Source organism: Crocodylus siamensis, chromosome 1, assembly GCF_052110815.1.
Source record: "Crocodylus siamensis isolate JL-2025a chromosome 1, ASM5211081v1, whole genome shotgun sequence".
Classification (NCBI taxonomy): domain Eukaryota; kingdom Metazoa; phylum Chordata; order Crocodylia; family Crocodylidae; genus Crocodylus; species Crocodylus siamensis.
Genome location: NC_143395.1, coordinates 3,918,126 through 4,059,004, shown reverse-complemented (window position 1 = coordinate 4,059,004; position 140,879 = coordinate 3,918,126). Strand labels below are relative to the sequence as shown.

The 140,879-nt window shown below is 50.4% G+C and overlaps 4 protein-coding genes and 1 pseudogene across 6 annotated transcripts; 4 read left to right on the top strand and 1 right to left on the bottom strand.

Moving 5' to 3' along the window:
• LOC149872498 (uncharacterized) overlaps window positions 1–1,277 on the top strand; it is a 2,668-nt pseudogene extending 1,391 nt beyond the window's left edge.
• A 39,951-nt stretch (window positions 1,278–41,228) lies between these two features.
• On the top strand, window positions 41,229–44,467 carry LOC149872497 (beta-defensin 13). The gene is made up of 2 exons (XM_090031341.1): window positions 41,229–41,366; window positions 44,179–44,467. Exons 1-2 carry the CDS (start codon window positions 41,306–41,308, stop codon window positions 44,301–44,303), a joined length of 186 nt encoding a protein of 61 aa, XP_089887467.1. The 5' UTR covers window positions 41,229–41,305; the 3' UTR covers window positions 44,304–44,467.
• Window positions 44,468–79,327: 34,860 nt separating this feature from the next.
• Window positions 79,328–102,627, top strand: CTSB (cathepsin B). The gene is made up of 10 exons (XM_090029440.1): window positions 79,328–79,449; window positions 88,279–88,430; window positions 91,240–91,325; window positions 92,406–92,520; window positions 93,958–94,076; window positions 95,882–95,967; window positions 96,867–97,013; window positions 98,305–98,421; window positions 99,538–99,666; window positions 101,037–102,627. The coding sequence occupies exons 2-10, from the start codon at window positions 88,296–88,298 to the stop codon at window positions 101,132–101,134; spliced, it is 1,032 nt and encodes a 343-aa protein (XP_089885566.1). The 5' UTR covers window positions 79,328–79,449; window positions 88,279–88,295; the 3' UTR covers window positions 101,135–102,627.
• A 1,643-nt stretch (window positions 102,628–104,270) lies between these two features.
• On the bottom strand, window positions 104,271–122,830 carry LOC149872495 (squalene synthase-like). 3 transcript variants are annotated; one of them, XM_090029232.1, is made up of 8 exons: window positions 122,674–122,830; window positions 122,130–122,227; window positions 117,965–118,148; window positions 114,933–115,061; window positions 114,379–114,570; window positions 108,739–108,915; window positions 108,020–108,172; window positions 104,271–106,061 (listed from the first exon to the last, which is right to left on the bottom strand). In XM_090029232.1, exons 1-8 carry the CDS (start codon window positions 122,764–122,766, stop codon window positions 105,840–105,842), a joined length of 1,248 nt encoding a protein of 415 aa, XP_089885358.1. In that variant the 5' UTR covers window positions 122,767–122,830; the 3' UTR covers window positions 104,271–105,839. The 3 variants fall into 3 exon arrangements, with proteins under 3 accessions (XP_089885358.1, XP_089885276.1, XP_089885437.1); XM_090029150.1 differs by lacking the exon at window positions 122,674–122,830 and having other exon boundaries at window positions 122,130–122,454; XM_090029311.1 differs by lacking the exons at window positions 114,379–114,570; window positions 114,933–115,061; window positions 122,674–122,830 and having other exon boundaries at window positions 122,130–122,457.
• A 4,799-nt stretch (window positions 122,831–127,629) lies between these two features.
• LOC149872494 (squalene synthase-like) lies at window positions 127,630–140,661 on the top strand. The gene is made up of 7 exons (XM_090031340.1): window positions 127,630–128,379; window positions 129,802–129,899; window positions 131,360–131,488; window positions 131,717–131,908; window positions 136,253–136,429; window positions 136,730–136,882; window positions 138,519–140,661. Exons 3-7 carry the CDS (start codon window positions 131,426–131,428, stop codon window positions 138,603–138,605), a joined length of 672 nt encoding a protein of 223 aa, XP_089887466.1. The 5' UTR covers window positions 127,630–128,379; window positions 129,802–129,899; window positions 131,360–131,425; the 3' UTR covers window positions 138,606–140,661.
• Window positions 140,662–140,879: the final 218 nt, after the last annotated feature.

Here is a 140,879-nt window from a genome sequence, read left to right as displayed (position 1 = left end):
AGAGAGGTCTCCTGAATGCCTGGAGCTAAGATCAGCGACATCGCCGAAAATATTACTGATCTCATCAAGCACTCTGACAACTACCCCATGGTCCTTGTCCAGGCAGGCACAAATGATGCAGCTGGGAGTAGTCCAGACTGCATCATGAAGGACTTCCAGGAGCTGGGGGTTGGCCTTAGGAAGTCTGGGGCACAGGTGGTATTCTCCTCCATCTTTCCAGTTGGCAGCAGCCAGAGGTGCCAGGATGCCTCCATCAGGGTAGTCAACCAGCAGCTCCAGAGATGGTGACTTCAGAAGCGATTTCATAGACATTAGGGCTGGAAGGGTCATGGGAAGATCATTGAGTCCAGCCCCAACTACAACCACAATCAGCACTTCCAGGGAGGAGGCTTCCTGGGAAGGGATGTTCTTCATCTCTCTCCTAGAGGTAAGCATCTGTTCTTCCTCAGGTTGCCTGACCTCCTCTGAAGAGCTTTAAACTCAGTTCGATGGGGGATGGCAAATCAGTTGTCAACAAGAACCTAGGGTTGGTGAGCCACAAGCAAAGCACCGGACCAAACCAGGTAAGCACCAAGGGGCACACTAATCATCATGGCAAAGGGGCACCAAGAGCACCCATTGAGGGGCTAAAATGTCTTTACACAAATTCCAGGAATATGGGGAATGAGCAGGAGAAGTTCACACTCTTACTTTCTAGTACACAGTATGCCCTAGTCAGCTTATCAGAAACATGGTGGGATTATCCTTACAACTGGGCAGTAGGCATTGAGGGATACAGGTTGTATAGGTGAGACAGAGTGGGGGAAAAAAGGTGGGGGTATAGCTCTCTATGTTAGGGAGCAGTACACATCTTCCATCATCAAGGCGGGGGTAGAGAAGGGGAATACCGAGGCATTGTGGGTCAGGATCCAGGGTGGGCCTCAGGAAAAGGATGTGGTGGTGGGGGTCTACTACAGACCTCCTCATTAGGATAATGAGCTAGACGAGGTATTCTCCAGGCAGCTCTCAGAGGCCATTTAGGTGAGGGAGGTGGTGGTCATGGGGGATAAAAGTTACCTGGACATCTGCTAGGAGGAGAAGATGGCCAAAACAAACCACTCATGGAGGTTGTTAAACCGTGTGGAGGACCTCCTCCTAACCCAGGTGGTGTCCAGTCCCACCAGGGTAACGCCTTGCTTGACCTGGTCTTAGCAATAGGGGATGATCTCGTGGGGAACCTGCGAGTACACAGTAACCTGGGAGATAGTGACCATCACTTGTTAGAGTTCACTATCTAGCAAAGGGTGGGAAAAGTATCCAGTGAGGCTAAAGTGTTAGACTTCACAAGGGCCAACTTTAGTAAACTTAGAAGGCTAGTTAGTGAGGTGTCTGAACTCAAAAGCATCAAGCAAATGGGGTCCAGAAGGGTTGGGGGTTTCACAAGGGTGTGATCCTTGGGGCACAAAAGGACTCTATCCCCTTATGCAGGAAAGCAGGTAAAGGGATTAAAAAGCCCCCTTGGCTGAACAAGGAACTCCAGAAAAAACTCCAGCAAAGAAAGAGATTTATAGGCAGTGGAAGTGGGAGGCAGCCACCAAGGAGGAATATACCTCCCTGGCGTGCTATTGCAGGGAATCAGGCAGGCCAAGGCAAGACTGGAGCTTGGGCTGGCTACAGTAATTAAGGGCAATAAAAAGTCCTTCTACAGATACATATCAAGCAAAAGGAAGGCACAGAGTAACACAGGGCTCCTGCAGGGCAATCAGGACAGTTGGTGGCTGGCACAGGGAAAAAGGTGCAGCTCTTCAGTGAGTTCTTTGCTTCAGTATTTGTGAGTACTGGCCAAGGTAATTGCCCCACCTTGAGGATAGACAGATGTCAAAAAGGCACCAGACCGCCAGTTAATGCTGACTTAGTTAAGGAGCACTTGGAAGGGCTGGATGGGTACAAGTCAGCCGGCCCGGACGACCTCCATCCACGGGTGCTGAAGGAATTGGCCAGTGTCATTGCTGAGCTGCTGGCACAGGTGTTTGAGTACTCATGGTGCTCCAGCCAGGTCCATGAGGATTGGAAAAGGGCCAGTGTGGTGCCCATTTTTGAGAAGGGATGACCTGGGTAACTTTAGGCCAGTCAGTTTTACCTCTATCCTTGGGAAAATACTGGAAAAAATCATCAAGGAGCACATTTGTGAAGGCCCAGCAGGGGAAATGATGCTGAAAGGAAACCAGCATGGGTTCATCAAAGGTAGATCCTGCCTGACAAACCTTATAGCCTTTTATGACCAGGTCACACACTGCCTTGACACATGAGCTGAGGCTGATGTCATCTACCTGGATTTTAGGAAGGTCTTCGACACAGTTTCTTACACTATTCTCATAGGGAAGCTAACCGGCTGTGGAGTGGATGCCTACACAGTCGGGGGGTGGCCAACTGATTTCGGGATTGCACCAGAGAGTGGTGGTGGACGGGTCATTCTTAGCCTGGAAGGAGGTGGGCAGTGGTGTCCCGCAGGGGTCAGTTCTTGGGCCGGTGTTATTTAATATCTTCATCAGCGATTTGGACAAGGGTGTGGACAGCCCCCTCTCCAAGTCTGCAGATGATACCAAGTTATGGGGCAAAGTTAACACAATGGAGGGCAGGGAGGAGATACAGGCTGATCTGGACAGGTTGGATCAATGGGCAGAACAAAATAGGATGCAATTCAACAAAGACAAATGCAAGGTACCGCACCCAGGGAGGAGGAATCCCCAGCACACCTATAGGTTGGGGGATGACCTCCTCAGCAGCTCAGCGGCTGAGAGGGATCTTGGAGTCATAGTTGACTCCAAGATGAACATGAGCTGGCAGTGCAATGAGGCCATCAACAAGGCCAATCGCACCTTATCGTGCATTAGCAGATGCATGACCAACAGATCGAGGGAGGTGATGCCTCCCCTCTGTGCAACACTGGTCAGGCCATAGTTGGAGTACTGTGTCCACTTTTGGGTGCCACACTTCAGGAGGGATACGGAGGATCTGGAGAGGGTCCAGAGGAGGACCATCCACATGATTAGTGGCCTCCATGAAAGACCCTGTGAGGGGAGGTTGAGAGATCTGGATCTCTTTAGCCTTCACAAGAGACATCGAAGGGGAGACCTTGTAGCTGCCTATAAGTTTATCAAGGGAGAACAACAGGGAATTGGAGATGTGCTATTTACCAGAGCACTCCTAGGAGTAACTAGGAATAATGGGTGCAAACTAGTGGAGAGTAGATTCAGGTTAGACATTAGGAAGACTTTTTTTTACAGTAAGGGTGGCCAGAATCTGGAACGGGCTGCCAGGAGAGGTGGTGCTGTCACCTAACCCGGAGGTCTTCAAGAGGAGGCTTGATAGACACCTGGCCGGGGTTGTCTGACTTTGGTCCTCTTTCCTGCCAGGTGCAGGGGGTCAGACATGATGATCCTTTGTGGTCCCTTCCAACTCTACAATCTATGAATCTATGAAAAGAAAAACAACCCACTTCCTTTGGCTTATACTCCTACTAGCACTAGTACACTTTTGGCATTTTTCCTGCAACAATAGCACTGTTTTGACTTGGCTGGATTGGATATAAACTGGCTGATTTGTTGGGCTTAGAGGGTAATAATTAATGTCTGGATGTCTAGTTGGCAGCCGGTATCAAGTGGAATGCCACAAGGGTCAGTCCTGGGGTCAGTTTTTGTCATCACCGACCTGGAAGATGGCACAGAGTGCACCCTCAGCAAGTCTGCAGATGACACCAAGTTGGAGACGCTAGTCTGGGGGGTGGGACTGGGATTCAGACAGACCTCAACAAACTGGAGGATTGGACCAAAAAAATCTCATGAACTTCAATAAGGACGCGTGCAAAATCCTGCACTTAGGACAGAATAATCCCCAGTCACCGGTACAGGCTGGGGCCTGACTGACCGGGCATCAGCTCTGCAGAAATGGACCCGGGGTGACAGGGGACAATAAGCTGAATATGAGCCAGCAGTGTGCCCTTGTTGCCAGGAAGGGTAATGGCATCCTGGGCTGCATTGGTAGAAGTGTTGTCAGCAGATCAAGAGAAGGGATTCTTCCCATCTATTCAGCACTGGTGAGGCCACATCTGGAGTACTATCCAGTTTGCCCCCTACCCAGAAAGGGTGTGAACAAATTGGAGAAAGTCCAGCAGAAAGCAATGAAAATGGTTTGGGGGCTGGGGCATATGATTTGTGAGGAGAGGCTGGGGGAACTCGGCTTATTTAGTCTGCAGAAGAGAAGACTGAGAGGGGATTTAATAACAGCCTCCAACTCCCTGAAGGGAGGATCCAAAGTGGATGGAGCTGGACTGCTCTCAGTGATGGCAGATGACAGAACTAGGAAAAATGGTCTCAGGTTCCAGCAAGGGAAGTTTAAGTGAGATATTAGGAAAAACTTTCTATCTATAAGGGTAGTAAAGCATGAGAACAGGCTACCCAGAGAGATGGTGGCATCTCCATCCTTGGTAGTTAAGACCCGGGTGGACAAAGCTTTGTCTGGGATGATGTAGTTGGGGCTGGTCCTGCTTTGAGCACGGAGTTGGACTACATGTGACCTCCAGAGGTCCCTTCAACCCTCATTTTCTACGATTTTATATTCAGGTCACAGTTCACTTGAAATGTCAGGTCCTTTTCTGCAGTACTGCAGTTTCTCTGCTTGCTCCCCAGCTTTTTTTGTTTTTTTTTACTTGATTCTTCCATCCAAAATGCAGGATTTTGCACAATTTTCCAGCTGTATTAACAACTGCTTTTGGTGCACACATGGAGCAGGCAATTCTGTTCCATGTGTCTATGGATGTGATATATGCTAGCCCATTGCATGTGTGCATAGAGCTGTGTACCTGCCCCAGCCAGCATGCAGCCTACTGCACATGTTCTTCTTGATATTTTCCATGCCTTGCAAGGCACTGGACACTCACAAGCAGGGTGAACAATTGAGCGAAACCCCTCCATGACCTCAGCCGCTCACCAATGTCCCTCTCTAGGTTTCTCAGCTCCAAGCAGCCTTGCTTGCAGCACTCAGTACTGTTGTATACCTGATGGGTAGGACCATGCTTTACATCTCACTGGGGCCAGGCCACTGAAGTCACTGAAAGTGCAACAGCCTGAGCAAAGGAGCTGTCTGTTACTCCTGTCCTTAGACTTAGTCTCAATGGGGTGCTAACCTGTAACGCATCTTCTTGCCTGGGAGGGTCCCATGCAGATGGACATGAAGAAGAGAAAGTTTGCCTTGGACCATGGGAGATTGCTCTGGGTTACAGGGTCATCGTAGCAGACTAGTTGGCAGAGGATTGCACCGGGCTGCACACCTCAGGCTACAGCCCAGCTGCAGGCAGAGTAGCTGATTATAGCCCTGTCCACAGATGGAGCCACCTGCCTCGGATAATTTGCTGTGGCCCTGGAAGCTAAAAGGCTGCCGGGGAAGGCAGCTAGAGGCAGAGAGCCTGAAGTGGAGAGACTCCCAGAGAGGGAAAGAAGTCTGGGATGGGGAGGATGCTTGGCTGGCAGCTGCAACACCAGGCCAGGGACTCTCCCAAGGCAGAGAGCTGCAAGGCTGGAGGCAGCAGCCCCTAGACGGAGAGAGGGGACTCACAAACAAGAAGAGAGATTGCCCTGTGGTAGGAGGTGGCAGCACCTTCTTGGGATCTGGGGGAACACCAGGACTGCGAGCCACCCCGTTATGAACTGTGTTTAAAGACTTGAACTAAGCCAAAATCTCTGAACCTGCTACAGTCATCAACCGGTTTCCAATGGAAAATGAGGAGTGGGTTACGGTTGCAGCGACAAACATGTCCTGTGCAAGATAAAGCTGTATAAAGCCCTGACCAAGGCCGGTAGAGCAGAATGGCAAGGTGTTAAGGAGTGAACAGCCTGTGCTGTGGGATGGATCAATGACTGTATCGATCGGTCCAGCTCGGTAGATTGTCCGGGTCGCTGCCAGTGCGGCTCACTGCTTGCCAACAAGGCCCATCTTCTGCCCTGTGGCCTTATCATTCAAGGGGAACTTTGCCCTGGGTGTCAAAGGCTTAAGCAACTCCCACTGACATGGAATTTGTCTTCCTGGAAGTGTCAGGAACAACAGGGACTATGCGGGTCTGATTCTGTGATCTTCCACATGCAACGGTTTTCATCTCAGATGTTCCAGCTCAGCCGCTGAGATGGTGGCTTGGATGTGCGTGTGTAGGTGTGCGTATGAGAGCGAGAACCAGGAGTGGGTGGGTTGTAATGGCCCAATAACACTTGCGTAAGGCACTTGTACAATGGGTTGATCATAGCATTTGCACAATGTAGGTGTGCGTATGAGAGTGAGAACCAGGAGTGGGTGGGTTGTAATGGCCCAATAACACTTGCATAAGGCACTTGTACAACGGGTTGATCATAGCATTTGCACAATGTACAAGAGAAGGGAACCGGTTTACTTTAGGTTTAGGGAGTGACAGGGATCGATAGCAATGGGACCTCTTTTTACCGTAATGAGAAAAATACCTGTAAAGACATCACTGTTTCTTTCTGGATGTTTATATGCTGGAACTGTCTGGAAAACATCAAGGAAAAATATTTCCATATAGTTTGTGATTGCAACTCATGACCTCATGATGAGATCTGCAGTATTTGGCATTCTTCTGAAAACCCCTGCTCCTGGAGCCAGGTGATTACATGAGAATCAGCTAGCTCTCATTTTGAATATAGGAAGCTCTCACCTGTGTTTTTGCTAAGAGAAGCTCTCTGAAAGTAAGACCCCTCTAAGAGCTTAACACCCCAGAGAGCAAAACTAAGCAAAACATCTCAGAGTTTTAAGTATTTTTTTTTTAATGCTTGGAATTTGCAATGCTGGAGAGCTATTCAATTATATTATTATTAACTGTCCACATTGCTGTCAATCCAGGTCACCCCCTAAACCCAAAGTAAACCAGTTCCCTTCTCTCGTACTCTGTGCAACTATTACAGTCAACCCACTCCTGGTTCTTTCTCTCATAGCATAGAGGACTCTTCGGACAGTATTATAAACTTGGAGATAGGGCTTGCTATATTAGCCTGATAGCTCTGTGCTGTGTAACACTGTGGTCCATAAAGTGCTGCCGCCTGGTAGTGGAGAAGACATTTCATTGCTCATTGTATTCCGTGTTACCTGAAACACATTTCCCAAGTCCGGGTGGGGGGGCTCAAGTGGGCATCTGTAAATTATGAAAACAGCCATCACGAGAGGGAGGTAGCCAATCCACTAGTCTTCCCTGACTCTTTCGCTCCCCAACTTCCCCTGAGCCCAGTATTTACATAAAAGAAAATGCATCTCTTTCCACAGTAGCAAGTCACTGACTCCAGCTCGCTGTTCTCAAATACAAAGTGGAAGACCTGAAGCTGGGGGCTGCCAATGCATCCATGCGGAGGTTGCCCTACACAAATCTCACCCTCCTTCACTCCCTTCTTTCCTGCCCCATCCTGTGAACATTTTTTAAAACATGGTTGTTGGTATCCTGAACAGTGGTATCATCAGGAATGAACTTCAGTTTCCATTAGCAGGGCTGAGATCAGTTATTTACATCCTAGTGGCTTGGGTGATGGAGTCGGTGATTGGCCTAAACTCCCTACCCTCTTCTCACACAACGAACTGTTGAGCTGCTTCCTCTGGCATCTCTAACATGATAAATGGTGGGTGTCAGGGAGGGCATTAAATAAGGGATAGGTCACCCTAGAGTAGCGGTTCTCAACCTGCTTGTCACCTGTGTATCCATCTAAAAAGTGATTTAACAGGATGTCACGTGGGCTGCAACGCTGTCCTGATTGGGGAGCATGCAGCCCACAGGTTGAAAGCCACTGCTCCAGAGTTATCCAGTGCTCTCCCTGTGTAGCATCCACTCCTGCCACTGGCAGACACTGGATACTGTGCTAGATGGATCATTGGACCTACTGATTATGTCTTTCACTTGCTCAGTGTTTGAAACATCGTCGTCGAGAAGAGTCAAATAACCTTTTCTCCTAACACACACTCCTCCTGCTTATCCCTTTCCAAGGAAGCATCTTAAGCCATTTGATATAAAGGGGGGGAAGTATTTTATTGATATAAAGGGGGGGAAGCATTTTTTCTGGATGGTCCAAGGATCCCCCCAGCACAGCTCAATGCAAGCTCTAGCTTTTGCAGCATCTCTTCCTGAAAGGACATGGCACAGCAAGAAACCGCCCAGAACGACAGCGCTCCCAGTTCCATACGCAGTGACCTCCGAAAGACCGACAGGAGGGGCTGGCTTCCTCTCGAGCAGACCCTGCAGGCGGGACAAAAATGAGGTCAGACCATTTGTTCATACACACGCACTCCAGCAAAATGTGAGCTATTCCTTTAGGTGACTGCTGATTGGTGTTTACTGGAAGCTGAGCACAGACACGCTTGGCTTCACCAGGACAATTATCTCAGTGAATTTGCTTTGCCCGCTGTATGTCTTCTCTCCAGCATTTCTGTATCTGAGGAAGGCTGGACACAAAATGCATTTGCACTTTTCTCAATGACAGAAAAAAGGAGTGGTCAAACAGACCTGGGACAACCCCCAAACTATTGACCACCTAACTGAGACCCGAGGAAACAAATAGCCATGAATGTGTCCACACTATAAGTCACTTCTCTGACTGCTACGCGGTGCAGGCATATCCACGCTTGCTTTAAACTAAGCCTCGTGGGCACTGGTAGCTGAGCTGCTGCTCAAGTGGGTTTTTCAACCGGTGTGAACCTCCATGGTGCCATAGCTAAACTGCTGCCCCGAGACCCATGGCAGCTAGCTTAGAGATGGATGTGCAACACGGCACTGACGGTAGTGCAAGTGTATCCCGTATCAGCACATGGACACAGACTGGGGTGGATCCATTGGGGGTGCACTGGTACAGTTGCCTCCCCCTTTGATGCCTTATCCACCCAAAGTTTAAAACCAACTGCCTGGCAGGGGGAGCAGGAAGAGCATCAGTTGAATGCATGGCTCATTAAAATCTACCTGATCTCTTCTAAATTCTTTATTTCACAGGTGTTAACGACCCTTTCTCCTTTTTAATGGTCTTGCTGTTCCATGAATCAAGATGGCCTTTCCTCTGCAGTTTGTTAGCTGCTCCTGGTGATGTAGCTCCTTTTCTACAACCCTGCAGACTGTTTTGAACTCATTAAAGGAAGTTACATTTGACCTTGCTTAAACATTAATTTCAATACTACAGCCCTAGGCCCTTAGCATTTTAGTACAGCTTGTAGTTTCTTTTTAGCTGGAGAAAGACATGTGCTGTTATATGGGATGATGCATCACACCACCTGCAACCCCTTTTCAAAATCCTAGATCTGCCCATGGATACAGGTTTGCTCGTGTGACAGGAGTATCGTTACTGGAGTCTTTCTAGGGGTGACCCCGCCCTCCTGTTATGCACCAGCCGTCTGCTTACTCTCCTACCACGCCTTGATCTTAATTGATTGAGTGATGTAATTAGCGGGAGGCTGCCCACTTTATATGCCCCAGTGCCAGGGGGCGCTATCCGCAGCTCATTTTCCTCCCCTACACCGCAGCCCAAGCCTCGCAGAGGGTACTGCCAGGATCTTGCTGTGATTTGGCCCTCTCCTTTACCTCCCGGGGGCTCCTCCCTGCGCCCCCTTCTCTCGGGGGCTCCTCCCTGCCCCCCCTTCACTTAGAGGCTGGGACCAATGCACCCCAAATGCTGTGCCCTCTCTGGCACCAGGACCCCCATGCTACCATGGAGTCCCTATGAGGCCTCCTCCATCCTATGAGCCTCACCCAGTCCTCCGGTTAAAACAGTAAATGCAAAAACACAAAGCCCCTGGGCTATAATGTAGAACTAAACCGTCCGGGCAAAAACAACATTCAATCCCTACCGGAAAATACTCCAACCCATGGCAGCAACCAGGGGATGCTCATGCAGTCAATCTTCTCCCCTCTCTCTGCACTGGCCGAGCTCCCCGCTCCTTGGCTGCCAGAGGGGCACTGCCCTCCTGGCCTCCTGCATGGGCTTAAGAAGGGCTAAGCCCTGCCCCTTCCTGTCAGCGGGCTTCGCCGGTTGCCCTGGCAACCAGCACCTGTGCTGCCCTGGTGACTGGCAGCTGCGCCTCCCCCTTCTCACCGCTAGGGGCCTCTCTTGAGCTGTTTCTGTTTTCGACAGCTGGTTAGACACCTGATGGCATGCCTAGCAGTGAGGAAATGTGTTTGATTTGCTTGTGCAATTAGTCTGACTAGATTTTAGGGTCCTTTTCATGCTCCTGGAATTAGTGGGTATCATATTTAGTACCCTAGAGTACTAAAGGAATTGGCTGAGGTCATTGCGGGACCCCTGGCGTGGCTTCACGAGCACTTGTGGTGCTCTGGTGTGGGGCCAGAGGACTGGACGAGGCCAATGTGGTTCCCATCTTCAAAAAGGGGAAGAAGGAGGACCTGGGGAACTATAGGCCAGTTAGTCTTACCTCGATCCTAGGCAAGCAGTTTGAGAAAATTATTCTGGCACACATCCACGAGGGGCCAGCAGGGGATTTCATGCTTAGGGGCAATCAACATGGGTTCATCAGTGGCAGGTCCTGTCAGACCAACCTGGTGGCCTTCTATGATCAGATCACCAAATCCTTAGATGCAAGAGTAGCAGTGGACATCGTCTTCCTGGACTTTTGGAGGGCCTTTGACACTGTCTCTTACCCCATTCTCATTAAGAAACTGGGGGCTGTGGTGTCGCCCCCACACAGTCAGATGTGTCGCCAACTGGCCGGAGGGCCGCACCCAGAGAGCGGTGGTGGAAGGGTCATGTTCGACCTGGAGGGACGTGGGCAGGGGGGTCCCCCAGGGCTCGGTCCTCGGGCCCGCACTGTTCAACATCTTCATCAGTGACTTGGACGAGGGGGTAACAAGCACCCTGTTCAAATTTGCTGATGACACTAAGATGTGGGGGGATGTGGGCACGCTAGAAGGGAGGGACAGGCTACAACTAAATCTGGACAGGTTACGGGGTGGGCGAATGAGAACAGGATGGGATTCAACACCGACAAGTGCAGGGTGCTGCACCTGGGGAGGAAGATCCAGCACCATACCTACAGGCTGGGGAACTCCCTTCTCGGCAGGGCAGAGGCAGAAAAGGATCTTGGAGTCGTCACTGATGAAAATGGGCCGGCAGTGTGGGGACGCAGTCAGGAAGGCCAACCGCACGTTGTCCTGCATCCACAGATGCATCTCGAGCAGGTCCAAGGAGGTGATCCTCCCCCTCTATGCGGCACTGGTCAGGCCACAGCTGGAGTCCTGCGTCCAGCTCTGGGCGCCGCACTTCAGGAGGGACGTGGACAACATGGAGAGGGTCCTGAGGAGGCCACTCGCATGGTCAGGGGCAGCAGGGCAGGGCCTACGAGGAGAGGCTACGGGACCTGAACCTGTTCAGCCTCTACAAGAGAAGGCTGAGGGGGGATCTCGTGGCCTGTTATAAACTAGTCGGGGGGACCAGCAGGCACTGGGGGAGTCCCTGTTCCCCCGAGCATGGCCAGGAGTGACCAGGAATAACGGTCACAAGCTGGCAGAGGGTAGGTTTAGGTTAGACATCAGGAGGCGCGACTTCACGGTCAGGGCGGCTAGGATCTGGGACCAACTTCCAAGAGAAGTGGTGCTGGCTCCTACCCTGGGGGGCTTTAAGAGGAGGTTAGATGAACATCTTGCTGGGGTCGTTTGACCCCAGTACTCTTTCCTGCCATGGCAGGGGGTCGGACTTGATGATCTACTCAGGTCCCTTCCGACCCTAGAAACTATGAAACTATGAAACTATATTAAGATGCACAAAAGGCAACATGAGCAAGGTAGAATTTGTTCCCCTCCCTATAGAGGTAAAGCCTGACAGTAACTAGTTCCCACCTCCCAAGTTGGCAGCGAAGGTGTTTGCATTTGAACTGCCTCACCTTTAATAATCTCAAAGTGTTATGCCTCATCTGGAGCAGCCTGAAAGAGGAAGAAAGCAACAGCAAAAAGCAAGAAAAGGCTTCTCAGCACTGCAAGCCAGCTGGGATTTCAACGCTGTTGCAGAATTGAAACACCAAGGCAAAGTGAGACAAATTTTGTTTGCTGGTATTCATAGAGCTCTGGGACCATGATGTGTTGGCAAGCAGGACACTTTGTCCACCCCTTTTTCTGAATGACCAGTGAGAATATCACACGTGACTCCAGAGAGGTGATCGTTTCCGTGGAAAATGTAGATTTTTCATCCCCAAAATTAAAAGTTTTCAGTCCAGACTCCCAAACTTTGGGCTGAAAAGTGTTTAGGCTTTCAGCTGAAAACCAAAATGATCTGCAGAAGACAGGAACATAGTAGTTTCATAGTTTCTAGGGTTGGAAGGGACCAGAACAGATCATCAAGTCTGACATGCTGCTCTGGGCAGGAACGAGTGCTGGGATCATAATACCCCAGCCAGATATCTATCCAATCTCCTCTTGAAGACCCCCAAGGTAGATGAGAGCACCATTTCCCTCCAGAGCCCGTTCCAGAGCCTGGCAGCCCGAACCATAAACTGGAACAACTTGTGTATGGTTTTGATTCACTGGAACCCCAGTTTTCCATGTTTAAAACAGTTTAAATGGATAAATTGTGACCAATCATAGTGTATCATAGAATCATAGAAAATGAGGGTTGGAAGGGACATCCAGAGGTCACATCTAGTCCAACCCCCTGCTCCAAGCAGGACCATCCCCAAATAGATCATCCCAACCAAAGCTTTGTCTACCCGGCTCTTGAAAACCTCCAAGGATGGAGTTTCCACCACCTCTCTGGGGAGTCTGTGGTAGTGCTTCACCACCCTCCTAGTGAGAATATCCTTCCTAATATCTAATCTAAACTTCCCTTGCTGCAACTGGAGCCCATTGCTCCTTGTTCTGTCATCTGGCCCCGCTCCATCCTCTTTCAACCTCCTGCAGGGAGTTGAAGGCTGCTATCAAGTCTCCTCTCAGTCTCCTCTTCTCCAGATTCAATAAGCCGAGTTCCCTCTGTCTTTTCTTATAAGTCAAGTCCTTTTTTGCCTCTCTCTAATTTGCCCACATCCTTTCTGTAGGGGGGAGCCCAAAACTGGACACAGGACTCCAGATGTGGGCTCCCCAGTGCTGAATAGAGGGAAGAATCACTTCCCTCGACCTGCTGGCAATGCTCCTACCAGTGCAGCCCAGGATGCCATTAGCCTTCTTGGCAACAAGGGCACACTGCTGGCTCCTAGTCAGCTTATTGTCCACCGTAACCCCAGGTCCTTTTCTGCAGAGCTGCTGCCCAGCTAGTCATACCCAGCCTGTCCTGGTGCAGAGGATTTTTCTGTCCTAGTTGCAGCTTAATTATGTGTATGACTAAATTAGCTACCCACAAACTTTTTTTCTTTAGGGCTGTGCTCAGTGTCATGATTCAAGAGCCGGTGTCCCAAGAGACTGAAACTATCAAGAATGTGAGAGAGAAAACACTAAATGAAATATTGCACTTCACTGAAGCTGTCAGAGTGCCTCGGGGGGGTGACTCCCTGGTTTGCGCAACACGAACCTTTGCACAGCACCGTCAGTTCTGTACGCAGCCCTACCTTGCAACTCCTAATGACAGGACTGAAACCTGTCGTTTTGCAAGTGCACCTGAATGCAGCCAGAACCTGCATTTTCATATAAGCTGTCAGAAATGATCTGCATCTCAGTTTGGGAGATGCTTTCCTATGAGCCTTAGAGAGTCAGGGCAGCGGGAAGCCACAGCTGATTCACATGCCATAAACACGTGCTCCTGAACGAAGAAGAATCAAAGCAACATCCATGTAGAAGAAACCTGACACTCATTCACTGCACACACACAAGCGCGCACTGAGATGCATGCATAGGGTTCATCTTCCTCTTAGAAAATAGGTGGTTTAACCCCTTAATTGAAACAGGCAGAACGAATAAGGCACGTCTCCTTCTTGTAGAGGTCTGCTGCTCTTTGGATTTCTTCTCTTGCAGCATTTCTGACTATAAAAAGTGTTGTTCCTCAGCCTGACGAAGGGCTTTTGAACCCAAAAGCTTCCTTAATTTTTTTTTCCAACTATTTAAGTTGGTGTAATAAAATATATCAGATTCACCCAAGAACCTTGTCTACCTGTGGCCTTAGACCAACACGGCTACAACCTACACCTTTGTATAAGAAGGCATTTTTGACTTGATGAATGCCTGTCACGAGGCCCCCTCCAATCAGCACCCACAAAACTACAGGAAAAGAGTCTGCCCTTTAGGCTGGACCATGCCAAGGAATGAAGAGATTCAAAAATGGTTTCTGCAGATCCAACTAATAATTTAAAATAAAGCGTCAGCCATGATTTTGAGACAAAAGGCATAATAGGCATTTCCTGTCAGTGTAGCTATTATATTTAAGCAAGGGCATAATTATCTACCCATGATCTCACCTTTCTAACTCTATTTCTTCTATGCTATTTTAATATAAAAGGACCGAGGATGCTTACAGTAGGCAAGGATTTCTTAGGGTCGTATCTTTTATTGGACTAACTACATGGTTGGGATGGAGTTAGACAAGCTTTCAAATGCAAGGCATTTTTCATCAGGTCTGAACCCAGGCAAAGGAGCAAAACTATTTAAATGGTTATCTCCAGTTGTCTTCAAAGTAGACATGGGTGGCATACATATTCGTTTTGTGTCTTTGGCCCCAATTCCTCTTTCACTGAAATCTGTTCTACCTCAGTATGGCTCCATGGACTGAACGCTGATTTATGGCTCGTTTGTGCACCAGCCGAGCCTCAGGATTTGGGTCACTAATCAGGGTCCCATTGTGCTAGTCTCTGTATAAGCGCTTACTAAAATGCCGGAAACAGCCCAAAGAGTTACAGGGACAGGGGCGGGGGGGGGAAACAACCCAGGCTTGACATACCTTGCAACTCCAACTGGGGTTTGCTTTTGTCTAAGTGTCAGTCATGATGGTTGTGGTTACAATAAGCAGACTGCAAGTGTGTGTACAAACTCAGGACAGAGAAGTTATTTATTAAGAAAGAGTCACGATATAGCAGCAGGCTCAGGACCGGAGGCCAGAAAAGTCCTATGTCCTAATCCATCGTGTACTAGTGACTGACTATGTGCAATTCTGTCTAATTTTACAGACCCAAATGGCCATTTTCCAGCATTTTTGTCACGTGTGCACAGCATGCGATTCTGTTACTCGTGCATTGTGGGTGGCTACTGAGCATGTGCAGCAGGGCACAAGCTGGCTACGTATGGGTGTACCTCAGCAAAAGTCTTAAAAAACCGGCAAGAAGGAGGATCTTTCCATGCTTTAGCCCAATACCCCCATGCACTGTCTCTCAACCTTTTCAGACTCAAGGTGCTCTTGGATAGACCTGAGACACCCATCAGAAAATGCCAGATCCTAGTTTTCAATCCTTTTTTGATCAGAAAAATAATAAAGTAGTTATACTGTTCCTAGAATCATAGACAATGAGGGCTGGCAGGGACCTCAGGAGGTCACATTGAGTCCAGCCCCCTGCTCCAAGCAGGACCAGCCCCAACTACATCATCCCAGCCAAGGCTTTGTCTACCTGGGTCTTAAAAACCTCCCAGGATAGAGCTGCCACCTCCTCTCTGGGTAACCTGTTCCAGTGCTGTACTACCCTCCTCATGCGAAAGTGCTTCCTAATATCTAACTTCAACTTCCCTGACTGCAGTTTGAGATGGTTGCTCCTTTTTCTGCCATCTGCCCCCATTGAAAACAGTCTAGCTCAGGGGTGGGCAATTATTTGGGCACAAGGGCGACATAGGCTGTTTTGGGCAGCTGTTGCGAGCTAGGGCAGCACCCATCCTCCCCTGCAGCAAGTCACCGAAACTCCCCATGTGGGATGGGGACCTGGGCAGCAGTGTTCAGGGGTGGGATGGGTGGGTGAGGCCAGGATCACAGGACAGGGTCGTAGGACAGTGACAGCATGGTGCTGGGACCAGGTCAGAGCCGCAATCCACTGCCCGCACACCGCTGCGATGAGCATAGGTTTCATGGGCAGGGCCTGGCTCTGGCAGATCTGCCCCCACCCCAGATCTGCCCCCACCTGTTCACGTGCACCGCATGCCCACGGAGCTGCGTCTAGGGCCAGGTCTTAGGGTGCAGAGCCAGGGCAGAGCTGGAAGCCATTGGGGGGCACCCACAAGGGGAAGAGGAGGATGATGAGCCCCACATAGGAGGCTCAGGAGGCTAAGGCTTGGGAGGCCGAGGAGGGGAGGCAGTGGCAGGGGACAGCTATGTGTCACTGCCGAATCCACCAAGTAGGGAGAACTTAGCCTCCCTTCCTCTACCCCTCCCCTTACCCCCCCCCTTCCCCTTCCCCTTCCCCTTGGCCACCTTCTTCCTGGCCTGGGGCATGCGGGCCCCAAGCAGAGGAGTGAAGGGGGTGGACCAGCGGCAACTCCATGCCCCGCCTTGCACTTGCAGTGGCCAGGACCAGGCTGGGGCTGGGAGAGGCAGCTGGTTCTGGGGCACTCCTGTCCCATGCCAGTCCACATCTTGCCTTGGGATGCCCACATGGCAGTGGCAGCACCCAGGCCTGCCAGCTTCAGCATGAGACATAGTGGCGTGGATCAGAGTGGTGGGGGCAGTGGCAGCAGCAGGACACCACACCCCACCTGGCTATGCACAGTCTCCATGGGGACCAGACCCTGGCCCTGGACATAGCATCGTCATCAGGGCTTCCACCACTGCTGCTGTTCCTGTGCCACTCTGCTATGTCCCACGCTGAGCCGGCAGGGTTGGGGGCTGCTGCCACTGCACAGGCAGCCCAGGGTGAGCTGGGGGTGCCCCAGTGCCAAGTGCTGTGGCTGAGGGTCTCACCATGGACCAGGCAAAATCACTCTGTAGACTGGATCCATCCCATGGGCCATATTTTGCCCACCCCTGGTCTAGCTCCATCCTCTTTCAAACCCTGCTTCAGGCAGTTGAGGGCAATTATTCATTCCCCTCTCAGTCTTCTCTTTTCCAGACTAAATAAGCCCAGTTCCCTCTGCCCCTTCTCAGAAGTCATGTCCCCCAGTCCCTGAACCGTCTTAGTTACCCTCCGTAGATGTCATAGACATTAGGGCTGGAAGGGATCTCTCAAGATCATTGGGTCCAGCCCCCTGCCCAAGGGAGAGGAAGTCAGCTGGGGTCAAATGATCCCAGACAGATAAGCAAGCTTCAAATTCCACTGGACTCTCTCCAGTTTGTCCACATCCTTTCTGTAGTGGGGGCCCCAAAACTGGACACAGGACTTCAGATGTGGCCTCCCCAGTGCTGAATAGAGGGGAAGAATCATTTACCTCAATCTACTGGCAGCGCTCCTACTAATGCAGCCCAGGATGCTGTTAGCCTTCTTGGCAGCAAGGGCACACTTCATGCCCTTCAGCTCATGTTCAGCTTCTTGCCCACTGTCACCCCCAGGTCCTTTTCTGCAGAGCTGCTGCCCAGCCAGTCCGCCCCAGCCTGTTCCCGTGCCTGGGATTATTCTGTCCTGGTGCTGCAGAGAACTCAGAAAGATCACAAGTATGGCTTTCTATTTGAAATCTCTGGGTTCATCTTGTGAATCATGTTTGCACACCTGACACTGCTAACATTGTGTGACACTCCATGACACCCTGGAAAGGATCTCAAGGCATCCCAGGTTGCTACAACACCTTGGTTGAGATTCACTGAAGTAGTGTTTAGGTAATTTGACAAGGAAGTGAGACAGCCAGTTTCTATCCAAGAGAAGTGGTGCTGGCTCTTACCCTGGGGGTCTTTAAGAGGAGGCTCGATGTACACCTCGCCGGAGTCGTTTGACCCCAGTACTCTTTCCTGCCATGGCAGGGGGGTGGACTTGATGATCTGCTCAGGTCCCTTCCAACCCTACTAACTATGACACTATGAAACTATGAGCCTTAAATGCAATGCTGCGGCTACTAAAGTGACCAAAATGCTGGCTTGCATCCAAAGATGCTTCTCAAGCAAACCCTGGGACATCATTCTCCCCTTGTACTTGGCCTTGGTGAGGCCGCAGCTGGAGTACTGCATCCAGTTTTGGGCTCCACAATTCAAAAAGGATGTGGAGAAGCTTGAAAGAGTCCAGAGGAGAGCCACACGCATGATCAGAGGTCAGGAAAACAGACCTTACGATGACAGGCTGAGAGCCATGGGGCTCTTTAGCCTGGAAAAGCGTAGGCTCAGGGGTGATCTGATGGCCACCTATAAGTTCATCAGGGGTGACCACCAGGATCTGGGGGAACGTTTGTCCACCAGAGCGCCCCAAGGGATGACGAGGTCGAACGGTCATAAACTCCTGCAAGACCGTTTCAGGCTGGACATAAGGAAGAATTTCTTTACTGTCCGAGCCCCCAAGGTCTGGAACAGTCTGCCACCGGAGGTGGTTCAAGCACCTACACTGAACACCTTCAAGAGAAAATTGACCTATGACCCCAGCTGACTTCCTGCCCTTCAGGCAGGGGGCTGGACTCGATGATCTTCCAAGATCCCTTCCAGCCCTGATGTCTATGAAACCTATGAAATCTATCCTTTCCCTTCCCTTTACCCTCTGGTCTGTGATATGATGAGTAGAGCACTGTGCTACAAAGTTTAAGAGAAACAGGTTCAAATCTCAGCTGGCTGAAGAGAACCAAGAGCCCGTGTCTTCCACTTCTTGGGCCAAAATAAGGAGGGCCGTTTCTCTGGTCTCTAACACTCATTGGCCATTGTTTTATGCCAGGTAGAACTGTCCAGCTCTCACATGTCCAGCATACATGTATACGTAGTCAGGTACCCACCCAGCCCATGCAAAACCTACTGATTAGTCTCAGTAGCACTGTGGATACTAGCACACAACCAACACATACGTTGGGTACATAAAGTCCAGTAGAATTCTGCCCCTGATGTCTCTACAGTCTCTTGTCCACACCATGGTGATAATTACCAGCTTGCAGATGGATTTGATATTTTTGTAAGTTCATTGAAAGAAGACATTTTCATTCCCTTTACACAGACAGTGTGTTTCACTCTCATTTTCTCTCCAAATCCAGCTAAACAGGGTAAAATACACAAGCTGCACAGAAAACGTGGCACTTCTCTGCAGTATACCTCCATGCACGTAAAGCCGTTTACAACTTGGTTGTAAGAGTTGCCAGACTTTATTAGTCATGCTTTATAGTTGGGAAAGAGATTAGATCAGCTTTCAGTCATCAAATATCCTTCCTAAGGTCTCGGAAAGAAGCAGATACAACCTTAGCTAAATACTAGGCAGAAAAATTACAACAATTATTTTGTTTTAACTCCATTGGGGTTAGAAAGAACTTCCTCCTTCAGTGCTGAGGCCACCTCTAAGCCCAGAGCCATTCTCTCTGTGGGTGGGTGAGGTTCCCGGAGACTGGAAATAGGCCAACCCTTTCCTGAGTCCTAGGTGCCCTTTGGAGGAAAAGCTCTGTGTATGCCAAAAAACAAGTCAAGAAGGTGGTGGTTGAACTTATAGTTGAACTTCATGTGGAATTGTTACCCTTTATGCCCATGTAAATGGTGTTTCTGCTAATTCTGTACAGTTTATGACACTATTACCTCCACAGTCTAAATGCATAAGTGCAGTAGGCTATGCACTGGCCTTGTACACCACCCATTCTGGATGTGTACCTGCATCTAAGTCCCAAAAGCACAACTGGCCAGAAACCTATGACTAACTGGTAGGAGATGTACGAGGCAGAAGATCCTCCCGTATTTTCACCCTCATAGCTGAAGGATGATTTGAATCTGAATCTCTTCACTTTCCCAACATACCAGTTTAACCACCAGACCAAATTTCAGGCATTACCTAATCATCTTGCTGGCTTCCTTTAGAAGCTGCACCCCCTGTGCAGTCAAGAGGAAGAAAGGCAGGGCCAAGAGGACCAGTGTAAGGCTAAGACTATGTGGCTTAGTGAATTGGATGCCCTTCCGAAAGGGAGCAGGCCCTTGGTTCTTTCCATGGCCTGTGTTCATAATGGGACAGAAACTCTGAACCGTACTCTTCTCTGCCCCAGATGAAGAAGGGCAGCGGTTCAACTTTTAAAGGAAAGTTAGAGAAGGGCCTACATAATAGCTAACCTATAGTCTGGTGGCCAGAATCCTATGGCAGGACATCAGGGCAAGCAAGGTTCAAAGACCTGCGAGTGAAGAGGGCCTAGAGCCCAGATCTCCAGCTTCTTGTGGGAGTATCTTAACCACTCTGTTACTGAGGTTCAACTATGAGGATCCCTCCTTCCCCCAGCTAAACTGGAATTGCTCTTGTCTATGTGTGCACGTGCCTATGTATGTGTGTAGCCTACTGTACATGCTAAGTCTATACGTGCCAGCTGACACATCTCCTGCATAGTGTCAGGGCACAAAACACCCAAGTACTGTGGTTAGAAAGCCACCGTTGAGGCACACAAAGACAAATAGAAGTCCACCCCTAAATATTCATTGGAAAAAAAAGCGAACGTGACTCATTGGATCCAAGTGCTTCATCAGAAGAACCTGGACTTACCTCAAGTTGCTCAGGAATTTCGTTAGCAAGTCAGATTTCCTGTAAAACTAATACTCCATGGGAGCCCTGTTCAAAAATCAGGGGTGGGGAGGAAAAGTTCATGTCTAATGAACCAACCATGGAAGAGGTGTTTAGATACCATGTTACATGGTTGATTACATACTGAGTACCTAAGAGAATGAATCCTGACTGGCTGCAGATGGTGGTCAGTAAGTAGGATTTATCTTCTGATGTAGTATTGCTGACCTCTGAAGAAGTTAACAATAATAAAAATCCCGGCTTATTACATGACTATTTGCAGCCAATCCTAGGAGATTATTTTGTCCCTGCATATGACAGCAGCTCTTGAGTACGTTGGATGTATCTTGTGGGCCCAGGGACTGGTATTAATGGGTATTAAGTAAAAGGAGTTTGATTGTTTTATTATTCCCACTGACCTTCTTGTCTTGTTCGCTACTGAACAGGTCGTCTTCATCTTCTAATGAGCTACTGCACTCATGTCTATTCCCTCCAGTTACTCTGAGATCGCAGAGCTATAAAGGTATGTTATGTTGTGTCCAGAGTTATGAAGTATGAATCTGCCTGCTCATGGCTCCCTTTTTGGCTCTTCCTGGCCACTCCAGGTATGGTATAATAAAGGTAACAAAATGATCCATTGCATGAACAGAACCTGGGAGCTGAGAGCACGATTCTTTACTGCTGGTACTTGAGACCTGATGGTCTTAGTATGGAGGCAGCAACAGACATAGAGCAGTAGCGCGTGGAAGAGCTTCTCAAGGGAGACAATGATCTAAACTTGCTTGGCATTGGTTAGCTATAGATCAATGGTTCTGCACCTGCTTAGATGCAAAGCACCCCTTGTTAGACTCACAGCATCCCCTGGAAAATGTCAGCTCTTAGCTTTCACTCGTTTTTTTGGACTACAGAAGAATAATAGTGTGGTTTGGCTGCAAAAAAAAATTAGAAATCCCACAACTCATCAGAATGTTTTCCTACTGGAATGGACTCATATGTGAAGTTTCAAAGTTTCATAGTTAGTAGGGTCACAAGGGGCCTGAGCAGATCAAGTCCGACCCCCTGCCATGGCAGGAAAGAGTACTGGGGTCAAACGACCCCAGCAAAGTGTACATCTAAAGTCTTTGGATTTACCTTGTAAATCATGTGTAGGTGTTTGCACACCTAACGGCGCTGCCATAAAACTGAATGGTATCCTGCAACACTCTGGGTTAGATGATCGTTAGAGTCCAAAAGACTTCCCCGTTCAAATGAGATCCAGAAATCCTTTATTTTTATCTTCATTTCTCATCTTCTGAGTGCCCTTTAGTGTTGGATGGTTCAAAACGGGAAGTACTGCTGCACAAATGCCACTCTTCCAGCTGGATGGAAGAATGATAGATATACCATCCTCGATTGCTAGATGTAGCTTTTTTTTTTTCAGTAATGGCTGCTCCTCCTCAGAGATGGTTTAAAGGTTATGAATTTCTACCAGGATTAAATCACTCCCCTGTACTTATGACATATGACATCGTTGTGTCCCCGTGCTAGAAAACCCTCTCCGAAGCAACAATTTACTAAGGTGCTGATTACCTAGTTTACGTTTGATATAATAAAGATGTGATCACAGGTATTTGAAGAGGACAAAGAGAGAGAAATGATGGTCTAACCAGTTCCTCCCTTCTCTTCTGTGTGCAGGCAATGGCTTGAGTCTGAGGGCTGCATGCTGCAGATTTGAAGATGGGGTCTGCTGATGCGGCAGTTGCTATTTTAATGAAATTGAGATTTCAACCTACTACCACCAGACAGGAAATGCTGCAGAGAGAGAGAGAAGGGCTGACTGCTGGTGAGCTGGCCTGGCATGTTGCAGAGCAATCTCCACTCTTCTTCCTTCATTAAAAACAAATACATGTTAAATGATGCTGCTATAAGAATCTCTTGAGTAATGACCACCCTCCATTCTTCTCTCCTTTATTTCTCTACAGACACCCTGCTGCAACACTGGACACTCCAGCCATTTGTTTTAAGAAGGATCCTAAATCAACTGTTCATTCTGCCTATCACAGATATTCACAAAGGCCCCATTAATGAAATATCTGAGCACCATTTTTTAAACACAGTTATTCTCATCAGGGCATGTCAAGATAAAAAAACTGCTATTATCGTCCTTTCATAAAGGGGAAACTGAATCACATAGGCTGCAAATTATATTTTTCTTGGAATAAACCATTTTATTCTGGGACAAAGTGCAGTCAGACAGGTGTCCATGTCCATTGCCCTTGGATAAATCCAAAAAAGGTTTCCTGGAGAAGAGGTAGTAACAGTTTATCCCAGGACGGTGCAGAGTATGTCTGTACAGTCATCCTGGGGTTGCATCATTGAATCAATGGCAGAAAGCAGCATTGAATTCAACCACTGGACAAACTTTGATTAGAAGGGCAACGTGTGTATGTACCAGCCCTGGGACAGTGTTGGTCTGGGACAAACACAGGTACGGCTTGTCCAGGAACAACTGTCACATCTCTTCCTAGCCATAAGGAAGTGAGGGGTTAGATCTGCAAAAGGACTTTGGTTGGATCTAACAAGGATTAGATCTTTTCCTAGCCATAGGGAAGTCAAGGGTTAGAGCTGCAAAAGGACTTTTGTTTTGCAGTGTCTGATCCAGAGGAAGCCACAGCACAAGCTCCTTAGTTCTCCTCATAACTCACTATGTGGGTTGTGCGTCAGAAATTGGAGTCATCCAGCAAGAATCCTTGGCTCATCCTGGCATAAGGTGACCAGCTGAGGGAGTCAAAGACTCAGCTTCTAACCGAGCCATTTGCCCAGCCAGTCAGCAACAGAAGCAAAATCCCTAATCTCTTGGTGCCATTGTTTATTCCAGGATTTAAAAAGGATGGCAGTAGAATTTGCAAAGATCAAGCTGTCCTCTAGCCATCAGGATGCAATGCTGTCCTGATGAAAAGGCTCTTCTTTTGCTCATGCCATGCTCAACCCCCAGGAAAAACAGGGAGAGGGCACATTGTGCCATCCATAGTCATTATTTATACGGCAGTGCAGCCAAGGTACCTCAGTCAATAGATTTACGACTCTGATACACAAATATAAAGATGGTCTGTGCTGCAGAGAGCTGACAATCTAACCATCACACAAGTGTCAACACCCAGACACAAGAAACCACGACACTGTATTGTCTCAAGGGTGGGATGGTCTCAGTACATCAGCAGCATAACCACTCCCAGATGGTTTTTTAAGACCTCAAGGCAAACATGAGTTTTAAAGAAGGATTCATAGATGCTCGGGTTGGAAGGGACCTCAGTAGGTCATTGAGTCTGACCCCTGCCCTGGACAGGAAAGAGCGCTGGGGTCAGACGACCCCAACCAGGTGCTTGCTTAGTCTCCTTTTGAAGACCCCCTAGGTAGGGGAGAGCACCACCTCCCTTGGAAGCCCGTTCCAAATTCTGGCAACCCCTGCTATGAAGAAGTTATTTCTAATGTCCAACCTAAATCTGCTCATGGTAAAGGCGGATGGCAAGGTAGCTGTTTTTTGGTGGGGGGTTCCATGCAGGAGCTATAGGAAGCTGACCTCTCAAAAGATTAGGTCACCCAAGGCACTTTGAGCCTATAGAGACAGGTAGACCCATAAGGCCATGGAGCTTGGACACAATACCCAGTCTTGTGAGCAGGTACCACACCACCAACATTTGCCATCCTCTTCATTAGCAGCTATGCATGCGTTCCAGCCCCCCCAAACCATTTCAAGAACATCAGAGATCCCAGTTGGTAAATTAGGCTGGAGCCCAACCATAGAAGGGGTATGGTCCCCAACACTGACACTGCACTTGTGGGTCAGTCCTGATTCCTCTCATGCCAGTGGAGTTTATTCAAGGACCTTGATAAGGAATTCCTCCTATGAAGGAAAAAGCTCCAGTCTGTAAAGCCCATCTTAAACTAGACATGTTAACCAGTTTCATAATACCAGAGGTGCAATGCAGATGGTCCAATAAAACATATCACCATCAAAACACCCTTGCTTAGTTCTTACGTGTTTCCTGGACCATCACAGCTAAAACATCACTCCAACATGACCAGTTTAATAACGCTCCTTTGGAGAATGATTTATTTACATAGATGCCAGCAAAAGCCCTAATATAGATGCAGTGATACCGGCAAAAAGTCCTTTAGCTGCTATAGCTTGCTTTGCTCATGGAACTGGTATAGGCTACGCTAGCAAACTGAAATTAGTGTTGGTATAAATTGCCTCCACTAGGCATACCGCTATTCCAGTGTAGCGCTCTACCAGCAGAAGTTTCCTAGCATGGATGAGACCTAACAGCGAAAGCCAGCTGGGCTATCTGGACTGTCAGGCTTTGTTGAGATGAAAGATTGCTTTTATATCCCTGCGGTCATTGCAGTGTATTAAATAATCACAGGCTGTGTTGCAGTTTATCTGACATGGAGTTAAGTCTACTCCATTCATGAGCTTACATCTTCTCTGGGGGCAGATTAAGGCGCTCAGAGGCCTCTTTTATTAAGACCACTCATGTTGAACTGGTTCCTTTACCCTCCCAAAAAAGTGCAGAGCAGCAGCCTGGAGTTCAGATTCGGCCCAAAGAGATAGGGAGGGTAATAAAGGACTCTTCCCCCACTGCATTTCCCAGCAACAGGGTGCTGGGGCCCAACTTCTAGCTTTGCCGTTTGCCCACAGATCTTTGGCTGGGCTGGGCTTATCAAGTCCACCCAGAGCAACGTGTTTTGGAGTTAACACCCCACTGAGACCTGTTCATATGTCCAAGGGCTGTTGATTCATGTTTCATAGGGCTGTAGTGTATGAGGGGCCAGACAGTCTTTTGGGCCCTTTACAGATGCCCCGTAACACAGGGGACTGTGTGCAACAGCCTGCAAGGCCTCTGCCAGTCCTATGCTCTGATGTACATTGGTTGCAAGCCAGATCCAGTTTTAAGCCAGGTGGCAGACAACTTCTTTCTTTAAATGACAGGTGAGACTCTGACTTAATCATATGACTCCAGGTGCTGTCACCTTATGCACAAGCTCATAAATCCTAGTGGGCTTTAACCTGTGCTTGCTCTTCTTCCTCGTCACTTATTCAGTGCAAGTTGTCAATACAGGCACCCGATGTCCTGCAAAGAGGATGCCAAGGGCTGTTCACTGAATCTGAAGATAAAATGCCATTGTATTTTACAGTTGACAAAGTGATGACATGGCCAAGCAGCAGGGTCCCTCTGGGACAACAGGACCTACCTGCTACCTTCCATTTCTTAGGGGCCTGCCATTCAGAAGGTGTAGTATGTTCACTGTCCAAAACCCAGGTTCCTTTTGAGTTGTCTCCAAGTATGTGTCCAAAAATGAAGGAAGCCAACCTCAGTTATCATGTTTTAAAACCTTGTGGGTGGAGCTGCAGGCTTCCTGGGTTTTTTTTACTATGTGCTTTTATTCCATTATAACCAGTGATCCCCAGGTAAAGAAAACTGTTGCCATCCAAGATAACTCGTTTGCCGTTCCACAAGGACTAGTCCGTGCTGTGAAGTGCTTCATGTTGAGCCACTGCACCTTGTGTTTAATATTCACTGGACAACCTGGCTGGAGAGCAGGAGGGAAGCTTTGCTCAGGTGGGAGCTAAAGGTTCAGGCCATTCCCAAGGAGCAGCCATCTCCTTAAGCCTTGCACCTCTAGTTTGCTTGCTTCCTGCATCCACATATCCTGCATTATCCACATATCCCCGCTCCTTTGCTGCCCACGGGGCCAGCTTCAAAGGGGATGCAGGAAAAGAGCTTGCATAATGCCTGACCTATAGCCAGGTGGTCAGAGCACTGTGTTCGGAAGTCAAAGAGATGTGGTTTCAAACCTCCTTTGGGTGACCTGAGTCTCATTTCTGAAGCACTCTAACTGGCTGGCTATTGGGCTAAAACATAGACACAATCCCCTTCTGGTGTCCCATTAGTCATGGGCTTCTTCTTGGCTACAGTTCGAGAGCCCATGCAAGTACACAGCGGATGCCCGTACCTGCTCGGCGAGCGTGCAGCCCCCTGCACGACTCAATAGCTGTTTGGGCGCTTGCGCACCCCCACTGCCCCGGGACAGAATTAAATACTGCATATGTACCAAAACTGGCAGCCATGCAGCTTCTGGCACAGAGGAATAGCCCAGCATTCGGTTGTACCCAGCCCACTGCAACATGCAATCTGATTGGTCATTAGCGCTCCAGAATTTGGTGATGCAGAGCAATGGGTGGGTGGGCTTGTCACGTGACTCGCTTCAGCCAATCCGGAAAGGAACGCATTCTTCTCTGTCACAATGAGATTCTAGGTGCGAGGTTGGCACGGTCTGCCACTCCTCGGCGCGGTCCTGGGCAGGAAGCAGCAGGTAAATGGAGCTCACAAGACCAATGTCCTCTGCCCTGATCCCCATGCATTTTGGAAGGAAAATATAAATCCCGGGGCAATTTGCCCTCCTGTGTTGAGTTGCCCTGGATCAGTCTGTTTTGTATCTCTTCCCTACAGTGATTCAGAGGTAACAGCTGATCTTCAACTAGGAGACAGTCTGTCGCTAACTACTGATTTAAAGCTGCCTTTAAGGGGATTTTGCTGTAAGCGCCAGGTAATTCAGGCTCAATTCACTTAAATCCTTTTGATCAGGTTCCTCTCTCAATACTATTTTACAGCATCCATATATATGCTAGGCACATCTGACCCCGGGAGATTACAATAGACCCTTCCTTTATGATGGGGCCAGTAAGGGAAGGCAAAAAATACCAAACTGCTTTTAAGATGGAGCTTGGTGACAAAGAGTAGGGCAGGCTGAAGGCAGGCGGATGGGGATACATTGCAGTAAGACCTAGGAAGTGCTCAGGCTTGGCCTGTGGGAGCCATGGTGGCTCTGTAGCATGGAGATGGGGAGGTGTTCAGGTTCATAAAAAAAGGGGACACCATAAAGATATTAGATGATGGCCACCATTGAATGTTATCTGGAACATCACTTTAGTAGCCAAATGGGTGTATTTGAGGAGCTTATGGCTTACCAGACCCATAGGATCTCCTAATAGACTTCTTTTTGTGTGTCTGTCTGTCCCCACACACCCCCTCCAGGCCATGTTTTCTACTGCACCTGCCATGATGGCATCTGAGTAACGGTTTGGTCTTTGTGTCTCCTCTCTCCAGTCATACTCTGTGATCCCAGTTGAACTGGAAATGATGAAGTTCTTCCACCTTCTTCTGGCTCTTCTCTTTGGGATCTTCCTGGCCACTACTGGTAAGACGTGATCCTAACAGCCAGGACAAACTCAGCTGTCTTGTTTCCCAAATATTTTAAGGGGCATATATATGTGTCTGTAGTGGGCAGGGAAAGGAGGTCAACTTTCTCAGGAGGCCAGTCACCCTCATCTTCACTTTGTATTTGAGATGACAACAGACACTCACAGAGAAAATGCTGGGGGACAGTCCTTGTCCCAGTGGAGTCAGTGACAAAGCTTCTGTTGAAGCCGAATGAGGCCAGGAGTTCATTTAGTGCTCTGTCTGGTTCTGAATCAAGGTTGCTCATGTTTTGTGGTTTCAATCCATCTTCATGTTTCCCCCCCAAAGCCTTTGGAGAACAAGGGAGGGAAGGAGGGGAGGGGAGGGAAGGGAAGAGAAAGGGAAGGGAAGGGAAAGGGATGCGAAGGGAAGGAAAGAAATGAGTTTATCCAAGCACAAGTCTGGGCTTGTCCTTGAATATATTCCAGACTTGGGCCCCAGACCAGCCAAACATTTAGGCACATAATGAACCTTCAGCTGTGGCTACTCCTGCTGACGTTAACCTCCACGGTTACCATATACCTCTAGTATAAGTCTCCCTGTATAGTCTGATGCTAATTTAGGATCTGAAATAATCTGCCTTTTAAAATTAGAAAGCCAGATTTTTGTATGAAGTAATTTCACTTATGGCCAGCTCCAAAGCCACATGAGGGCAGTGGGAAGAGTTCAAATGGGCGATGCATTGAGCTGGTAACCTCTCCTTTTCTCTCCATTTGTTCTAAAACATATGCTTTTGTCATTCCCCATCACCCGCTGACTCTTGTCCCTTGCCCGGGTCTGGCAGTGGTGTCACAGTGATCCTGCATTTGCTCACTCGCTTCTCTCCTTTGTGCAGCCAACGGCCAGCGTGCGACCCGGTATGTCAACCACTGCCTCCAGAAAGGTGGCACGTGCCGATATGACGACTGTGAGGCGGGTGAGGAGCAGATTGGGACTTGCTACCGTCAGACCATGGTCTGCTGCCGCGATGAGGAATAAGAGGGGATACAGGCAAGCAGGCTGTCCTGGAGGCAACCCGTTGCCAGATGCATAGTGGCCACAGAAATCCATGCCATTTTTTAATTAAAAGCAAATTGTTGGTAAATTATATTTCCTTCATAATAAAAGGGTTGCATTGTTACCCTGGTGTGCAAGTTTCTCTTTAATTCTTCTCCCTTGAGAGCACAGACCTCATTCTGGTCTCATAAAAGGGCCTTTTTGTGGGTGGAAAGATAAGATCCCTCTTCACAGGAAGAGTGGAGTCAAGAGAAAATGAAAATCAGGCCCTGAGTTTCATGTAACCTCTTCTCTTGTGTACTTACTTAGGCCCATTCTCTACCGTCCACTTCCACGGGAGGTAGCAAAGTGGTTTAATCCCTATTGTACACAGGAAAAACTGGAGCACAGGGAAGCTAAATGATTTTCCAAAAGTCCTGCAGGGAGTCTTTCCCAGCCCAGGGCCCTGAGCCCAGGTCTCTCATGTCTTCAGACAAAAACCATGACCACTGGAGCAGCATTTGTCACTCACCACACTGGCTCAGCCTTGTAACTAATACAAGTATGGCCAGGCACAAATGAGTTAATTGATCCATTCTCATCTGATCCAATTACAGCAAAAGCGGCTGACTTGTGCTCCCAAAAAAGTCTTTGCCACGTGACAACCCAGTTTGTGCTTCTGCAGCCACCTTGTGGCCTGTGTTTGCACCAATGCACTCTGGGAAAATCTAGACCATTACCACATCTTGTCCCCGCCGCTACGGGATGTGCACACAGAACGGTGCTAGTGGCTTGCGGCGTGATAGACACTGAGGTGCTTTGCTTTATGCTGGTCTATGAGGAAGGTGGCTGTGTCCCAGCTAAGCAAGGAAGTGGCAACATGTCTGAGTGGTTACAGGAAAGTAGACATAGCATCATAGAAAATGGGGGCTGAAGGGACCTCAGGAGGTCACACCTAGTCCAACCCCCTGCTCAAACCAGGGCCAGCCCTGACTAAATCATCCCAGCCAAACAGTCCCCAACTACAGCACCCTAACCAAGGCTTTGTCTACCCGGGGCTTAAAAACCTCCAACGATGGAGACTCCACAACTTCTCTGGGTAACCTGTTCTAGTGTTTTACCACCCTCCTCATGAGAAAGTTTTTCCTAATATCCAACCTGAACTTCCCTTGCTGCAGCTTGAGCCCATTGCTCCTTGTCCTGTCATCTGCCCCCACTGAGACCAGCCCAGCTCCACCCTCTTTGCGACCCCCCCGCAGGGGGCTGAAGGCTGCTATCAAATCCCGCCTCGGTCTTCTCTTCTCTCAACTAAATAAGCCCAGTTCCCTCAGCCTCTCCTTACAAGTCATGCCCTCCAGCCCCTTCACCATTTCCTGTGCTGGACTCTCTCCTAATTGTCCACATCCTTTCTGTAGTGAGGGGCCTAAAACGTAACTCCAGATGTGGCCTCACCATTGCTGAATAGAGGGGAAGAATCACTTCCCCTCTAACTGCTGGTAACCAGATCCTACCAGTGCAGCCCAGGATGCCATCGGCCTTCTTGACAGCAAGGGCGCACTGCTGGCGCATATCCAGTTTATTGCCCACTGTCACCCCCAGGTCCTTTGGTGCCTAGCTGCTGCCCAGCCAGTCAGGCCCCAGCCCACACCGGTGCATGGGATTGTTCCATCCTAAGTGCAGGACTTGGCACATGTCCTTATTGAACTTTGTGAGTTTTCTTCCAATTCGTTGAGGTCTTTCTAAATCCTAGCCACACCTCCCAGCACATCTACTACTCTCCAGCAACCGTGGCAGAAAATTGCTTCCACGTGCCTGGCCGCTGAGGCATTGTGAAGTTTCACAGCTGAGATCATCAACTGCCATGAGAAGGAAATGAGAAAGCCAATGATCAGCAAACATGGAGTCAGTTTATATTGTCTGGGTAACACCACTAGGTCAGAACGACCTGATGTGAGGCATTTAGCTGTGATCAGTACACAGGAAACAGGAGTGTGATGAATTCATGCCTACTCCCTCTCTGTATCCAGGATTCAAGCAAACATCCACATAGATACAGAGGCTCTTTGCCTCTTTGGAAACCCCACACTCAGGCTTTGCTCTTCTCCATGGCAGGAAAGAGGATGCTTTGGTTTGCTGCCTTCCTTATACTCCTGGCTGTTCCAGGTAAGGCAAAGAAAACCTAGGCTTTGAGACTGATAATGCACTGGATATGATACCAGTTTGGAGCACCCATGTGTAAGGCTAAGGAGGTGCCAGGAAGACATGTCACTAAGAGCAGGAGTATCCAGGAGCTGGGTTAGCTGATGAGCTATTGGAACACGTTTCTCCTGGGCATAGGGGAGGGGGAGGAGGAACGCTCTTAGAAGGTTTTAGAAAGGGCAGAGAAGAGGAGGTGGCAAAGTTGGTTGGGAAGGTTATGGCATTTAGAGGTGGCAGCAAAGAAATGTGCATGGGACCCGCCCTGGGGGACACCAGTAAGCAGAGTGGTGCTGCAAAAGAGACAGTGTTGTCTAGTGGGTAGAGCACCAACCTGGGACCCAGGATAGCTGGGTTGTATCCCCAGCTCTACCACTGACCTGTGGGGTGACCTTGGGCCAGTCATCTCACTGCCCTGTGCCTCCATGTCCCCATCTGTGGATTGGGGTGAGGATAGTGACCTCCTCTGTAAAAAAACTTCTGATCCACTGATGGAAAGAGCTATCTATGGGCTAAGTGTTATCACATGCTGCTATGGGCTGGGGAGCTTTGAGCTGGTTCTTCAGTGACTGAGAGCCTCTGAAGATGCTGGTTAGGAGGTTCAGCTTACTCTCCTCTGCTTGTGAGTTGCTTTCTTTGTAGCTGTGTCTCTGTACACACTCACAGAGGCTGACACAAGATCATGGCAAAGTAGGGCTGAAAGGGACCTCACAAGGTCACCTAGTCCAGCCCCTTGCTCAAGGCAAGATCCCTGATGTCTCCAGGCAGGCATCACCATAGGTTCTGCCTGTGTTTGCCTATCGGTGCACCTTTTCCTCTTGCAGGCAATGCCCAGGGATCCAAACACGTCTGTAGAACTGCAGGGGGTCAGTGCCGGATGGGAATCTGCCTTTCGGGTGAAGTCAGGATTGGGGACTGTTTTATCCCCGTAATCCTATGCTGCAAAAAGTACCCAGTGCGCAAGGCAACCGGAGAATTGCAAGGAGGTGCCTGATCCTTCAGCAATGGTCTCTTCTGTTCCCCGCTCACGCGAGGCGGCAACTTTGTGTGTTTTGAATTGCGTGCGGTAGATCTGTGTGTTTTCTAAAGGAGATGTTGTGCCTTTCTGTGCTTGTTCTCTTGGCTCTTCACTGCCAGGTGTCAGCTGAGAGCCCATCAACCCCATATCCAAGCTGCCCATCCTGGCCTGAGGAACAAAATCAGAGTTGCAATGGTCTTCCCTTGGCTTGGAACCTCCCCGGGGGCCAAGGCATGGAGCCACCATGACACATGTGTGTATGTGTGTGTGTGCACATGTTTGTTCTGATTTCCCCCCATACACTGTCACTAGATTACAGGTGTGTGACCTCAGGGGTAGGGAAAGCCTTGTAGCCATTAGCCTCAGGTTATTCTGTGCAGTGTCCATGCTTCTTATCTTCCTGTGTGGAAAGCAATAAATGTGGAGCTTAACAGAGGAGTCATGGTCTTTTTCTATTTCCTCCTTCCTCCCCTGAGCAACTTGCTCACAGTCCCACAGCAGATCAGGGGCAGGTGTGCAAGCAACACGTGTGTGTGGTGGGACTCCTCTATGGGTGCTGGCTACTAGATCACCCAAGAAACAGCACCCTCTCCCTGGAAAATCAAAGCTCTATCACACTAATCACAGTTGCAACAGCCAAGTCTCCATCCCACTCTCACAGTGGTGGTCTCACAGATTTGACCGTCTACCATTCAGAAGGTAGCTTCTCCCAGTCCTTTCTGGGGTGTGCCAGGCTGCAGGCAGAGCTTCTGCTGCATCAGTGCACAGAAAAGAAAGAGCAGGACTCAGCACGCCCTGCTCGAGTAACCCAAGAAGATTGCAATGGCAGGGAACGCTCCCCCATTTTTGAAGGATCAAGTGCCGTGGTTCAGGTTGAACCTACTGCTCATTTACAAACAGAAGGGAGTTTATAGATTTTTTTAAATGTAGAATTAAAAAGAAAGAAGGAAAGAAAGAAAAAAGATTAAAGTGTAAATGTAACATCTTGCAGTTGTCTAAACAAAAGGTTTCCTAGTCTGGTCTGGTTTATTTTGACAGGTTTTTAGTCACTGATATTTGCCACCACAAATTCAGGCAGAAAAAACTTCAACATGGCAAAAAAGCTCATGGGATGAGAAAACTGTTCCTTACTCCACACCCGTTGGAAAGGCTTTTATTAGCACTACTTGGCATTTGTACACACCACGAGATTTCCTGTTTACGCCACTGCAACTGTTCCTAGATCAGGACTCCCTATTATGATGACCTGCTAGATCATAAGTGACAAATTTCACATACCATGGTGCCCAAATCTCATGAGCTACCAAACCACTGCCTAGCCATCTCTGCCCCTTTTTTCCCCCCTTAAGTATGACTTTCATTATTAATTTTCTATGACACCATGTGCTGTTCTACCACAAGAATCATCTGGTTTTTTTATGTCAAACAAAGGGATTTTGGAGAAAAAATGTGTGACTTTTATTCACACTTCGTTCTCTTCAGCAGGAAAGCCAAGTTTCAGTCTGGTAGTCCCTTTCTCTTGAACAAAAGACTACATTTGTTACCATCCACTGAACCAAAGTAAGAGCAAAGAGCAATTATGCCAGTGCTGTAGAGTTCTGACCTTATATATCTCTGTATAAAAAAACTGGTTTTTCCCATTTGTCCTTTAAAAAACTTCACTTCCAGCCTATTTTTTGCTTCTTTCGCCACCAGTTTCACTGAGACCTCAGCTGATCTCCAGGCATGAATACCTTTTATCTCCTCTTTGCTGTTCTCTTCCTGGTTTCCCTTCTCCATTGAGATAATACCCTTCTGTCGGAGGCAGCCAACAGATTTGTAAAAGCAGGAATACTACAGTTGAACGAGAAAGCAAACCTAGTTGCTCAGGATCTACTCACAGCCAGGAAAATGTCATCCTTAGACAGGGAACTCCTGGCCCCACTGTATCAACAGCAAACCCTCCATGGACTCCAGATGGGATGGATTTCCCTCTCATGCAGAGTGTTTCAAAAATGCATACTCACTTCAGCCGTCAGGGATACAGAGACGTATTGATCAAGAAAGGTTGATTCTTATTTCTTTAGAAAGCAAGAATTACGCTACTGTAGGTATTCCAGATGTCCACCATTGATAAATAGGGACTCATTGCAGCAGCAAGCAAGAGAACAGTACACATATGTGTATATATATTTTTGAGACACCTTGTGTACAGGAATATGAATTTGTTTCAGCCACGTCATAGTCTCAGATCAGTTCATTGTTCCCTTAATTTTCCTTAGAGATTGTCTGTCAGCACCACACTCACATACTTTATGTCCTGTTAAAAGGTTTGTAGGTCACAGCCCTGCAGTTGGATCCATGCAAGTAAATGCCTATACTTTCATGCAGCTCCTATGAGGTCGACAGCACTACACATCAATGCCAGGCTCTATCCTCATGGAGCTGGTTGCAGGATGGGACAATTTTGGGCCAAAAATACTGCAAAAAAGTTGGATCAGTTCTGGCCTGGAGCTCAAATTTCCAGGCACAAAATGGGCCTCCCTCTCATGGGTGCCGCCTACAAGGGGCGCCTCGGAAAGAGGGTTGTCACCTTGAAATGCATAAAACTCTCCACATATCCCCTCCCTACCCCCCAGCAAAATTAAAAGTCTGTGACTATGCTCCCTCTAATTACTGGCCTTTCCCAGTGTGAACATTTCTCTTCTCCTGTGTATATGCAACAGTCATAATCCAAGTCTCTTACCTGTATTCTTAGCCACCGCACTTTTTTGTGCCTTGCTGGTGGATTCAGCTTTAGCACGACTCATTTAGGACTAGACTATGAAAAAGATTTATGTAATTTGGGATGAAAAGAGGCACCCTGATGGGATTTTCAAAAGTGCCTAGGTGCTTTCATGCCCGTTGATTTCAACAGGAAGGAGGCACCTTTGCAGAACCACTAGGTACCTACCTGTAGCTTGACATGGCCCAATACCATTAAAAACCTTTCTGAAGGCACTTTTGAACTGCATCTGAACTGTTCCCCTTCTGTGAGACATCACTCACAGCAATTCTCCTCTCCTTCTGGCTTCTCTAATGTGTTTAGTGTCAGGTTTACCCTCTCTACTCATGGGATCATAAATCAGGGAATTCTCTGATTGGATGTATGGAGCATTGTCTCCCACCTGGACCCCTTTGGTCCAAATCATTTAATTTGGGGTGTTGCCAGACTAACGCAGTCACTTAAATTGAAGTGATGTTGTTGCCGTGATGGTCCAGGAAATACCTGAAAGACAAAAATGCTGTTGGTGAGACCTTTAATTGATCCAAGTTGGTCCAATAAAAGATGTCACCCACAGAATCCCTGCTTCTCGCAGTCTAAGTCAACCTTATTGCTTCTCCCTTCCCTCCGTGTTTGATTTCAAAAGGTACCGTGGTCCTGACGGGCATGGTAGGCAATAGTAACCTCCGGTGTGCTTCCACTGTCACCAGAGGAGATTCGTTAGTGGCAATCATCTTTTTTGGGGGCTGGATTCTGGTTTCACTTATAACAGTGGAGTGAGAGGTATGGCTGAATTGTAGTTGGGATCAGAATCCGGACCCCCGTTTCTAGAAATGGATATACCAGGACACCTGCTTGAGGGGGGCCAAGCAGGAAGACTGAAAAGGAAGCCAGGATAACAAAAGATCTTGACATCTGGTAGAGTAGTTTTAGGCGACGAGACGGCCTAATGGGAGAGTGTGGTGGGAAGGATTTGGGCATGCTATCAGTTTGAGAGGGCTGAGCAGCAGCTGTCCATGTGCTAAGACTTCAATTCCAGACAGAAACATCTGGCTCCTCATTGTCAGGTCAGCCGGCCTGTACCCTCAGTCCAGGGAGCTACTTCCAGGACTTTTGATACCGCCTCCCACAACAGTCTCACAAGCAAGCTAAGGAATATAGGTTGGATGAATGGACTGTAAGGTGGATAGAAAACTGGTTGGATCATCGTGCTCAAAAGGGCAGTAATCAATGGCTCAGTGTTTAGTTGGTAAGGCGGTATTGAGTGGAGTGCCCCGGGGATCGGTTCTGGGACCAGTTTTCTTCAATGCCTTCATCAACAATCTGGGCAAAGGGATGAAGGACACCTTCAGAAAGTTTGCAGATGACACCCAGCTGGAGGGAGTAGTAGATATGCTGGGGGGTAGGGCTAGGATTCAGAGAGACCTCGACAAATTGGAAGACTGGACCAAAAGAAATCTCTTGAAGTTCAGTAAGGACAAGTGCAAAGTCCTGCGCTTAGGACAGAACATCGCTCTGATGACCTGAGGAATGACTGAAGGGCCAGGCCAGGGCTGTCACCCCTCCTCACATCTGCAGGGTAATCCCAGGCTTCACTGTGCTGTTGATAAGCACATATTTGTTGGGTAACTACAGACATTAGTTTGTCATAAGACCTCTCTGAAGCTTGTTTGCTGTTCCCAGGGGACAGTCCAATGTCTGTTTGACCCGGATAGTGACAGCCAAGAAGAAAACCTTAGTTTGCTGTATGAAAAAGTGTGAGGTATAATGGAACGACAGTCGGGAGAGGTAAGGCTCTGAGCTGGGTGCCTCAATTACCCACCGTGTGCATTGTACCCATTGACTGTTGTACAATCCTACCTCACAGGGGTGCTGTGAGGCTACAGGGGGTCCGAATACAATAATCAAGGAGATCCCTTCCAGCCTTACATTCCTATGGCTCCCACTCACACAGCTCCCAGGCCACACATAATGACTGCCATTGCAAAGCCTAGAAGTGAACACCCAGTGGAAAGGCATCAATGATATCAAAAGGAAAAAAAAAATAGACAGAAAAAGATGCTGATAAGACAAGAGGGAAGCACTGAAGTCAGTCTGTGGGGGTGATTCTGGTGCTTGGGCAGCTCTTTCACAGTGCTGAGTGCTATGGGCTCCTGCAATATATGTAACGAATAATAGCAAATCCCCCTGGGAGCCCAGCAATGAATCAAGTCCCTATTATAGTAGGTGATGTGCAAGCCCACAACCAAGAGATCCTGGTATATAAGCTGCCAGGGGCAACAGATGAAGAATTGGAGTGGTCTCATCTGTATGATGACAGCTAACACAGGCGGGTGTGCAATAGGGGTAAGTAAACTTCATGTGAACCGTAAGAGTCACTGCACTTCCATTTCTGAAGCGACGTGCCCCTGCGGACTCCAGCTGTTTTGCTGTGCACAGGTTCATGGTTGCTGTGCAGTGCAGAGCAGCTGAAGCATGCAGTGCATCTGGCTCCAGATGTGCAGTTATGTCACCCATGCCGAGACTGATTTTATGCCTGGGGCAGATAAATTTTAATTTTCTAAATTTTTAAGGGGCCCCATGGGCCAGATAGACTGGCCTGGTGGGTCACATCCACCCTGATCCAAACCATTCCCATGCAGCTGGATTGAGCCTACAGAAGGGATCTGGCCCATGGCCAACCTGGCACAGCTTATCTAACCCATGGGCACCAATGCTTTAAATCATATGAAGAAACAGGGATTTTTCACCAGCGGAAGGACAAGCTATTCCTATGCACATTAAAAGGACCCTCAAGTTAAAAAGCATGCACGTTGTCTCTGCCGCGCAACACCAGGAGAAAGGAGTGTTTGGTGACATGGAGAGGCGGCAGGTTCTGCTGAATGGAAATAATCTTCCACTCACTGTGCAATCAGACTGTGGCACTCACTGCCCCGAGGCCAAGAACCTGGGGCTAGTCCTGCAGGGGGTTGGACTAAATGACCCCCTCCCAACCCCCATTTTCTATGATCCTTGGTAAAACTCAGTGGGACTGAGAACAAGCACAGCCAGAGGCTTAACAGTTAATATTATCAGAGCTCATGGCTCTGTGTTAGGAATCAGGAAGGTAACTCCACGGACGCTTATTATGCCCCTTCTCACTACCATGGGGGTCACATGCGTCCTCTGAAACAACTGGACCTGACCACTGCCAGAGATGGGATGCTGCACTCCCGTATTCCTCCACTTCTTAAAATGAAATATTCCTTCTTAACATGCCCTGAACCTTAAATTTGAGTTTTTAAAATGGCAAAAAGTTCTCAGTGCAGCAGCTAGACTCTGGGTCCTTGCAAAAGTATCTTTATTTGATGGGGCGGGTTTTGATCGAGTCATAAGATGCGGGTGTTTTAAATCCAAGGGCATCTAATAACCACAGAAATATGGTTTATGGGCTTTGAGTGTGTTCTAGTTTGGCAAGTCCTAAGCTCCACTGGTCCTTGAGACTCGGGACCCACCAACACAGAGACAGACTCATATGAGAAACTTGTTATGAACTAATATGACCATAATCCTTCTGTCAATAAGCCACAGGCTTAAAACAAGAAGAATGGGCATAGTTATTTTTCTAACACTTAATGAATTCTGTAGGGCAGTGTCTTGCCTCACTCAGGGCCCCATCCAAATCCACCAAATTACATGACAGACTCTCCATTGACTTCAATAGAGGCTAAATGAAAATCCAGGGGATTAAACTGCATCACTCAGGGTGTTCAGGACACCAAGGTCAATGACTAGTGTCTTCAGATAGCTGGGCAGGAGACAAAAACTATAGCTGCAGTGCAGTCACTGCTATGATACCACTTGCATAGACACACCCAAGCTTGTTTTAAGGTGGCTATCTTAGATATTGTTAGCAGGATGGGTATGGTAACTTGGAGATCAGCCTGGGAGAGATGCCCAAGTACCTCTCCCACTTCTTGGGTGGGGTTGGCAGCTTGCTCTGGGCTCTGCCATAGATACAAGGTTAGCAGAGCCCCAGCTAGGCAACTGCAGTGGTGACATACCCATAAAGGGCAGGTCAGCTTGCTCTCCCCCTGAGCAGCCACTGGACTTTTAAGTGCCCTACATCCACTTGTGATCATGGACACATCAGAAAAACCCATGTTTTCAAAATGAGAGGCCTAAAGTCATTCACCTTCATCCATGTTTGGGGGGGATGGGGGTTGTACTCTGCACCTGGCAGTGTCATGAAAGCATAGTCATGGTCACCTATAGCAATGAAGATGTCACAGCACAGGTTTTGGCACGGGCCAGCAACCCATGTAAACACCCAAGGTGCCTGCCTGGGCTTATCCAGCCCTCACTGAAGCCATTGCCACTGCAGCTTTACTCCTATTGTCTACATGTGACCACAGGGTAGACGTTTTAGCACAAGGACTGATTTCCAGACATGCAGAACCCTTCCCACATAAAGCAAACCACCTTTAAAACCCATGCCCCTTAGGTCAACCGAAGCCTGCTGAAGTCAATTTAAAAGTGCACCTTGACCTTGGGCTTTGGATCACAGTCCTAGTGAGAAGTCTCAATATTAATTTCTCTGCCAGCCTCCCACTTCCCCATTCAGAGGACCAATGTCCAGTATGTAAAGCACAGGCTGGGATTTGTGAACAGCAGGCTCTGAAAACCCTGGAGACTCACTGAACAGCTTCCCACCCAAGGGTCAGACGTCAACACGGCCTTCAAGCAAGGCAGAGGTGAGCATGGATGTGCCTGGACTACCACTGTATAGCTTGCAGTGTTAATTGATTACGTATGTGGACAAGGTTGCCAGTCCTCTGAGCAATTATATTGGCTGCTGCCCAAGTAGCTCAGCTTGGCTGGCAATGGGTATCCATTTTGGCTTCATCCAGCAGAAACATAGTGGCCACTCAATAGTCTGGCTTTCCTAAGTGCCTAGCAATAATCTAGCTACATAGATGTGTTGAATCACCATCTTTTCCCAGCTGGGCTTCAATGCAGTATAGAGTTGGTTTTACCCATATTTCTATTTTAAAATAAAGCCTTCCAAACCTGAAAGAAGCCTCTGAAATACTGTTGCTTCTCATTTTCTCCCCCCGAGTTGATCCCCACAAATCCAGGTGCAATCTTGGCCTGCTTGCCCCGATCTCTGATTAAGCCAGGAGGTCCCATCCAGCCCTTTGCCCTGTGTTCCTGTGTCCAGCCAGGAAAAGGCTTATCTGCATTGTTTGATGATGATGCTTCTTCCATTTGGCCTGGCTGTATTTTTCAATACTGGCCCATCTCCAGCTTGCAAATAAAAGACAACAGAGGCAGCTTGAAAAGGGGGAAATAAATCCTTGCCTGTGGTCTTTCTTACTTTCCTGTAAATGTTTTATTTCCATTATTATTATTATTATTATTATTATTATTATTATTATTATTATTTGGTGGGGGAGGGGGTTAGTATATTGACATTCAGCTCTCCAGCTAGAAAATCAGTAGGACACAATATGAGTGCTCTAACTCCCCTCCCCAGTGAGTCTCGGAGTTTCCTTCCCAGTAAAGCAAGTCCCAGCTCATGAGAGGAGACTCTGAGAGTTCATTAAAATAAAAGTAGAAGTTTCTAGCAGACAAGGTTCCTTGGGTAGAAGTGATATCTTTTATTACACCAACTAAATCGTTGGGGGGAAAAATGTTCCTTGCAAGCTTTCGGGCACTAACACCCTTCTTCAGGACAAGGGAGAGTTTGCTGGCATTTGTGTGCTCCCCGGGTAGAATAGAAACCAAAATGCAAAACGTAGGTCTGTGAAAATCCACATGCAAGGCAGTGAGGTTTTTGCATTCTCACATTTGCATTTTGTAGACCTGCATTTTGCATTTTGGAGAGCACACAAATACCAACAAACTCTCTCTATGCCTGAAGAAGGGCGTTTGTGCCCATAAGCTTGCAAGGAACATTTTTTTCCAACTGTTTAGTTGGTCTAATAAAAGATATCACATCTACCCAAAGAACCTGGTCTGCCTATATCCTTAGACCAACACAGCTACAACCAACAACCCTGAAACCCCTAGCACACATGCTTCTAGAGAAATGCTTCAGAAAGTAACCCCATTACATCCAAAGGACAATATGTTTACATATATCCTTTATTTAGATTCTTGTGATTTTTTTTACACCAATGTCCTGATCTTTTCATGGAGAATTATTGCACACAAAACTCTGATACTGCAAGTACCATGTACCCACAGAGAAAAAATTGGGACTGAGAACTGAGTTCCTGTCACCGCCGGCTGAAATATAAATACAGGACAACTGAATTGTGCGCTTTCTCCCTCAAGAACTTTGTGACCTGAAGTGGCTTCAGTACTGACCTGTGGCTTTTATTTTGTCGATAAAAATCTTTGCTTGTTTTCCTGCTACTGGTGCCTCCAGGACGAATCCTCTTCCCGGGGCCATTGTTTGCTGGAGTGTCGAAATGCACCTGATAGTGGTCTCTCCTCACCAGGAAAGTTTTGCAATCCCTCCAGCCTGTATAAATCAATAGTCTTCCCGTCTCTGTCTGTCTGTTTCCATCGTCCTGGGTGCTGCTTTTCTGTGGTGTGATCTGCCCTACAGCCATGAGGCTCCTTTACCTGCTCTTTGCTGCTGTCATGCTCCTTTTCCTCCAGGCCGTTCCTGGTGAGGTGGAAAGATTTAAAGGGAGTGTATGGGACTGGGTGGAGGGGGAGCAGAGATGTTTTCATGCTGCGGCTGAGAAGGATTAGACTGGGGTCTCTGGGGAAGATGGGGAACCTGGGATCCTCCAAGCAAGAAGTTACTGCATGAAATATTCTGCCTGGGATGCCTTTTGAGGACAAAATCTTCAAAACCCAATCAAAGGTATTAGCTTGCAAAAAACTCAGGTTGAATCCTGATGCTCACTTCACACTACTCTGTCTGTAAGATGGGGATAGTGGAACCAGTTTAATACACAAGGGTGTTTAATAGGGGATTAGTTCATCAAAGTCAGTGGGATTATTACAGTGACTTTCAGATCAGTCCTTCATCTCAGCTGGAAAGTGCATAGGAAACATTGCTGGGATGGTCGCAAAGGTGTTGGGTACAATGCATGGAAACATCGCTGGGATGGTTGTGATGGTGTTGGGTACAAAGCATGGGAGCATCGCTGGGATGGTCGCGAAGGTGTTGGGTACAATGCATGGAAACATTGCTGGGATGGTTGTGATGGTGTTGAGTACAATGCATGGAAACATCGCTGGGATGGTTGTGATGGTGTTGGGTACAATGCATGGGAGCATGACTGGGATGGTTGTGATGGTGTTGGGTACAATGCATGGGAGCATCGCTGGGATGGTTGTGATGGTGTTGGGTACAATGCATGGGAGCATCGCTGGGAGGGTTGTGATAGTGTTGGGTACAATGCATGGAAGCATGACTGCGGTGGTTGTGATGGTGTTGGGTACAATGCATGGGAGCATTGCTGGGATGGTTGTGATGGTGTTGGGTACAATGCATGGGAGCATCGCTGGGAGGGTTGTGATGGTGTTGGGTACAATGCATGGGAGCATTGCTGGGAGGGTTGTGATGGTGTTGGGTACAATGCATGGGAGCATCGCTGGGAGGGTTGTGATGGTGTTGGGTACAATGCATGGAAGCATGACTGGGGTGGTTGTGATGGTGTTGGGTACAATGCATGGGAGCATTGCTGGGATGGTTGTGATGGTGTTGGGTACAATGCATGGGAGCATCGCTGGGAGGGTTGTGATGGTGTTGGGTACAATGCATGGAAGCATGACTGGGGTGGTTGTGATGGTGTTGCGTACAATGCATGGAAACATCGCTGGGATGGTCGCGAAGGTGTTGGGTACAATGCATGGGAGCATTGCTGGGAGGGTTGTGATGGTGTTGGGTACAATGCATGGGAGCATTGCTGGGAGGGTTGTGATGGTGTTGGGTACAATGCATGGGAGCATCGCTGGGAGGGTTGTGATGGTGTTGGGCACAACTCATGGCACAGGTGCTAACAGAGTTGCTGTGAGTGCTCCCTGGCTCCTGCTCCAGTCAATTCAGTGACAGTGAGGGAGGTGGAGGCAGTGCAAGGAACAATGTCCTTTAATAAACACTGAACTGAAAGTTGAATGAAAGCCAGAAACGTCCTGTTCTTCCCTGGTGAAGCGGTAGCCAAAACAACATTTGAACAAGCAGTAGCAAACCAGTGTAACTTATGCTCACGAACCAAAGATCAGTCCAAGGTTGTGGGCAGGGTTGGTGCAGGGCGGAGGGGAAGTCTCTGCTTTTGACTCCTTGTTTTTTCCAAAACAGAAATGAAACCAGTGGGTTCTTTTTTGTTTTGTTTTTCTGGTGTTGTATTAAAATGCAGGTTGCTTCTGCCCTGTGCTTTTTTCTGGAAGATTTTAGGGACAATTAAGGTGTGTCGACCCCACTTCCCCAGAGCTCCTGGGAACATTGATTTTAGGCATGTTCTGCCAGTCTGCACGTGGCAAACATAGGAATGAGTTGCTGATGAATGAAGCTGTCCCTCCATGGCCTCTCTCCAGCACACGGGGGAGTCCATGAGTGGTAGCAGGGATTGCCCTCGGTGCAGCTTCAGGGCCTCATTTTGTGGGGAGGTGGTGGGTGAGAGTGGAAGGGAAGGGATCACTTGTGAATCGCACACCCAGAAGTCTTGGAGAAGTGATGTAGACAAACCAGAAGAGTATTAAGATGCCTTTAGCATCAGAGCTCTCAAGGGAGTGAAACTTAAATAGCAAGGAAGGGAGGGGTTTTTACTCAGACTGTTTAAAACCCCTCCATTTTCATCCATTCAACTGAACTGTCAGACAGGCAGATGGGAAGAATAGCCCCTTTATGAATGATGCAGTTTTCTAGCCTTCTGCTGAGTGCAAAGCAAGGAATCCTTACTATTTTGAAAGGTAAAGACAAACCCAACTCTTTCTCGTACACCCTGCCACCCCCAAAAATAACCAAACCAAAAAAAACCCCCCGTCTTTTCTGGACCTTTTAAGTATCTTAGATAAAAATACAATAGCACATTTCTGCTTCGTTTGCAGGCTGCCAATAAGGCACTTGGGTGTTATCATCATAAGTGTCTCTTGCAAATCAAGGGAAGTGAGTCTTCCTCTTTATTCAGCACAGCTGGGCCCTTCACCAGTTTGGGGACCCACGCTTCAAATGGAAAATAGCAAAAATGATTACAGACCTGGGAAACGTGGGTTATGGGGAAAGGCTGAAAGACCTAGGATCATTTTGTTTGCAGAAGAAAAGAGTGAGGAGAGATTTGAGCAGGGGGCTGGACTGGGTGATCTCAGGAGGTCCCTTCCAGCCCTATTTACTTCTCCCCATGAGCCTATGATCTATAGCTTGCCCAGTTGCCCAATTTAAGCTCCTGTTAGGCTCGACTTCAGGAGGGCTCTGCCTGGGTGCATGGTTCTCATTGCAAAGATGGTGTCTATCTCTTTCCCTTCTGCAGCCAACGGCAGCTATTACAGCACCCTGCAATGCAGAAACAACCACGGCCACTGCCGGAGGCTCTGCTTCCATGGTGAACAGTGGATCGGCAACTGCAATGGTAGGCATCAACACTGCTGCAAATGAAAGACGAAGCTGAGATAAAGAACCACCGGATCCCAAAGAGGAAGGAGACCAAACCAGACCTGCCAAGAGAGACCACAGCAAAGAGGGGCAATTCCCAGGCTGGACACAAGCAGCACTTTTACAGCAGGGTCATTCCACTGTAAATAAAAGTTTTGCTTTTATAAGTCCCTCTGGCACAGTAGCTGAACTGCTTTTTCTTAGGGACATCAGAAGGTGGAAATTTCTATCAGAAGTCTAGCGCTGGAGCACTGGGTCATATAGCTGGGTTTAGTAATAGATAAAGACTTTTTGCTTCTAACTTTTCAGTCTGATGATGATAATGAGACGCCCAATCAATTATCTGACATCAGCCCTTCCAGCCATGAATCGAAAAGCAGTCTCTGTCTCAGAGATCTCACAATCTCTGTATAGATGAGACAGTCATAGGAGGAAAAGCAAGAAGTGGAGGGAAGAGAAGGTAAATGCTGAAAGAGCACTGATTTTAAGAGACTCAGCTGAACAAGTACAGGATGCCCTCAGTTATTTGAAGCTGCAGTCATGCAAATGGCAGGTTTCTTCTACTAGCTTGCATATACCGGCATTGCACAATTAACTGGTTTCCTTTAAGCTTCGTTGAATACAGAGCTGTATATCTGCTCAGAAGTTCAATGCAATGGCTTGTAGCCTTTGGTACTGTGTTAGAAACTGTACTCTTTTTTAAGAGAGAGTATCTGTACTGTCGAGCCTAGGATGCCTCGTGTGTTACCATGACTCACAAGATGCTGCAAATAATTCAGTGACCCAAATGGCATTTTGGCAGCTGCTTTCCAAATGGGTTCAGATTACTCAGGATGTAGCTATATCTCACAGAGTGTTCTGCTAAAAGGCTCCTCCCTTTTGGTTTTATTGTATTTCAGGGTTTTGCAATGCCCAGCATCGGATCAATCAATCACCTTAGCGACAGGATGCAGGAGTTGCAGAACGATGAAAAGAAAACATTTTCAATTATTTTTCTTTCCATACTTGAAAAAGCTCTTCTTATTAAATGTTTAGTTTTAAAAATAAATGATTGGTTTTCTTTGAAGGTGCGGGAGCCCAGTCATAGATCCACAGATTGTGAAGGGCTGGAAGGGACCTCACAAAATCATCGGGTCCAATGACTCGTGATGAAATAATGAGTTAGCACCACCGTTACTAATGAGTTAGCACCACCATTACATCTCAGCATTGGATAATCACATTCTTGAAACCAGTGGTGATTTGGAGTGAGAGGACACAAGAGAAAGAGCCACGTAGATTTTAGGGTGAATGCTATATTCTGTAAGCAACTGATTTTTGTGCAAATCAAAGTTCAGTCAACACCATCAATAGAATTTGCCTTCAAATATAAAAGAAAAAATTAAAAGAGGGGAAAAAAACATTATTATAGAATATGTGTAGAGAAGAAAAATGAAGTTCAGCTGCTTAATATGCCGATACAAAGCCTAATCTAATCCCCTATGGGAACCAGCAATAAAACCTCTTCATTGACTTCACTGAGAATTGAAATAGGCTCAGGGGTGTGACCGTTATACTATTTTTCAACACTAGATGGGGATTGTAGACCACTTTCCCAACTTTGCCCAAGCAGCAAGCAAAAATGAAGACATGCTATCTCGACCCTGACATTTTTTGCTATTCCTTTAGGCTTCCCGTTGATGAGCTGCACTGACATTTGGTGCTCGCCACAACTCCGCATTTTCACAGCCTGTGCCAACACAGACCACTTATTAATAAGGCTGGATGGCACACGGTGATGCAATCATCTGATGAAGCAAACTGATGCTTAGGATAGCTTATGCTAGATACTTCTTGATTTAGTCTATAAGGTGCAAACCTACCCTGCCTGATACACGGTGGAGCAGAAATCTGGTGAACTTTTCCAACGCAAGGCTCAGAAAGTGAGTCAGTGAAATGAAAGCATTACATTGGCCTTGAAATGAGGAGTTATTTTAAATAGTTTGGGGACTGTCGTGACTTTTGCTGCCTGGTCTATGAGCTGCACGCTGCATTCAGGTCGTCTCTTCCCTGCAGCCGTAAGATCTAGAAACTTTTTGAAATGAAATGAAAGCTGAGGTTTTCCCTCAACAGCACTCTGGGAGCTGGGGCTTCCAGGAAGATGCAATATGATGGGGCCCGTGATGCAGTGGCAGGAGGCAGCGGCCCTGCTTTCTGGATTCACAAACCTAGTGGGAATTTGTGACTGTTTCTCCTGCAACTGGAGTTTTGGTTCTGCTGCAAGGATGCTTCAACTGAAAGAAAAACTGGGAACTGGGTTTGCAGCTGCGACAGACCAGTAAAGCGCTACTGATCTCAGTACAGCTGGGCTGAGATACTGGTGCAGTGTAGCTGAAAGGCAACCGGTGTGGAGAGCTGCACGCTGCGGGTAAAGTTGGCAGAACCGGTCCCCGGGAAGGGACGGCGTTTTCCTACAGTGACACGCGGGCTGTGGAAGGAAACCGGGACAGAGGAAACAGCCTGAACAACAGCGACAACGTCCTCCCTCGGCGTGCATCAGGCTGTGGGTGCACGTGACAGTGTCCCCATTGCTCAGCATTTTGGCCGGACAGAGCACTAGACCTGTCCCTGAAGGGGGGGGTTTCCTGGCCCTATATGCCGGTGGAAAACAGCATGCCTCCAGTGACTTAACTCTTCACCTGCACGACCCGCATTATTATATGCCGGGGGGGCTGCGGGGCTACAAAAGCCTCCTTGGAAAATCCCAAGCTTCTTCCAGCTGCAGCGTGCAAACCAAGCGCGTGGAAGCTCCTTCTCCGGGCAGCGGCCTCGCCTGCCCGAGGACGTGCTTCTCTTTGGGTTGGCCCGGGGTCAGGCACCCCTGGGGCTCATCCCCATTACCCGTCCCATCAAGCTGATAAGCCGCCCCTTGATAACGGGAGGTGCCAGAAAGAGCCTCCGGTTTCCCACCTTTTTGAAGTCTGCCCGGTGACGTTTTGCAGAGCTTTGTCGCTCTGCCAAAGTAACCAAGCTCCAGCTCGGCCTTTTCTCCCCCACTTCCCCTCAGCACCCCCCCCTTCCTCCCGTTTCACTGAGCATGCACCTCTGTACGGGGCTGATATGGGCTTTGGGGTCCCACAAGTGATGTCATCTGTTTTTGGTCCAGCCGAGGAGAAGGCGCTGCTGGAGATGGCCCCGGGTGAGATGCGTCTGCCTCTACCCAGCCTGGCGCCGGCCGCAGCAGCAAGCCTTCCTTTCACAGCCCCTTCTGCACCTTATCACTGGAGAGATGACATCTTCGGGGGCGCTGTGCAGGCCGGCATGGCTGGGAGACAGGCTACGGGATTTCTGGAGGCCACTGCTGGGAACCCATGAATGTGCATGTGTTCACGGGAGCCAGTTCCTGGCACGAAAAAGCAGGGAGATGACGTCCAGCAGGACAGAGCCAACAGCCAGACAGCATGAAAGGGAAGCTGGCTGCACGCTACAGCCAAGCCATATTCAACAGTCTCCATCAATAGGCTCAGTATTCAACTCATTCTGCTCCTGTTAAAGCTGCTGAGAGCTTAACTGCTGGTATCGATGGCCAGAGCTTCATACTTCTGAAAGGCTCAGTGCAAGGTGAAGCAGTAACCCAGGAAGGGTTAATGGATCCAGGCCTATCGCAGGGCTCGGGGGAGTGCAGAAGCAGGAGGAAGCCAGGTTGCATGATATAGCATGGCATGGCATGGCATGGCATGGCATTGCATGGCATGGCATGGCAAGGAATGGCATGGCATGGCATGGCATGGCATGGCATGGTCTGGTATGGTGTGGCATGTTCTCCTCCCTTGGGAATAGAGGCAAAATGTGTGGGGTGTGACTAGCCAGACGGCTTCTATGGAAACTGCTGTGAGATGGATAGTATGGGTCCATCTCATGGATAGTTCATGAGATGCTGCTGGGAAAAAACCCAACAACATGCCTACTTCTTCTGGAAATGTTTTTTTTCTCATCACAAATAATGCCCAACATCATCCTCCCCCTACGGCTTCCTTCCTTACCCCCATATCTGCAAAAACAGGGTGCTGGTCACAAACATTTTGGACACCGCCAGAGATGACCTGGAGTTTCTGTCTCCTGGTGCACCACAGCAATGTGGTGGCCATGCTGCACTGCTTCCCTCACCAACGTGGGACACCCTGGTGCATGGTGGGGGATGAAATCCAACCAGGTAGCTGGACAGAGGAAACTGGGAGTTTGAGGCATGGGGACAAGGACTTCCAGAGGAGGGATGGCTGTGATGACTTGGCACTGAAATAGTGCTGTTCAGGGCTGAAAAATGTTGGGGCCCAATTCTGCTCCACCTCATAGGCACATCAGTGATTTTAGGCACCCAAGTGTGATTCTCCTCCACCCTGTTTGAGTCCCTGAGAAACTGTTTGTGCCAACGGCTGGGCGGGTGCCCCTCTTCCTTGCAGCCCCTATACAACTCAAGCTAAAGGACGTATTAAAAAATAGATGCACTGATGGATGTTCAAGGACTTGAGCAGGGTGGCATACAATCAAGTTTTTAGACTCGTGGGGAATTTTGTCGTTGGAAACAATGGTGCCTTGGGAGATACAGGCACCTCTCTGATCCAATATTACTGCTGGCAGCAATGCGACGCTCATCTTGTGTCATCTAGCCTTTGTGCCACTCTGAAAACACAGCACCAACGTGGCTTTCTCAGCAGCGCAACCTATGAAAAAATAACCACGGAGCTGGATCTATCCTGTCCTTGACTTGACAGCAAGGACAGATCGGTTGAATATGGTGGGGATAATGAATTATACAGGAACTTCTCCTGTGCATAAATAAATGACTTCACTGCCCAGGCCTGTCCTTCTGGCCTCTTTCCGCTACTCACCATGGACCCCTAACAAAAATGTAGCAACAAGACCTGTTTCTCCAGGGATGAAATGCGCAGCATGGGAGGCATCCAATGCAAACATGGTAGAAAACAGCTGCAGTTGCTCCGTGAGATCTCAGCCCGGCTAGGAATTACTTGCTGCCGGTCCTTCCAATGGGTTTTTTACATGTTAACCTATACAGCCTGAAGCAAGAGTAGGTCCCTGGAGGACCAAATCGCTCACGTGTCATCAGAAGACGGAGGCACTGAGCACATGTCAGGAGCAAAGTCTTCAATCACCCCGTCCTCCTTGTCCAGCTCCTGGGTTGGGGCCATTCAGTGAGATTCAGAAATGGCATAAGACAGGGTGGTGTGCATGGAGAGCAGGGTGCTAATGAGGTTCTCCTGCAATTAGCTAACTAAGCATCTCCTCCTGCAATTAAAAAAATCCCAGTGGCCCCAGCACAGCAAGGAGTAGTGACAAGCTGGTCAGCCAGCCATTCTCCAGCTCTTCCAAGTTCAACACCTGGGGCTGCTTAGCTGGAGCCGTCCTCAAGTACCTGCTCAGCAACCTGGATGCTTTGATCTCGTCAGGCCATTTATGCCCAGGCCCAGATCCCTGTGCCTAGGGCTGACGCGAAAGCTGTCATGAGGTTTATTGTCCAGCTCTGCATCCCCTTATCAGCGACTCCCACACACTGGAAATGAGATAAGCATGACAGCATTTTTTCCATTGGCTGGCTTATCATGTCTGTGAAGAGGAGCGGGCGGTAGGGAGAGAGCAGGATGGAGGCTGGGAAGGGAAGCAGGCGCATAGATTCCTATCCTTTACCCACCAGGAGATCCTCATGTGCGATAAAGAAGGGGCGACAGGGTCTCAGAGAAGTCCTGGGGCTCTTGAGGTAGCTAGGAGAGACTTACAATTGCCTTGGCTAATGCAAACAGAGCTGCTTCTGCCCTAAATTACTAGGCAACGGAGGGATCAGCTGTGTTCCTGGCTATGGGGAGCACCTGCTTGGCTATAGGTACATGGGTGATCAGGCTTCGTACCCCAAGGCACTCAACTGACCTCAGCAGGGGCCAAGAAGGACATTCGTGCCATGTTAGAAAACCTCTGCAGAAGTGTGGGAGGACAAAAAAGAGGAGGCTGCATCAGAAACAGAGAGGCAGCGAAACCAGCTGCAGAGAGACCCTCACACCCCATCACTGCTCCTAAGGCAGTTTGGCCAGCCTCACTGTGTGTCTTCCTTCCCTCCTCCATCACCTTGGTGGGCAAATATCAGTGAGCAGGAGGTAGAGAAGTAGCATTTTCTCTATGAGCAGCTGAGGACCTGAGAGTCATAGACAATGAGGGTTGGAGGGGACCTCAGGAGGTCACATCTGGTCCAACCCCCTGCTCAAAGTGAGACCATCCCCAGCTGCACCATCCCAGCCAAGGCTTTGTCTACCTGGGTCTTAAAAACCTCCAGGGATGGAGATCCCTCCACCTCTCTGGACAAGATTCAGAGATATTAAATGAATTCTGTCTCCCTGTATCTGACTACATCTGGTCATTTCTAGTCATCTCACCACTAAAGCAGCGGTCCTCAACCTTTTCTGTACCAAGACCCATTGGGAAACATCGATGACCCACTGCCCCCACCCCCAGCCCCCCAATGTATGGGGCAGGGGTGGGGGGCAAGTAGCCTCAAGCAACCCGAACTCGGACAGCCTGCAATGCAAAAGCCACGGTTTCCCACCTTTTTCTCCTTTAAAAGGAGCTCCCATTTTTAAAGTTTGTTCGCAGCACTTTCAAATATTCTTGAGAATATATCGGGAGCCGCAGGTGGAGCAACACCGTGCTGGAGGACACCTCCCACCCAGCGAGAGGCCAGTCCAGCACAGACCCACCTGGGGTAAGTGCCCAGTGCAGTGACCTCCAGTGCCAGCAGATGTCACACCTCCCCCCAGTGACCAGTTGAATTTAAGCCACTTTAGATTAAATTTTCCATCTCTCAGACAGAAGCGAGTTACACTTTTGTTCCCGACAGCAGTCACTGAGATGCTGAGGGTCCAGATACCACCTCCGAAAACTCATTGGTGAAAAGACAAGTTGATTTGGTTTAAAAATGATGGCGGGGGAAATAACGAATACGTTTCCATTTTTATTACTCGCCTTCTGGTTTTTGCACCTCTGCTACATATTCAAGCCATGTTAGCAGGCTTTTCTTTGCTACTAACTGGGGTTTTCATAGCACAGAAATGCTTAAGTGATCGAGTGATCCTGGAAGCCGGGACTTTAAGAAAAGCATGAAACACTCCGAGGGTGGCAATAAAGTCACTAGAGCTGGCAGCCGTGTTTTCTGTTTGGAAAGCAATGCGGCGAATACGAGGGGCTGACTGATTGGAGGGGGTTCCCCCATGTCCCTACATCTAATCCAAAAGCTGCCCATGGATTGTCCCAGGTCCCAGAGATATGGATTTAACACTTCAACAGCAGCGCTAGACTCCTGCATGGCTACCGCAGAATATTTTTTCTGTGGCGCAATGTGGTCATTAGAAAAATGTAGGCGCACTGACTGCAAAGAAGATCATTTGATTTACTCTAGTTAGACACCTGGACCCTCACATTTACAAATTCATTTTGCATTGCAGATTCATTTTGCATTGGCACAAATAGCCCTGGTCTCTCCAGCATCCAACCAGGCATGCAAGCAGTGCCCTTGGTAGTGATCCCAAGGCCCACCACAGGGTAGACAAGTCTTTAAAGGCACTGTATTTTCCTGTGGAGCGACAGAGAGCTGCTACACAGAAGCTTCCCATATGCAAAGGTGACCTCTGAAATTGTGATGCCTCTGATTTTACCAGGAAACCCACACTGAGATATTTGGTGGGGGATGGCCTTTGGGAGGGCTAAGCTGCACAAAAGCCAGCTGTTCTGCTCCTGGGGGGAAAAAAACAAAAAAAGAAAAACTCACATCCAGCCACTTTGGGAACCAAATGCAGACACTGAGAAATTCCCCCTGCTTTCAAGAGAGTCAAAATGTTTCATTATGAAACAGAACATAGCCTGAAAGCCCAAGGACCCAGCTTCCCAACTCAGCCAACATCCCCAGAGGCTCACGGCTTCCAGGTCCCCATCTGTTTGCTGAAGCCAGCTGCTGCCACGAGGTCGGGGTGATGGGGCTCTGGTGAGCAAGAGGCCCTCTCTCCCATCCTGGTGTACCGCATGTCTCACAACTCCAGCTCCTGGAGTCATTTGATGGGAGACCAGCTCCTGATCTTTGACTATTTAGGACTGACCTATTAGGCTCAGCAGTAGAGGTGCCCCTTTAGGCAAGGGGCACAGAAGACAGACGTATCAAGAGCAGGAAAGTTTGCATTTTTGATGCTGAAATGGAGAGCATTTCCTCCCAAACTAGTTCTAAAGGAGCCCATTTCAGAGGAGGTCCTGACCAGGGATGCCCAGACGTGGTGGTTATTATTAATGCATTAATAGGACCCCAGTGTGACAAGAGCTGTATAAATGAATACAGCCCCTGCAGACACAGGAAGCAAAGCCATGGAGATAGGCACTGAAAAGCCAGAACAGACCCACGTCTCCTGTCTCAGCCAAAGCACAGTTGACCGAGCTGCGGGGCCTTCCCTAGGAAGACAGGAGAGTCTTGCATGCCGCCACGCTTGCAGCCATATCCTGAGCATGTGGGGCACGGTCGGGCATTAGATGTCAGACCCTTCTCCCTCAAAATGGCATCGCCCTCTGCGGATCAGGCTGGAGGACAAGCGCAAGGAGGGCTGTTGGCCTCTTGGAGCAACCAGAATACACATCCCAGCCCTGTCTGCTGCTCCTTCCAAGGAAAGATAGAGAGGAAACCTCCATTTGGCTTGCTTTAAAGCAAGGGGGTGGGAGGCGGCTGCATTATCTAAGGGCAATTTGTGAGGTACTTGCTGAAATAAATAAGGGCTTAGAAAGCAGAGGTGAAACCCTCCCTGCTGGAATGAGGATAGGTTTATCTCCTCCAGATGGAGATTTAGGAATATGCCCCTCTAGGAAGGGGCTAGGTCCATGCATTTGTTATAGACACTGTAGGGACCGGGGCGTGGCTGGGGATGTAGGCAGGCCCTTGTGATGGGGGCAATTTTTAAAACTGTTATCTCACAAAGGATGCTTTGCATTTGAAAGTGTGTCTAACTCTATCCTAACTACATGCTATGGGCTGCCAACTCTGTTTGAATCTATCCCAGAAGGTTTCCAGGATGTCAGCGTGCCCACGACACACAACACGAACGTGCCCGCGTCCTTGCGTAGATCCATTATGCATTATGGCACGTAGACTTTACATCAGGAAGACAAATGCCCCTTACTATGACCTTTTAAAAACCCACTGGACAACTGTATCAATTGGATTCAACATTTAATTTTTATTTTATCTGCAAGGAGACTCTCAGCAGTCTGCTGGAGATTTATATCCCTTTCCTGGGGACTCCAAGGCAAACTGAAGGGTTGGCAACCCTATGTATACTCAGTCCAATAAAAGATACCACCCTAAGAAATACCTGTGTCTCCCATACTTTCTGGACCTTCACACCTACAACATGACTCTTGCACTAACTAAAATATTATCCACAGTCCCGGGGCATCTGACATGGAGCACCAGGCCTCTTATCCTGCAGAGCGCACGGGAGGGGAAATGGCTGGTAGACTGAAATGCATACATACCGGAGCTAGTGCAGGGAGTCATGGCTGTGATTTGGGGACTGATGGGTGATGTCCTCTCCACTCAGCATGATGCAGAGCTGGAGATCAGCCCTTGGGCCCTGCCTGCAGGGAAGGAGCTGTCTGCTGGGTGTAGATAGGCTTCAGATGCCATTTATTAACAAGGTTACCTGTGGGGTGTAGATTGCCCTGAGGTTAAGCTAGGGTTGCCAACCCCCCTGGATTGGCTGGGAGTCTACTGGAGTCGGCACCAAGCTCCCGGTGAGTATAGAAAGCCATCCAGGAGATGGATATTGTGAACGGGTTGAACAGTAGGATTAATGACATTATATCATGTTGGGGGGAAAAAAAAATTCCCGAAATAGCTTCCGTCTGAGTTGGCAACCCTAGGTTAACCACAGCTTTGAAGTAGTGATTGATCTCAGGACATGTCTTAAAGAAAAGGCTCACTTCACCCTTAGGAAGGTCGGCTGCTCCTAGATCCTCCATAACCAATGCTTATCCAGTCTATTTTTTGAACACCTCCAAATGATGGAGAGTCCACACCTGACCCAGACAGTCTGCTCCAACCGCTTTGCTACCCTCACCCATTATAATATGACAGCCATGGCAAGACGGAGTTGAGATGAGAGTGTACATCAGCAAAGAAAGGTACAAAATGTTGCGGGGGGGTTGTAATGATCCCCTGACCGAGCTTTATAAACCCCGTGCTTCAGAGTTAAGATCACTTAAGAAACACAGGCATGTTAAGAGATGGAAATGCAGAGTTCAGGATCCAAGCAACTTTTGCTCTGCACCTCAGTGATGCCAAGCAGTGCCTATGCAACGGTGATTACAGCCTTTCAGTGCGTGGTCCTAGGGCACGTCTACACGAGGTGCATACTGTGCATTGGCCTAATAACACTGTGCAGTAGCATAGCGGTTATTAATCATGCTAATAGCCTACTGCACAGTGTTATTAGGCTAATGCGCAGTAAGCATCACTAAAAAACCATGCACCAGCACTACTGTGCGGTACCTCTAGTTACTGAGCATTCGGTTAGTACCTCTCATTAGAGGCTCTAAACTAAATGCACAGTAACTAAGGTGCATTAATGAACGTGTAGACGCACCCTTAGACTAACAGATGCATGACCACTCTCCTGCACCCCACTGCCTTAGGGCACAGCGAGATAGCGATTGGTCAAATCCCCTCTGAGATCACATCCAAGTTCTGAGCCCTCGATCTGACCCAATGCTTGTCTAACTGCTCTAAAATACAGCAATCATTAACTTCATTACAACTGTATTTCTTCAAGCACAGCCTACTCATGAAGTCTCGGTTAATTTTAGCTGTGCACAATATCTGAAGAGGCCATTGCTAAGATCATTCCAGACAAAAAAATAACTGGCAGAAATGCTAAATGTTTTTAGAGGATGAGTTGGGAAACTAAACTCATAAACAAACGGGTCCAGTTATTTGAAGATATCCAGAAAAAATAATTCTATGTTCAAAGAAGTGCTGGGAGTTGGATTTTGCATCCATTACAGAGATCTGTGTCCTTCTGAGGTCAAAGGGGAATTCAGACTTTATTCTAGAGCTATTTTGACACACAAGAGGTGGTGTATCATGTCCTTGTGCTGTTTAGACGAGAAGACGGCGGGTTCAGTCTTCACCCCTGAGACTCCAAGGCAGAGCCAAGTTGCCCTGCAAGCCCATGGCGAATCATTCCAAAAGCACCCAAAGGGCCCAAATGAGATGGTGACCTCATTATGTTAGACGTGATGTAAGTACACAGGCCTTTCCTGCCCCTTTCAATAATCCAAAAGAGACAGGGCAGACAAAGAATAGGAGAAAAGAGGTATGATTATCCCTATTGTACAAGGCAGGGGAAACTGAGGAACAGAAAGACGGGTCGCCCATGTCTTCACAATCTCCTTCCTGGCCCCTAGAAGGCCTCTGGCAAAATATCCGTGGCCTGCTTGCTCCCATTTGGGTGGGCCAGAAGCAGCAATCGGACAAGAAGCAGCCCCCAGCAGCTTGGAGCACCCTCTCAGCACCGCTCTGTCCTGAGACGGAGGCTGTCCTGGCCCAGCGTGGGAGCCTGGACTCCCACCAGCAGGCTGTCTCCCTTGCCTAATTGCAAGTCTCTGGCATGCGTGAGTGGGTTATTTTGTTGGTGGTAGTCCCAGGTCCGAGAGGGGCCTCAGGATCACATAGCACCCTAGGTAAGATTATAACCCAGATCTCATAAACCCCAGGCTTTAAACACAGAGCAGCTTTCCCCTCCTGTCACCCTACTGAAATGCGTGCTTTCGCATTGGGCCTTTTGGTTTTGGAAACACACTGGGTGATTTTATGCAGTTTCTCAGAAACCTCCCCAGGCAGGGTGCGCGTCCCAGGTGGCGGGACTGACTCAGAAAAGCTCAGCTGATTTTTATCTACCCGCTTGAGACTGCTGATAAGGAGAATTCAGTGGGCGAATCCATGCCAGCTGTGAGATAACAGTGGTACCTGATCAAACAGACAAGGCTTTTTTGCCTTTTTTTTTTTTTTTGTAACATCCAGCATATGCTCAGACCTAGCTGCCAGATCAGGGGCAATAAAGATGCTCTCCAAGCATGGGGCAGGGAGCAAAAAAATATCTGCATTGTAGTCTAGGCTTTGCCACTCCTCAGCTGTGTGTCACTAAACTACTTTGTGCCTCAGTTTACCCACCTGTAAGCTCCCCCACCCCAGAGGCCAAACTCATGCAAGCCTGGATAAAAGCCGAGGGACGGCCTTACCCAAGTATCAACTGTTCTGGGGTTTTTTTAGTATTAAAACTCCAAGCTGCTGCAGAGGTTGTAGGAGAAGCCAAGGGGAAGAGTAGAAAACTTTCTGCCGGCATTTTTCTCTGATGGAAAATTGAGGTTTTGGGGAAAATGACAGCTTTCCTCTTCTTTTCCTCATCACAATGCTAAAACAGAATGGGTTATTTTTTGGTTTTTTTCATTTATGAAAGCAAAGGAAAACTGCTGAGCTTTCTGTTTTACAAGAAGTCTGCATTTCCACGCGGTAAAAGCACTCGTTCTCCAAGCGGCTCCAGCCGGGAGGTCTCTCCCTCTGCTTCTTTCCCCACTAGCCCCCCACAACAGCCCTGAGGAAGATAAATTGGTGGGGAGCCACCAGGCCAGTCATTAGCGGAGTCGAAAATGAGCCAAGGCTGGTACAGGCTGGGCTCTCCCGTGATAGCACCGCAGACGGGGTGCCGAGCTCTCCCCCTCGTCTCGAGTGTGCCCGAGCAAAGCCTGAAGAGGCCGTGGGAGTTTGGCTACCGTTATCCCAGCCTTATCATCCCTAATGTGCAGCTTGTCACTGATCCCACTTAGCTCGATGACCAAGAGGCGACCCCAAGGTCAGGCCCGTCTCCAGAGACTCGGCGCTATCTCCGTGACCTGCCGAAACCTTGGCAAGGGCTCCGGTTTTCTGACGACAGAGAGCCCCCCCCTTCCTTTTGCCCCCTCCAGCCCCCAACTCCTCTCCGGTGTCTGGCACGGACCCGGGGAAGGCTCCACGCTTACGGACTGAAATAGCAACACAGATAACCGCCCCAGACAGGCCCATGCTGATGAATTCCCATTCAGAAAGCAGCCGTCCCTTCCCCGTCCCGTGCCCCGCAGCCTCTGATTCATCCCATCACACTGTCCACCCAGCTCCTGGAGAAGGATGTGCATGATGCTAAGGCCCAGGGCAAAACCCACCTTGGCTCCACACAGGCAGGGTTGAGCCCATGCAGCTACTCTTACTCATCATGGCCCTGACCCTGCCGCATCACATCAGGAGGGACCCTCATCCTCTAGGACAGAGAAGGAAGCTAAGGGACAGTGATTTTCTCCATGCTAGGTCACTCAGTGGCAGAGGCAGGAAGCAAAATACTGACTCCCATTCCCCTGTCCCAGCCACGAAGCTCCTCCAAGTTGCTCAGGTTAGAGCAAGCAACTCCCTGCAGCAGCTGCCTCCCTTTACCCCATGCCTCAGTTGTTCCTGCCTTCTGCTTCTGAACCCATTGCAGAGGGCTTAGACACCACCTGATGCCTTAGAAGAGGGTATCGAACCTGCTTGCTTCGCAGCATAAGGGCACTTCTGAGCACAGAGGGAAGAGGCAGGCTTTTTCACTGGGGAAAAATTATCAGACCTCATATCTTGCACTTTCCCTAGAAGGCTGTAGTCTTCGGCAGTGATGGGCCAGTCACAGTCTGGACTCATCTGGCCTGGCTGTTCCCATGCTAGGCCCGGCGTGTTGCTATCATTGCACCCATCAATTTTATAATCGAGGGACAAGAAACTTTGAAATGCAAAATGCAGTGAAAGCTCCATGTCCCGTCCATGCCACTCTTGACCCACAGTGTGCAGGGACAGCTGGGGGGGGACCCCATAAGGGTGCTGCAAAACCAGGGGGGAAACAATCTGCCATGACTCAGTATAACCAAGAAGAAACAGGAGTGCAAGGTACCCAGTGGGATGGACTGCTCTTTTGTCCGGCCTGAGACTTGCTGTTACCACCAGGGCTCTGCAAGACATCCACAAGATTGTAATTGGACCCAGAGAACAACCCCTTGCTCAGTGCAAACCATCTCTCCACCATCTATAGCCTACAGTAGCTCTTATTGCAGGCAATTAGCTCAGGATTGTAAAAAGAGTCCATGTTAGTAGCTTTGCATGGTTGATTTCTAAATCAGTTTTAGCCATTTTGGTACTGCCTTCCTCCTGCAGCATGGCCAGAAATGGGGCCTTGAGGTCTTTCATTTTAATTGCAACCATTTTCCCCACGCTGGCATGACATGCCTACTTCTCAGTGGGGTTTTGGCCTGGTGTGGTCTCTTCCTGCCCATGATGGCTGTCAGTATATCTCCTCATTCATTCATTTCTGCAGAAAGAATTGCCCTGTTCAGTTCAGTACAATCAATCTACCACATCCTTGTGCATGGCACAATCCGCGCCCATAGTCAGTCCTTGCCAGCTGAAGAGCCCAAGAAACAGCCCACTCCTTCTGTGACTGAACCAATGTATATGTACTTTTTAGTTATTTATTGGGTTTATATCCCACCCTAAAAAGGCTCAGAGCAGCTCACAGCAAACAAACAGCCTACCCGCAGGATTTCCCCAAACCTGAGCACTCCAGCTACCCTCCTCCCCGTCTCCCTGCCCATACCCCTGCACGAGCAAACCCTCCCACCAATCCCAGCCACATCTGCCAACCGCCAACTACGGCTACATTACAAAAAACCTGTTCCCAACAGGCACCATTGCCTACGCATTCACCCCCTCCACCCCACCTCGACCTCAGAGGAGACCCATCCACGCTCCTCCAACATCCCCTCCAAGCCTGCACCCGGGGTAGGCCCTCCTACAGAGGGGTTGTTGCTTTTGCATCCCTTTCCCCCACAAAATCACACTTAACTCTTCCTCTTCCTCTTCCTCCTTCTAGCAAACCCAATAACAAATGTAAAATTATCTTTAACAAAAATGTCAAAGAAAGAGGAAGATCCTCCGTGTCACCTCGGTCACCCTTAAGCAGTGCCCTTCAGTAGCACCCAGGGCAGCACACACTCTGGGAGGCCTGATGGCTTTATGCAGCCTGAAGGTTAGCCAGGCCTTTCTTCCTTCTTGCAGGTGGCCAAGTTGGTGTCCGGGCATAGGTGGATTAATGAATGGGCCCTCCCGGATGCCTGGGTTCCCTTGGGAAACGGTGGGTTTCCCCGTGCAGGCAGGCAGCTTTCCAGCCTGCAAGGGATCCTGCTTGGGGCTGTGGGGAGTGAGACGTGGGGAGCGTTGGGTGCATGTGCACAGCCTGGAAAAGAGCTGGGCAGTGTGGAGAGCAGCTCTCTGCAGGTAAGTGAGGAAGGGAGCAGATCAAGGCCCCCAGATCAAGGTGAGGGAGGGAGTAGGGCAAGGACAGGGGCAGGGGGTGCTGCCCAGCCATGGCAGTACATGGGACCCAGGGCCAGGGTGGGGAGAGGGATGGAATTACAGGTAGCTCATCCAGGGGATGTGGGGGAGGCAGGTTCCTGTTGCTGCGGGCACCCCCCAGGGCAGGGATGGGGGGGCATGTGCCCCCCAGATTTGTGCACGGGGCAGATACGGGCTGCTTGCTGCAAGCTCATGGCTCTCTGCTCTGCTGCCTTTGCCCCGGGAGCCCTGTGCCAGCAGCCGTGGGGGTAGCACTGGGATAAAAAGGGGTTCCTCCCACCACTAGAGCCCAGGGCTGCAATAAATCTCAATCCACCGCTGTCTGGGCTGGGCCCCGGCTCTCCCCCAAAGGGGATGAGGATGGGAGGAGGGATTGATGCCAGCAGGCTCTTCATCCCAGGAAGGCCTGCCAGCTTCGTGTTTGCCATGGTGGTGACACATTGCTCTAAGTCTTCCTCTAAGCCTCTTCTCTGAGGTCCCCTGCTTGAATCGATGCTGTAGGAGCAGATAGGAGTGCCCACAGATTCCTTCCCTGGCATGGGAGCAGAGACCAAGAGCTGCTCTTTGGGGGGTTGTTTTGCTGACCGGACAAGGAAGGCGACTTTTTTGAGTCGTCTTTGTCTTGGCTGCTTCCTCCCACGGCACCGTGTCTGCCATGCAAGAAGCCAGGATTTCCATTCGCCCCTCTTCCCCTTTGTTCTTATACATTCTCTTCCAGGCGCTTTTCCTTATCTCCTGCTATTTTCCTGTTTTCTTCCCCAAACGAGCGCTCCCCGGTCTCCGAGGCAGCTCTGCCATTGGCTGATGTCGAGGGGCTTCCTCCGCCAACTAATGGTTTCCCCGATATAGCCACAGACAGGGAGTCGCAAGGCAGGCATTCAGGGATGGCTCTGGCAACCAACTGGGCCCTGTAGGAAGAAGGCTGTGGCGGCGACCGGCCTCGCTAGGAAACCAAGACATGGAAGGTCAAAGGCTTCTGGAGCCCAAAATATCTCTGCAAAGGGGGACACACAGGGCCTAAATCCCTCTGGCGATAAGCACAAATCCTACCACTTAGGGGAGGTCAGGGCTGTTCATGTCAGCTGTTTCTTCCTCTCCTGGCATCAGCATCTGCCCTTTCTTTCCCAGCCTGTCGCAGCGTCTTCGGCGCAGCCCCTGTAATTGTTTTGCAGCCCGCGATCACCTCCGGACGTGCGGCTCAGCAGAGCAGAGCGGGGCAGAGCCGCGAAAGGCCACAAGCACAAGATTAGCAAGACGAAGGCATTTCCATCGGAAGCTCCCCGTTCTCCTCTTGTTTGTCATTTCTAATTCAGGGAGCACCCAGGGGCTCCAGTCGTGGCCCGGGACCTTGCTGCCCCAGACGCTGCAGTGGCAGGAAACAGAAATGACCGGGTCCTGCCTCACCATGGAGGATTTTTGCAAACAAGGGTTAGGACAGAGTAGGCCTCCCACGGGTTGACTCTGGGTCTGGCACCAGAGCTGCCTATTATACCTCTGCTAGGGTGAGGTATCGCTCTGAGGGATGCTCAGGGGACCTGGGCTCAGACATAGGCAAGGTGCATTGCACAGGTGAGAAAATGAGCAATAAAGCACCGATTTATGTCACTTGACCACTGTCAGGCAGCAAGCCGCTAGCAGCATCCTCATCCCCTGCTTGAACCACTGCACACACTTGGTCCTGCTTCCCTTTCCCTTTTTGACACTATTGGGGAGGGCTGTCTCTGGCCTAAAGCACAGGGAGAGGATGTTGTGGCTATGCTGGGAAGCAGAATGAGTCACGAGATAAACCCAGAGATTTCAACATAGCGTTAAAAACATGCTGACCCTTTGAGGTCTGCCTTTGCTACAGAAGAATTGCTCTGTTATTTTTCTGCAATCAAAAAAAAGACAAGGGGGTGGGGGGAAAACTGAAAGCTGGCATTTTCGGAGGGGTGCCTTGAGTCTAACGAGGGGGGCCTCGCGTCTGCAAAGGTTGACAACTGGTGTAGATCAAACACCCGCCTGGTGCTTTCCTCGGGGGTAGACATGGCTAAATGATCACGAGGGCAACACCAGAAGATCATGCATGAAGCCTGGTCCGGCTCAAATAATGCCTTCTGCCTCAGTTTCCCCCTGCGTAAAACCCGTTCAAAATGCCTCGTAATTAAAAAGATGCAGTTAACTCTGTCTCTGAACCGTTCTCTCTCTCTGCGTACCCCGCTCTGAAGATCACACCTATTTAAGCGATCTGTAGGATTAAGGCTTGCTTCATATCTCGGCTGACTACCGCTCTGTTCTTCTCTTCCCCCCCCGTTATACTTGAATGCTACTAGCAGCCGTATCAAGCTGGGGACTATTTAGGGATTCAGCAAGCACAGAAAACAGTGCAGAAAATAGAAATGGTGAGAGCAATCAGAATTGAACCCCCTCTGGTGATCAAATATGGATATTGCAAACAACACTGCATCGGTGGGGGGTTTCCCATGTTTTTCTCCTTTAAAGGAGAATCCATTTTTTAAATGTGTTTGTGTCCCTTTCACATATTCTCACAACCCACTTTTGGGTCGCAACCCCTGGGCTGAGAAATGCGACACTAGAGGACTGTTGGTCCAGGACAGGTTTCTATCCCTGCTCTCCGGGCCGGGTGTGAGAGCAGGGTTGGGGGCACACCTGAACCTGGGAGGTGAAGAGTTACTGGCATGGGGATGGGCAATGAAATGGGAGGTGGAAAGCAAATGGGGGTGGAGTAGGGTGGCACTGACACATCCCCAAAATACTGGACAGCCAATCAGTGGTAAGAGGTGGGGCCACCCCCTCAGCCAATCAGCAGCAGTGGGTGGGCCCACTCTGCCTTCTCATCCAATCAGCACCAAGGGGTGGGGCTACCACCTCCCTCCTCCCTGGCTGGCTCTGAACCTCTCTTCTCCTGGCTGTGCATGGCCCCCCCCTGTAGGCACAGCCAATAGAATCACGAGGACAAATGACTGACATCTATTTCCACCAATGAACCAAAAACCGGAACTTTTCCGCAGGCCATTTCTCCTTTAGAAAGGGCGGGGGACCAAGAGTTTAAAAATAGGGTGGTGGGGTATAAAACAGGAGCAAAGGGCAATGTAGGATGGAGGAAGGGTGAAATGAAGGAAGTCAGCCACTGGAGGGTACGATTAGAAATAGAAAGAACAAGAATTTAAAAAGAAATAAAAAAGGAAGTTAACGAATTTCTCATGTTTTGATGAATTGGGATGGGGGTGTGTGGCCATGCTTCCAGCTGGGAGCAGAGAGGGAGGGCCCTGCCCCTGCCCCTGCCTTGAGAAGGAAGCCCAGGTTCATAAGGACTCAATTTTACCCCCAACCTCGAGCACGGGGCTGGGCAGAGTCCAGCTGGGTGTAGGACCAGTCGCGCTCTCCCCTGCTCCCTAGGGCTTGGCGGTGAGCACCCACCGGAGGGGCTCAGCACTGGCGCAGAGAAGTGCCCTGGCCCACCGTGCCTGGGCCAGGGGGCTGGGGCAGGGCAAACAGAAAAGCCACAGCTGCAATCCCTAGGCTGCTGCACTGAGCAGCCAGGGGTGGGAGAGCCAGATCCAGCCCCCAGTGCCCTCCTCCCAGACCAGTCCAGGCCCCGAGACCTGGCTGGCCGGCTTCCAGGCTGCCTGGAGCGGCTGCAGGGAAATTTCACGTGACCGCCGGTGACTGCAGCTCATTGAAAGTGAGGAAGCTGCCTGCCGGCGCAGAGCGCAGGGCTTGGCCTGAGCCCGGCAAGGCTGGGGGCTGTTAGGGGCTAGACACTGCTTTCCCCTGCTCCCTGGGGCTCGGGGGGACAAGCTCAGGGAAAGGTGGCCCTGCCTGCGGTCCCTGGACCGGGTGGCTGGGGGAGAAAAGCCCTGAGTCCCAGGGAGCAGGGGAGAGCAGTGTCCAAGCTAAAAACACCCTATCCATCACCTTCAAAGCTCCCAGACACCCACCACTCAAACACCAGCAGCTATTTCTCTTCCTCCCACTCAAACCTCACTTTACTGGAGAGGTTTCCTGCAGGGTTTTCACTGTCTGTGTCATCTGAGCTGCCCCCATCCCGTCCAGGTCCACCTCCTGGGTCTCCCGAGTTCAGTGATGGGGCTCAGGAAAAGGGTCTGGGGGATACCGGATCCTCAGAGCTTTCTTGGGGGCCAGCTGCTGCTCCCTCTTGCGGGTCACAGCGGACCAGCCCTGAGGCTGTGCACCGGACTCTGTGCCGAGGAGTCACAGCGTGATCCCCCCTGAGGGTCTCTGCAAGAAGGAGACCAGGGTCCCAGCTGCCCCAGACAGCCTGTCGGCATCCCTGCCCCATATGTAGAGGGATTTCAGGGACTTTGTCATGGGCCTGACCTGTCGCGGTCCTGCCCTGATACCTCCGAGCCACCACCTGCATTGCAATCGGCTCATTTCAGCCCAATGTTGATGGTTCCCTTTAGTTCCCATCCCTGTTGTTGCAATGGTCCTCTCTTCTCCCCATATCACGAGGAGGTCCAGCACTTGTGGCTCATGCTGACTGAGTGAGCTGAAGGTCGATTGACAAAAAGTTTTTGTTTGCTAGTTGGCATGGGCTCTGCAGGCTGTTTGCATGGTGTTGCAGCCCTGGAAGTGGGCAGGTCACCACCCTCTGGATAGTAAAAGTCAGGGAGTGTAACATTTGTCCACAAGGAACTGGGGATGGGAAGGGGCCACTGCATCCTGGGATACTGGAGGACTGCAACTTGGGCAGCTCATCTGTGGGAGCAGCCACACCTTAATGCAACATGAGCTGAATAACACGGCTCAGACATAATCCTGCCCTGGAGAGGCATAACTCTGAGCTGCATAATGAGTGCTTGAAACTACTTCAAGGTTTTATGTTGCGGACAATCCAGGTATTAAGAGCTCTAGGAGCTGCCTAGAATTACCATGTAACAAGGCCCTAAATTAACTATTCATACTCTGTGAATCATCTTTCAATCTTTGGCACCATGGAAGGTGTTGCAGGAGTAGCAATAATTGTATGTCTCACAGATTCCTGGACTCATACATGCTCGGGTCAGAAGGGACCTCAACAGATCATCGAGTCCAACCCGCTGCCTGGGCAGGAAAGTGCTGGGGTCAGATGACCCTGGCCACATGCCCATCCAGCCTTCTCTTAGAGACCCCCCGAGGCAGGGGAGAGCACCACCTCCCTTGGGAGCCCAGTCTTTGGCCCCCCTCACTGTGAAGAAGTTTTTCCTGATGTCTAATCTAAATCTGCTCTCTGTCAGTTTGTGACCATTGCTCCTTGTGACCCCAAGAGCCGCCCTGGTGAACAGCGCATCTCCAATCCCTTGCTGCGTCCCCCTAATGAATTTGTAGGTGGCCACAAGGTCACCTCTCAGCTTTCTCTTGCAGAGGCTGAAGAGGTCCTGGTCACTCGGTCTCTCCTCATAGGGCTTGTCCTGCAAGCCCCTGACCATACAAGTGGCCTCTTCTGGACCCTCCCAAGTCTATCAACATCCTTCTTGAAGTATGTCACTTGAAACTGGATGCAGGACTCCAACTGTGGTCTGACCAACGCCGTGTAGAGGGGAAGTATTTCCTCCTTGGATCTATTTGTCATGCATCTGCTGGTGCATGATAAAGTGCGGTTAGCTTTCCTGATGATTTCGTCACGCTGACGACTCGTGTTCATCTTGGAGTCCGCTGTGCCTCCGAGATCCCTTTCTGCATCTGTGCTGAGAGGGTCACTTCCCAGCCAGTTGACGTGCTGGATATTTTTGTGCCCTAGGTGCAGCACCCTGCACTCGTCCTTGTCGTACTGCATCCTACTGTGTACTGCCCACTTTTCCAACCTGTCGCTGTCTGCGTGCAATCGTTCCCTACCCTCCGGAGCGGGCACTTCACCCCACAATTTAGTATCGTCTGCAAACTTGGACACTTCACACCCACATCCAAGTCATTGATGAAGACATTGAAGAGCGCAGGTCCAAGGACCGAACTGTGGGACCCCGCTGCCCACATCCTTCCAGGTCAACACCGACCCGTCTACTACCATGCTCTGGGTGCGACCGCTAAGCCAATTTGCCACCCACTGGACCGTGTAAACATCCATGTCACGGCCTCTTAATTTATTTCTGAGAATGGGATGAGATACCGTATCGAAGGCCTTGCTAAATTCGAAGAAAATGACATTCACCTCTACTCCTGCGTCTGCCCATTTTGTGACCCCATCATAAAGAGAAACCGGATCCTGCTACGAATCCATCCTGGTTGCCCCACTGCATTAGTTTTCCCACTGGACTCTCACAAATATGATCTTTCATAATCTTGTCAAAGACCTTTCCAAGGATGGAGGTGAGACTGACTGGCCTATAATCACTTGAACTCTCCTTCCTCCCCTTCTTGAAAATAGGGACCACGCTGGCCCTTTTGCAGTCCTTCGGGACCTGACCCGAGGGCCACGAGCGCTCAGACAGCCGTGCCGGCGGTTCTGCTACGACACCGGCCAATTCCTTCAGTACTCTCAGATGAAGCTCACCCGGGCCTGCCGACTTGAACACAACCAGTCCATCCAAGCGACTCTGCAACAAGTCAGCGTCGACAGTTGGTGGGCTGGTGTCCTTCTGATGCCCATCTAAGAACCCATTAGGAGACTTACCTTGACCGCTGTTCAGGAAAACCAAGGCAAAAAACTCATTGAATAGCTCAGCCTTGCCCCTCCTCTCTGTCACTAATTGCTCTTCTTTGTTCAGCAGGGGTCCTGTGCTGCCCTGCACCTTCCTTTTAAGTGTGTGACTGCCCCACTACCCAGCCTGCAGCTACCTTGATACTGAAGCCATGTCGCCCTGGTGAGCCGGTGCCATTTTTTACTGTCCAGTGCAAGAGAATTTGCTTGTCCCTTGTGTCACAACTGGAAGGTGGATGCACAGGTTCATTCCCTGCACTCTTAATATATCCTCCCCTACTTTACTTGGGGCAGGTTAGGGTGCTAGACCTCGTGGTTGTATGACAGGGTTGACTGGGTAGTTTTAGTGAGAGGCTAAATAGGAATTTGTATGAGATGGTTTGGCTAGGGATGATCCTGCCTCAGGCAGGGGGTATGAACGAGACAATAACCAGAGGTCGCTTCCAGCCCTACTTTTCTCCAGTTCTGTATCCTGGATATCAGTGACACTGAAAGTCTAATGAATTCTCCACATTTCTTCTCCTACTAGGGAAGGCGGCAAGCCAAATGCTGGCAGTTCTTTGTCTGTTGCTCTCTGTAGGTGCGTCCTTGTTACCTCCAGAAAGACTTTTTCTCATCTGGAAACTCTGGGCAGAGCACTTACCTTTTAAAGCATTCTTGTCCATAACAGCAGAAAACAAGCTGACTTAGCAAGCAATTTCTTCCCTTCCAGGAACCCCTACTATTCCCAGCCATATGTGCAGCATGCAGGAGCTTAATTGGATATGCGAACTCTGGCATCAGACTGAAAAAGCAGGCTGTCCTCTAGAGAGGCAGGAAGGTCCAATGGTTACAGTGCATATCTAGTTTCTATTCAATCAGATCCAGGTTCTCCAACATATGTAGGAGCTTAACTCCCATATAGATTGCAATACCGACAAGGCCCTGTAACGTTGCAAAGGCTTCTCTTTTCATCTTTCTCTTCATTTCAGTGCAGGTCCAGGAGGTCACCCCACACTGTCTAGAAACTACACTGCACACGTGCTTCCCTTATCAGGCATGTAGGGAAGATGGCATCTCAAAGCCAGCTTTGTACACTAGAGCCATAGCGTCTGAGTGCTACATGCTCTTGAACAAAATTGCAGGGACGTGCCCTTGCCCCATTTTGCAGGAGGGAAGAAGAAGTCCAGCCTCTTCGGCATGCTCAAAGGCTTAACTCCCAGCCACCAAAATGCAAATCACCATTTGGCAGCAAGCCACAACTCCAGCAAGGCTGTGTTCAGCTTTCACGTACGTGAGTGTAAATCGGGAGCAACCCCATGGGAATCAGTGGTGCTGCACTGATGCAAAACTAGGGTAAATGGGAGGAGAAGGGGGTTTGCCACATGGCTCCCATGATTTCTTTTAACCTTTTCCCACCTGGACAGAAGGACTCCCATGCAAATGGTACAAACCACAGGCTTCCCACGAGGTGGAGCCAAGCCCTAACGTGACCCAGGGCACAGCGACCGGTCTCCTGTTCTGTTTGGCAGCCTGGGAATCAGCTCCCAGGAAAAGCCCCTGGGCAGACTCTGCCTCCCCTTGCACCCCCTCCATGCTGTCTGGCGAGAGCATGGCGCGCATGGCAGTGCAGACCCCGGCCCAGTGGGTTTTGCTTCCTGCTTGCAGCAAATTTCTCTGTTTCCTCCTCCATCAAAACGGCCCTTTAAAAAATGAACCCTTTGATTATGCCCTGCAGCAGGGATTTTCAACCCCAGACAGCACAAGCAACTTTCCTGGACTGGGAAATGTAGTTATCAGAGCCCTGGGACCTTTGCATATGCCAGAAAATTGGCTTTTAAAGTGGCTTAAATGCCCTTTTGCACCACTTTAATGCTACTGCTGCCTGCACGTTTGGTGGCGTATTCCGCTTTAGTGGCATTGCTGTTCGCACGCTCGGCAGTGTATCGCACTTTAAATGACTTTGGTGACCAGGAACTCTTACCAGCCCATTGTGGGCAGTTCTGGGCTCCTCATTTTAAAAAGGATGTGGAGAAGTTAAGTTAGAGAGGGTCTAGAGGTGGGCGACAAAAATGATAAAGGGCTTGGAAAGCAAGTCATAGGAGGGGAAGCTGAAGGAGCTAGGCCTGTTCAGCTGGTAGAAAAGGTGCTTAAGAGGGGACAGGATAGGAGTCTTCAAATACTTGAAGGGCTGCCACAAAGAAGAGGGAAAGCACCTTTTCTCTCTGGCTGCAGAGAGGAGGATGCAGACCAATGGCCTGAAGTTGCAGCAAAGTAGGTTTAGACTGGATATCTGGAAAAGCTTCTTCGCTGTGAGAACAGGGAGGCAGTAGATGAGGTGCCTAGGGAAGTTGTGGCCTCTCCATCACTGCAGGTGTTCAAGAAGAGGTTGGACAGGCACTGGTTGGGGAGGATCTTGGTGTAGTTATGCCTGTTTTCTACCGCAGGTGTTTACCATGCTTGTGGGCATTGCTTGTTGCCCCTGCCTGCCTCCCCTTTTCTGCTGTGTGTGGCAGGGTGTTTTAAACCCTTCCCAGAAGCACTGGGTTTTGGCTACAGCCAAGGCTGAAGACGTTGACTGGGCTGTCAATGTCGTACTGGGACCAAGCCTGCCTAAAGGGTTTTGCCCCTCTGCTCAGGGTCAGCCTGAAGGCCATATTTGCAGTGCAGAAGGGATTTTACCCCATGGTCAGATTGGCACAAACTATGGGGGTTTTTGCCTTGCTCTGTAGCAGGGCTGTGGCCTCGTCCCCAGGATCCCTTGAGCATATCTTAACAACCTTTCATAGAAGCAGGATATTATCTGGCATGGTTTCCCCCACTTTACCTGTGGCATCAGGGTTGAGGGCAGTCATATAGAGTTTCGATCATGGTTGTATAGGATGGTTTGGATAGGGATGATCCTGCCTCAGGCAGAGGATTGGACTAGATATAACCTCTGGAGGTCCCTTCCAGCCCCACTTCTCTATGACAGTAATGCACTGTGTAGGACAGTGTTTCTCGGCCTGGGGGTCGCCACCCAAAAGTGGGTCACAAGAATATACAAAAGGGTCACGAACAAACTTTAAAAATGGATTCTCCCTTAAAGGAAAAAAAAAAGTGGGAAACAGTGGCTTTTCCCTTGCAGGCTTGCCCTCCCCACCCCACCACGCTCTGGGGGCCTGAGACCTGGGGGCAGGGGGTCGGGAGTGAGGGACACTGGGTCGGGGCTGGCCAATATTTATAAGTGGGTCCTGATACAAAAAAGGTTGGGAACCACTGGCATTCTGCCAGCTGGGGGTCCTGACCACCCAGGGTGCATTTTAAAGGGACATGCACCAGGCAATGCAAAAGTGGGTATTGCACGGCAGTCCAGCAGCCCGTAAGCAGAGCTGGGTACCAGTCGCCATGAAAACACAAGCCTGCCCATGACCCTGAGTACTAACTCAGCAGTTGACAGCCATACTGCTTCCCTGGTAGGTGCTCTGATGAGCTCAGTTAAAGAAGCTCTGGTGTGTTTACATAGGCTATGGTTACACTTCAGATTGCAGCACAGACATCAGACAAAGGTGGGTCAAGGATTCCCCTGAGCTGAGATATCTCCCTGGGCCAGAGTAGCTGAGGCATGTGACTGCCACTCCTCAATAGTCACAGCCGCCCTTGACAGCGCAACCCAAATGACCAGGTACCCACTGACAACTGGGGAAAGCTTTCAGCAGCAGCTGAGGGTGAGATTTGAACTGGTGTCTTCTTAAGAGCAGCAGTAGGATATTGGGAGCACCCAGCCTCCATTGGCCATGCCTTGATTTGGCTGCAGCAGAAAAAAATCTACCACTCCTTTCCACTTTACAAGGCTCAGCCCTTTGCTCTGGATTCCCCTCTCCTGGCTATAATAAAGGAAAACAAGTGAAACTCTAGACTGTGCCCAAACTCAGAGCAAACATAAGAACTATACCTCGGTTGTCACTTGTAAGAGAGGGCCAAAAAATGCAGACAGACGATTAATAAATTCATAGATGTTCAGGTCAGTAGGGTCATCGAGTCCGACCCCCTGCTCTGGGCAGGACAGAGGACTTCTGTACTTTGAGAGTGTCCCTTTAAGAAAGTCTTCCCATACCTGCACAGCAGGGAATTGCAGTGAGTACAAGGGGAAGCCTGCCAGACCTGGACTGGTCATACTGGTATCAGATGGAATTCCCACCCCAGGATGTGGTCTTAAACACCTGGCTTGGTGCATTCTGGGATACCCTTTTCCCTGGACAATTAATGAGATGGCAGCAAAAGGGCAGGAAAGTAGCTGTGATGGGCCCTTTGTCTGTGATGGAGAAGGCAGAGCTTGTCCAGCTTAGCCAGTGGAGGCTTGTGGCACACAGGAGGCAGCATGACCCCCCCACACACCAAAAAAAAAAAAAATATATATATATATATATGTGTGTATATATATATATAAAATATATATACATATATAATATATATATAATTTTAAATTTTTATGTGTATACACACACACACACACACATAGTGTGTGTGTATATATGTATATATATGTGTGTGTGTATATGTATATATATAACTTCACCTCCAACACTTTGGTTCATTTGGCAAATCAAAGCACACTAAAAACCCATTATGCAGTTTGGCACATGAGCCTGACTCTGTTGCTGGCATAGGTGGATGCAGGATTTTGGAAAGCTGGGTGCTGGAGCAGTGACTGGAGCTGCAGGGTTGGCTGCACTCTCGCTCCCAGATGCTCCCCCCCACGCACACACACACACTTGGATGGGCAGATCGTGCTGCAGGAGCAGCATCCAGGGACTTTAAGTCCCCGAATCAGGCAAAACTTCTGCTTCCCCCAACCGCTCTTCGCATCTCTCCCTTCCATACTCAGAGGCATTTCCCTTCCCTCCCATTTGCCTCCTCCTCCACCTGCCACTGCCACTGTCCCTGCAGCCCCGGGTTTCCTTGGGGGCAGGAAGAGCCCTTGAGCTGCTCCTGCCCTGCTCCAGGAAAGTTGCAAGGGGAGCAGCAGCAGCAGGGATGGCGGTGGGTAGGTTCTCCTCCCTGATCCTGATCCTGGGCTGACAGAAAGCACCCAGAGGCGATGGGCAAGGAGGGGGCCACCCACCCTCACAGCTACTGTCCCAGGCTGAGCCCGAGTCCCCACACAGCCAGGCTACAGGAGGGCAGGGGCAGCTCAGGAGTTCCCACTGCTCCAGGTGAGCCATGGGCAATGGGCAGGAGAGGAGGGGAATAGGAGAGGAGGGGAATGGGAAAGGAAGGGAATGCACCACTCAGTACGGCAAAGTTCCTGAAAGTCCCCAACTGCTGCAATACCTGCCCACTTTTGTGTGGTGTCAGGGATCATAGGAAAGAAGGGCTAGAAGCCATCTCAGGAGGTCCTCTAGCAAACCCCTGCACAGGGCAGGACCATCCCTGTCCAAAAGGGATGGACACCCCCTAGACCGGTATTTGTCTGTCCTTGATCAAAGCTCGGAGGTTATTCAGATTTACCCCCACTGCATTTTGAGCACCAGGTGAAGAACATTTTACCCCAGAGAACCTGTGTGCAATGGCACCGGACTCTTTCTTGCTTCTCCCTACTCCAGGATTTCCTCCCTGGGTTGTGGCCTGAGATTTCTTTTCAAAATGCTACAACTTTTTTTTTTTTTCTCTGCACCAGCCCCTTTTCTTATTCCTCCCCTCCCAGATTAAGGATCTGCTGTTGTTATGCAAGCTGTCATCTGAGCAGGGACTGACTGGATGGGGCAAGAGGAGAGGAAGTCGACTCAGAGCTTTTAACCACAGGAAGACGGAGATTTCAGGCCATGCTAATGAACACACAGTTTGAAAGACCAAGCTCAGCAAATGGTGGGGCAGGGTGCCAGAGATCAGGGAAAGGGGATACTGGGTTGAACCCCAGATCATACTCAGGAGATTGGTACTGCTCGTCTTCAGGGAGAGATACAGCCCATTTTAGACTGGTGTAACCTATTGAGTGCAGAAGAGGCAGGCAAAACCAGGATCAAACTCCAAGTGTCTGCTCTAGGCAGATTGAAATTTAATGCAGGAACGGAGAAAACAGTGCAGACAGACTGCCGTCTGAGCTGGGGCTGTGGCCGATGGGGAGCAATGGGGGAAGGTGAGCAGGTGGCTTCCAGCCCTTCACATATTAGCACCAGGACATTCATCCCATGTGACAGCGTGCAACATGTATCGGGTGTATTGCAAGGCCATTACCAGGAGAGCAGGGAGCCTTCTGCACACCTCCACGGACAGCAGTACCGCCGGGCAACATGGCACGACAGCTCCACGGGGTCATCCTAAAATAGAGCCATCCTCGAGTGGCACTGGGATGCTAACCGATGAGCTGTCCCTCTTGGGTGTGTCAGTGCCGCTGCAAAGCAGCAGTATGATGGCCAGGTCAGTGTGTAGCCGTCTTGTGAGCATCATACCCATAAAGCAGGGGGTGGGTTTTCATACTGGCAGTGGGGATCTTCTAAGGATCAATCCCCTGTCTCAGGTCCGTCCACCTGAGATGGCATGACCTGGATCAAATGTTTGCAGCCACTCTGTCCCCTTTTAAGCACCCCTTTTTTTTTGCAAGCTGAACAGGCCTAGCTCTTTCAGTCTCTCCTCATATGACTTGCCTTTCAAGCCCTTGATCATCTTTGTTGCCCGCCTCTGGGCCCTCTCTAACTTCTCCACATCCTTTTTAAAATATGGAGAGCCCTTCGGAGAGTTGAAGACTGCTATCATGTCAGTGCAAATGATTCAGCAGGTGAAGAAGCCATGCTCCACACAGGTAGCACCCTCTGGCTTCAGTTTACTACTTGGGCATCTGATCCCAAGAAAGGTTGCACCTACGGCTGCCGATCTGCTTTGAACGTCACCGTGAAAATAGTTCTTGGCAGTCCAGCAGGGGCAAGGAAGAGGCAGACAGTTTTGGTGACTGGGAAGGAAATCATGTTTGGACTTGGATGCCATGTTTCAGGCCAGGTGCGGACAAATGTTGCTCTTGGCTGCATTGATGCAACACAGGCAGGAACAATAAGGTGGCACAAGAATAAAAATGGACTCCTGGACTTTGGCACAGCTCAGGCATGCAAGAGCTGATCGGTTTTGCTCTAAGTCAGAGAAAGGAATAAAGCCAGGGAGAAGAATTAGGCCGGAGGGTCCAAACCCTCCCCTTATGGTGCAAGAAATGGTGCAAAGGTACTGCGAAGAGTCTGGGCTGAAAAGGTGAAAGAGATTATCATGGACCGGAAGGAGCCCTGGGCTGTAGCAAATGGAGATCCTCTGCATTGCTCTACCCAGGTGCAAGGGTCTGTCTGCACAGGATCATGACCTGGAAGGCTGCTCAGACGAAGCATTTGCCTGATCAGCAGGCCTGCTTTATTGTCCCCCCACGTGCTGAGCAGCTGCTCTCAGGCTGATTCATGCCTGTTTCTGATTAATATAACCAACCAGCCCCGGCAGAACAACCCATCTCCAGAGCAGGCCACGAAAGGGAGAGACTTAATCTGGCTTTAGGTACCATAACCATGTATCTGCAGCTGTGGGTACTTATGGACAGTTTGAGATTTCAGATACATGCCCATGCAAGGCCAGGGGCCTGGAACTGCCCTCGTGTGTAGAGCCCTTGCCCAGGGCACAAACAATTTGAATTGTACTCCCTCCCCCAGGCCTGTGACTCCTGCCTCCTAGCAAAGTGTTTTAAGCACTACACACTGCCCAGTCCCTTCTCGGCTCCTCATATTTTATATTTATTGGATAAAAGGTACTAGGAAAGTTTCTGGCCTCTTGGGAACAGGGGACCAGACTAGAAGTCAGGGTCATCTCCCTTCCAGTCATGTACCACCTGAGATACTTGCGGTGGGGGGTGGATCCTGAAGGCTTGTGGGCTAGATCCTTGCTTTTTCCTGCCCAGGGCAAGTGCTTGCATTCAGCTGGAGAACAAAGGGGAACTTTGTGCAGCTCCCAGCCCTGTGGGATAACATAACCCTATGAGGCTTGCTTCCTATGGGTCAGATCAGGCCTACTGTGCAACCAGAAGTCAGCGGTTGTTGGCCTTAGAGACAGTTTTCAAGGATGCCCCTGGATCAGACTGTGCACCTCTGGGCTCCAGGAGAAGGGTCCAGCCAGCGTACTGCTGTAAGAAAAATGCTAGGGGACCAGCCGGTCGAGTGGTGGCTGAAATGAACTGGCTATTGAAGCCCTGAGTGCTTGTCCTGTTGTCACTGTCTTGCTTTCTGCGTAATGAGGGCCTGCATTAAGATAAATGGAGAGGGAAGGAAATGGCCTGGGAACTTATGATGCTACTGGGAACATCGTGTATCTTTGCATGCTTCCGACAGGGGCTTTGGCCCATGGAGCTTTGCCCTCGCTCATCCAGCTCTGCATCGCGCTGGACTGGCAGCGGCTGTGGGAAGGGACTTTTGCTGATGTCACCAATACTTTATTTGTCTCTGGATGGAGTCGCTAACTTCCTTAAATCATGCATGAGCTCAGCAGCATCCCATGAGACCACAGAATGTCTCAACGCTGGCTCCCTGCTAGCAGTAAATCAGGTGCTTGCAGGGGGCATAGAAGGACCAAAGCAGCTGATTTAGTTCCCCATTCATAGTGGGAGAGGAGCCCAGAATGTGACAGCTCCGTCACCGACACATCTGAAACACCACAGGAGTACATTTGCCTAGGCCACTGATTCTCAGTTAGGGTGCGCTGAGATCCTTTGAAGGGTGCCATAGGACGTGTGATAAGGGCTCTCTCCCTATGTGACTGCTCCCCTGCCCTGCCACCTAGCCTTTTTGCAAGGAGATAAGCTGTGTAATTAATAAATTCATTTTTGAAATAGGATGCTCTATTCACAAAAGCCGTGGAAGGGTACCCTGCATCTAACTAAGGGTGCTTTGGATTTAACCACTGGCCTAGGCCAAGGGTATCAAATGTAAGGCCTGAATTTGGCCCCTTGACCCAGGTCATCCAACCCGTGGACTTCTGCTCAGCACTGAGATGGCAGCCAGTGCCCTGGCAGCAGCGCGGTGCAGCAACAGGAGCACAAGTCCCTTCCCTGCAGCTGGAGCTCAGCCAAAAGACCCAGCTCAGCGGGCTGTGGCCATAGCGGCAGAGTTTGAACCACATGCACGTTTTGTCTCTGCAGGGCTGGGGTGCTCCCTGCCACCAGGGGAAGTCTCACGCCGGGTGCTACAGCTTCTGCCCGTGGCGCTGTCAGCGTGGGACCCAGCATGTGGCTGGCAGGCACCTGAAAAGGAGGGAGCGTGACTCTCCAACCCGCCTGAACTTGACCCCTCCCGGGCCTATGTCCTTGCCTTCATCCCTCACCCGGGATCCCTTCATTCAGCCCTCTCTGATGGGTCTCCACTCACGGCTAATTCCCCGTCCTACCCCTGCTGTTCCTGCGCCCATCGCAGAACAGGGATGCATGGGTTATCTTGCTCTCAGGGGTGAATGGTCCTGGCCTGCTGGCAGGATCCACACTGTGCACGGGCAATGCTCACAAGGCAGTCACACCTGGAGCCACGAGGTGCTCCCTGGCCACCGCAGCCCATGGGGGAAATAGCAAGGGATCACGCTGCAGCTGCTTGATGCTGCTGGATAGGCCAAGAGGTGAGGCGATCTGCAGCACAGCCCTGCACGGGGCACAGCGTGGTCCTCCACCCCGGCTTTCTGTTGAGCAGGAAACCACCATGCATCACACCCAGCACCTTCGGGAAACTGTCGTGGGGGAAGCAGCTCTTGCTGCAGGAAGAAAAGAAGAGCTGCAGTCATGTCTCTGCCTCCTGCTTGTTAAGTGAGTGGAGCTCCCCAGTCACAGCAGGATGAGGAGGCACATTATGCAGAGCTAAAATACCCAGTGCTTTCCCATGCAATCCCAAAGGACCTTCTTCCCATGCCTCCCCTCCTACAGGAAGCCTCTCTGAACCACTGTGTCCCTGCTCCGCGTTGCAACACAGCCCCCTCAGGGCTGCCTCGTGGGACCCCATTTATGACCTGTTGCTCCACAGGTACAGGCAAGCTGATTTTCTGACCAGGAAGCAAGGGTTAGCCACAGGCTGTTACTGGGCAAACCTAAAAACTGAGGTTTTAGCTGTGATCTGGGCAAGATATGACATCATTACCTAGTTTTTTAAAGCCACAGGATCCAACATTACTCCCCGTCGTGTTTTGTTTTCCCAAACCAGGACGCCGTCAGAAGAGGATTTCAATGCAACACGTAACTGCATCTAGTTTTCGCAGAGACGGATCTGCAGGGAGGTTAACTGCTTTATAAAACTCTACTTACCAGTAGCTCTGGGCAAGTAATTTATTTGGGTCAGCAATTAAGTTATTATCGTCAGCAAAATGCGTGGAATTAGGGCAAGCCAAGTTTGGCCCGTGCTGGGAGCTGTACGTGAGAGAGTTTTGCAAGAGTTGGACGGAGGGTTGCTAGATCCTGACTTGCCTGCCAAATACAGCGTAGGCATAACATTGGAGCCCCCCACAGCCGGAAACACCCCTGGGAACGCCAAGCAACATCTTCCCCGAGCTGATGAAAGCGGGCAGACACGCCCAAGATCACACAGGAGGGAAGCTGGGGGCAAAGCAGGGAGCTGAATCCATCTGTCTCAACCCCAGGCAAGCCAACAGACCCAATCCTCCTATTCGCAGCCTGTTGGCCGGCCCAGCACCCTGCACTGAAGCAGCTTCTAGTATGTGAAAGAAATATCGTATGCAGTAGGTGATACCATGGTCAAGCTTATTCCTATATACAAGCATGGATCAAACCTCCAAGCATCCAAAGAGCAAACAAAGAAGAAAAAAAAAAGGACAGACATTTACAGTGCTGTTGTTAGGGTGGTAAAGTGCTTTAACCTCTGTCTGGCCAGCGGACCTGTAGCCATTGTGAGAAGGTTTGCAGGCTGGGTATCAGGCTCTTCTCCCACATCACTGCCAAGCACCACTGACCCACTGATTTTGTCTTCTTTCATCTGTTAAGGAGTTGGATGGCCTGCCCTAAGCTGCTAAGCCCTAGACAAAGGACAGGAGCTGCTGTAGATAAGCTAAGGGAAAAGGTGGTAGACAATAGCAAGGAGCTGGGTGTGCCAACCCCTTGGCTCCAGTGTGTCCAGGAAAGCCTATCAAGAAGGGAGGGATTTTATCTTTTATTACCTCACCTACCTGGTTGGAATAGTCAGACAAGCTCTGAAAAGCAAGACTTCCTTCATCAGGTCTGAGGAGGGAAGCAATGATTCCCCCCCCCTCGCCACGTTAACGACCCCTCTTCCCTCCATTTGGAGGGTCTTCATCTGCCAGGAATAATCTTCCTTTCTTCTGATAATTGTTTCTCTGCTACCCCTGGGAATTTCCCTCTTCCCCTCCATCTTCACAGTTCAAGTCTCACTGGTTGGTTGCATTTCTGCTCAGACCTGATGAGCACAAAAGCAGGTGTAGCTTTATTTCAGGTCCAGTAAAAGATATCACCCTCCCCCCCACAAAAAAACCGCCCAAACCCCTTGCCTCTTGCATAATCCTTGGACCATCATGGCTACATCATTCACTAGCATCAACAGTAATGCCAACTCTCATGAAAAAAAATCAAGAGACACTTGATTGCCCAGTCAAATTAACTCTGACTCATGATTTTCTGATCGAGAGATCACATTTTAGGGATTTTGTTCTTCTGGCGAGTGTAGAGAGTGCCGAGCTGGTAAGTCTGTGGAGGGGACAGGGCGGGGGGGCAGACGGAGGGGAGGGAGTGGGGCAGCAGGGGCGAGTTGTGCAACAGAGCCGTGGGTGGCTGTCTGTCCACGTGCATGCATCTGCCCCTCACTCCCAAACCACAGCCCCCTCCAGCCCTGCTGCTGCCCCTCACCCACAGTACCCTGCATCCTCCCGGGCTCCGAACCCTACACCCCCCCTTCACAAGTAACCCTCCCCTCCATGCATACGTCAAAAGCAGCATCTCGTGATTTACATTCCAAATCTCTTGATTTTTTAAGAGTTTGTCCCTTGATTTTTGACACGACAGGGCTGGCAACACTGCATCAAGAAGGGACTAAGCATAAGGAAAGAGCGCAGGAGGCTGTGTGTTTGAGGAAGAAGGTGATGAGAACATTTGGACATGGTGGACTAGCTCCGATCTGTTCCTGGAAAAGTATTTTAGAGCATTCGCTTGAAGTCACGACTAAGCCTTCGGCTTTCATAAAGGAATTTTAGGTGGATTACCGGGGTGGTCACAGGGGGAAGACATGCCGGGCTGGAGGGACCGCCCCGCCGCAGACGGGATCGCGCTGGGGGGAGTTTATGCCCACCGGGGCACGCTCCTCTTCAAAACTGGGGGAACTGGTGAGCCTCACCGCTTGCGGGCAGCCGATATCTAAGGCTCTTGCTGGCGCCCCTCTCGGGCTGGTCCCCACGGGGGACAACCACCCGGCTCCAGCGCCTGAGGCTGCCCGGCGGGTCCTCCACCTTTCTGGACCCGCCGCGTCCCTCGATAGCTCCGAGGCACCCCTCAAACGCCCGTTCTCACTCGGTGCCGGACGACAGCGAGATAGCGGAGCAGCTCTCCTGCTGCAAGGAGCGTCACGACCGTGCCCCGTGACGACCTCTTCCTTTTTCATTTTATTTTTTTTTTTTGTGAAAGGCAAGGAAATTACACCGCCCCCGCCAGCCAGCGCCTACACGGAGAAACCAGGAGTAAGCTGGCAAGGTCCAGCCCTCAACGGCTAGGCAATGCCACAACTGCCCCCTGCGTGGCCGGACAGGGCCGCAGCCAGGGCACAGCGGCAAGCCCCAACTCGGGAGGGCTTCGCCGCCTTACCGCTGCCCTTCTCGGCCGGTCTGGGTGCGCCCCCGCCACGGGAGCCCCCGGCTACCGCTCAGCCCCGCTCCCCTCAGGAGCGGCTACTGTCCCCTCAGGCTCTCCTCGCCCACGGCCGCGGCAGGCCCCGGCCCCGCCCACGGTCACGCGGCGGGGGGGCGGGGGCGCGGATCACGTGAGGGGAGAGGCACGTGGGCTCCGCCGGGATAAGGGCCGCGCCGGGTGGCGGTGGGTACTGCTGCTGCTGCTGCAGGTAGGTGCGGGAGCGGGGGGGTCTGGTGCTGCCGCGGGTGCTCAGCGGTCCCCCGGCTTTTTTAGTGGCGCAGGGCCCGTTTGTGCCCCGGGGTGGGGGGTGCCCCTCAAGGGAAAAGCCCTCCCCCACTTCCCTCCGTTTTCAAGGGATTTTTTTTTCCCCCTGAAATGATTATTATACTTTTCATTTTATTTTGGTCTGATCCGTTTTTCGAGCTCGATCCTCTGCTGCATTCTCGCCCCTCGTGGGGCGTGCCGGGCAAGGTGACCTTCCTGCCTGGGCCTGGCGGGCTGAGCGCCCGGTGGGTTTGCAACGGGTGCGGAGTCCCTTCCCCGGGAGACGCGCCAAATCCAGAGCTGCGTCGGAGCTGCCCTGCCTTCACGTCGTTGCTTTTTGCGGGTGTTACTTAAGGGCCTGCTGGGGGTCGTCTCCCCCCGTTGTGGCCGTCGGCGCTTTCCCTTCTGGGCAGACGAGCAAGGGACTCGGGGCTTTGCACGGGGTGGGAGTATGCTGCGGGTTGAGGTGGTTGCATGGGCGCTTCGGGAGGCGGGGGCTGTTTGGTTATACCCTGGGCCTTGGCCCTGCACTGGTCTGAAACATGGGGTCTGGTCTGTAAAGACTTCTGGGAAAACAACTCTTGGGTGTGGATGTTTGCCTCTCACTGCTGCCTCCCTCCCTCCCTCCCTGCAGAGTTGCTCCCCCTCTGCAGTGCAGGCTGGGGTTGCCCGGGTGGCTCCTGGTGCTTGGTGGAAGGAGATGCTAGACATGCGCAAGGGCGTGTGAGCATGGTGACGAAGGGGCGAGGCCTGTCCAGGGTTTGGGGCAGGGTGCTGGTCCCTGGAAGAGTCCTCTGGGAGCAGCTGTGATGTGCCTGCCCTGCGTGGCTTGCCTGCTCTCGGTCGGCCCTGGTGCCTGCGCCAGAGATCGCCGCAGAGGAAAGCGCGCATTGTGATTGTGGGATGTGCAACATGGGATTAAAATGGCATCTGCAGTGCCTCTGCAGTCACTTTACCATTGCTAAAAGAGGTCCTGGGCGGCTTCCTCTGCCTTGTGCCATCCCAAATGCTGCAGCACGGTAGGATGGTGCATAGGGCATCGCTGCCCAGCTTGGGGCTGCTAACCCTAAAAGGGCAGCCCTGAAATCTCCATTCTTAAAAGCGGGCGAGGGGACCGGGCTTGTTCTGAAGCACAGCTCAGGCCACCAGAGCCTGGTTCGTGCATTGTCTCTGACTGGTCCTGCTACCGGGGTTTTGGAGGAAACTTGCCAGCCCTCCGCATCCCCGACTAGACCCCTGGAGCTGGTTCTGACCGAGAAGTGTTTAAACACTTGTCTAAATGCTGCAGAAGGAAACTAGATTCCAGTGTCTTAACTCTGCAGCATAGGGCTTCTTGAGATGGTCCCAGTCTGTATCGTGGGTATTTGACACCTGATTAAATCGGAAGCTGGGGGGGGGGGCTTGTGCTGGGGGCATCCAGGTCTTGTGCAAGCATCTGGAACTCAGTTTAATTTATCCAGATGCCTCCTGAGTAAAATGAAGCTGACTTCCTTAGAGCAGCCTTTCTTTTCAGTGTGCTAGTACTGTGTGGAGAGGGATGCTGTGTCTTGCAAGCCTAGAGCACTTGCTAATTTTGCAGCCTGTGTAAAGGAGGGTAATGAAGAGACATTGCCATTCAACAAGAGTGCAAACAGGTGCTTCTGGGTTTTGGGTTGTAGCTGTGTTGGTTCAAGGTTCTTGAGTAGCTGTGATTTTTATCTTTTAGTAGTTGGAGGGGGGTGGGGAATGTGGTGGTTTTTTTGCAAGCTTCTGGGTGCAGTTGCCCTCTGAAAACTGACCTTTTGGTGAAGATGCAGTCCTATGTACCCTGTGCTTTGGGTCTGGCACTTTTGTGACAAGTGTGTGCTACCAAGCTAAGCTCGTGACTCATAGCAAAGTCCAATTGCTTTGTGCACATGTCGGCTTTGTTTCAGCCTAGTGTTGCACACACAACGGTGACAAACCAAAGCGACAGCCATCGCTGTGAAGGATGGGGGAGGATCTTTCTACACTGAATAGGTGTGATAGTTTCAAGAAGATGTAGGCACAGCAAGTGCAGTGTTTCATAGCCTGGACAGACCCATGATTTGTATTTTCTGCCTCTCTTGGGTGCTCTTAGGATTCTGTGAAAGCTAAGCCTCTGGGGAGGTAGACCAGTATTGTACCCACTTCCAGATAAGTAACCTGAGGCACTGACACGACTTTCCCTAGAGTCAGTGGTGGAGGCCTCAGTAGAGCCCAGGTGCTCTGTATTGTCTTCTGCTCTAGCCAGTCCCAATCCATGAAGAGTAAAAGCTTCCTGGATACTGGCTTATGAATGGGAGCATCCCCTCTGCATTTGGTATCAGGGCAGCAGTGTCTTCACACCATTGCCCCATGGAGAGCTTCAGGACTGCAGAAAGTGCAGCAACAAGTGGCTGTGTGCCTGGGACCTGCCCTGCCCATTGCTTTGTTAGATAGGATGGGCATGGATACCCCTGAAAGCAGCACAACTACCACTTTGCCCTCCACCCTCTCCTGTAAAGCATGGGAGGATGCAGATGCCCTCCCCAAGCATTGGTGGGGGGGGCAGAGTCATGGGGAAGTAACTTATTCAGCTGTTGGAGAACCAGATCTGAGCTAGATCAAAGGCACCCCTTCTGCCAAGTGTGGGTGTCATCTCAGGTTGGGCTCAAGTAGGTGCTTTCTGCCCCTTCCTAGAAGAAAGCACTTAGAAGAAGCAAAACTGCATCTTGGAGTCTTGTGGCTGTTTTAGATTTTGACTTGTAACCAGGCACCAAAAGAAACAAAGCAGTGTCTCAAAAGGGTTAGTTCCTGTTTCCCTCTCCTGGGCCCCAGCCTGTGTTCAGGGTGGTGTGTCCGGTCCAGCCCCTCAGGGTTTCTCCGGTGTCGCATCAGTGTGGGACATCTGTGCCTTTTTCCGCACCCACGTGTGGTGGTGTTGTGGTCCTGCAGAGGCAAGCACAGTTGTACCAAAACCTGTTATCACCGGAAAAGGCCCTTCTCTGTTTGAGTCTATAGGAATTTTGTAACCTTTAGCACTTTTTTGCTTTCGCATGCTGAGGCAACTAAGTGGGTCCCCACATCTGTTTTATGCTAGCAAATAGATGATTAGAATCTGTTTGCATGGGCAAAGTATGATCTTGGCATGATCCTTTTTTTTTTTTTTTTAAGATGGCTGAGGCCTGTTATAGGACTCGTTTGCCCTTGGGGTGGGGGGGTTTGCATGCATGTTCCTTATGTAGTGCAGAGGACTTATTTGTCTTGAACCCCAGCTGCTGCTTGTGCAGGTGTCTTCAGCCTGTTGTGTATTGGGTTCCCTTCCTTTTGTTTGTTTGGGGTTTTTTTTTTTTTTTTTTTCCTTAAAACCAAAAACCAAAAGAACCTGAGAACCACCCACAGGAAAAACCATTCTGATCTTGCCTTACAGAAATTCCTCTGCTGAAGTGTTACTTTGCCTGCTCATGTGTGCAGAATCATATCTACTGCTACGAGCAAGTAAATACGATGAAACTTGAGAGAGCCTTTTGTTAAACTGGTACCAACGGTGAGAAGTTGCCGTATCAAACTTGAGATGCAGCGTGGCATTAAATAAAGCAGTGGTTACAAGTTGGAACGAAGTCCATCCTTGTGTAAGCAGGGCTCTGATAACGGGGCTTGCTGCTTGAGCTATGCAATGCTTCCGGTCAGCGTGCAAGTGCATGTGCGAGCTCTGTGGGCCGCCTTCAATGCTGCATCCAAGGCACCTTTTGGGGCTGGGACCTGCCTGCTTCTAAGGTTGCAGGACCAGATGGGAAAAGGTGAACCTTGGGTAACCCCATACATGGGGGAGTGGAGACTGTGATGAATGTGGCTAGTTACTCTTATGCAATAGCACCACATCCAGCTGGTTGTTGGGGTGTTACACGCAGGAACAGATGCAAAGCAGAAAAACTGAAATAAACTATAGCCCTTAAGTGGATTTGAAGCCTTTGAAAAGCCTCTTGTCCTGGGCCACCTGGACCCTGTGTGGGTGCAGAACCAGGTACAACTTCATGCTCTGTGCCTGCTCTTGCAGAGGCGAAGACTACTTGGGGCAGAGGCGATTTTAAGCCTCATTAGCAGCATACTTGAGACCTCAGCAATTTGCTCTAAAAAGGCGATTTGCTCCCCCAGTTCCAGCCTTAAGCAGAAACTGGTAGCACTTGATTGAGCCCTTCTGAGCTGCTAAGGCCACTGCATTAGCCAAAAAGGGTATTTGCAGTCGGATGGCGAGGCTTGGCATCAAAGCTTGTGGTTGAGGGAGGTCTTCCATTGATACTTCCTTTGGGAGTGGCTGCCCTGGGCCTTGCCAGGCTCTACCCCTGGGATGCAGACCCCCAGGTACTGTGCATTAAGTCACGCTGGGCTGGGCAGCTTGGCTCTGCCCATCCCTCCCTGCCTCAGTCACGTCAGTGGCTTTGGCCCTGGTCTGCACCGGTGCCAGGACACCCTGAGCCCAGTGCGGCCTGGCCTGCTGGTGAGCAGATGGGGGGGCGGGGGGGTGCATCTGGGCTCATCCTTGCTCAAGGGCAGGAACCCAGGTGTTTTGGGGGGGGGTCCCAGCCCTGTGTGCAAGAGGGGACCCTAGGCATCTAGGAGCCTTGGCATAACTGATGATTAGAGAACATTATCAGCTACAGCAGCCAAAAAACCTGGTAACATTAATTTTCCTTTTTAGTGGCACCAATCTGATGTGCAACCGATATATCCGTGCGTCTCTGATTGTTAGATCTCCTATGACTTGGACCCGTCCTAGCTGACGTGGGTCTGAATTTGACACGCTCATCTACTCAAACAGTGACCTTCAAATGAGATGGGTCCTTGGGATGTTTTATATGGGCATTTTTTCCCCACCCCAGTGAGTGTACTACAGCAATAACAAGAGCATGAAACCAAGGTTGGGTACAGCTTGTGCCTGGCACTATCCAAACTCGGTAGGAAGCAAACCTTCAGTGTGAAGCCTCTGTCTGTAGGAGGCTGCCCGTTGCCAAGCCTCAGTCCCCACCTGGAGGCACGTTTCAGGTGGGACCTTTTGGCAGCCTCTTCCTGCTAGGCTTTGCTCACTGACTGGGGGGATAAGAGAAACTACCGAGCTGAAGTCCAAATTGCTTTACTAAAGGAAGAGAGCAGAGGGGCCAGGCTCTTTCTAGTCAACACTTGCCCTCCATGCGGAAAAGGGCTTTGCAGAGAAGCATCTGTGTTCAGTTTAGTCTCTGGTTGACTGGTGTTCAAAGTGCACTTGGGAGCTCGGGTTGTGTAACCTGAGGACGTGTGCTCTCTCGAGCTTGTCTGCCTCCAGACTCTTGCACAAACAATGTCTGCTTAAACGGGAACCTTGGCAGAGCTGGGTTGTTTTGGTTTGTTCCCCCCCCACCCCCAAGCCAGGAGAGTTCATGGAGGGTGAGGTGTGGAAACCATGTTTATGCAAAGACTTGGCTTGCTTTGGTGGCACTGCATCTGTCTGACTCACTTGGGTTTCTTTGGTAATGGGACCCAAAGCAAACTCGGCCGTGGTCCTGGGGCCGGTGTGTATTGCACGTTCCTGGGTCCAGTGCAGGGGAAGTACCCTAACCGTGCCCCGCAAGGCGGTTTTCCCAGCGTAGGGGAAGACGAGTTTCTTGGCAAGGGGTAGTAACCCTGACTGAGATAATGCAGTTATCTTCCCACTGTTACTTCCAGTGGGAAGATCTTGCCTATATACTGACTCTTTGGAAATGGGAGACTCCTCCCTAGTTTGCTCCTACCATACGGCTGGGGGCAAGCAAAACTAAGGGGGGCATATGAACCCCAAGCCTCTGGGCTTGGGCCTGTACATGAGATGCTCAGCAAAGGATTTGGTAGCATCTCAAGCCCTAGGGTGGGGGGGGGTGGAGGATGCTTGCTGGTAGCAGGGCCACATGTATATGGTTCTTAAATGACCTATGAAATTTTGGAATTGATTTGGCTGATTTGACTTGGGACATTGTTTCCCTTAAACTTCACATAGGAGCTGACAGTGGGAGCAGGACCTTCTCAAATGCGGTACATCCCCACCATGACGTGGGCTGTGCTGCATTCACAAATGCTAGAAGTTGCTGCTGACCTTCACCTGAAGTCTAGGTCTAGGAGATGGCCAGTACCTGGCCCCTGAGCCAGCGCAGCCTTCTGGGTGCATCTTGCAGGGTATGTTTGGCTCTGCACACCAGGGAACAGAAAGCAGAGTGGTGGTTCAGGCAGGGGAAAGGGGATCAGAGCAGGGCCCATAGGGAGGGCATGGGGCTTAATTTGGCAAAGCCTTGGCTGGGATGTTGCATTTGGGGCTGGTCCTGCTTTGAGCAGGGGGTGGGACTAGGTGACATTGTGAGATCCCTTCCAATCCTCACTTCCTATGATTTAACCTGTGTTCATCTGCTAAAAGGACACAACGGAGCGGAGCGTGGATCTGTTCTTGGAGGGGGGTTGGAGGAGGCAAACCTAGCCCTGCAGGGGGGCTCCTTGGTACCGTCCGAGCTTGGCTCCAGGGCAGATGGAGCCCGGAAGAAATGAGCCTCTCGTCACTGGTTACTGAGTGAAGCTGAAAGCAACAATTGAAGTAGTCCAACCTTCTTGATAAGGCTGCCTGGGTGCTGGAAAGGGGAAGGTCGATGAGGCCCAAACGCATCCATGAAATGCAGTGCAGTTGGGGCACTAAGGGGCCGATACTGCTTGCATTCGGCATGGTGGCCTGTGCACCTTGGTGACTGCATCTCTAATCTGGTGGGAGCCTCTTCTGTGCAAGGGAGACTATGCAGAGCTCTTTGTGTGGGCCAAAGTCCTGTTAACTATTTAATACCTTAATGCTTGGGAGGAGGCTGTAGCTGGGAAAAGTTAATGCCTGGTGCAGTTCCTGCCTAGCACCTAGGAGCTGCTGCATTTTTAATTTTTCTTCCCCAGGAAGATGCTGGCCTGGCTTTTTGGCACATCTCTGGAGAAGCTGCTGAACTGCTGTGTGGCTAAAGGGACAGGGTCCATTTCCCTCCCCCCGCCCCCCCCCCCCCCCAAATCTTCAGGGTTCCTCAAGCCCCTCCTATCTGCTGCCCTGGGAGTGCTGGGGGCTGCTGGGAAGGAAGATGCAGCCTCTCTAGCACAGCTGTGAGAGCATCTGTGATGGGCTTTTTGCTTGGCTTCAGTCCCATGCACAGCACTGCCCGTCTGTGGGAGGGGCTTTGCACATCAGGGGAACGAAACATCGAGAGAGATGGGTCTTGCAGCAGCGTGGCTCCTATTGGCGCACAGCGATCTGAAGGGCGAGGCTTAAATCCTGCTGATGCAGTTGGAAACTTCCTTCCAGGAAAGCTTTTTATGGTTTCGCTGCAAAGGAAACCACCCTCTTAACCCTATAAGCTGCTGACATGGCTGTTGATTTCGGAGATGGGCTGGGTGCTGACTCCCTGACTGTGGGCAGGAAGGGAGGTACTTGTGACTAGGTGCCTGGAAACTTAAGCTTGGCATGGCTTACATCTGCCTGCCTGTGCTGAGGCCATGCCCTTCACCTAAACCTGCCTCTGGGCTCTCCTGGCACTAGAGAGAGTGGCCATGGGAGACTTAAATGACATGGCCTGGCATGTCTGTGCCACTCCAGGGCCTCCCTAGACCACACCTGGCACCAGCATGGAGGTGCTGCTGGCTCCCAGGACACCTGCCCCCTCTTGATCTCTGCTTCCAGCATGCTTCATCCAGAGGATATGGGATTTGAGCCTCCTGCCCAGTTGTGCACAGCTGCCAGGGCTAGAAGCTTGCTTAGTAACATGGACCTACTAAGGTAGTCGACAGTAGCTGGGCAGGGAGGGCATGTGGCTGGGCATGGAGCTGGCACAGCTCCGGTTGCAAAGGCCACAGATGTGGCTTGATGCCCGTTCTCATGTTCCTTTCCAGTAAGGAGATGGATGATTCCTGCCTTTACAGGAAGCAGTGGGGTGTGAGAGTGGGACTGCATGTCCAGACTGGCTCTACCAGCTCCAGACCTAGCCCTTGTCAAGCTGCTGAGCAAATACCTGGGAGTGTCCTAGGTGGGTGTGTGGCCTCCCTAGAATTCGTGCTGTGTACAGGAGGCTGCACCCCTGCTTGGTGGGAAGAGGAGGTTGGGGGTGTGGGAGCAGGGGGACCTCGCCACTTCCCTGCCAGAGGAATCCTGTTAAGGACCCACAGCTTTTGGTGGAGGTGGGGCTCTGCTGATGAGGCCCCAAGGGCATGTGCTGCAGTGAAGCAAGGCCCTAGCAGGCACGCTGAAAGGGAAGGCTTCCTTCTGCTTATCGGGTCACTGCTGGTAGGCACTTCAGTCAGTTTGTGTGGGGACACGGGACAGAAAATAGCATGGGGGGGGCTGTAATATGCATGAAAAGAATAGCAAGAGGAAAACTGCCTCTGCTAATATTGTCTTGGTGTGTCTAGGACAGAATAAGTAGTCCTGAAAATAGTTAGTGTGTTTAATTTGAAGTTACTGACTGGGAGGAGCTAAGCTCTGGCAGCATGTCTGTGCTGCCAGGGCTTCTCTAGCAAGGAGGGAGGTGCCGTGAGGCTTAGAGCAGCACCGAGCCCTGCCGTGTGGTATCTTCCCCTGCAGACTCGCAGTACATGGGGTCCTGCTGGGCTTTTGCCTCTGTGCCTGGCACCTGCTCCTAACCATCTTTGGCAGGCAGCTGTTCCTTTTTTGCTGGGAGGTGGGCAGGCTCTTGAATTAAACAGCAATTTTTGGTTTTAGCCATCGGGCAGGAGCAGTGACTCAGCATGGCCTGATGTGCAACTCTCTTTCCAGGGGAAGCAAATCGCTCCATGTCCAAGATGTGGCAGTCTGTGCCTGTCCTGTGTGTGCTGCTGGCTCTGGTGGGTGCGCGCAGTGTCCCCTACTTCGCTCCCCTCTCGCATGATGTGGTCAACTACATCAACAAGCTCAACACGACATGGCAGGTGAGTAGCAGCAGGGTTTCCGGGGCTTTTGGCTGAAGTATGGTGGCCCTCTGCTCTGGTCCTGCTTCTGGATGGAAATGGGACTTGTCATGCCAGCAGGGTCAGCCAGCTTGAGGATGGGGGAAAATGGCAATCTTCTGGCTAGCAGAGCTCTGTATTTGCATACCAACTGAATAGCTGGCCACGGATGAGGAATTATTTGAGTCTTGCGGCCACAAGCTGTTCTGGTGAGCTGTTGGAGGTCGCCCCCCAGCATGCCTACCTCTGCATGCAACAGCTCACCAAACTCCTCCTATGAGATGTGGGACAGGTGGATGTGGGATCACAAGGCAGGGTTGCAGGGCCGGGTCAGAGCCACAATCTGCTGTCTGCACACCCTTGCGGCAGGCGCAGAGCAGATGCAGAGAGCAGATGGCAGCTTTGCCTTGGGCCTTGGCCCTGTGCTGTCACCACCACACCAATCTTCTCCCCGGATGCAGGTCCCTGTCCGCGCATGCGTGTTGCCCACATGGCTCCTGGGAGCTGTATCTGGCCCCAGGGCCAGGATCTTGGGGCAGTGACAGCATGGGGTTGGGGCAAAGCTAGAAGCTGCTGCTGGGGGCTGCAACACCCTCCCCCAAGGGGTGTGCTGCAAGCCCTGCAGAGGAGGCCAGCAGTGACTCCATGCCCTGCCACTTGCTGGAGTTGGGGGAGGTGGCCAGCACTGGGACACCCTTGTCCCATACTAGCCCACAGCTTACCCTGGGATGCCCATGCAGCAGCAGCCCCCAGGCCTCATCTCGGTGTGGGGTGAAGCGGTACAGGGCTCCCGCCACTGCTGCCATCCCTAGTGAAGGCACTGCTTCCAGGGCTGGGGCTGCTTTCCATGAAGATGGGTACCTAGCCCTGGATACAGCTGCCTGCTCGGCCACATGCAGCCTTCATGGAGAACATCCCCCCCAGCCCCAGAGGCAGTGCCCTTTCTAGGGATCTTGCCACTGCCCTTTCTCCCCATTGCTCAGCCCTGTGCCAAGCTGGTAGGGCTGCTGCTGCCACTGCCACTCGGGCATCCTCTGGCAAGCTGTGCGCTGGCATAGGATGGGGGTGGCAAAATTTGCTTTGCAGGCTGGATGCTTCCACCTTGGAAGTACCCATGTAGCATCCCTTCTTCGCGTCGGGTCTCAAATCATTTCATAAGCAATGCAAGGAGGCCTGTTTGGTCTCTTCTGGCCTGTCTGCTGTTCAACAGCATGTGGCAAACTAAACTGCTGCTGGCCTCCAGGAGGTGTTGGTGTCTGAAGATCGTGTAGGAGGGGAACAAGAGAAGATTCTTTGCTGTCAGTGGTGGACACAGTCCCCAGTGACCAAACTAGGGGCTTGCATGTACAGTCTTGTCATACAGGCGCTTGCGACAGTGACCAACTCCGAAGGAAAGGCCGTTAAGAAAACGTGCACTAGTGTCATCTCGCCAGAGCACGGTGATAGATAAGTGGCTCGCACAAGGGAGAGGCTGTGGCAAAGGGAGAAGCTCTAATTCAGTGGCTTCCAACCTGTGGACTCCTGGGGGTCCATGAGCTGTCTAAAGAGCCTGCAAAAGGTGGGTGACCAGAAGGGTTTAGGGGAGACGCTGTTTCCCCTAGTGCCCCCTGGCATGACAAGGAACAATGGACACAAGTTACTAGAGAGTAGATTTAGGTTAGACATCTGCAAGAACTACTAGGAGCTGGAACCAACTTTCTAGGGAAGTGGTGCTGGCTCCTACCCTGGGGGTCTTTAAGAAGAGGCTTGATGCCTACCTGGCTGGACTCCTTTGAGTCCAGTCTTTTCTCCCGTCCAGGCGGGGGGTCGGGCTTGAAGGTCTACAAAGTCCCTCCCGACCCAACTTCTATGATTCTATGAAAAATTGACTGACCAGTCAAAAGTGTGTGAATACCCACACTTACAATTCAAAGGGGTCTGCATCTCCATTCAGAATTTTTTTTTTTTTTTTTTTTAATTAAAAAAAGTTAAACCACTGCTTTTAATTGATCCTTCTGACCTGAACCCAGAGCAGCAGTTTGCAAACAAGGGAGGTGCAACCCAAAAGCCCCACACAGGTACTGGATGGGGGCTGAGACCCTTACTGAAATTCAGCTGAGTGGTTGGGATCTGACCTGAAGTGGGGTCACTGCAGATCAAAAACTGGGTGCATCTGGCAGAGGGGAAACCTCTTCCAAGAAGGATCAATGCAAAAGCAGGACCTGAAAGCAGTGCCTCAGTCTCATGTCTCAAATCTGTCTGCCTGGATTACTAGCCATGGCTTGGGGAGGGGGGTTCTGAGAAGAGGCAGGGGTTGTTGAGGGTTTTACGGTACTGGTGGGGGAGGCATGGGCTCGAGTACCTCTTTTTTTTACCATAGACTTGGACCCAGGACTTGCCCCTCTGTTCAGGACCAGACCAGTTGTCATATCTGGGGTCAGGAAGGACTTTTACCCCATGGTTAGGTTTGGCACAGACTCGGGACGGGGTAGGGGGATTGTCTGCCTTGGTAGCGGGGGTTGTGGCCCTCTACCTGGGATCTCTTGAGCCTGTAATAATGTTTTACAGAAGCAGGATACTGGCTGCTGTGGTTCCCCCTGCTTTACCTGTGTGGCTTAGGGTGTTGTCAGGGTTGATGGCAATTTTAGATTATGGATTTGGATAAAAATGATCTTGCCTGGGGAAGGGGGGCTGGACTAGATGACCTGAAGGTGCCTTCCAGCCCTACTTCTCTTCTATGTTCAGACTGACATTAGGAACTTGCTCACTATTAGCTCGGGCATCTCGGTGATCAATGGCTTGTTTCTTGCAGGCTGGGTACAATTTTCGCTACGCAGACATGAGTTATGTAAAGAAACTGTGTGGTACCTTCCTGCATGGGCCCCGGCTGCCAGAGCGGTGAGTGGTGCTGCAGGGGACTCCAAGGTTGTTCCTGGGTTAAAAGCAGTGGAGGCCGACCTTTTTTGATAGGCATGCCACACGAGTCCTGCACTGTCCCTGAGTGCCGCTCTGATCCCCTCTCTCCTGCATGCCACAAGCTGCCTGTGGCATTGCCACGTTGGACTGGAGCATTTTCTGTCCCCTCGCCATCCTTGCATACGTTCTGTAGCGCCGAGCATTTGGCGAGTGCAGCTTCCTCCTGAACTCTTCTAATGACTTTCATGACTTTGAGCCTGTGCTTTATGCCTGAATTTACTTATCTGTTTTGGGAAGGGGTGGTTGTGAAACTCCAACATGCATTAACCCCTCGAATGCCCCTTTTCATAGGGTCCAAGTCTTCCTAATTATTCCATCCTTGTCCTCTTCCCACCAGTTGTCAAATCCCATTTCCAGAGCTCCTTCACCCAAAGCCCTGTGGTGTTGAAGGGAAACAAAAGATTCCCAGGCTTCAAAAATCTGTGCCCTTTTGGGCATGCATCAAAAATGGGACCTCCTTTAAATGAACTTGAGGGGAGGGATTAAATAAACAATGGATCCCACCCCAGAACTTCCTGGTGACTTCATTCCTCAAGATGAGATGGGCAAGCTCAGGTCCCTATTCCAGATTGGGTCAGACGGTGACTTGGATATCTCATGCGGTAGAAAGAGTCCTAACCACTAGCTGCTGGTCGTGTTGCAAGTCTTTCCCCCTTCATCTCAGGCCACCACCCCAGTAAGCTCAGCTGAGTCTGGGGTTGAGTGTAGGCCTGACAGGGTAAGACTTTGGTCCAGTCTTCCTCAAGAAGCTGGACTAGATGATCACAGAGGTTCCTTTTGGCCTTGGAGCTGCTGCAGTTCACATCCATCCTGCTGGGAACTTGGACCAAAGTGTCCTGGGCTTCCTGGACCCGCTTGCTCACTAAGCATTTCTGTGACCGGCCGAGCTTGACACTCGCCTTGTGCCCTCTAAAGAGGGTGACTACTGGTCTGGCCTGGGGGTCAGGGTGGGAAATGATGTTGATACTTGACTTTAACCTAGCGTTCCCTTTCCATTTGAAGGGTTGCATTTGCAGAATACCTGGACTTGCCAGACAGCTTCGACTCCCGGGAGCAGTGGCCAAACTGTCCAACCATTAAAGAGATCAGAGACCAGGGCTCTTGTGGCTCTTGCTGGGTAAGCAAATTGTTCTGGCTAGGACAAGCTAGCAACTGGGTAAGGCTGCCGTTGGCTCTGCATGAGAGCTTTGCAGAGGGAGGCTCTGAGGCTTGTCCCTAACTAGTGGGGAAGAGACTTGGGATGCTTGGCCTCTAGCCTGTGATTTGGGTGGCTTCCTGCGTCTCCAGGCTGCCGTGGCAGCCCCATCTTCCCACTTAGACCAAAACACGTGCTGCTACCAGCCGTAGACTGCAGTAGGCTGTACCTGCTTAATGGTGACTTGACAGTTTGCTTGAAGCTGCTTGTCCAGAATATTGGGTAGGAGAAGAGACCAAGGAAATAAGCAGGTAAAAAAAAATATCATGGGCAAGAAGAATTCGGAGAGCAAGTGAAGGACGGGTTGAGGGAAGTTGGCTCAGTTGCTTTGAGTCCATTTAGTGGTTTTCTACCAGCTAAATCTGGCTTAGGGCAGATGGCTTATCTGCACGACCTTTTTACAAGTCGGCATTTCCTGCTTGACGACAAACAAGTTTTGTTTAACAATATCAGGCAGTTTTTTTTTCTTTTTTTTGTTTTTTGTTTTTAATAACCTGTTGGGTGCGCTTCTGCATATCCTAGCTTTTATTTAATGGGCTTTTGGAGGTAAGCCAGATAATGGATCTTTATGCTCTAGTCTATACCTCAGCCTTGACTGATGCTTGCTGAATGATCCCTCTGCAGTGAAGCCAGATAAGCACGTCATTTTTTTTTAAAAGAGGTCTTCAATGTAGAAAAAGAGCCCTTTTCCCTAATAGTCTTAAAAGTCTCAGATGGGCAGATTAAACAGGATTTTGACATTTGACATGATCTCAATCTGCCAGTCGACATCTTGTTACTTCGTTTGTTTGTTACCTGCATTCCCTGCCTAGCGTTGTGCTGCTGCTGCTTTGCTTGTGCTGGGTCTTGTAGCTGTGTGACAGGGCTGATTTTTAATATGCTGTTCGTATTTCAATATTCAACTGATGCTCTTGAGCACTTGGTTTTGGTGGGACAGGCTCCCCGAGCCTTCCTTGGTCCCCAGAGGACCCCTGTGTTTCAACCCAGTTCCGTCATAGAATTGCCCTGCACGGTGGTCGGTGACTTAAGCTGATGGGCGAGCTCTTGCTGCCATGACCTAGTAATAAGTTTTAAAGGATGCTAATAGCTACCCCATTAAGCAGTATATAGAGAAGGCAGGAGTCCTGACATCTAAGCTTCTCTCTCTAGACATGGCCTGCTGCGGAGCAAGGCCTATGTCCTTCCCCAGACTCCCACCTGCCTTTTGTGACCCAGGATCCAATTGCCACACTCTGCACAAGAGAAACATGGCTTTTGCCAGCCACCTTGCTGTTTAGTCCCCAGTGTCTGTTTTTGTAGACCTCAGATCCTCCAGCCCTTGCGGGAAGCGTAACAGTCTTCGGTTGGGCTCTTTTGCAGGCATTCGGAGCGGTTGAAGCCATCTCGGACAGAATCTGTGTCCACACCAACAGCAAGGTGAACGTGGAAGTCTCGGCAGAAGACTTGCTGTCTTGTTGCAGCTTCGAGTGTGGCATGGGGTGAGCTTGCAGCTAAGTCCTCTGTTTTGCTGATAGGCATGACGGGACCGTGTTCCCAGTGACCAGCCCAGAAAGCAAATGGATCAGTCCTTGCACAGTGCTACTTGGACCCACTTCCCTTGCCTCTTTCCTACCTGTGACCACTCCCAGGGGAAGGGGAACTTGTCTACCACCTCGTAGCACTTTGGCCATCTTTCCTGGATGCTTTCTTCATGCTCAGAGCTGCCAGGAATAATGATCTTTAAGCATCTGCTGGACACAGATGGCAGAAATAATGGAGTCCTTGGTAATTCGGGCTCTGGGCACCAGGTTAGAAACCACCTTCCCTCGGTTCTGGCTTTTGAAAGCTCTGAACTGGAGGCAGGCAAAGTTTGGCCTGTGATGGACTCAATTTCCCAGCATCCTGGCTGTTTGGTCCATTGCCATGGAGACCATGGCCCTGATGCTCCTGGGGTCACTGGAAACTGGCCAGAACAAGGTGGGCAGGGGCTGCTGGGAAATGAAGTTCAGATTTTGCCCACTGAATTGTTCTAGTACCTTAGCACAGGGACTTGGCCTTTATGCTTCCCCCAGTGCTGCACTGACTTGTGCAGAGGTGGATTTAAATCCATTCTGGGGTAGCTCCGATTCCTTTTAGCACAGGTCTCCATGGAATCGGATCTGCGCGGCTTTTCAGCTCACCTCCCTGAACTCGAGCTTTCTAACTGAATAACTCCCCCCTTTGTCTTGGAACTGGGTAAATCTTCAAGTGCTACTACATTCTGTAGGGGATATTTTAAATACATGTCCATAAGTCCAGGGCACCTCTTAATTGGTTGATGGAAGACCCCCCATATGAGAGGACTGGTGCAAGACTGCAGCCTACAATGCTCTTGCTCATTTGAATCGTGTGACCCCATTCGCTCTACTGGGACCGCAAATACATTTTTAAGGTGCATATACAGGCTTGCAGTAGAGTGCTTGGGTCCTTTCAGTGTTTGCCTCCTGGCTGCCAGGGAGGAGTGCAGAGTCATCCCTGGCTGCTTGAACAGGAGGCTGGGAGCTGGGACCCCTGGGTCCTCTGCTACTGTTACTCACTGTATGGGCAAGCCCAGTTCTGTATATGCTCTCATTAAAACAGCTGTCATACCCCTTGGAGTTTGAGGCACTGGATGAAGAGGCTGTCTTAATTGGTAGACCACTGAGCTGGGATGCTTGACTCTACCACTGACCTGTTGAATAACCTTGGGCAAGTCTCTTGACCTCTGCCTCAACTTCCCCATGTGAAAGAATATCATCCCCTTGATCCTTAGAAATCTAGAGCTTGGTAATAACTAGCTGGGTTTGACCATTCCTGCAACCACTTGACTTCTTTTAGAAGAGGAGTCTTGTCATAGTTCCACTATGCCATCCTGCAACACATGTGCCCCTTAAAGGTTGCTAGACTGACTATCTTCTACCCAGAGCATTAAGCTCAGTCTGGACTGGCTCGGGGCTCTTAGCTGCAGCAGGTTATGGCCTCCAGCTGCAAGGTGGCAAATGCTCCCTTATTTTCAAGAGAATTTTACATGCAACATGTATGGGGGAAACTCACAGTATGGCAGCCCTGGCCTTGGGGGAAGTACTTCTTGCAATGCAGTGCATTGTGGGGGAACTGCAGAGATGTGGCTGAGAAGCTAAAGAAATATGTGAGGCTTGGGAACTGCAGTGTTGGATCTAGAGTCTCTTTCAAGTGTCTCTTCCCCAAAAGCCTAGGTACAAGCCAAGGCCATGCCTCGGATTGAGCTAGGATTGGTGGCTGACTCTGCTACTGGTGGTTCTTGCAGGTGCAATGGTGGCTACCCCACTGGAGCATGGCAGTACTGGACCGAGAAAGGCCTGGTGTCTGGTGGGCTCTACGACTCCCATGTGGGTAAGCTGGGATGGTGCATGCTGGGTCCAGAACGGTGTGGTGTTTGGAGGGGGTTGGTGCTAGTGGGGACACAGTTATGGGCCCAACTACACCCCTGACCCTGTCTTCGAGGGCACCTCCCATAGAGCTGAGGCTTCCTACCTCTTCCCTCTTCGGGAGCATTTCTCCCATGCATTTGGAGCAGGCCTGGGAGCAAGAGGTACCCACCTTGCTTTCCCAGAAGCCCTGGCTGAGGTTGGTCCATCTTGGGGAGGGGGTGATGACTGATCCTTTTTAAATAGGAGCTTTTAAAAGCATTGTTCCTCTAATCAAAGGGGCAAAGAATCCATGTAAATAGTCTCCTTTGCCACCAGGAGTTTGTCAGCTATTTCTACACCCCCAGTTTTCCCCCATGCCTGCCTGGGCATCTCTGCAGATCTGAACCTTGTGAATCCCCCCCAGATTGACTTTGCCTCTCCCCGTCCAAGGCAGCTGCTGCCTCTTCAGTCCAGTCTGCACTTGCACCTGCTGCCTAGAGCTAGCTCAGCAAGGTGTCTGAGGTGGGACATGACAGTAGATGGCTCTGTCTTGTGCTACATCCTCAGGAGTTTGCTGTCTGCTTCCTGATCCTTTCTAGGTGCGTTGCCCAACTCTCCAGTTCTTTGAATTAACCTGGTATGTGGACAAATTAACACCCTTACCCCAGTTGGGTAATAGGAAGCTGTAGTATCTCCACGCTGTGGTAGAGCATCTTCAAGTCCTTTGTAGTAGGGGACCTATTCATCATTCCTCTTCTAGACTGAACACAGCTGTGTCCTGTCCCTTGCTGTAATGTCGCTTGGACACCTGCATTACACTGGTTGGCCCTAAATGCAAGGGCTGATGGGGGCAGCTACCTGACCTTCTGTCTCACTCAATAGGCTGCAGGCCGTACTCCATCCCTCCATGTGAGCACCATGTCAACGGGTCACGGCCGCCATGCACCGGAGAGGGTGGAGACACACCCAAGTGCAACAAGCACTGTGAAGATGGCTACAGCCCTTCATACCAGGAGGACAAACACTATGGTAAGGGAGGCTTCCCCACAGCAGCAGTGGGGCATTTTTCCTTGTAACTTCATAGCCTCAGATCTCATCTGCACCAGCTCATAGCACCAGCTCTCATGATGCTGCTGTAGCAAATGTGCAGAGCTAACAGCATGTGCCACCAATTCTTCATGGCCCACAAGTCTGCACATCCCATGCCCATGCAGAAGCCTACACCCATGGGTGTTTCTGTGGTGGGGAACATGATGAAAATCATGCTCGAGTTCAGTGCTGTTCCAGAGAGGGGGCTCACCCAGCAGGACGGAGACTGAAGTGAAGGGATGTGAGCCTCGGGTCCTTGTGTTAGCCCCGCAGGAGATCACTGCAAGCAAGAATCCTAACGCCAGAGGATGCTCCCAGGACAAAAGCAGTCCTTTGACTGTGTAAAGGTCCCAAAGTACTTGCTAGATCTGCTTCGGGGAATTAATCCTTCCCACAAAGCTCTTGCTTTGCATGTTCCCCACACTTGCCAGTGGCAAAGCAGGTGGGGCTGAGGATTTTATTTTCTGTGGTTTTTGTTTTTTGTTTTGTTTTGTTTTGTTTTTTTCCTTTGGGGGGAGTTTCCCTCTTGGAGACCTGAGGTTTTTCTTTTCTTGGAGACTCGTCATCTCCTGTGGGCTTGCCTGGGCCTGTCCCTAATTGTGGGGCCTTTTCTAGGTGAGGAACTAGGGTTATACTTTACTAGCCACTTTAGAAGCCTTGCAAGGCCTCCATTCTCAGAAGAGACTGAGAGGGAATTTTAATAGCAGCCTTCAACGACCTGAAGCGGGGTTTGAAAGAGGATAGAGCTGGACTATTCTCAGTGGTGGTAGATGACAGCAGTAGTCTAAAGTTGCAGCAAGAGAGGTTCAGATGTGAGACTTTCCAAATATCCATAGGAGGGTAGAGGAACCCTGAAGCGGGTCACCCAGAGGTGGTGGAATCTCCCTCATCCTTGAAGATTTTTAAGGCTCAGCTTGACCATTTTTGCCTGGGAGTGTCCATGTTAACTAGTGCCGTGGAGGACAGCAAGGCTATGTATGGAGATTTCTCCTTCCCCAGTCACGCCAAGAGTTCAGTCTGATTTGGAGGCCTCCTGTCCTCTGAACCAGCAGACGGCAAAGTGACACTCAGTTCCCCTTGAGTTGCCCAAGTCCTCCAGGGACCTTGGGGCAGGCCCTGGCACAAGGTGAAGATGGATGAGTTAGCTTCTGCCGGTCAGCACGGCCTCTGGGCAGGGTCTGATGCCAACCTAGCTTGCACTGAGGCCTGGGGTTTTGCTCTCGTCATGCAGGTGTTACATCATACAGCGTTCCTAGCAGTGAGAAGGAGATAATGGCCGAGATCTACAAGAATGGCCCGGTGGAGGGAGCCTTCATTGTGTATGAAGACTTCCTGATGTACAAGAATGGTAAGCATTGCATGTGTCTCAGTGCGTGGGGCAGACATGGGTGGGAGTTCCTGGGTTGGCACAAGAGTACAAGCTAAAAAGTGACTGGGGAACATGGATGCTCCAGACAGCTGACGGCACTCTGCCCAACTGTGGTGTAATGGCAAAGGGTGCCTGTTACTGCGCTGAGTTGCATGTTGGGGGAGTTAATGGTGTCAGATTCATAACTAGGCTGGGCTCTTTGGTGTCCAGTAGATGGGGTGAGGGGTGGCTGTAATTTGGGGACATGCACATGCATGTGGCATAACCAAGCCACCTCTGCCCCCAGGGTCCTCTGTTCTAACTTGGGCTCCAGGGGGCAGCAAGTAGTCAGGCATGTATAGGTGGGTTCCTGCCAATCCTGGACTTCGTGCTTCAAATTTCTCCAACAACCAGGATGCTGAGATGGTCCCAGACTTCACAGGCTGTCCCAGCCAGTCCGAGATATATGGTCACCCTACCAATGGACCACTTTAGGTGTGGCTGTGAGGTTGCCAGCCTCTATGCCTGCTATGTGCGAGGCATGGATGTGAAGAGGCCCCCAAATTGAACATCCCAAACTAACAGTTGGGCCAGGTGTTTTTTTTTTTGTTTGTTTGTTTGTTTGTTTGTTTTTTAAATATACAAGCGAGTGCCTCTAAGGCCATGCTGCAAGTTGGTGTCTGAACTGGAACTAGATGCGAATGCCTAGCTTGCAGTCCAGTCTCACATTGCTGCATCTATGGCACCTCCTCCCCATCACCATTGCATATGAGTTCAACTGGGTGCCTGCTGCATAATGGGAACTTGTCTACCAGGGCATAAAAAGACTCTTGTTCTGACATTACCAAGCTGCGAGCTTTCGCCCCCTGCAAGGGGTGTGTGGGGGTTAGGGTCAGCATGCAATTCTTTTCTAAAAACTTTTTTGTAATGTTAATTGATGGTTTGAATATCGTCTGTGAAAGATGCGATGCAGCCTTAGGATAAATCTACTTATTGGAGCACCAGCAAAGGAACTGAAGAGCAAAATGGTATCAAATGTTACACTAGGAAGATCTAAGAGCTGTGATCAGGCAGATGCAATGCACCACCACCTCTCCTTCCTTTCCTCTCCTGCAGGTGTGTACAAGCATGAGACTGGGGAGCAGGTTGGAGGCCATGCTATCAGGATCCTTGGCTGGGGTGTGGAAAACGACACCCCTTACTGGCTGGCTGCCAACTCCTGGAACACAGACTGGGGTGACAACGGTAAGCGGCCAGGCAGGGGGTGGGATGTGCTGCTGCTTTGAAAGGCTCTTTCAAATTTGGTTAATTAGATTTTCAGGCAGGCGGGCAAATAGCAACAGCAGGCATCTAAAAAGACAATATCCTTTTTTTTTTTTTTTCCCCTTCTAGCTGGGTGGAAAAGGCTAAATCTTGGTCTGCTCAGTACTGCCCCCAGGAGCAGGGCCTGGTGGGGGTGGGCAGTAGCTCAACTCAGGCTTGAGCATTTCATGTCCTGCCAGTATGAAAGCCTTTCCAGCTTCACAGGGTTTAAGGGAATACAGACTTGTCAGACTGATGTTCACATTGTGGGGTCAGGAAGCCATTTGCCCCATGGTCAAACTGGTATGATTGGCTGAGGATGGGGGGTTGCCTCTTTTCTGTAATGGGGGTCCTGGTCCTCTATTTGGATCCCTTTTTATAGAAGCGGGACATAAGTGGCTGTGGTTCCTCGGCTTTAAGGTGTTTGTGTTGTTGGTGTTGAGGATAGTCTTCTGCAGAGTCTAGATTTTTGTAGGATAGTTTGAATAGGGCTGATCCTGCCTTGGACAGGGGCTTGGACTAGATGCTTCTGGAGGTCTCTTCAAGCCCTACTTCTCCATGACTCGCAGACCAATCTCTGGCCTGGTGACCTTTGCTGAAGCAGCTTGGAGCAGCCTGGAAAGAGGTCATTTAATGTACATGGTGTTTTTTTGAAGCGGGGAAGAAATTCCCCTGCTCCAAGCAGATTTTAGCATCTTGCACAAGGTACTGCTGTATTAACAGTACTCCAGGGCTTGGGTTTTTTACCTCTGCTCCAGGCTGCCAGGCCAGCCCCACAGGCTGCAGCAGGGAAGGCACACGTCCTGGACCTGGTTCAGAGATGCTGAAGGTGGGAGGACACCTGGTGGCAGAGTCCAGGTTGAAGGAAGAATACAGCACTGGCTCAAAGCTTGAGACATCTGGGCTCAGCCAGGTGCTCTGTAGCAGATAGGGAGACTAAAACAGGGTAGAATAGCTGGGCCTAGGTCCTACAGGGCATCTCCTTAATCCCTGGGGCAGTGAGGGGACAAAGGTATTCACCCTAGTGCTATCAGGCTAGTGAAGGTTGTGCATTGGGGCAAACAGGGCTATGGGGGGTATTTTTGCAGGGGGGATGAGCTGACTGAAATGTGGATACAAATGTAATTTGGGCATAATGGGAGTCCTAGCATCACACAGCAAGTTGGCTGCCATGATGATGGGAAGAAGAGGGACTCGGCTGGAGTCCATACGTAGGCTGGTCCCATATCTGCCTGTCTGGGAAGTGAGATGGGTCCCCATTCCCACCTCTCTGCCCCCTTGTGAGATTTTTAAACAATTCCTCTCCCCTCTAGGCTTCTTTAAGATCCTCAGAGGGCAGGACCACTGTGGAATAGAGTCGGAGATCGTGGCCGGCGTGCCCAAGACTGAAGAGTACTGGAGGAGGATTTGATTATAGCATCTCAACTGCGGCCAAAGCTACCGAACCGCGGAGAAGTCTGACTTTGGATGCTTTTACCTGGTAGCAGATTAGGGGCAGAGCTAGCCTATGCTCTGAAGAGACTGTATAGTCAAAGCCACTTTTTAAGGAAGCCTTTTATCTTTTTGTTTTTAATTGTACCGTGGGAGGAAAGAGGCAGGCTGTGCATGGATGCACTGCATGCCTCTCTCTGCCACAGGCATCTGCCCTAGAGGGGAGGCTGCATGGTGGCCACCTCCAAAACCATCCTTCCCTACCCCAAAGACTGATGCAGGGGAGGGGCTGCTGGCATCTCATGCAGCAGTAAGGTATCCTGAGAAACTTTGGGCTTTTGGTGGCCTGGTTCAGTAGAGCGTCACTGGCTAAGCCTGGGGGTGGGGAGGGGGGAGCAATTAATTTTCTTCTGGAACCACTGACCCCATAAGCTGCAGGGCATCATGACAAGGTGACCTACTGGGTTTCTTCTATCTCTGATGTAAGAACACTTACCGTGACGGAGCATGGCCTGGTAACCTGTGTCCCGAACATGCTCTGCAAGCTGCGAGTGCTCTACAGCAGCCTAGGTTCCCCAAGTGGGTATGTGCAAAGCATGACCTGTAAGTGCACGGCTCTGGATAGTGCCCAGAAACTTCTGAAAACTTTGTGCCTTGGTTTTCCTAACTTTTTTGCTTCTTGGGGGAAGAGACAAGTGATTGACGCAATACTGACCATTTGAGGTGGACTGGCTCTGCAGAGTTGCGGGGAGGGGAAAAGGGTCCTTACTTATAAAGTAACTGAAAGCCTTTAGTTAAATAGCTTGCTGTTTTTAGCTTCTGCCAAAACACTGGCTGCTACACCTTGGGGGTTTCTACTCTGGGAAGCAGGGGGTGGGGGAGTTGGTGTGAGCTCCAGATACCAAGCATGTCTGGCTTCTCAACAAAAAGAGCACAGTATAGCTGCTACCACCCAGCCCCACATCCTCCCAGGATACTTCTTAAACAACCCCCATCCCTTCCTTACAAGTCCCCAGTGCAGAATATGGAAATCCTTCTATTGCTCATAAGATCTCAATACTTCTACTTGATACCCCAACAGCCATGGGAAAGAGGGCTTAGCATTGTCCGTGGCAGTGGCCACAGGAGAAGCTTGCGGTCATCTAGCTGCTTTTGCACTGTCCCGTAGCGCAGGAGACTTGAAGACTTCCATTTTTGTTCCTAGGAACTTGTTTCCCAGAGGAGGGGTTTGAGGTAGGTGCATGGGCAGAACTACATGAGAACAAAGATGATTTTTAAAGAACAACTTATATTGCTTAACTGAGATGCCACAGTCCTGGTATAAACTTGACGGGCAATCCCAGCACCTGTCTTTAGACTGTTCTGGTATTTGGTGTTGCTTCTTAAATTCAGTCTCCTTTTAATGCCTTTGTTTTTGTAATTGCTTTAACCACTAGTGAGGTGACTTCAGTGCCAATAAAGGTTTCTCCTGTCTCTTGGGCTCCTGTGTGGTGGAAGGGGGAGGCAGCTCTCTCTGGGACTTCTGCAGTTCCTAGGCTTGCTTCTCTGTTTTGCGGTGGCTGGCTTCTGGAAAGGAGGGAGCTGTATGTACACATGCTGCAGTAGCATCTGTACACTCTCTGTGGATCCATATTCATGGAGCCCCTTCTGGAGTTCCCTTCCAGGAAGGGAGTGCTTCTGTCTATCTCTAAAAGCCCAGGTCTCCCAAGAGATGGGCACCTCTGGTGCTCTATAGCTCCTTTTTGTAGGTAACGTTTGACAGCCTCTCTGAACCAAAAGCTGATGAATACAGGTGGGATGCAGTGCACAAATCTAGTATAGCAGCAGCATGTGCTACAAACAGCAGCAATCGAATCCCACCTTGGACCAAGGTCTGTTAATTCATAATTGCTTAACAGTTGCTGATCTGTGTTTTTAAAGCAGGGGTATGTGATCCCTGGCATAGTGCCATGTCAACCAGCCTGGGCACTGGATCAGGTGCCTGATTTAGGCCACATGCCCCAGGACTCATTCCAGCCTCTAACCTAGCTCTGCTGTCCAGCTGGAGTACAGGGCTAAGAGGTAAAGGACCACTGCTGTGGGTCCCTGCCCTGTTACCTCAAAGCTTCTGTAGAGGGTATATGCAAAATTGTCCAAATGCTACTGAATCCCACAGCCTGCAAGAGGTCTGAATACCTAGATGTCTTGGGCTGGGATGCTCAAAAAAGGTAACTTGGAGACAAGATGGGTACAGCTAATGTGTTCTGATCAAACCATTTTCTTGAGGGGAATCCTAGGTTCAAATCTCTGCCCTGGATCAGGGGTGTGATTCCTCAGCTCAAGGACCAGCTTTAACAACTTAGCTGTTCAGTAACCTGGAGGAGGCCCCTACTAGTCTTAGGGATGATGGTAAACCAGGCTTCAGTGCCTCACTTAGCATGGAGGTGCCCTCCTGGCTGAACACAGATGCAGCATCCTTTCACTATATCAAGCCTGGCTATTTGAAATAACATTCTGCTCAGTTTGCTCCTGGGTCCATTAAATCTCAGGCTACTTCAGGGCTGGGGTAGCAGATGCCTTTAGCAGTAGCCAGTGCTCATCCTTCCCACTGGAGCAGAAGCTCACACTCCAGCTGCCCACAACAGCTGGCTATGGAGAGCAGCCTTCTGCAAGGTGAAGTGGGCATGCTGGTTGGCACCAGTGAGCAGACTGGGTTGGGGGGAAGATGTCCCTCTGCCCAGACCATGTTCTTCACCAGCCTCTTCAGTGGTGGGAGACTGCAGCAAACAAACTGTGGGCAGCTTCAAATGGTGTTTACTGCATGGGAAAAGTCCCTGCCTGCCCCCTCACAGTGCAGATACTCACCAGGGAAGACCTTTTTTAGACCAGCTGAACAGGTAGGAATTGTAGGACAAGCTTTCAGCTCTACTCCACCTCAGACCAGTGTGACAGGATTGCACCTTACTGGCTGCCTCTTGGCACTTCCAAGGAGTAGCAGCACTTCATGAATGATGTTACTTATGGATGCTTATGCCTCTCTGAACTACTTACTGCCTAAGGTATCCATCTCCCTGCCCTACTTTCTGACTTCAGACTCACATGGATAACTACCTCCCCCAATTGAATAAAACAACATCTCTGCAAATTAATCAGTTTATTCTCAACAAGACAGGAGACTGTACAAAGTTAGAGAATGCTTGCTTTAACCATAGCCCAGTTCAAGTACGTACACTCCTTGACCTCTTTGCAAGTTTATGGTATGTCTCTGTGCTGTAAGTGGGTTTTACAAAGCCAACAGGCCTTAACTGTTCACTGATAAGTAATCTTGAACATAACAGTTTTGTCATGGCCTATGAAAGCCAGTCTTCAGTGCCCTTGCTCTTGTACCCACAGCAGACACTTTTGCTGGCTCAAAGCACCAGTCACTTGAACAGAGCAGACCAGGCACAGGGAGAAGACATGCTGTGTGTAGCACCAGGACCCTTTTCCAACAGCCTTTAATGGAAAGCATGATATAGCTCAGTCTAGCCCCTAACAGCAGGTGATGGTAATTGGGGCCCATGGTTGGTGTGTGTTCAGATGAGCCACCAGTGTGACAGCCAGATGGCAGAGTAAAGGACGCTAAAATAAGCCGGTTGCCATGAGTCTGCTTTGAACTGTAGGATGACACCTCAAAAGGCCCAGTTTGAACAGGCATCTACTGAGATTCTGGGACAGGACATTAGTCATAGCACTTTGGGCAGGGGCATCTCTTGAGCTACACTATACAATGGGTCATGGCTTTGTTCCAATATGACAATATTTAAATCAGACTGTTGTTTGGTCAGGTGGGAGGGGAAAGAAATCACTAAGCTAATCAGGTTCCCTTTGCACTCCCTGAATGGCTAAAAAAGAAGAGGGGCAGCTTTGCACATGTTGTCATTATAAAGCTTCTGCCATTTACTGGTATTTTGGACCTGTAAAAAAAGCAAGCAAGCATGCAGGAGCATTTTAAAAATTATCGCACCATAAAAATTGAGGCCAAGCTATTCCTGACAAGTTACAAGGCCAACATCTCTGCCTAGTCTTTTAGTACAAGGGTGGGTTGTACAGATCTTCCCCAGGCATCTCAGTGTTTTAAAACCATCACCACTCCTAGGCTAACAGTCTGAAGTCAGCCAGAGTTTCTTTGTGTCCTTAAGATTTCATCTGTCATGCTAGGGTTTCTAGGACGTGCTAGGTTTCTGTTGCTGGATGGCAACATTAACATTCTGAAACTGCTGTGCAACAGGAGATAAGAATGCACACATACATGCACGCAGGGCAGAGGAAGAGTTGGTAGAACAAGTCTCATGTCTCAGTTTGTACAGGAACGGTGAGTCCAAATTCCAAGCAGCAACATTATGTAAAAAAATATCCCAGCCAGAAGGCAGGGAAACAGGTCTCCAATGAAGAAAAGGTCAAACACAAAACTTCTATCTAACTTGTTCACCTCAATGACATCAGGTTACTGGCATGGGAAGGGTAACCACAGTTTAGCAAGCCAGCTTACTTCACAACATTTTGGGGCTGAATGGCACCTCCAGACATCCTGATTCATTCCTGGCATCAGTCTCCAAGGGCACATGCTAGCAGGAAAGCCTGCAGCATAACAGCCCACCAGGAAAGACGCACAGGACACAGTCCCCAACACTGCCCAACTGCCGACAAGCAATCTCCCCCAGCCCTCAGTTCTCGCCGGCCTGAATGTACTCCTCTGACGCCTTCGACATCGCACTAAGGTACTGCCAGCTCAGTGCTGCCAAAAGCATGGCGCAGGATAGGTAGATGGGGGAATAATGGTTACGGGACACAATGGTGCTGCTGGGCAAACTCATTGTCCGGACAGTGGCAATGATCTGCTGGGTCTTGTTAGAAGAAGGGTCTGTGCTTGGGATTTTCTGGTAGATCTGAAAAGGGAAGAACCCACCTGTGAGTAAGAGAACAGGAATACTCCACCTCATGGCAAAGCCCCTCAACCATGAAATCTTCACAAAGACCACGTCACCAGCGGGATGCTGAGTCTACTCAAACAGGACACTACTAGGCATTAATTGCAATATGGCTAGTTTGACAACTGCATTTGGATCATGGCCACCACATTAGCAGGTTTCTGGTCCTGCATTTCTCCTACAATGAAGAGGGAGCACTTTTTCCCTGTGAACTGTGACATATGATATTCGCTTTAGAGCCTGGTCTGCGGCCAAATCCAAGGCACACTTGCATGTCAAAATCCTGACACCGTTACAAAGAACATGATTTGGGGCAAATGTTTATGCTCTAGGGCCTTGCACAGAGGTTTTAAGTGTAACATATCAGCAGCAATAGACCAGATGTTCAGTAAAATGGTTCTTACTTCCCTGCTAACATCCTTTCAATTCCCTTTGCAGCATGCCCTCAACATGCTGTAGCCCATCATCAGCCTTGGTACTGGGAGGTCAGGACAGCCTGGCACTAGCGAGAATCAGTGAAGCCATTAGGACATAACAGGGGGCCTCAGATTTAAAACAGGTTCCTAAACAAGGTGCAAAAGCCAGACAGGTGGGTTACTTCCCTGGCAGCAACTACGGTTGAGCAACTAAACAACTGCCTGCCTATTTTTGTAATTTTACCTTTCTTTCTGCTGCCTCCCTGTCCTCCAATCACCTCCTTTTGCCCACCGCTCTTTTGTCATATCGAACTTCAGCTGTGGAAGGGCAGCCAGCAATATTCCCTCCAAGGAATAGCGGTCTGTGAGCGGGCCGCTTCAGCCTGAGAGTGCACTGCTTCGGTCCCGCCTCCCCTTTCGGCACAGTAAGGCAAAATTAATGCTGTGGCCCAGCCATGGGCTGGACACAGTCAACTGACAGAACCAAAAGGGCAGCACCGGGGCCAGTGTGGGACACCTACTGAAGGTAAGCTCACTCCTCACATGGGGCAGGCAGCAGCTCCTCTTCACAAAGACCACGTGAGGCAAGGCACAGATGGGGGTTGGGGCTGGTGCAGGCTCGGCCAGCTCTGGGGAACTACTCTACCCTCCAGCCCTGGCGCCTACTACTGGGGTAGCCTGTGTCCACCAAGGACACCTACCTTTTAGGAAGACATGAACTTACCAGCTAACCAATAGAGAAATCCCTTATTAAGCTTATTAAGTAAAACAACACTGTACCCATGCCAATCAACCTGTGGCTGTTAAACTGTGGGGGGATTGGGTGGAAGATCAGTTAGGACATCTTTGCTTTGCATCTGGAGGCAAGCCCTACTCTAAAACTTGTGCCAGACTGCCCCCGCTTGACTCAACTGTACAGGCATTTGGGCTGGAAGACTAGGGCAGCTGGATGTGATGCTGACCCATCAATCCCTCATATGTTGTTGGCTTCAGAAATTGGCGCATCAGGCCAGCAGGCTGAAGGCACACACCGAAGCCTCGACACAGACTGTGGCACACTGCAGCACTCTCACAATTCTCCTATTGCAAGTGAGAGAGAGGAGGGAGCAGGGTGATCAGACAGCAGTTAGAAGGACACCTCAGCTATAGCTTTCACTTCTACAAGTGCCACACAAGTCCCTTCAAAATAGAAGGGTGGTTTTCACATCGGGAAGTGGGGATGTTTCCGCTGAACAGACAGCAGATGAAGAGAAGATGACTGTCTTAAGGAAAAAGTAGCATTCCAGAACTACTGTTTTAAGTTGCTGGCTGGTAGTGTCCTGTTCTTTGCTGCTGGCTTGAACTGAGTAATATTGGCAGACACAGGATAGCTACTAAATGGCTGAAAGAGTTTGAAAGTGGAATCACCAACTTAGCCCTAATGGGGTATCACAATGGGCTGAAAAAAGAAAAAAGTCTACATCTGAAAACAACGCATTCACAGCAAGCCATCCCACTCACCTCTTCCACATACTGGTATATTATAGCTTTGACGGCCTGCACATTTGTGGCATCCATCATCACAGTAACAGCTTGTCCCTTCCGAATCTTCACGACACCCCTAAACACTTGCTTGTTGTTGTAACAAGCAGCCAGCGTGGCAATGGCCATTGCCTGTCGAGAAATAATGAACAGTCACATTTTGTAATAAAAAGGTATGCAGGGCAAAACCTTGGTCGCATCAAAATCAATGGCAAAACTACAACTGGCTTCAAAGGGAACAGGTATTTGTATAGTGTAAACATGCCTGCTTAAAGGAGGAATCAGGGAAATGATTTTTGAACAGGGAAATGATTTTTGAAGGATCTGTCTTCACAGCAGATGCATGAAGCAGGACAAGGATATTACAGAGAAGAGATGCAACAGTTATCCTTGTCCCTGAAGTTGCACAAAGTTCTTGGTTTGACAGGAAAAAAACCCCTCAAGGAACAAGTGTCCCCACTTTAACCCATGAGCACAGCACAGCTCCTGCTGAAATTGGTTGGAGCACCGTGCATACAGAAGAGCCATTCATCAGAAGAATACCTGGTTTATCAAGACAATAATTCAAACTCACCCATGACCACCACACCAAATCTCTCTTGGCTGGAAATGAAAGAAGGCATAGGGCACAGACCCCACGTCTGTAAGTGAGGTTGTAGGAGTAGACAGGGGGAAACCATCTGGAAACATGAACCTACCTGTGGAATAGCACAGAAGTTGAAGACACTTTGGTTTTTGAGTCTGGACAAGTACTTGAGGACATCAGGGACATGGTGGAGAGCATTTGTAATCAGCTCGTTCAGACACTGGACGGCTACGTCAGCATTCTCTGGTTTGGCAAAATCCGAGAGCTTCTTGGCATATCTGCTCCAAACCTGGGGATATCAGTAACATACAGCAATGCCACCACTTACATGCTTGCCATTGCATAGGTGTCCCTATGGGTTTTAGCAACCTGCTTTGCTGGACTAAGATTATAGCAGCCATCTCTCTATGGTATGAAAAAAGCTATCGGGAAGGAGATACCCCCTTTGAACGATTCTCATTAGGTTACAGACACTGTAATAACCTGTGAAAAATCTTAGGGCACTGGACAGAGCAAGACAACCTCTGTGGAGAACAAAGAGGATGCTTGTCTGCACAAGATCCAGTGTCAGTTTCATAGTTAGTGGGGTCAGAAGGGACCTGAGCAGATCAAGACCAACCCCCTGCCATGGCAGGAAAGGAGTACTGGGGGTCAAATGACCCCGGCAAGGTGATTGTCTAGCCTTGTCTTAAAGCCCCCCAGGGTAGGAGCCCGCACCACTTCTCTTGGAAGCTGGTTCCAGATCCCAGCCACCCTGACCGTTAAGTCACGCCTCCTGATGTCTAGTCTGAATCTACCCTCTACCAGCTTGTGACCGTTATTCCTGGTCACTCCTGGTAGTGCACAGGGGAACAGGGACCCCCCAGTGCCTGCTGGTCCCCTCTGAATAGTTTGTAGCAGGCCGCTAGATCCCCCCTCAGCCTTCTCTTGTGGAGGCTGAACAGGTTCAGGTCCCGTTGCCTCTCCTCTTAGGGCCTGCCCTGCTGGCCCTGATCATACGAGTGGCCTCTTCTGGACCCTTTCCATGTTGTCCACATCCTGCCTGAAGTGCAGCGCCCAGAACTGGACGCAGTACTCCAGCTGCGGCCTGACCAGTGCCGCATAGAGGGGGAGGATCACCTCCCTGGACCTGCTCAAGATGCATCTGTGGATGCAGGACAAGGTGCGGTCGGCCTTCCTGACCGTGTCCCCACACTGCCGGCCCATGTTCATCTTGGCATCAATGATGACTCCAAGATCCTTTTCTGCCTCTGCCCTGCCGAGAAGGGAGTTCCCCAGCCTGTAGGTATGCTGCTGGGTCTTCCTCCCCAGCTGCAGTACCTTGCACTTGTCGGTGTTGAATCCCATCCTGTTCTCATCTGCCCACCCCTGTAGCCTGTCTAGGTCTGATTGCAGCCTATTCCTCCCTTTTAGCGTGCCCACATCTTAGTGTCACCAGCAAATTTGAACAGGTGCTTTTTACCCCCTCATCCAAGTCACTGATGAAGATGTTGAACAGTGCGGGCCCGAGGACCAAGCCCTGGGGGACCCCACTGCCCACATCCCTCCAGGTCAAACATGACCTGTCCACCACAACTCTCCGGGTGCGGGCCTCCAGCCAGTTGGCAACCCATTTTACTGTGTGGGTGTCGACACCACAGCCCCCCAGTTTCTTAATGAGAATGGGGTGAGAGATGGTGTCAAAGGCCTTCCGAAAGTCCAGAAAGACGATGTCTGCTGCTACCCCTGCGTCTAAGGATTTGGTGTCCCAGTCGTTGAAGGCCACCAGGTTGGTCTGACAGGACCTGCCTTGAATGAACACATGTTGGTTGCCCCTAAGCATGATCTCCCCTGATGGCCCCTTGGTGTCCCTGGAGATGTTTAACTCATGCACATACCCCTGGTGGGTGAGGGCACACCCGGTGTCTAAGAGCAAGGTTCTCATCAGCAGTGATCAATGGACCACCGCCCATGTCTTCTGCATCCTTGTACATCCAGCCCAGGATAAAGGGATGGAGCTTCCCCAACAACATCCCTATTTCCTCCCTACGCCACCTACCACACAAAGACTTGAAAGCAAGGAGAACGGGAAACAAACGATGGGATATGTAAGGAGATGCTTTGTCTCAAAACAATAGCATTTAATCTCACTGTACATGCACAAGGGATCAGATTGCTTGCTATAATAATGGCTTGTGTACACTGCATTGTAGTGCTGTGTCCTCTCATAGTTCTAGATGAAGTACTTTATTGCCAGCCTTGGCCATTTTCGAGAGGCTTGGGCCAAGCTGCAGAAGTCCCAAAGCCTGTTTCTGAAGAATCATAGAATGACCCTTTGCAGATGTGACATATTAGCTTAGTCTACGTAAAAGCAAGCCATCAACATGTCTAACTAAATAAGATGAAATTAAAACAGAGCACAAAGCCTGAAGAGAGAGACAATTTCATGGATTTCATAGACATTTGGGCTGGAAGGGACCCTGGAGGACCGAGTCCAGCCCGCTGCCCCAGGGGCAGGAAGTCAGCAGGGATCATAGGATCCTAGTGAGATAAGCATCCAAATGTGTCTTGAAGACGTTCAAAGTGGGTGCTTGAACTGCCTGCGGCAGCAGTCTATTCCAGACCTTGGGGGCTCAGACAGTGAAGAAGTTCTCTCATGTCCAGCCTGAACCAGTCACAGTGGAGTTTGTGTCCGTTCGATCCTGTCATCCCTTGGGGCACTCTGGTGAACACACGTTCCCCCAGATCCTGATGAGCACCCCTGATAAGTTTATAGGTCACTTAATCACACCTGAGCCTGCGCTTTTCCAGGCTGAATAGCCCCTTTGCTCTCAGCCTCTCCTCATATGGTCTGTTTTCCTAACCTCTGATCCTGTGCGTGGCTGTCCTCTGCACCCTCTCAAACGTCTTCACATCACTTTTGACTTGTGGAGCCCAAAACTGGACGCAGTACTCCAGCTGCGGCCTCACCAATGCTGAGTACAACAGGAGAACGAAGTCCTGGGATCTGCTTGAGAAGCATCTATGGATGCAAGCCAGTGTTTTGCTCGCTTTACTAGCTGCAGCATCACACCGAAAGCTCATGTTCATCTTGTGGTCAACCATGACCCCTCAAGTCCCTTTTATATGTAGTGCTAACCAGTGTAGCACAACCAAGCCTATAAGCATGGTGCAGGTTTTTCCTCCTAAGGTGGAGAACCTTGCATTTTTCGGTGTCGAACACCATCAGGTTCTTGTCTGCCCATTTCCTGAGCCTGTCCAGATCCGCCTGGATCACCCTCCTATCCTCAGGTGTGGATGCTTTACCCCAGAGTTTGGTGTCGGTCGGTGAACTTGGCTAGTCCACTTCTGACACCAATGTCCACATCATTGATGAAGTTGTTAAATAGTATAGGTCCTAGGACAGAGCCTTGTGGGACCCCATTGGTCACAGCACACCAGGACGATTGGCTCCCATCGACCACCACCCCCTGGGTCCTGCCACAGAGCCAGTTGCCCAGCCAGCAGATTGTAGTGATGTCAAGGCCGCAGTTAGCCAGTTTAGCCAAGAGGTGATCATGGGATACCACATGGAAGGCTTTGTTTTTTTTGAAGTCGAGGTATAGAACGTCAATCTCTTCTCCCTTGTCCAGGTGATAAGTTACCTGGTCATAAGAGGAAATGAGATTGGTCAGGCAAGACCTACCCGCAACAAACCTATGCTGGGTATCCCTCAGGATATTGCCTTCACCTAGTCTGTTAAGGATGGCCTCTTTGATAATCTTTTCCAAGACCTTCCCCAGGACAGAGGTCAGGCTGATGGGCCTACAGTTAGCCAGATCCACTTTCCTCCCTTTCTTCAAGATAGGCACCACACTGGCCTTCTTCCAGTCTTTGGGCACTACACCAGACCACCAGGAGTTTTCAAAAATCTGTGCCAGGGGCTGGGCTATGATGCTCACCAGCTCCTTGAGTACCCTGGGGTGTAGACTGTCAGGGCCGGCTGACTTGAAGGTATCCAGCCTGTCTAAAGTGTTCCTTCACGAGGTCAGCTTCGATGGAGGGCAAAGAATCTCCCTCCCTGACCCATAGTGGGCAGGGCTGTCCCACAGGACTGATGCAAAACCAACGCCAAGTACCCATTTAACAAGTTCGCTTTTTCCTGGGCATCAGTCATCAGTTGCCCCATCTGGTTCAGCAGGGGTCCAATGTGGCCCTTGCTTTTCCTCCAGTTCCCCACATAACTAAAAGAGGACTTTTTATTTTCCTTGATATTTGTAGCTAGCTGGAGTTCCATCGCAGCCTTGGCTTTCCTGATTTGTTCTCTGCAAGTCCAGACTAAAGCAGAGTAGTCCTTCTTGGTGGCGGTTCCAGCCCTCCATCCTTTGTAGGTCTTCCTTTTAAGATGCAGGAGGTCCGCCCAATAAAGGAAAGCCATATACTAAATAATCCAAATATAGTATATCATAGCTTTCACTTACAATCACTGATGTAACCAAATTTACTATCTGCTGTTTTGCTATAACAGATATAATTTTTGTTAAGTTTCTGGAAGTTGTAAAAAATAAATAAATAAAACAAACAGCAGTCTTGTTTATGGACAGCCATAAACTGAGGAAGAGAAAAATCAGGAGGGCAAGCAGTATTCCATAATGCTGAAGGAAGAAGGTAAGAATCCTTCTCTCCAAATGTGCAATTTTGACAGAAACAAATCCAAACTGACTGACACCTTCCATGTCCACAGGAAAACTGATTCAGTCCAGTTCCAAAAGTTTCAGTGAAACAAATGATAATAAAAAACAGTAAGAAGCCATTAATTTGAACGTTAGACTCAGCCATCTATGTGGCTGGAGGGGTCCTGTCTACATGGGATACAGGCTGGAGGGAAATTTGGAGAACTCAGCAAATTCAAGAAGACTTGCTCCCCAGTCTGCATGCCACCCTCTGCCCACTTAAGTCTCCAGCTGGCTTAAGTGAGAATCCATGCTGTGCTGTCACAGGCAGCCAGACTTTGGGATAAAAGGTCTATTTTTATGTTCTGAAGTGCAAGCAAATAAAAGGTTGGGCTGAGACCTGTTTCTGCCTCTTATCAGTAGCCAACCTGCAAGATCACCTGTAATATGGATAACAAATTGCTTGAAAAAGAAAAATCCATCACCGTGGAGGAAGATGAAAGTGGTACGTAGCCACAGGATGCAAAGGAGCATCCATATATTTGGACCACAACACAGCTCAATCCCAGAGGGCCTTGGAGATGACTTGCAAAAAATCTTAACCACTGGGTAAAAAGGATCTCAGCAATCCCCAAATTGGCAGGTGCGCAGCTGAAATTGCAGTTAAGCATGATCACAATGAATTTACGGCTAACCTGGTCTGCTTAAGATACAGCCGCTAGCTTTATCTGAAGATCAACAGAAGAGCATACTCAACCACAGTGTATCTGCTCCAGATCCCAGCCATAACACTGTATGTGCCAGGAAAAGGAATTCCATGATTTATCATGAAGTTTCACAGATTTCCTACCATGAGTGAGCCCATCTCACTCTCCCACAGCTCTTAAGAAAACTAAGGTTAGACAACAAAGCCGACATCACTGGGACCAGGAAACATCCTACCTACCTTATGAACACCCCTGCTCCTGAAGCAGGCTACTGTTTCTTCTAATATTTACCCACACTGCTTTATGCAGAGCAGACCACAGTCTCTGAGATGTCAGACTCTCCTTTTCTGATGAGTTGCCTCATCACAACAATACACTGGAAATGCACATCTATGAAGTGGTGGTTTTCTTTACCTCTCTGGGCCAGAATTCCCTTCCCTCCAGCTGGTCCTGCAAATAATCACGAATGATGTTGGTTTTCTGCAGGAAAAGCCCCATGGAATTTGCAAGCTCTGTGTCCTGTCCTACGATAGGGTCTTCAAGCTCCGAAGCAGAGAAGAGACGGGAAAGACCAATCCCTACTAGTCCAGCAACATAGTGGCAATACTGCAAAAATTGGGGAGGGAAAAAAAAAAAAGAGTTCTGAGAAATGTATCTTCAAGAGTTCCTGAGGTTTCAAGAAAATTAGTAGTTACTCAGCCAGCCTATTCTGGGCAGCTCTGTGGGACTTCCCCCAAAATAATTCCCGTTTGCCCATCAAACCTGGCTGGACCAATGCCACTGACATTTAGGTACCATCCTTGACCCCAGAGCAGCAGGCAACAAGTACTCCGTGGCACAGCTGCCTTTGCTAAACAGACAACAACCTCCCAACATGAATGTGCTTCTGCAGGAGGCCAGGCAAGGCCTCTAGCTGGGGCTGTGCACACTGCCCCGAGCTGGTTCCTTCACTGCTCAGACATCCCTACCTTGTCCAAATCCTGCACGGAGTTGACCTTCTTTTCCAGGTACTCTGCCATTCCCACTCCCATCTTACGACAAATATCAGTGATCACATCCTGATACACCTCAGCCAGGTTCCTGAACTCCAAGGAGATCTACAGCAGAAACCACAAAGAGATATGCACAGTGCAAAAGCAAAGCAGAATCTGTCATTCATGAACAGACTAGGAACAAGCAACACAGGGACTGTTTAGGTGGTTCTTCTCCTGCTCTCGCTGTTGGCTAAACTCCCATTGACTGAAGATGGTGCAGGACCAAGGCTTTGTGCGCAGTAAACACATGCTTAATAGCTTCTCTGGCCTTTGATGATCGCTCAGATGCTGCGTGTATCTTCCTAATGGCGTGCAACTTGGGCCTGTTTCACTAGGGAGTCCATAAATGCAGAAGGTACAAAATAGAAGTGTAGGGCACCACATGTAATTTATGGGAAAGCCCCGTCAGAGGACTGCTTGGTGAAGCAGGAAGAACAGACTCCCAGTGATGGGCTCCCTACCATCTAGCACTCTCTCAAGATCATGCTCTCTCCAGACTTTAGTACGTGCCAGTTGCAGTGGGCCTTTTCTCCATGAAAAGCAGCAGTCACCACACCAGGACCCAGGAGACTGCAGCTCTATTTTCAGCTCTACACAACTGTCTGGGTGATACCGGGCAAGTCATTGCCACTCTGTGCTACAGTTTCTTCTTATATAGAAGCTAATGACAACAATAACTACTTTTTTTTTTTTTTTTGGACACAACCCAATATTCCTTTAAAAAGAAAAAAAGAAAAATCTACTGATGAAGTATACTGTATGTAGATACTGTTGTTTGACAGTTTCTGGTAGACACTAACTCTTTAACAGTTTCTAGGCATAGGCAAATTAATTAATGGGCAAGCTGGGCATGAGCCCGGGGCCCCTACCAATTTGGGGCCCTGGCCCCAAAATCCTTACCAGCAGGGAAGTGAAAGCTACAGTTTAAAACTCGGCACCCATTTTGGGCATCAAGTTTAAAACTGCAGCTTTCACCTTGGCTTTCCTGGGAGCTGGAAGCAGGGCTTCTCCACCATTGGGGTGGAGTCGGACCAGGCTGGGGTCCAGCTAGAGAGCCATGCTGTGCTTTTGTAGGCAATGGTGCTGGAAGGGCCTTAGGGGCTATAGCCCCCTCAGATTCATCTTAGCCCCCCACAGCCACCCCTCCCAGTGCCACTGCCTGCCTGCAGAGACGTGGCGCAGCGCAGCGCTCCCGGCCCAGCCGCCCCTCTGCATCTGCAGGGCTGCATGGGACAGCCAGGCAGCAGCTCCCTGCAGGCAAGTGCAACAGCGGCCACACAGGGAGCAAGACTGAGCTGTGGGCAGCTGGGGGGCTGCCTCCATGTGATCTATGGGGCAGGGGGGGAGGTCCTGTGAGGGGAAAGCACATGCCTGTCCATCTGTGCATGTACCTGTGTTTATCTGCCTCTGTGTGTCCACGTACAGAGTAGAGGGTGCGTGCATGTTGGGTCGTAGCAGGGGCAGGGAGCAGAGAGACGCGGTGGGCATGTGTCCCTCCAGCCCGGTGGGATTCCCCCAACCTCCCCTGCCAGCACCAGGAGGGGAAGGAGCCCCTGTTCCCACTTATGAAGCCCAGCTCCCATGGGGAGAGGGGGGCCTCCAATTTTGTGCTTGTCCAGGGCCCCAGTATATATGAATCCATCTCTGTTTCTAGAAGATTTATATCAAGATGGCATTGTATTTTGCAATAAAGTTTTGAACATTGCACTCCATTGCAAAATGGCATCTGTATCAAAATTGCAATGAGGTTTTCAACATGTACTGGAGTAGCTAAAAGACCCAGAGAGTGTAACTAGCCAGAAGATTATTTCAGAGAATAGCATTCCCTTCAGTACCTTTTTCAAAGAATAGGCCTACTAAATTATTAACATGTTTGCCCACCTCTATTGTAGTGACATTCCTGAATCTGAATGCCAAGACCTTTGCTTGAAAGCAAGGCCATCAACACCTATTCTTGATAGGTGGTTCATGGCCACCAATCAATATCTGGAATTTCAGGGAGGCCTGTGGAACCCAAATTCCATCGACTATCACGTTACGTTTTGAAAATCCCAGCCTCAATATCAAGTTACCGTGGGCTGGGCGACAGAAATGATCCCATGCTCCCTTATAAAAATACCAAGCCCAAGACTGCAGTGGAAGTCACATCCAAGCCTTGAACTGTACGAAGAAAATTTCCATGCACATTCTCAGCTGCTTCATCAGCTGTAAATATTGGGAAGGGGGTGGGGGCTAATTTTAAGGGACAGTAACTATTATGGAGCATGTCCCAAGGTTTATTGACTGATCACACAGATCCTTCCATTCCCTTTATAATTATATATCTAATAATTCACAATTATGCACCAGAAATTCTGTGCAGATCTGGGGAGTTGTAATTCAGGAAACTTGGGCTACTGCTCCACGTGTTTTTATGCACTCCCTCCCACCCAACATCTTAGTGCCTCAGCAGAATGGCTTCTGGGTACCAGGCAACGCAAATATGGACATGGGTTGTGGCAAGCCTACTTAAAGCAGGGTGTCAGAATGGTGAGAGGTGCGGGCTTCTGTTCTTTCAAGTACAGCCCAGCACGTCTAAGCTGGAAAGTGCTCAGACAGTTCAGAAATATGCAAACGGAGCTGTGTTCTGTATCCCTCACCCATATTTTGTTCAAACAGCAAATCCTGTAACACTTAAGCAGGGACTGCCAATAACAGTCCTCAGCAGTTGACATGTAACCATCACACCAGGGGTGCTATTGTTCTGGCTCAGGCCAAAGCCATTTTTAGTGCTCATCAAGTCAGCCCAAAACAGTGACCATATAGCTCAGGAGGGGCAGACCATTTACCCGCAGTGGGACTCGGGACTAGATCAGGCTGGGTCTGATCCTCTTGGATCACGATGCAAGAAGGCCTGATAAGGGCACCCGTAAGAGTTAACTCGCAAGCTACTGTGGTGAGGGTGGAAGTGAGGGCTAAAGGCTTACTGTGGGGAAGTCCTCCAGTACTTGCTTGTCCTTCTCCTTGCTTTCGGTGTACCTCCACTCTGGCTGATACAGGTAGGAGTGGAACTCGTGCAGCATTGGGACTTTAGTTTCTAAACTGATGGTCATGTCATCTTCTATGGTGTCCAGGGCTCGGAGAACCAAATAGAATATGCAAACGGCATGACTGCAGGAGAAGGAGAAGTGTAACACATGACTCAATGTTCCCTACTAGACAGGCAAGCAGTTAAAGATTATTCTGTGGCTATGGCAAGAAATAAGAGAGACTGTCAGCTCTGCACATGATTTCCACACTTTCAGGAAAAGAATGCATGAAGAAAGACAGGCTCAAATCATAACATTCAGACCTTTATTTCTAACGTGCTGAGTCTTTGGGAATGATCACATGCAAAACTTTCTTTCAGATCCCTCCATAGCAGAAGGGGATCCAGAAATGAAATTCTGAGGCCAAATGTAATCACCTGCAATCACCCATCTGTCTTTAACTATACATCCACCCAAGTGGTAACCCTTACAATACTGGTATTTCTTGAGATAATGCCGTGGCAGTCATTACAGACATTTAAGGACATATGCATGGAAGTACAGTATACTCTACATAAGCCTTAACGCTTAAGAAAAAAAAAAAAAAAAAAAAAAAAAGGCTACATACTTAACCTGGAGTTAAAATTTAACATCATCAGACACTGCATGTGCTCAGCTGTGTGTACCTGGTTATGCCCTAGTACAGAGCAACTACCTTGTCCTTCTTAAGACAGGAAGACTCAATGTATTCAATCAAACAGCTGTTTACCTATTAGCAACTAGCTACGCAAATCCTTGTTTGCGTACCACCAATTTTGCAGCTCTTGCTTGGAAATGGAGAGATGCCAATCAGTTTCCCCAATTATTAGGCAGTTCAGTGGAGTATAAGTAGATGGCTTCCTTGGGGCACATCTTCACTGTGTAGGACAAGATACAATTTTGTACTACCAACTCCCATACAGCATCTGCTGCTCCAATATTTGAAGTTATTCAGTTCCTTCTGCAGGATGTGCTCATCCTAGCTTGTACCATGGGTAAATTTTCTTAGCATCCCCCCGTATTTTGCCCGAGGTCATTAAAGAAAGTCTTAAACAGGAGCCTGATAGGTTACTAGTGCAATCTCCTTCTGTCCTTCCCAGCACAAACTGCTGTCATCTTTTGACCACGTATCTACCAGCCTTGCTCTAATCCCCAGCTTTTCCAGTTACACTGATCATTTCCAATCTGGCACCATATCAAATGCCTTACTGAAGTCTTAGTGTTATTGCTGCAGCCCAAATCAACTACCTATGTCCAGAAAAATTACATGACATTCTGCATATAACTAGAACTTTTACAACCTCTGCTATCTCCTATGCCTGATGAAGGGTGTGCATGCACAAGAGCTTGCAAATAATAAAATAATTTGTTTACAAATATCTAGTTAGTTAGCCTAATAAAAGATACCACCTCTTCCATGACTTCTGAATTCCTTATGACATTCCGCAAGCATTACCCTTTTTAGGGCTGACAAATTCACTCCTGATTTGTCAAACGTTAATAACTACTTCAAGTGCCTTTAACCTTTATGCCAAAAAGTGACTTATAAGCTTGCACTTGAAATCTTAGCTCCAATGGGCATATGCCAGGGACACTTGCAATGTTCAAGTTCCAGTGTGCCTTGATGGCCACTGCCTCTTTTCAACACAGGTTTTAATACATTTACCAGTAAAGCTATTGTATCATTAACAAAATGACATGCGATGCAGATGCAGCGCTCTGATGGCAGCCCAAAGTCCTGCTGCACTGACACAGCCACGCTGCTACCCATCTGGGGAGACTCAGCCAGGGTGGCAATAAAACTGAAATCACCCAAACTCAGCAGCATTAGGACCCAGGGGCTGTAGCCATTGTAAAAGCTTGATGGCAGGGGGGAAGCTGCTGCAGATAAAGGAAGGTGGGAACAACAGGAACTGCTGTGTGGACACCCCTCCAGTTCCCCTCCAACACTGCCTTGCAGCTCATTTCCAAGGGGCACTAAGATTATAACCAGAAAGAAGCAGCATTTAGTGAGATTAAGAGCATCTCCAAGGGGAAGCTCCTGCACTTTAATAAATTCATGGCCCAATTCACTTCTGCAAGAGCTTCCCTAGGACAAAACACCTGCCTGGAGGGGAAGCTGCAACATCTCCCCCTGCAGCAGATCCTGCCATTTTGTAAGCACCAAGAGGGTGCAAGAGAGAAACAGGACTGGGGGGGCCCAGAGCCAGGATGAGGACCATGAGCTGGGGTCCTGCTGCTCAGATCCAGGCATTTGCTGATCCACCTGCTTCCAGTCACTGCTCTAAAACTAAGAAACCCGTTTCAAAAGCAATGATAGGTTGTGTCTGCAGATTCTGAATCCTGCCTCTATGCTGGCTCAATGTGGGGTTTCAGGCATATCGCCGGCTCTGAGCCCAGCCCAGCCCTGCCTTCCCTCTACACCAAAACCTCAAAATTCCAGAAATAACAGTAGCTAATTGGGAAAGCAAAAAAAAAAAAAAAAGAGATGCTAGTTCCAACCCTGAGATTATAAATATCATCCGCCAAGTATGATATAATAAGAATACTGCCCACTTCAAAGGGAAGCTGCAAGAATTAATTAGCTCTATCTTGCATCTCACATTAGGTATTAAGCACTAAATGAAGACAGAGCATAAGTCAGTCGAGATTATAATAAGCAATTAAGGATTATAAAATAATAGGAAAATGGCTGGATCGTAGGTTTTCACTGCTAAAATTTAAACCTCTGGTTGTTTTATTAAAGGGGGGGGGGAAGGCTGTAGAGCTAGAACAATTATACATGGGGCATCAGCTGAACTCTGCCCTTAACACGCATGTGTGTAAGTCTGTGCAGCGCTCCAGAAAATGCCAGCCCTAAACTACTTCTGCTCCTTCCCATCCCTTTTTTCTTAGCAGTATCACCTATGCGAATCCTTAATTCTGAAATCTTGGGTATTTGTGCCTCACGTGCTCCGATAGGGATGATCCTGCCTCAGACAAGGGGTGGACTAGTCCCTTCCAGCCTGACTTCTATGCACTTCTGCTGACCTGGGGCTGTTCAGTGGCTATCAAACCCTGAAGGCGCCTCAGCTCCCCAGACCCTCCCTTATCTGTTAAGATTGAGGATCAGCAGTCCTGCTTCTCTGCACGTCCCAAGCAGCTCCTGCTTTCCACCCTGAATTGTGACACTGTGTTTCCATGCCCTGCAGCCCAGCTACTCTGCCTGCTGGCTGCATTCCCTGGCAGGAAAAGCAAATCCATGACTATCCCCATTACAAACACCTATTCAAGGGATTCAAACCCAAAAGGGAAAAGGCCTGGTTATGCCAAGCACCGAACACTCGCACACAGTAACCCAAACAGCCTGCGCCCCGCTCAGGATGAGCTGCAACAGGTGGGTTAGCAGATGGCAAAGTGGGAATGAGAGCAGAAAGCGGCGGCAACGGGAGCACGAGGTCACGCGACCAACTGCAGCTCAAACCTGGCATGTTTCAAGGAGCCTTTTTTTAAGCCACATTGGAGAGATTAGAGAAGAAAGCAGAGATCAAGGTTCACAAAGTACATTAGGGAGGCAAGAAGGGTGGAGTTTGGGATGAAACATTTGCTTAGGTCAGGAAACTTGGGGTCGTTTCTTGGCTTACACCAGCATCTCCGTGGAAAGCAAATTTTCTTGGAGACACAGAAGCAGCCCGATCCTGGGATCAGGAGCGCAAAAGCAAGCAGCAGCGACCAGTCAAGCGCTTGCTTGGCAGATGTTGAGGTCTTCATAGGCAGCCTTTACATCAGATCAGCACGTGGGAAAATAGCACGCAGCAAGGCGCTGAGGGGGGGCTTCTCCAGACTCGAAGCCCCTGCCCTGGGGGGATCCGCTTACATGGGAGGAGGTGCATTCAAATACAGGGCCAGGGCCAGGCCTACCCCCTCCCACGGCGACAGCGCCCCAGTCCTAGCAGCACGAGGCGGAAGAGGCAGGGGGGAGGCGGCCGTGCAGCTCCACCCCCTACTCCAAGTAAACACGCAGGGTGTTGGCACAGCCCCGCCCCCCGGCCCGGGGGCTGCCGAGCCCTTCCCCGCACGTAGCAACCCCGCGGGGGGCTCTCACCGCAGCTCCCCGTCCAGCGCCTGGATGACGGCGGCGAAGCTCCGGCTGGTCTGGTTGAGGTGCTGGTAGCAGGCGCGCAGGCTGGCGCGGAGCGGGTCCTGCGGGCAGAGCAGAGGGGGCTGCTGGGCGCGGGGCCAGGCCGGGCAGGCGCCGGGGGCCGCCTGGCAGCAGCGGGGCCGCAGCCGCCCGCCGCCGCCCCCCAGCACGCGCGCCGCCGGGGAGCAGGGCCCGGGCGCCCGCGGCGGGGACAGCGCCAGGCCCCGCTTCAGCAGCCAGGCCGCCTTCGTGCTGGCCGCCATGGGGGCGGGGTGGTCACCCGCACGCCCCCGGACAGGCCCCGCCCCCTTTTAACCCCGTGCTGCCCGCAGTGCCCCGAGCCCCTGCGTTAACCCTCGCGCCGCCGGCCCCCACCTCCCCCGGGGGCGGGGCAGCTGCGCTCAGTGAATGAGCTGGTGCTGACGGGGGGCGTGGGGACAGCCTGGGGCAAAGGGGCACTCATGCACCCCGGCAAATCCCTAACCCCGCGCCCCCTTCCCCCGCACACCTTGCCCGTAAGGGTGCCGGCGGCGGCCAGGCGGAAGCGCAGCAGGTTGCAGAGCTCGGCGGGGCGGCCCAGCCAGCGCCACACGCGCTCCATGGCCCGCAGCGCCGCGCCTTAGCGCACCGCGCAGCGCACAGCAACCTAGGGCCGCTCGGCCCCGCCCCCGCGCCGCCGCCTCGGCCTATCGGCGGCCCCGCGCCGGGGCTCGCGGGCCAGCCGGCGCGCCCGTTGGTCGGCGTCTTCTCGCACCAGGAAGACGCTGGCCAATGGGCGAGCGGCCAAGCTGGCCTGACGGCCGTTGGGGACCGCAGTGATTGGCGCAGAGGAAATGGGGGCGGGGGGGCGCGGGGTGGGGGGAGAGACGCCGGGTTTCTTAAAGGGACCGCGCGGGGGAGCCCCGTATGGACCCCCCAGCCCCCCCCGCAAGGACACCCCCCAGTGCGCACCACACGGACCCCCCCAGTGCTCCCGTCTGCAAGGACATGCCAGTGCCCCCCTGCACAGACACCGCCAGTCTCCCCCCGCGCACGGGCCCCGCAGTGCGCCCAGGGACCCCGCCCCACGCTCCTCCCTAGTGCCCCCCGCATAGACACCCCCCAGTGCCCCCCACAGACCCCCCAATCTCCCCCCACACACAGACCCCCCAGTGCCCCCTACAGGCAACAAGTGCCCCCCACAGAGCCCTCCCCAACATGGACACCCCCACACGCCCCCACAGACACCCCCACATCCCCCCTCCAGTGCCCTCCCACATAGAGCCCCCAGTGCCCGCACACGGACCTCCCAGGGTGCCCCCCCGGACACCCCCAATCCCCCCACACAAACCCCCTAGTGCCCCTGACACATGGACACCCGCAGTGCCCCCCCATGGACACCCCAGTGTCCCCCCAGTGCCCCCCACTGATGTGAGGCCCGGTACCGAGCGCCGTGCACCACATCTGGACCCCCTCCCCCCGGCCCGGCTTCCCCCGGGACCGCTCGTTTTGGAGGCCGGTGGCCTGCGCTTCGTAGACATGGCGAGGCCTGGTTGTTCAACCGCGCCGTCAGGGCGGCATTGCGGCTCCGGGGCCCTTCCTGCAGACACGGGAGTTTTCCCACGGCCAGCGCCGGGACGGGCTCTGCCCACAGCGTCGCACCCGCCCCTGGGCCTTGCCAGCGCACTTCTGCGGGATGTTGGATGCACTCCTTCATACTGTGAGCCGCTTGCACGCTACCCTTGCAACACGGCTGCTCTGGAGATGGACACGGGAAGGCCGGGAGCTTCTTTGAAGGGGAGCTCTCCGCCGGGCGGCAGCTGCCGCTTTTCTTTGTGACGTGCGACCTGAGCTGGGATCAATTCAAGCGCAGCAAAAGCGTCCAGGGTTGGGGTTACGTTGAAGCCGAAGCATTTGCAATGTTCTTCTTTAGGAAATGCCCCAAGGGTGCACCCACACGCCTCGTCCTACGTGGAGGAAGTGGCAGACCTCTCCAAGTCTTTGATTATGGGCGAAGTCATTTAGATCAGTGCTTCTCCACCCATGGACCCAAAAAAACGGGTGGGAAGAATATATGAAAGGGTGACAAACCACCGGTTTAGATCTTGTGCGCATCAAATCACGACTGTAACAAAGAAGCTGCTTAAAATGAAATAACGTTGCTTACTATTGCAACTAGCAACGCTGTGCAATTCAGAACCACCTCCCAGTTAGCACCTGGTAAGACCAGTTAGCTAGCCATTCGGAGTCCCAGCAGGGTTAATTAATGACCCAGGCTGCTATTTGACGCTGACTCTTCATCCACCTTAAACCAGCCTCTGTTTGCAGGAAGCTGAAACTGCTCTACCTGCAGGGTTTTGCTGAGTCTATAGCAGGGGGTCAGATTTTCACACCACTGGCCATTTTTTAAGCAGTCTGCAGCCATGCACTTGTGTTCGGTCACAGCTATAGTACTGCTTTCTGTGGCTAGATGGGGCAAAAATTGTCCCGCCTGTCTAGAGAATGCATGTTTGGTGAGGGCCGTGAATAAATCGGGATTACTTCTTGTGAATAGATGCAGAGTCTTAGCAAGAGAACGTGATCTAACTCCGTTCCACTTGTTCCAGATTTTTGGATGAGGGGGTTAATATGTAGTAGTTGAAAAGATGTCAGTCGGCAATATGTTAAATTTATGTTGGATAAATATAAATGCTTAGGAGTTGGTTACGGGTTCTTCAGACCAAAGGGTGTTTGGTCATTTAAGTCCACGATTATGAAAAGATCCTGATTTCCTTCCCTAGTAAGGAAGGAGAGAGCTAGGAGGCTCGCTGAGTATCAGAACAAATAAGATGATCAGATGAACAGCTGCTACTATTTATACTGCTTTATGGCCAACATAGCTGGGCTTGCTGCCTTTCCTGTGCGGGGTGGAGAGGTGTGTAAAAGATGGGGTTGTTACTTGCATCCAGGACTAATGTGACATTCATCAGGAGGAGTTGTGCAACGTCACTGCAAGCAATGTAGGGTGAAACTCATCTAGGAACTGACCTGAGAGTTGAGTGTAAGGCGTCCCCACCCCTTCCCAGAGACTGCTCCCAAATGTCCAGAAGAAGAGGCGGTTTGGGGTTTCATACTGCTATAGCATATATATAATAGTTATTAGTATATCATAGCTATTAGTCTCTTTTTGGGTGTACCTATTGATTTTTATGGTTTTTTCTATCTCCCCTTTTCTCCCTATGTAAATAAATTGTATATAGTTAAGTACTGAGCGGTGTCTGAGTTATGGTTTCGAGGCTCCAGGTGTCCTTCTGTAGGGAGACTCTCCACACTGTTGGAAGGAGGGCTCCAAGGCAGAGACCCCAGGGACCAATAACTGGCTGCAGCTGGCAGGTAGCTCCACCTCCTGAGTTACACAAGTATTTTCAGCTATTAGGTAGAACTTCCTGGACTTGCTGTACTGATCCCTACAATGCAGTATGGACATAGAAACCATTCCCTCATCTTTTTTTAACACATTGAATTTGTCTCTGCTTTTTTGGTCTTCATGGAAAAGCGATTTCTGCTCCGTGCAACCTGCAGCTTGTTGCAAGCCATCCTCATCCTCATGCAATATTCTCCAAGAAAGGACAGCATGTCCTTAATCCCTTTAAAGGATGGAAGATGTAGTGGTATGCATAGGAGGATGACCTTTGCTTTCTGCTGGCATATGAGACTGGCATGAGGGCACCACCAGGTAAGTCTCTGAAGGTGATGTTGGGGACCATCACTATGTCCCCAAGAGGACTTTTCTCCTTCTGGTAGATCTGAGGGTGTAATCCTTCCCCCATGCAGTTTCTTAGGCAGCCAGTGGGTGCTGAACTGAACGGCATGATCAAGCAAGGTGTCGAGATTGGAGGGAGCCAAGAGGGACCCTTGTGATAATGGGTGGATCTTTGCCAAGTACAAGATCTCATTCTTCATGATGCTCCCTGGAGCAGAGGGGAAAGCAGAAGTTCAGAAATGGAGATGCAACAGCAAGAGCCATTCACATCAGTGAATCATAGGCTGGCAAACTAAGCCAAGGGTGCACAAGAAGTGACAGCCCCTTCTCGCCATGGTAATGCCAATGGCCTGGAGCTTCAGTGAGGCAGCCACACAGCACGCCTGGTCTGGATCCACACACACGTGGGCATGGGAGCACCACTACACCAACTCCAGCAAATCATAGGGGTGGGCCAGTTGGACCACATGTGACCAGTGGTTGTGGGGCTCTGGGAGGAAGCTCTCCCCATGCCAAGTACCCAAGAGGAGAGAGGACCATGGCAGGCAGGGAGGGGCTATGGCTGCAGGGCACAGAGACTCTCCTGCTCTTTTGTCTGACTTTCAGGGATCAGTGAGGTCTACCCCATTAGTCCTTCTGCCCCAGTGTCAACTCTTGTCAGTGCGGCCTCTGAACCTGGAAAGTCTGCTACTTTTGGGGCCTCCAACCCTGTGCCTTTAACCATCCCAGCCTGTCCTGGGCTCGGGCCTCTGTCTCTTCAGCTGACTACCCCAAGCCCAGTCTGGTTCTCTCCCAGCTCACGTCTGATCTGCTGCAACCCTACTGGTCTATGGGTCCCTGCCCCTGCTTCTTGCCCTGCTCGGGCTACAGGTCCCTGGCCCCGGCCCTGCATGCTGTCATCACTTTTTGGCTGTGGCCCTGTCCCTCACACCTTGGCCCCTGTCCTGGGCCAGTTGAAACCTCCTCCACTCCTACAGTCCTAAACCACCGGTCCTTACCCCCAGCAGTTTAGCTGCTTTAGCAGACATTCCCCTTGCAGAGTGCTCAGGAGCTCTTGCCTCCATGGCCCCAGGGCTGGACTGCCTGCCCAGCTGGCGCCGTGGGCTTATATCGTGCAAGTCCAATCCTTTTGGGCTCATGTGGCCCCCTTGATTGCCTTCTGCCTCACCTGCAGCCTGCTGCTCCTGCCGCCTGCCTTCCCTTAAAGTAGCAAAAGCACCAAGCTCCCTGCTACATCAGCCCAATCTCATTCCTTTTGGTACAGGGTGGGCACATCTGTCCATGGGAGGTGTTATAGACACATGACTACGACATGGCTACTAGCTGTCAACTGCAAGCCTCATGTCTCAGAGGGGATACTTAACACACAGTGTCTACACTAATGATATATTTGAGATCCATCTCAGACTGAGCCACAGTGTTTCTCTCTTTGGAGCCCATTCCCCCTCCCTGGTGGAGCATACGGTATACCCAGACCCCAGAAATATCTCCAGTCCAAAAGGGTGTAGCAGACAGCCACGAGCCTGGGACGGGTTTGCAAAGCCTGCGCCTGATAGATCTCAGCAGACAGGATGTCAACGGTGGGTTTGGCAGTTGGCAAGGGGCACCAGTGTATTCAGCGGTTGTAAAAGATGAGGAAGCCCCCTTCTCAAAGTGCAGAACCAGCCTTAAAAGGAACAGAATGGCAATTAGAGAAAATACCCTGACTTTGCCTATTCAGGGAAGGCATGGCCAAAACAAAGAGAGACTCTGGGGATGACATGGGGAAGATATGGCAAGGTTTGGACTGGCTGTGCAAAGAGGGAGATGCCAGAATGTGCAACAAGCCGCAGGGGGAGATGAGATGGATGATCTTGTAGAGCACGAGCCAGTGGTCTTCCAGGCAGCAGCTAAAGATGCTGCCTTGCAGGACTGTGGTAGGGTGCAGCTGGGCCAGGCTGCCTGAACACTCAGCTTAATCTCTTCTGTCCTATTTAGTTTTCTGTGTAGCCCTCAGTGTGGGGAGGAAACATTTCCAGTGTAGCCAGGAATACAGGCTACCAACAGACTGAACGGGGTGAACCCCCCACCCGCATCCAGCTCACTGGGCCTCAGCTCTATGCAGCCAATTAAGACATTGCTGATTCTCTTTCTTTATGCAAGGACAAGTGGCAAATTGACTGCATTGACATCAACAGAAACAGGAAGCTTCAGACAGCCGGTGCTGTGCTGAGGTGCCTCCCTGAAAACAAGCAGGCAGCAAAATGCCCTCTGCATCGGGCTATACCCCTCTTCCTGCCCCTCCCACCCCAAGGTTAGTAGACAATATGTGAATGAAAGTGCCCAGAGTTTTTCTTTTGTTTTTCCAGCTGCAAATTGTATCACTTCAGCCCTGGAGAACATGAATCAAGTCCTATAAAAAAAAATACAGCTGTTTACAAGTCAGATCCTGCTCAATGTGTCCTGCCATGTTATAAAGCAGGCTTGCTACATTCACCTGATGCTAACACCCAGGTAAGGGTCATACATTATTAAGGCAGAGACTCACCCTGCCCCACTTCTGCCAAGGTCAGTAGACCAGTGTTTCTCAACCCATACCTTGTGACCCAAAGCTGGGTCGCAAGAATATATGAAAGGGTTGTGAGCAAACTTTAAAAATGGATTCTTCTTCAAAGGAGAAAAACATGGGAAACTGTGGCTTTCCCCTTGCAGGCTGTCATAGCTCCGGCCTCCAAGGGGCTTCCCCTCCCTTTTGTGCAGTAGCAAGGAGGTGAGGAGGAGAGGACGCCCCTTCTTCCTGAGCAGTCAAGTGGGGAGAGACCTCACACACACATCACTGCTGTGCCAACAGCTTCCAACACACTGCTCAGAGCTCGTTTGTCACTGTGTATGTCGGCGGCTCTCTGCAAGAGCCTCTGAGGATGATTTGGCCTTGGAAGTTGGGCCTATCTTCAGAGGCTCGACTTCCAGGAGGGAGTTAAATTTGTTCAGCGTGCCAACCATTTGGAAAACAAAGCACATGGACAGTCTTGCTCTACCCAAACCTTTTCAGGAGCTCAGTCTCACAAGTACAGATGGAGCCAGACAGAGAGCCACCTGTGAGTGCCCAGGGGTCACCACTCAGAGGTGCGTTTCTATTTTTCCTTGTAGCCACAGTAGGTAGCCCTTCAGCCTGTCTATAGCCAAGTTAATCTCTCACTGCCATGCCTTATGGTAACACTCTCCGTGATGCCAAGGAGCAGGGTCTGTGGCTGAGCAGACAAGGCTGCCTTTGCTCTCTAAGGGGAGAAGGCCCACCAGGCACAGCCAGCAATCAGCCGGCAAAAACATGATCCCTGGGGTGGGGGCATCCTGGATGGTATCCAGGGCAGGTGACAGCACACCCTGCCCCCTGGCTTAGGCCAGTGCTTGGCCAGGCTCCTAGCCCCCACCATCAAATGACCAGTGTCTGTTAATTTTGTTGATGCTGTAACTTTACGCGCTTTGTGCTTGACTCCATTGGCCAGCAGATTTTTACATGGAAACTCAAGTTGCCTTTACATCGCTTGAGATTTTGACTCCCCGTTCCCATAGAAAAACTGCATGACGTGGGACTTGTGTTCTCCCATCTTCTCTTTTGCCCTGTATGCATGTTCTTATTCCCTCCTGCTCGACAGCTGGAGAGTGCAGGGGTGTTTCCAACTAGCTACAGGAACTCAGCATCTCCTAGGACGGGTGAAATCTGAGAGACACAAGCTCTGGCTGACTTCTGATGGTTTGCCTAATACACCGAGATGAGCGGATGAGATATGTACAGCCCGCCTTTCTGCTAAAGGACTGTGCAGAAATGTTAGCCTTAACCATTCCAGATTTTAGCATAAATAGCTTGGGTTTAATTTTTAAGGTGCAGTGATCTTAAAATGCTCCTGTCTTGTCTTGTCATTTTGTTTTTGAAAGGGCCAGAATGGCAGGAGGTGTCAGCAGTGTGTACAGACAGCACTTGCAGTGTTGACTTTTCCCCCGCTCACTGTTGTTCAGGCAGCGAGGGGAACCTGGTAGGTTTCTGGCCCCACCCCATGTCCAGTCTGAACATAGCCATGCTGGAACAAGACCACTTACCTGTCACTGCCAGCAGGTGTTAGCCTTCACCAACCTCTGCCCGTGCAAACAGGGGAGCTGCACTGACAGCTCTGGAGAGTTGCCAGGACTTCTCAGGCAGCCACTTCTCTTTTTAACCAGTTCTCTAGAGAGGGCAGGAGATGTCTGAGCCCCTTGGTCTGCACCGTGCGGGAATGAGTGATGAGTCCGGCTGGCCAGCTGGCTGCAGCCGACCACATAGGGCTCCTCATCGAGTGAGGGGAAGCGGAGGTAGCTGTAGCTTGCTGTTTTCTGCCCCGGTGTGCAGGGCTTCAGTTCCCAGCCCCCTTCCACCCACTCTGCCCACCCAGCACGATCGACAGCCACCGGCAGGTGGCCGAGTGGGTGGAAAGTGGTACCGACAGGAAGCTGTGCGCGTGGGCTGGGGCTGGGGCCGTGGCCCAGGTGGGTGCACGCAGAGCAGATTGCGGGGTGGGCTCTCAGGACAGTTGTAGGAAGGAGCATGAGCTGGGCTGCCCCAGGTGGGAGTGGATGGGGCTTGGCAACATGGGAGTGCCAAGTAGCAGCCTTGGGCCAGGGGAAGCACAAGTCGGGGAGTAAGGCTGAACTGCTCCAGACTGCCCAGGTGAGCTCTGCTGCATGCACTCCCTGCCCCTGCCTTCCTCCCCACCCGCCCCGCAGCCTGGCTCCATGCACACAGAGGGGAAGAGCCTTGAGGCACACAGAGGGGAAGAGCCAGGGTTGTGCTGCCCGGGACCCCTTCCCCACCATGCACCCCGAGCTGAGTGTGCAGCCACCGCCAGCCGTGGAGCTGGGCTGGGGCTCTGGACCTCGGTGCACTGGGTGCAGCCTCCCGGCTGCCTGCCACATTCAGCCTGGGCTCTTACCGGCTGCTGCCTTGCCACAGAGCCCATGCAGTGGCCTTGCATGCCACACTCTGGCACGCGTGGCAGGAGGTTGCCAACCCTGCTCTGAATAGTCCCAGGTGCTTCTCAGCTTTGATGTGCCAGGCTGTGCTTGAAAGAACGAAGCCCCTACCTCTCACCATTTTGACACCCTGCTTTTAGCAGGCTTGCCACAGTCTGAGTCCACACTTGGATTTCCAGGCTTTGTTTTGTAACTGCTGTGTTTGTGGGCTCCCAAGTGATAGTTGCCCAGGCTGTGGACCATCAGGAAGATATGAGTGGCTTCTGCACTGCCCAAAGGCCAGGGGAGCCTTTGAGCACATGTTCACTGCACACAAGGCTGTGGTCCTGCACCCTCCTCAGCCAGTGGGAGTTTGGCCAACATCTCCAGCGAGAGCAGGATAAGAGCCTAGTAAACAGTCCCTGTGTTACTCATTCCTAGTCCATTCATGAATGCCAGACCCTGCTTTGCATCTGACACTGTGTGAACCTCCCTGTGGCTTCTGCTGTAGATCTCCCTGGAGTTCAGGAACCTGGCCAAGGTGTATCGGGATGTGATCACTGATACTTGTCACAAGATGGGAGTGGGAATGGCAGAGTTCTTGGAAAAGAGGATCAACTCCCTGCAGGATTTGGAGAAGGTAAGGATGCATGAGCAGGAAAGGAACCAGCCAGGGTAACGTGCCTCACCTCCTGCAGGCAGGCAGCTGTCAACTCCAGGATAGAGAGCATTATCTCCTTCCACTTGGGGCCGGATCTCTCACCTGGAGTGAGGTGCCTACTCCAACTCTAACTTGAAACCTCAGGGACTCTTGAAGATAGTTCTCTGACCTCTTTTTTTTTTTTTGTTTCCTCCCCACTTCTTGCAGTATTGCCGCTGTGTTGCTGGACTCAGGGAGATTGGTTTTTCCCGTCTCTACTCTGCATCGGAGCTTGAAGACCCGATCGTAGGACAGGACACAGAGCTTGCAAGTTTCTTGACTCTTTTCATGCAGAAAACCAACATCATTCATGATTACCTGGAGGACCACCTGGAGGGAAGGGAATTCTGGCCCAGAGAGGTAAAGGAAACCACCACTTTGTCGATGTACTGTTGTGTATTGCTGTGATGAGGCAGCTCATCTGAAAAGGACAGTCTGACCAAGATGTGGGTCTGCCCTGTGTAAAGCAATGTGGGGGAACATCAGAAGAAACAGTAGCCTACTACAGAAGCAGGGGTGTTGGTATGGTAGGAAGGAGATTGCATGGTCCCAGTGATTTGGCTTCATTCTCTAACCTTAGTTCCCTGAGTAGATACGGGAGAGCGAGATGGGCTCACTGTAGCTGTCCTTCATGGCATGGTCGATGGGACAACTGGAAACAGGAGAAGACAATTTGGGATCATAGCATCCCAGAGAATTAGGGCTGGCAGGGACCTTCAGCGGTCATCCAATCCAACGCCCTACTCTTCTCCAATCTAAAAAAGCCCAGTTCCCTCAACCTCTCCTCAGAAGTCATGTGCCCCAACCTCTGAACCATGTTCATTGCCTTCCTTTGGACTGTCTCGAGTTTGTCCACATCCTTTCTGTAGTGGGGGGCCCAAAACTGGACACTTACTCTTGATTTGGCCACACTGCCGCTGAATGGAGGGGGATTATCACTTCCTTTGACCTGCTGGCAACATCCCGACCAGTGCAGCCCAGGATGACATTAGCCTTCTTGGCAACAAGGGTGCACTGGTGGCTCATATTCAGCATCTTATCTACCGTCACCCCCAGGTCTTTTTCTGCAGAGCCGCTGCTTGGCCAGTCGGGCTCCAGCCTGTACCGGTACATGGGATTATTCTGTCCTAAGGGCAGGACTTTGCGCTTGTCCTTATTGAAGCTCATGGGATTTCTTTTGGTCCAATCCTCCAATTCGTTGAGGTCTCTCTGTATCCTAGCCCTGCCCTCCAGTATCTTCTACTCCCCCCCGTTCAGTGTCATCTGCAAACTTTCTGAGCGTGCACTCCTGCCTCAACGACCTGGAAGATGGGATGATATGGAACAAAACTGGCCACAGGACCAACACCTGGATACTCCATTTAATATTGGCTGCCAACTATGCATTGAGCCATTGATTACTGCCCTATGAGCCTGGCAGTTCAGCCAGAGGTTGAGCCAGTGACTGGCTGGGCTCTCTTGAACACCTCCATTGATGGAGAGTCCACAGCTTCTCTAGACATCTATTCCACTGCCTCACTATTGAAGTGAAGAAGTTGCTTGGTTTGTTTTTTTCCTGGATATCAAGTCTAAACTTACTTTGCTGCATCTTGAAGCCATTGGTCTGCGTTCTCTCTGCAGCAAGAGAGCAAAGGTGCTTTCCCTCTCCTTTATGGCAGCCCTTCAAGTATTTGAAGATACCCGTCCCTTCTTCAGCACCTTTTAGCAAGCTGGACATGCCAAGCTCCTTCAACCTGGCTTTATATGTCTTGCTTTCCAAGCCCTTATCATCTGGTTGCCCATCTCTGGACTCTCTCTAATTTCTCCATGTCCTTTTTAACAGGTGGGGCCTAGAAATGCATGCAGTACTCCAGAGGAGACCTAACCAGTGCTGAGTAGAGAGGCACTATCACTTTCCATGTCTTGCACCTAATACTTCTATTTAATGCATCCCAAAGCCACATTGGCCTTTTGTGCTGCTGGATCACACTCTAGACTCATATTGAATCTACAAGACTCCCAGATCCTTCTCCACAGTGCTGCAATTCAGGCAGGTGTCACCCCTTTTGTATTTGTATTTTGGATTATTCTTCCATAGGTGTACCAGTTTGCATTTCTTTGCACTGAACTTCATCCTGTTGTCTCGAGCCCAATTTTCCAGTATGTTGATCTTTCTGAATAGCACTCTCATCCTCCAGTGTGTTTGCAGTCCTGCCCAGTTTCAGGCCTCCTGCCAACTTGCTCAAGAAGCCTCCTATGCCGGCATCCAAATAATGAATAAACACATGGAACAGCACCAGGCCCAGGACACTCCCCGGTGGGACTCCACTCAAAATCTCTTCCCGTTCTGACATGCTTTGCCCTTTTCTTGTGCCCATTTGACCCAGTTGTCTATCCACCTTCTAGTATGTCCAATTTGTTCCTGAGACGGTCATGCAGGACGTTGTCAAAAGCCTTGCTGAAGTCCACATACACTATATCCACAGCAGTCTCTTCATCCACCTACAGAATTACTTTGTCAAAGCAGATCAGATTTGAAACAATTTAATAGAATCAGAGAAAGTGAGGGCTGGAAAGGACCTCAGGAAGTCATCTTGTCCAACGCCTTGCTTAAAGCACAACCAGCCCCAGCTAGATCATCCCAGCCCAGGCTTTGTCTAGCCGGCCCTTAAAAACCCCCACAGGTAGAGAGTCCACCACCTCTCTGGGTAACCTGTTCCAGTGTTTTACTACCCTCCTGGTGACAGAGTTTTTCCTAATCTGTAGTGGGGGGCCCAAAACTGGGAACAGGACTCCAGATGTGGCCTCACCAGTGCTGAATGGAGGGGGAGAATCACGTCCCTCGATCTGCTGGCAACACTCCTACTAACACAGCCCAAGATGCCATTAGCCTTCTTCGAAATAGGAGGCACTGTGGGCTCGTATTCGGCTTGCTCTGCACAGTAACCCCCAGGTCCTTTCCTGCAAAGCTGCTGCTTGACCGCTCGGTCCCCAGCCGGTACGAGTACATAGGATTGTTGCGCCCTACGTTCAGGACTCGGCACTTGTCCTTATTGAACCTCATGAGAGCTTCTTTTTTGTTTTTTTGGTCCAGTCATCCAATCTGTTGAGGTCTGTCTGAATACTAGCCCTACCCTCCCGCGTATCTACTCTTCTCCCCCATCCTCCTCCAGTTTGGTGTCACAGCAGACTTGCAGCGGGTGCGCTCCGTCCCATCTTCCAGGTCACTAATGAAGCTATTGAACAAAGCCAGGCCAAGGACTGACATCTGGGGCACTCCGCTTGATACCAACTGCTAATTAGACATCGAGCCATTAACTGCCACTGTCTGAGCTTGACGATCCCACCAGTTTTCTGTCCACCTTACACCTCATTCATGCAACCCATACTTCCTTGATTTGTTGTTAGTAAATCCATGCTGGCTGCTTGTGATCAACCTTTCCTCCTCCGGGTCCTTGCAAATGGCCTTGGTTAGGATATCCCCCGGGAACCTCCTGCATATGGAGGTGAGGCTAGCTGGTTTGCAGTTCCCTGGGTCCTCCTTTTTGCCTTTCTTAAAAACGGGCATTACGCCAGCACTTTTCCAGTCCTCTTGTACTTGGCCTGTCTCCCACAACTTCATGAAAGCATTGGCAAGGGCCCTGAGATATCTGCCAGTTCCTTCAGTACCCTAGATGAAGTTCACCTTGTCCTGCTGACTTGAATCCATTCAATCTTACACTCTTTTGTTGCCTCTCTCCCCAGCTTGTGCCTTTCCTCAACCAGACGATCCTTATTAGGTGTCTGGCTGCAGCTTAATTTTGTGTGTGTGAAGACTGAGGTAAAATAGCTGGTGAGTAGCTCTGCCTTCTTTGCATCGTTGTCTCAAGATGTTGAATTCTAGCATCGTGTGATCGCTTCCTCCCCAGTTACCCATCATCTTCCCATCCTCCACCACTTCTTCCCTGTCGTCAGGACAAGTCCGAGATGGAGGATCCCCTAGTCGTATCCTCCACTTGCTGGACCAGAAAGCTGTCCTCCACACAAGTCGGGAGCTGGCTTGACATTTTAGGTGTGGTTGCACTGCTCTTCCCGCAGACGTGCAGAAAATGGAAGTCTCTCGTCGGTATAACGGTAAGCACTGATATAATGCAGGGGATTTATTACAGGCCTCCAACCCAGGAAGAGGAGGTGGATGAGGCCAAACATCTTCACCCAAATAAGTTCCTCTTTACTGTCCTGATCCAGGGAACAAGGGTGTGTTTGACACTGAAAAGCAACACCCCCGCTTTTTCTCCCAACCTTGTCCTTCCAAACGAGTCTAACCCTCAGTGCTGACACTCCCGTCGCAGGCGCTGTCCCGCCAGGTCTCTGTGATGCCAGTCGGATCATAGCTCTTTTCACAGGCTGCAGCTTCCAGCTCATCTTGATTATTCTCCGTACATCTCACATTTGTGTACGTGCACTGGACACAACTTGCACGTTCATGGAGCATGCTGTTCCACTGCTCGACAAGTAAGGCTTCTGTTTGTACCTGAAGCAAACCAGGTTAACCTGAATGTTGTTGTGACCGTGCTTAATTCCCAATCCTGATGACTTTTGGGGGTTTTTTCCTATCTTGAGGAAGTGGCTGCTCTAGCCTCAGTCCAGCAAAGCACAATGCCAAAACCTGTAGCTATACAGGGACATGCATGGGATGGCAAGCTCACAAGTGGTGGCAGTGCTGTATGTTATTGATATCCCCAGGTTTGGAGCAGGCATGCCGAGAAGCTCTCGGATCTTGCCAAACCAGAGAATGCCGCTATGGCTGTCCGGTGTCTGAACAAGATGACCACAGATGCTCTCCACCATGTCCCCGATGTCCTCAAGTACTTGTCCAGACTCAAAAACAAAGGTGTCTTCAACTACTGGGCTAGCCTACAGGTAGGTTCATGTTTCCAGAAGGCGTCAGCATTGCTGGCTCCACAACCTCATTTATGGAGAGGGGCACTGGCGGGAGAGGGGATGTGCTATGTGCTATGTGTCTATGTGCTATGCATAGTTTTCATATGAGTGCTCTTTCATTTCCAACTGAGAGAGATCAGGCACGGCGATATGGATGAGTATGTGTTCTTGCTTCGTGTAGAGAAACCAGGTGTTCTTCTGGTGCAGTGGCTCTCCTATTTGCATGCTGCTAAGGTTTTGCCCTGCGTGCATGTGTTGCTGTTTATCGTTTCTCATTAGGTGATAGCCATTGCCACGCTGGCTGGTTGCTACAACAACAAAGATGTGTTTAGGGGCATGGTGAAGATGTGGCAGGAACAAGCTGTCACTCTGATGAGGGATGCCACCAGCATGCAGGCTGTCAAAGCTATAATGTCCCAGCATTTGGAAGAGGTAAGTTGGGTGCCTTGCTCTGGTAGATAGATACTCTTTTACATGTAGACACATTTTCATTTTTTCTAAGTTTGGTGACTCCACTTTAGACCTTTTCTAGCCATTTAGTAGCTGTTCTGTGTCGCTTGATGTTGCTGAACGCAATCTAGCAACCAAAGGCGCTGCTAGACAGCATCTCACAATAATAACATCTTGGAGTGTACCTTTTTCCTTAATATGGTTCCCCTCCAGCCATGCCTCTGTGCGATCTATGACCCGCTACTGTACTACCAAAGCCTTCTCAGTTAGGACCACTTGTGCTGGAGGCATTAAAGGAGGGCTGGGGGTTACGGGGTGTCAGATTCAGGATGCAGAATGATGCTGTCCAGAGAAAGCCTGTTCGTGTGGTTAATGGCTAAAGAGCCCACTGTGGTGGGAACCATGCAGATAAGTGCTTACACAAAGCAGGTTACTTGTCTTGTGGTACCTGATACTCTTTGCCAGGACCTAGTCCACATGGATCCATGATCTTCCCTCCCACGAAGGTGGAGCCCTTGGAGTGGGTTTTGGTATTAAGGAAGGGGCAGAGCATTGCTTGGGGCTGCTTAGCCTTTTAACGCCCTTGGGTGTGGCGGGGAGGGTGAGGGCATGTTCAGTGTGTGCATGGCAGGGGTGGGCAAGGGATGCTTTCTGGCCTTCAGTGGGTACCCTGGTCTTGGCTGTCCTAGGTGTGGGGGCAGCTCAAGCTGTGTCACATGCAGCCAATTCTGCTTCCCTGGGCCACAGCGGGGCAGGGGTAGCATGGCAGCTGGACCTGGCTTCCTGGCAGCCCCCACTGTGTGGCTCACTGTGTCTGGCTGCTGCTGCCAGTGTCACCACTGCCTGGGCTGGTGTACAGCTTCTGGTGTGCAGCTTCGCACGGGTGCTGCTGGTGAAACATCTCTGGCTTTGCACACGCACGCACGGTGGGATTCGTGTGGGCAGAGACCTGCCAGGGAACCCCAGTTGCTGCCAGGGAAGTAACCCGCCTGCCTGGCTTTTGCACCCTGCTTTGGGGCCTGTTGCAAATCTGAGTCCACCAGTTATTTCCTCGTGGTTTCACTGATTCTCGCTAGTGCCAGGCTGTCCCGACCTCACGGTGCCAAAGTTTATGATGGGCTACAGCATGTTGAGGGCACGGCTGCAAAGGGATTTAAAGTGGAGTTGGTAGGGAAGTAAGAACCATTTTACTGGACATCTGGGCTGTCGTTGCTGATACATTACATTGAAATAGTCTTCTGTGCAAGGCTGACACCGCTGTGGAGCAGAAACATTTGCCCAAAGCCCTGGTCTTTGTAACGCTGCCAGGATTTTGGTGTGTAAGCCTCTCAAATTTTGTCGTAGACCAAGCTCTAAAGAGGGGGTCATTTATAACCCCCTCTTCTGTGTTATAGGGGAAATGTGGGACCAGAGCTGCACTAATACAGTGGTCATGACCCAAATGTGTTGAGCGGGCCATTTTGCTATTAATGCCTAGTAGCGTCCTGCTTGAGTACAGGCAGCGTCGCACTGGCGACGTGGTCCTTGTGAAGGAGATGCCAAGTCACAGTGCAGGAGCTATCTCATGGGCTGGAGCATCCCTGTTCCCTTACTCACCGGTGGGCCCTTCCTTTTTCAGATCTACCAGAAAATCCCAAGCATCGACCCTTCTTCTAACAAGACTAAAGAGATCATTGCCTCTCTCCGGCCAATGATTTTGTCCTGAGGCACCACGGTGTCCCGTAGACATTACTCCCCCATCTCCCTCTTGTGTGCCATTGTTTTGGTAGTAGTGAGCTGGCAGTGTGCGAGCACAATGTCAAAGGCTTTGGGAGTACATCCAGGCTGATGAAAACCAAGGACTGGGACGAGGGAGAGTGCAGGCTGGCAGTTGAGCAATGTTGGGGGCTTTGTCCTGTTGTCTTTTTCCTCTTGGGATGTGGTGCTGCAGGCCTTCTGGCGAGCCGAGACTGATGCCTTTAATGTAGGGTTGGGAAAATATGGCCAGCTGGATCTGCCCCACCAAGGAGTTTTGTGTGGCCTGTGGTGGGTCCTACCAAAGCCAGGTGGAGGGGGCAGCCCAAGCTGTGGCATGTATGGCTGGTCCGCCTGTCCCTGGGCGTGCAGCTGGGGCTGGGGTGACATGAGGGCCGAACGTGCTTCCCCCAGTGGCAGCTTCTTCTGGCTGCTGCTGTCACTGGGCCTGGCTCTGCTGCCCGGGCACCCTGGTATCGCAGCTCTTCCCCAGGTCCTGGCCCTGCAGTCACCACCCCACGATCCCAGGGTGTCCATGGAGAGTGGCCTGGACCCGCATGGGCAGGGCTCATGGCTGGGAAGATGGGATGGGGTCAAGGGCTGGTGGGGACCAGTGTCCAGGAGCAGGATGGGCAGGCTGGGCTCGGGCTTGCAGCCTCCAGGATTTCAGGTCTAGGAAGTTTCAGCTCAGAGGCCGAGCCCCTATCTCCCATGCTCAATAGCTGCCGATACCCCTTTCCTCCATGTTAGCTGCAACCATTTCATTTCAAGGGGAGGTGATTGAAATACTCCTAGCTTTGTTTTTGTTTGAGTTTGCCCAATAATGCCCATAGAGACCCGCGATGTGTACTGTCAGCAAATTGAGACAATGGAGCAATGATCATCAAACCCAGAGCCCTACCGTGGGTAGATTTGGGTCACCCCTTAGCCCTTGCATGGCTGTTGCCCATGTATGACACCTCCCTTGGAAGCATTGCTCTTCTTCCCTGTAGCATCTAGCATATTGAGCAACAGAAAGGATGTTGGTTTTTTATAGGACCTGGAAACACTGTAAAGGGAAGATGAGCTTGTCCAGTGGCCTCAGCAGGAGTGTCTACATGTGCAATTAATGTGCATGAATAAACCTTGCTCTGGAGTTTTTTCACGTGCAGCCCATGGAGCCTGGTTGGAGCAGTCCAGCCTGGCAGGGGATCCAGGGCGTGAGCCTGCCAGCCCGGGGCTGCCCCCACTGGGCTCCATGTGCTCAGGAGGGGCTGGCTGAGGCATGAGGGTGCTTTAGCTCAGGGCTAGCTGGCAACCCCGTGCTATTACCCTGTAGTCGTTCCCAGCAAGAGCAGCCAGCAGGTATCAGGCTTCACTCATCTCTGTCTACATGGGAGTGCATTCACCCAGGAATGGGAGAGACACCTGGGATGGAGACTTTCCTCCCCAGCCCTGCTCCTGGGTAGCGCACACAGCTGCCCCTACTTCACCAATGGAGCTCAGGCCTTTGGCGAAGGAGTTGTTTGTTGTAACGGGTTCGTCTCAGCTTGCACCAAGCAGGTCAGAGCTAATCCCTCCGTGCCAGCAGGCATATCTGTGTCTTCCACTCCACAAGAAGGGTTTCGTCTTGGAGGTGCACCTTCCCCAGCAGCATCTTAAAGCCCAGAGCCATGGGCTCTCACTAGTCTGTCCTCCCGTTAGCACCTGGACTGAGATACAACTTGCTTTCCATGAAAGGGAGCTGGAAAAAGCTTCTGCTCCCAGACGCAGCGTGTTCCCCTTTTATTATGCCTGTTCTGATCTGCCCAAGTGAGTCTTGACTGCTGTTTAGAGCCAGCAAAAACGAGCATCTGCTGTGGTAGCAAGAGTAAGGGTACTGAAGCCTGGCTTTCAGTGGCTATGACAAGACTGTTATGTTCAAGATTATTTAACTGCGAATAGCCGAGGTCTGTTGGCTTCGTAAAGCACTAACAGCACTGAGACGTCCCAGGAACGCAGCAATGATGTCTAGGAGTGTGCATCCTTTGAACGAAGCTATGGCTAAAGCAAACATCCTCTAACTCTGTACAGCCTCCCATCTTGCCAAGAATAAACTGATTTCTTTGCAGAGAAAGTGCTGTCTTATTCATTCGGGGTGCAGAGAGGGAGCTAGCCATGCTAGTCTGAAATCAGGCAGAAGGCAGGGCAGGGTAGTACCTTAGACACCAACGAGTTCAGAAAGGCATAAGCTCCTGTAGGCGACATAATTCAGTTTCAGGTGTCT

Excerpts from the sequence above, each read along its gene's own strand:
- LOC149872497 (XM_090031341.1), top strand. The coding sequence starts at position 41,306 with ATGAGGCTCCTTTACCTGCTCTTTGCTGCTGTCATGCTCCTTTTCCTC. Across the intron at positions 41,367-44,178 it reads TTTCCTCCAGGCCGTTCCTG|CCAACGGCAGCTATTACAGC; the intron begins GTGAGGTGGAAA and ends TCCCTTCTGCAG.
- CTSB (XM_090029440.1), top strand. The coding sequence starts at position 88,296 with ATGTCCAAGATGTGGCAGTCTGTGCCTGTCCTGTGTGTGCTGCTGGCT. Across the intron at positions 88,431-91,239 it reads AGCTCAACACGACATGGCAG|GCTGGGTACAATTTTCGCTA; the intron begins GTGAGTAGCAGC and ends TGTTTCTTGCAG. Across the intron at positions 92,521-93,957 it reads GCTCTTGTGGCTCTTGCTGG|GCATTCGGAGCGGTTGAAGC; the intron begins GTAAGCAAATTG and ends GCTCTTTTGCAG.
- LOC149872495 (XM_090029150.1), bottom strand. The coding sequence starts at position 122,428 with ATGGCGGCCAGCACGAAGGCGGCCTGGCTGCTGAAGCGGGGCCTGGCG. Across the intron at positions 114,571-114,932 it reads CCGTGCAGGATTTGGACAAG|TATTGCCACTATGTTGCTGG; the intron begins GTAGGGATGTCT and ends CAATTTTTGCAG. Across the intron at positions 108,916-114,378 it reads GGGAATTCTGGCCCAGAGAG|GTTTGGAGCAGATATGCCAA; the intron begins GTAAAGAAAACC and ends TGATATCCCCAG.
- LOC149872494 (XM_090031340.1), top strand. The coding sequence starts at position 131,426 with ATGGGAGTGGGAATGGCAGAGTTCTTGGAAAAGAGGATCAACTCCCTG. Across the intron at positions 136,430-136,729 it reads ACTACTGGGCTAGCCTACAG|GTGATAGCCATTGCCACGCT; the intron begins GTAGGTTCATGT and ends GTTTCTCATTAG. Across the intron at positions 136,883-138,518 it reads TGTCCCAGCATTTGGAAGAG|ATCTACCAGAAAATCCCAAG; the intron begins GTAAGTTGGGTG and ends TTCCTTTTTCAG.